We start from the raw sequence: 144179 nt of genomic DNA on the forward strand, positions 1-144179 counted from the left end.
CCCCCTTTGCCTTTCTTTCTTCTGCATGCCCCCCTTTACTTCTCTCTCTAACCTACTAATGACAGTTTTCTTCCTCTTCTCCTTTCTTTTTTTTTTTTCTCCTTGCTTCTTTCCTCCTCTATTTCCTCTTTTATGGTACCTTATTAATGATTACCATGTATTGTCACTTTCTGTTTCTTTCTGTTGTATGCTACTTGAGAGCAAGACGCCTTTTACCCTAGAGGAAAGATGCTTATCCTTTTTGATTTCTGCCCCTACTATGACTTGTCTGGATAACAGCACTATATGGCCTCCTGTCAACTATGCTTTAGTTTTTGAATTTCTTTGTTTTTCCATAATGTTTCTGATATGCAATTTATGGAACTTGTTCTGTATATCCAGTTCATGTTTATACTATATGCATTTTCTGTAAACTGTAAAATCCTACAAAAAATTTAATTAAGAAAAAAAAAGTGTGGTCATGTGCATTACAATTTAACATGCAGTTTTATATACAACTAGAAAGCCAACAGTGCGCTGAATTCAGCACACTGTCAGTTTTCCCGCTATGAGAAATTAACAGCACTGATATATCTCTCCACTGTCAGAAGGGTGTTCCTTACCGCCTAGCAATGACAGTAGGCAGCACTCCAAAGAATGGGGTGTTTTATTGACCCATACTTTCATGTATATGGATCAATAAAACATCCCCTTATATATAATTATGCTACTGAATTTATTGCTGATGTTACAGAATAATGTACGTGTTGCTTAATATTTAGACAGGATCTGGTAAAACGTACACCATGGGAACTGGATTTGACGTAAATATAACTGAGGAGGAGCAGGGCATCATTCCCCGAGCTGTGAGACATCTATTCCGACGAATTGAGGAGAGAAAAAAAGCTGCTGTGCAACAGGGACTCCCACCACCGGATTTTAAAGTTAATGCTCAATTCTTGGAGGTGTGTATCAGAAATATCTTTACTGTTGTCAATATAACTAATATATTGTAACTCTAGGTTTATGTAGTTTATTTCTCTTTAGGACTGGCACTCAAGCTGCCCTGATAAATGGTCTAAAACCCCAAAAGTGATCCATGTAATGAAAAAACTGCTGCAGTATGTAGTGTAGAATGTCATATTTGTAAATATTTATAACCTTTTTGTTCTTTAGTTCACCTGTAGAATTGGCCATGGCAGCTAGGTTTTGCCTTCCGCAATTCCGTTCGGTCACTTAGTACTTCCATCTTGTGATGAATGTTTCCACCTTTTCATGTCACTGAAACCAATGACTCTTCAGCTTACTTGTATGGAACCAATCTTTCAGCGTTTTCTTGGTGGCTGAAAAATTTTGTCTTACCAATAGCAAAATGGTTTACCAATTCCACTTTTAGACTCAAATGTTGAGCAGATGTCTACCCATGTTCTTACTAGATACATTTCTGCATTGTAAGCTGAGGGCATTCTGTTAATCAAATTTTTGAAAAGTATAGAATTTATGTAAAATATTAACACATTTATTTTAAAATTTGTCTCAGAATCTGATGGTGTATCTCTGTTATTGATAGAAAATGGATGATCGTTGAATGGTGATCAGATTCTGATAGACTTATTATTCTTGTCATTTTTGCCAAAGTTTCCTCCCACCAACTGGACTGAAAATTGAAGCCTGCACATAGAAATTATGCTATTTCATATCATTATTTTAGTCTTTTTCTAATAATATGGTTATCTTTGTATTGTTGTGTTTTTAGCTTTACAACGAAGAGGTGCTTGATTTGTTTGATTCAACGCGGGACATTGATGCCCGGAACAAAAAGTCTAATATAAAGATCCACGAAGATTCAAATGGAGGAATTTATACAGTTGGAGTAACAACACGTAATGTAGCCTCTGAAGCAGAGGTGTGTGTCAGTCTGTGTTAGTTTCCATGTATTCCAGGAACTGTTTTGCTTTAATACTGTTGGGGTTTTGGGTTTTTTTCCATTCATACTGACAGGACAAGAAAAATGTATTATGGTGCCAGGTATTTTCCATTTATATAGGAAACTATCCAAATGTTTTCTCTAAATTAGTGTTTGACATCCTGTACATGGATTACCCAGTATTCAGTATCCCCATTTAAGTAAGTGAAGCTGATCTATAACACCAGATATAACCCATGGGCAGACAGGGCACTGCTTCTTGAGGCAAAAAAGACATTTTTTTTTTAAGCTAGACCCTTTTAAAGTATTCATTTTACATAACAGCTGTTACTTATGGTAAGCACAAAAGCTACTGTCTTCTTCGCCCCTTTCTTTGCAGATTTTAATCCCTCGCAGGCAGGAACCTCTCTCCCATTGCACCAGTTAGTCACTAAGTTATTTTTATCTCACCACTATTTGCATTTTTTATGTAAACCCTTTTCAAATGTTCCCTGGAATTAATCCATTCACACATTGTCACGTACATCTTCATGGGAGACTGTATTTTAGTACTGCATCCCGATGTACATGTACGTAATGCAGTTAAACGGTCACCAGGCTGACAGGCATGAGAACTAATGAGGGAATTCACCTGGCAGTCAGCTTGGCAACAGGGCAAGCTGATGGGGGAGCGGTGGAGGTTGCACCCGCAGGGACCACCACTTGGAGCACCCTTCTAGTACAAGAGAGTTCAAAAGCTACTCCCAGATCCAACCTGTAGTGTTGGAAGAAGGTTGAGGGCCAAGACCAAGTGGCTGTCCTACAAATTTGCTCAATTGAGGTATTCACCTTCTCTATCCAATGGTTTTGGTGGATTGATCCCTAAAGTTTCCCAGCATAGCCACCCCCGAGGAACTATGTTATACAATTTCCAATTTCACCCAGCTGGCTAAAATACGTTTTGAGGCAGCTTTACCCCGGTTGAGACTTGAAAAAAGCACAAAAGAGTCAGACTCGCAGTGGCAGACAAATATTCCACTAAACACTGCCTAACATTCACACTATGAAATTCAAACTCTTTAGGGTTTTTTTGGACTAGCATAGAAGGATGGTAGTACAATTTCCTGGATACAGTGAAACTTGGAAGCTACGTTAGGAACAAAAGCAAGGTCAGGCCTAAGCACAGCCCTCTGGTCATGAAGGGAGGATTGACTGAAAGAGCTTGGAGCCCACTTACCCATCTGGCACACGTGAGGGCTACTACCAGAACAGGGTGAGAGAAAGGGCTCTAATAGGAATATCTGACAAGGGTTCAAAGGAAGCCTTAGTCATAGCATCAAAATGGCAATGGCTCTTCTTTTAAGGAGCTCTATCACTGGGAAAAGTCATTTTTATCTAAACATCCTTGCATAGGCTTTAGAAATGCTACTTCACACCTATCTTTAGTATGTAAATTGCCTCAGTGGTTTCTGAATAAGTCCGTTTTTATTAATATGCTAATGAGCTTCCAGCCAGCTCAGGAAGTTCCCAGCAACAGTCCTCTCTTCTATTATCTCCTATGTGTGTGAGGCGAACAGGAAGCTGAGTCATCATCATCATCATCAGCAGCCTCCCATAGGAAACAACAGGAGAGGAGTGCACGATGTATCGTGCAACAGTCTAATTAGCATATGAATAAAAACGGACTTATTCAGAAACCACTGAGGCAATCTATATACTAAAGGTAGGTGTGGAATAGACTTTCTAAAGGCTATGCAAGGATGGGATTAGTTAAAAATGACTTTTCCCAGTGATAGAGCCCCTTTAAAGGAGGCTCTGATGAACTGACTAATCCATGGATCATCTGCCATCTTAATCTGATAAAGGACATCCAAAGCTGTGACCTGTACTTCGTGTGTGCTGTTGGATAACTCCTTTTCCAGGCCCTTCTTCAGAAAATCCAGGATTTCTGGAATAGGGAATTCCTGCACTCTACACACGGCCCACCTAAGAACTTTAGGAACTTGAACCAGGTCTTGGCGTAAATATTAGAGGTAACAGCCTTCCTACTGCTCAAGAGGGTGGATCCACAGTAGAGAGAACCAGGCCCTACGTTCCAGAAGGGGTGATCAAAATGACCCTCAACCGCTTCTCAATAATTTTCCTGATGACATTTGGAATCAGAAAAAATGGAGGGGAGGAAAGGCATAGGCCAGAATGAACTGCCACCTACGGGATATTGGATCTACCCCAAGGGAGCATTCTCAGGGGTTGAGGGGAAAAAAAACTACAGGACTTTCCTGTTGGAGAGCTCGGCAAACAGATCTACCTCTGGCTATTCCCAGGCCTTGCAATTTGCAGAAAAATTTACTGGTTCAACTCCCACTCCCTAACTTAGATAATCTGCCCTGGAGTTCTCAGACCCCCTTATGTGAGGGGTAGTAAGGAAGGAAATGGAGGGCTCCACCAACCTAAGGTTCTGGGACATGGTTTGCATTGGGAATGAGCTCTTGTACCCCAATACTGATTTGGCACCTTCAAATTTTTGAGGAGTCCTGAAGGGCCTCTCTAACTTTTTCACTAGAAGAGGAGAGTAAAACCCCTCCCCAACCACTCGTAAGTCTAACAGAACATTTCTGTCCACTAGACTAGCACTTCTATCTCTAGGGCTGATTAACCAATGGCTTAGGACTGAGTCCTTGTAAACTGGTACTTTGGTGGGGGAGTGGAGAAAAACTCTAGAGAGGGAGCCCAGTTCTGATAGTGTCTAAAACCCATGGGCTTAAGGTGATGTCTGCCCAGGCTACAAAAAAGTTTTTAGTCTCCCTCCCACGTCGAATCTGGCATCATCGCTTGGAGGGTTTCCCGTCTCTATCCCAGAGAGAATTGAACAGGAAACCCTTCTGCTTCTTTCTTGGTCTGACCATCCCCTGGATCTGCTCAAGGCTTCCTTGCCTCTTTTGGACCTCCGAAAGGGCCGAAAAGGCTTGTGAAACTTGTTAGCAGCTGGGTCATGGAACCTTTTCTTTTCATTTGCTGCCTTGGCTAAAATGTTGTCAAGGGCATGGCCAAACAAGAATTCTCCATTTAAGCCAAATAGCCAGTCTAGCTGAATTTGCTAGGGCCATAGAGCGGCCTGACAACCTCATCGCATCAACAGAGGCATCAGCCAGGATGTCCGCAGCCTTACGTATAGCAGGTAAGACTCCCAAAATCTGGTCTCTAGGAGCCTTGTCCCTAAGGGTGCATTCACACTAAGTATACGCTGAGCTGATTCTGAACGTAAAGCGTACAAATTTCAATGGGAGCCGGCATACGAGCGCATATCACATTGAAACCAATAGGGAAAAAAAGCAGCCCATTCATTTCAATGGGGAGCGCACGTATGCCGACTCCCATTGAAATGAATGGGATCTGCTTTGTATGCGCTGATTCTGAACGTGCTTTACGTTCAGAATCAGCTCAGCGTATACTTAGTGTGAATGCACCCTAAGCTGGGTTTCAATCTCTTCCAGCCAGACTATAAGGTTTCCTCCCTTTGTAATGCAGTTGTACAAATATGTTTCTAGTCAAGCATGCTTCCATCCCACCCTGTAAATCAATTAGAGGAAAGTGGTTTATTGCCCAGTTTCATAGCCAAGATTTCCTCCACTCTCTAAAATGTTCTATTACGTAATTGTTTGCAACAATTTTTTAAATTCAGCTATAAATCACAAATCATAATATTACATGCTTAAAATTAGAATAAATATGTGATTATTCTTTAATATTTATGAATATTAATGAACATTTATGATGCATATCAAACACTTCTAATAAGCAACTGAAGACTATTGAACCATTCAGATATGGCATATTAGTATGTGAGTTCTTTGAGTTTATAATTTTACATTTTGTAAAACGTATTATAGAATGTCGTGATGATAAAAAGTCACACCTCTTCATTAGAACACTGATGCATCACTGACGCCTTGGTAGTCTTTTATTTACAAGCAGTTGGTATGTGACCAATGTCACCAATTAGAAACATGCTGTACGTAATAGCTTAAAGGGGCTCTATCATTGGGAAAAGTCATTTTTAACTATTTCACACCTACCTTTAGTATGTAAATTGTCTCAGCGGTTTTTTAATAAGTCCATTTTTTATTCATATGCTAATTAGACAAGGTGCACGATGCATCCTACACCCTCTTTGCTATTGTTTCCTACGGGAGTATACAGCACAGGCTGCTGCTGCTGCTGCTGCTGATGACTCATCTTCCTGTTTGCCTCACACACATAGGAGATAATAGGAGAGAGGAGGCTGCTGGGAACTTCCTGTACTGGCTGGAGGCTCATTAGCATATGAATAAAAATGGGCTTATTCAGAAACCACTGAGGCAATTTATATACTAAAGGTAGGTATGGAATAGCCTTTCTAAAGGCTGTGCAAGGATATGATTAGTTAAAAATGACTTTTCCCAATGATAGAGCCCCTTTAAACACTTAAAGCTGATTGGTAATGCCAGTAAGGCTAGGTCTACATCTGCGTCAAAATCTCTGCCACAGAATCAGCAGAAAATCGCGTGCATGGACAGAAAAGGCGTGCATGGAGGAGTTTTCTCTCTACCCGTTTCAGTATAACAACGGCGGAAACCTGGTGGGCCACATAGTCTATGGGGTCAGCAGGTGACTTCTGTTTTAACAGATGGACTCTGGTTTTGCAACAAGTACAGCTAAAAACTAAAACCCTGATAAATAAATCAAAGACTTGAATAAGATCATATTTGTTAATTATATTATTCTCTCTTTTCCATCTAGCAGAAATGGCTATTCATTTTTGGATTTTACTAGTGAATGGTTTTATGACAGTTATGTTGTTTGTTTTTAATCATATAAATTACAATGTTAAAACCATTGATTTGCTCCTCAGATTATATTTTTACATAGAGAGCTTTTCGTATTCTTCCAAAAAGTAAGACAACGTTGACTGTCTTGTAAAATATACTTTTTTTTTTGCCAGTTCATATGTTTAAGAAACTAATGTAATTTTTATGAACCAGATTACTGTTATACAGTACTAGTAACATGTTCTCTTTTTCTCCTAGATGATGCAATGTTTGAAGTTGGGTGCCTTATCTAGAACTACCGCCAGCACACAAATGAATGTGCAAAGTTCTCGTTCACATGCCATATTCACTGTCCACTTATGTCAAACCCGAGTTTGTCAAAAAATTGATACAGTATGTATAATGTCTCTGTTCCCAAAATACATTGACTGTTTTTTTTTTTTTTTACGTTTGTTAAAGGAATTAATTATCCACATCTAATTTGCATCTAGTAGCAACAAGTGTACTAATCTTTTACAAAACCAGATTTTTTTGTTGCCGCTGAAACTAGCTTTCCTTTTGATCAGAAGCACCTAACCTTCTGTTACCTGCCTCCTGTACAGCAGCACTCAAATATCCCTCTGAAGGATCAGAGAATTCAGAGCAGATAATGAAAGTGTACTAAGCATAACACAAGGATTGCTTCTTTTAAGTTTCTTAAAATAGGACTCTGCAGTTTACCCGATTACAGTGCCAGCCACATTGTACACCCCATATTAATATTAGCCACCTGCTTTGCGTCACACATCACCAGTCTTATTTTTGGGGTGCACAAGGAATGGCATTGTGCACCAAATGTTATGCTTTCTATGTATTAGAATGTCCCTTTGTTGTACTTGTATATCTACTCGTAAAACAATCATTAAACATAATTGTGCAATATGCAGTGACCAGACCATATTAGTTATGTGAAGCTGATTTTTCCATCTAGAATAATCCCTCTTGTCTTTCTTCATGTTATTTCTCAGGGAAGCTTAGTCATTGTAAGGCTGAGTTCACACCAGTACTTGGCTTCTGTTTTGGGATTCTGTCCTTGAATCTGCTTGAAGAATGCGGAAAGAAATGTCCTGCAAGCAGGACTTTTCTCTCTGCATTTTTTTGGGTGGAAACCTGGGGTACCCCATTATAGTCTATGGGGTGCGCTGGCTTCTGCGGGTAATTGCTTTTTAAGAGGATTGGGTTTTCTGTCTTTCAGGTCACCAAGCAGAGATTAAGAATGGAAACCCAAGCGCAGGTGTGAACCTAGAGCCATGATGGCGAACCTATGGCACGTGTGGATCGCTCACTAATGGGGAATATGGTACAGGATTCCCTGTTAATGAGTGATCGCTGCTGTCAGCTGTATATGCAGGCAGCGGTCCACACAACTACGGCTTACACTGACTGCAGAGTGTGTCCTCTGACCGGACGCAGACACGATGACTTAAGTCATCAGCGTCTGCGGTCAGAAGGAGGGGGGGGTGCTACTGTGGAGCATTTAATACTGTGTGGGGAGGGGTCCTACTGTGGAGCATATAATACTGTGTGAGGGGCCAACTGTGGGGCATATATTACTGTGTGGGGTCCCTTCACTATTTTCATCACACAGTATCTGTTTTATAGCAGACGTGATATTATTACAGGCTGTGATAACATTGCACAGTCACTATAAAACAGATCCTGTGTGATATAAATAGTGAACATTAATTAGAAGTATCAAATGCAGAGACCTTTACCTTTTCAGTACAAGCTCTGTAAAACCCCATTCACACGACTGTAATTTGTGGGTCCATAACTGTCCACAATTGTGGATCCGCACAGTATTAAGGTTAAATTGCCATATTGGCACTTTGCGATAATTTAGTGGGTTTTGGGATGCAGCTTGGGCACTCTGTCTCTAAATGGTTCAATTACTCTGTTTTTATTGCTTTTTTAATATTTTCTATCAAAACTTTCTGCACTTTCTATTACAGGAGGATGACTTGGATAATAGGATAACATCAGAGTCTACAGACATGAACGAGTTTGAAACACTTACTGCCAAGTTCCATTTTGTTGATTTGGCTGGCTCAGAGCGACTTAAACGTACAGGAGCAACAGGAGACAGAGCTAAAGAAGGAATTTCTATCAACTGTGGTCTAGTAAGATTAAGAGCTTATTTCACAATAGACTACTGTATAACTAACGTCCCCGCCATTGATTTCTCTAATCCCTTGTTTAAAAAAAAAAAAAAAAAAAAAAAGATACAGTTATACAAAGTGATGTGAGCTTTATAACCTTGACAAAATTGGTATGGCGTTTAGTCAGTAAAATAAATCTATCTATCTATCTATCTATCTATATACACTCACCGGCCACTTTATTAGGTACACCTGTCCAACTGCTCGTTAACACTTAATTTCTAATCAGCCAATCACATGGCGGCAACTCAGTGCATTTAGGCATGTAGACATGGTCAAGACAATCTCCTGCAGTTCAAACCGAGCATCAGTATGGGGAAGAAAGGTGATTTGAGTGCCTTTGAACGTGGCATGGTTGTTGGTGCCAGAAGGGCTGGTCTGAGTATTTCAGAAACTGCTGATCTACTGGGATTTTCACGCACAACCATCTCTAGCGTTTACAGAGAATGGTCCGAAAAAGAAAAAACATCCAGTGAGCGGCAGTTCTGTGGGCGGAAATGCGTTGTTGATGCCAGAGGTCAGAGGAGAATGGCCAGACTGGTTCGAGCTGATAGAAAGGCAACAGTGACTCAAATAGCCACCCGTTACAACCAAGGTAGCCAGAAGAGCATCTCTGAACGCACAGTACGTCGAACTTTGAGGCAGATGGGCTACAGCAGCAGAAGACCACACCGGGTGCCACTCCTTTCAGCTAAGAACAGGAAACTGAGGCTACAATTTGCACAAACTCATCGAAATTGGACAATTGAAGATTGGAAAAACGTTGCCTGGTCTGATGAGTCTCGATTTCTGCTGCGACATTCGGATGGTAGGGTCAGAATTTGGCGTCAACAACATGAAAGCATGGATCCATCCTGCCTTGTATCAACGGTTCAGGCTGGTGGTGGTGGTGTCATGGTGTGGGGAATATTTTCTTGGCACTCTTTGGGCCCCTTGGTACCAATTGAGCATCGTTGCAACACCAAAGCCTACCTGAGTATTGTTGCTGACCATGTCCATCCCTTTATGACCACAATGTACCCAACATCTGATGGCTACTTTCAGCAGGATAATGCGCCATGTCATAAAGCTGGAATCATCTCAGACTGGTTTCTTGAACATGACAATGAGTTCACTGTACTCCAATGGCCTCCACAGTCACCAGATCTCAATCTAATAGAGCATCTTTGGGATGTGGTGGAACGGGAGATTCGCATCATGGATGTGCAGCCGACAAATCTGCGGCAACTGTGTGATGCCATCATGTCAATATGGACCAAAATCTCTGAGGAATGCTTCCAGCACCTTGTTGAATCTATGCCACGAAGAATTGAGGCAGTTCTGAAGGCAAAAGGGGGTCCAACCCGTTACTAGCATGGTGTACCTAATAAAGTGGCCGGTGAGTGTATATATATATATTCACATACACACACTCAACCCCAATTCTAAAACATTGTTTTGGAAATCTCGTATAACCATATTTTATTCACAGTACAACATAGAGCGCTTATCAAAAGTTGAAAGTTAGACATATTCCCATTTCATATGAAAATTGATGCCATATTTCAAAAAAGTTTGAACAGGGCTAGGTTGTGCCATTGTGTAGCAACAGTGCGTAAACGTCTGGAAAGTGGGGAAACCAATTGCTGGAGTTTTAGGTTTTTGGTATTGTCCCATTCTAGTGTGATGTGTAGAATTTTACCTGCTGAACTGTTTTGAGTCTTCCCTCCTGGACTTTACTTTTCATAAATTGCCAAATGTTTTCTATTGAGGATAGGTCTAGACTGAAGGCAGGCCAGTTCAGCATCCATACTCTTCTTTTGCAAAGCCATGCTGTTGTGATGGATGTAGCATGTGGTTTAGCATTGTCTTAGTGAAATACACAAGGCCTTCCCTAAAAGAGATGTGGTCTGGATGTGTGATGCTTCTCTAATTTGTGTAATTATCAGCACCTGTTACTTACCTGAGGCACCTAACAGGTGCTGGCAATAACTAAATCACACTTGCAGCCAGGTGAAATGGATTAAAGTTGACTCAACCTCTGTCCTTGTGTGTACCACATTGAGCATGGAGAAAAGAAAGAAGACCATAGAACTGTCTGAGGACTTGAGAAGCAAAATTGTGAAGAAGCATGAGCAATCTCAAGGCTACAAGTCCATCTCCAAAGACCTGAATGTTCCTGTGTCTACCGTGTGCAGTGTCATCAAGAAGTTTAAAGCCCATGGCACTGGGGCTAATCTCCCTAGATGTGGACGGAAATGAAAAATTGACGAGAGATTTCAACACAAGAATGTGCGGATGGTGGATAAAGAACCTCGACTAACATCCAAACAAGTTCAAGCTTCCCTACAGTCCGAGGGTACAACAGTGTCAACCCGTATTATCCGTCGGCGTCTGAATGAAAAGGGACTGTATGGTAGGATACCCAGGAAGACCCCACTTCTTACCCAGAGACATAAAAAAGCCAGGCTGGAGTTTGCCAAAATTTACCTGAGAAAGCCAAAAACGTTTTGGAAGAATGTTCTCTGGTCAGATGAGCCAAAAGTAGAGCTTTTTGGGGAAAAGGCATTAACGTAGAGTTTACAGGAAAAAAAAAACAGGCCTTCAAAGAAAAGAACACGGTCCCTACAGTCAAACATGGCGGAGGTTCCCTGATGTTTTGGGGTTGCTTTGCTGCCTCTGGCACTGGACTGTTTGACCGCGTGCATGGCATTATGAAGTCTGAAGACTACCAACAAATTTTGCAGCATATTGTAGGGCCCAGTGTGAGAAAGCTGGGTCTACCTCAGAGGTCATGGGTCTTCCAGCAGGACAATGACCCAAAACACACTTCAAAAAACACTAGAAAATGGTTTGAGAGAAAGCACTGGAGACTTCTAAAGTGGCCAGCAATGAGTCCAGACCTGAATCCCATAGTACACCTGTGGCGAGATCTCAAAATGGCAGTTTGGAGAAGCCACCCTTCAAATCTCAGGGACTTGGAGCAGTTTGCCAAAGAAGAATGGTCTAAAATTCCAGCAGAGCATTGTAAGAAACTCATTGATGGTTACCGGCAGCGGAAGCTCAAAATCTACATAAAAAAAAAAAAAGATGATAGAATTGAGGGTTTTTTACCGTATATACTCGCGTATAAGCCGACCCGAATATAAGCCGACCCCCCTAATTTTACCACAGAAAACTGGGAAAACTTATTGACTCGAGTATAAGCCTAGGGGGGAAATGCAGCAGCTGCTGGAAAATTTCAAAAATTAAAATGGTCGGAGTTTTTGGGTGCAGTAGATGCTGTGAAAGGGGAGGGGGTGTTTTGGTTGTCTGTCTGCCCCTTCCCTGAGCTTGAGGACTGTTTTTTTTCTTCCCCTACTTGGAATTCAGTCTGATTGAATATAGGGTATCTGCGGTATGCTCCTATTAACCCCTTCCCGACGGAACAGGAGCACTGCAGATCCCCTATATTCAGTAGACCGGGCACTGTCAGACACAGGGATACCTAATGTGTATGTGTGTCACAGTCATTTTCTACTTTTGTATCTATTCTAAGGAAAGTGAGAGTGATTTAGAACTCATTTAAAAAAATTAAAAAAAACTTCTTTTTTTCCACTGTTTTATGGGAGATTCTATACATTGATATTGTGGCTGGTCATAGACCCCCCCTCCTAAAAAAAAAAAAAAAAAAAAAAAAAAAATATTTTTTTTTTTTGCTAACTCGAGTATAAGCCGAGGGGGGCTTTTTCAGCACAAAAACTGGGCTGAAAAATTCGGCTTATACTCGAGTATATACGGTAATTTTTTTTTAATAAAAGCTAATCAAACCGTATATGTATCCCTAAATGGTGCCAAGTGAAAGTACAACTTGTCATGCAAAGAATAAGCCCTCATTTAGCTATGTTGACAGAAAAATTTAAAAGTTCTGAATTTTGAAAGGAAAATATGAAAAGAAAATATGAAAGGAAAATATGAAAAAGTTGGCACGCATTAACGTACAAACTACACTACGTCCTTGAAGAGTTAAAGGGGTTTTCTAGGACTTTTATAACTTAAGGATATGTCATCAATATCAGATCAGCTTGTATCCAACTCTGAGCAAAGTTGATATAATTGACTGGATTGTACTGCATCTCTCCCCCATTAAAGGGGCTCTATCATTGGGAAACATCATTTTTAGCTAAGCGCATCCTTGTATATCCTTTAGAAATGCTATTCCACACGTACCTTTTGTATGTAAATCCCCTCAGTAGATTTTAAATAAGTCCATTTTAATTCATATGCTAATTAGCTTCACCGTGCACCAAAGGTCTCATCGTGTACTCCTCTCTGCTATTCTCTATGTGTATGTATAGCAGAGGCTGCTGTGCTGATGACTCATCTCTGCTGTACATACACCTAGAGCAGACTCTGATCATAGACACTTCCGGGGTGCATGGAGAAGCTAATTAGCATATGAATAAAAACAGACTTTTCAAAATCTACTGAGGGGATTTACATACAAAAGGTAGGTGTGAAATAGCCTTTCTAACGGTACGTACATACTCGAGTATAAGCCGAATTTTTCAGCACAGTTTTTGTGCTGATAAAGCCCCCCTCGGCTTATACTTGTCAGCAAAAAAAAAAAAAAAAAAAATATATATATTTTTAGGAGGGGGTCTATGACCAGCCACACTATCAATGTATAGAATCTCCCATAAAATAGTGCAAAAAAAAAAAAAAAGTTCTAAATCACTCTTTTCCCTAGAATACATACAAAAGTAGAAAATCACTTCGAAACACATACACCTTAGGTATCCCTGTGTATAAAAGTGCCCGGTCTACTGAATATAGGGTATCTGCAGTGCTCCTGTTCAGTCGGGAAGGGGTTAATAGGAGCACTGCACATACCCTATATTCAGCCAGACTGAATTCCAAGTGGGGGGGGAGGAAACCCAGTCCTCAAACTCAGGGAAGGGGCAGACAGACAACCAAAACACCCCCTCCCCTCTCCCGGCACCCAGCATCTACTGCACCCAAAAACTCCGACAATTTTAATTTGTGAAATTTTCCAGTAGCTGCTGCATTCCCCCCCCCCAGACTTATACTCGAGTCAATACGTTTTCCCAGTTTTTTGTGGTAAAATTAGGGGCCTCGGCTTATATTCAGGTCAGCTTATACTCCAGTATATACGGTAAGTATGTGCTTAGCTAAAAATGATGTTTTCCAATGATAGAGCCCCTTTAAAGCAAATGTTAGAGAGCTACAGTACCATGCCAGATGTACAGTAGCTTTGCTACTTCCACCAATTCTGCAGCCCCTTCAGTCAGTTGATGGATGTGGAAACCAAGCAGTATACCTCCCAATTCATTTATTTTTTCCCCAAATCAGTTTGTCTTTGGAGTGTGGGAGGAAACCCACACAAACACAGGGAGAACATACAAACTCCTTGCAGATGTTGTCCTTGGCAGGATTCACACCTAGGACTCCAGTGCTGCAAGGTTGCAGAGCTAACCACTGAGCCACTGTGCTGCCTCCCTCCCAATTCAATTTGACCTGTGCTAAGATTAGTTCATTCGTATAAAAGTCCTGGTAAATCCCTTTAAATGTTAAATAGTTCCCAAAGGGATACACTACTTAATTGCTTGTTTTGTATTTACATGCCTTGTAGGGTAGGTACACAATTGCGTCGGAGTCTCCGTAGGGAAGGAAAATAGGAGACTCTGCTGCAGATTCCGCCAAAAATCAGCTAAAGTCCTGCATAGCCAGAGGATCCAAATGACTGTGAGCCTGGGGTGCATGTGTGATCCTAAGCTGACATAGTAAATAGCTGGGTTATTTTGTTTACGTGCCTTTGACATGGTCAGTATAGTTTATTGCTGATCTTCTATCACAGTTGTAGTGAAAAGTGTTGCTTCAAATAATGTTTATGCATAGCATGCTGAAAAGTTATATAATGTTTGTATCCATGTTTCCATAAACCATAACCTAATTCAAAACAAGTAAACAATGGATAAACTTTAGTTAGTGAAAGCAGAAAAAACCCAATGAAGGCTTTATTGGTAGTTCCCTAAAACAGTTGATTTTAGAATTATCTCTTAATCTACATACTAACACAGAGCAAGAAATTGTGTCACCTTCTATTGGTATAACTTGAGAGTTTGTAAATTAAAACAATTGTACATGATATGAGATTTGTGTATTTTCTCTAACATGGGCATTATTTTGTTTTTAAAGCTGGCCCTTGGAAATGTGATAAGTGCTTTAGGAGACAAAAGTAAAAAAGTCACTCATGTGCCTTATAGGGATTCCAAACTGACAAGACTTCTCCAGGACTCCCTTGGCGGTAATAGGTAGGATACTTTAGAAATCAATCTAGTTTTTGTTTAAAAAGCATGTTTCGATTTGTTTCTTGTAAGTTTTGCCTTAGGGCCTTTTGAAGTGTTACACATTGACATCACATTGATAGTTTTATTGCTTTGATTACATGTAGAATGACAATTTAATACCTTTGGTAAAATAACTCCCAAAGGCCTTTCCACTCAAAAGGGTCTGACATGTTCTCCATCAATCCTTGAAGTCACTAAACTGATAGCTGTCTATCTGATTTAATTTTTATATCATTGTTAAAATGTTATGTCCTTAACCCTTTCCCGACATGCGCCGTACAAATCACCCCCCTTTCCCTAGAACACAAATACAAGTAGATAAATACTGTGAAACACATACATGTTAGATATCCCTGTGTCCGAAATGGCCCGCTCTACAAATCTATAAAAATATTTTTCCTGTACGGTAAATGCCGTAGCAGGAAAAATAGTCAAAAGTGCCAAACTGCCGTTTTTCACTGTTTTGATTCTGATAAAAATTTGAATTCCAAAGTGATCAAAGCAATAGCATTTCCTGAAAATGGTAGAACTAAAAAGTACACTCGGCCTTGCAAAAAAAGACGTCCTAGTCATCCCCGTACACAGATGTATAAAGTTACGGCGGTCAGAATATGGTGACTTTTAGAAAAAAATTTTTTTTTTTTTTTTTAACAGTTTTGGATTTTTTTTATGGGGTTAAAATGTAAATAAAATCATATAAATTTGGTATCCTCGGAATCATTAGGAAACACAAAATACAGGGGACATGTCATTTTGGCTGCACCAAAACTCCCGTTTCGAATAGCATGCACCCATAGGAATGAATGGATGCGGCCGGCAGGGTTAAGCAGCCGGCCGCCGGCAAAGTCTGCGTGCCAGCCGCTTACATTCATTCCTATGGGTGTGTGCTATTCGAAGTGGCCATTTCAAATAGTACTTGCTCATCTCTATTTATAGCCAAATTTACTGCTGACAGACTCTTTTTATGATAGTTACACTCCAGATAAGAAAAAACATGATTTATACATATCTGGACCTGCACAAATTGTATCTTCAAATGAAATAATTGTAATGTATAATCGTAAATACATATGCAGCGTGAAAATAGAAGTCACACCCAGTTAAATAAATTAAGGATCTGTCGCCAGTATCAAAAGAAATACAAAACGTGCAATGCATTATATACAGTATATTTGTTCAGAACTCAGACTACAGTGGTAACATCTAAATATGACCTAGGAACCTGTCAATGTAGTAATACATTTATCTATAGGAAATATAGACAAAAATGTAGAATCTAAAATACTAGAGAGGCAATTAAAAGGAATAACAGCACAAAATCACAAATCAGAGTTTCGTTGTGTGCTACTATGTGGATATGGCAGAAGGAGAAGGTCATTGCACATGTCTGAAAATGACGTGTGCTAAGATCCAAATCTCTTAGGCTAACTAGGGAAGGGGACTTCTTTGCCTTCTTCTTTACATAGCGTCCCAGTTGCCTAGTTACTCTCTGAAATTCTATATCTCTGAAATGTGCATGCGCTCTGACATCATTTATAGATGGAGAGGCCCTACTCTTCACAAATCAAATTTGCAGTTGCACCTATGAACCTATCTTGTGCCTCTTCTGCTTTCCTACCTTGCTCTGCGCATCAGTCTCCCCACTTCCTAATTGTCTGTGTACTGTTGTGGCCCCTTTTTTATTTTTTCTATCCCCCTTTCTAATATTTCCTATAGTAAGATTTATATTCATTTTTCTATTGACAGGATGGCATCAATTGAGGTTTCTGATCACTTTAAGCTGGCCTCACTAGAGTCCTTAGTCTGCTCATAATTGGGCAAATTCCTCCATCTTGTTTTTGTTTGCGCAATTTTGTTTTGTTTCTGCATGTTTATTTCATTCACAGATAGCTACAACTTGAAATGGCTCCAGATAGCACCAAAATGTTGTTTATATATATTTGGAACGCAATTTTCTAAAGTATGGATGTTGTGCAACATATTTGGTTTCCTCTAGTGTAGTACATGGGTTGAAGTATCCGTTCCACTGAGTACCCAAATACTAAACCTTGATTCACACAACTGTGGTGAAAAGGGTACCTGTGAATGTATCTGTGAAAACGGACAAAAATTGGATATGACCTATTTGTGAAAACATTTATCAGCTGTCAGAGGTGCTCTGCCATTTCCCCCTCCTGGCACTTTGTGTTCCATGTTGAGTCTGTTGGTTTCTAAAGCTGGACCTTCCCTAGTAACGGGAAGCAAACAGAAATAGGAAGGACAGAGATTCCTAGAGGCGGGAACAGCAATTTTTATGGCAGAAAACATACATTTTTTTTAAAAAAAAGCACTACATTTTGGTTCAGAATCGCATGTTGTTTAAATGAGACGTATTTGTCTGAAAAGCTAGAGACCCTTTATTAAAACTATAAGGTTATGAAGCTTTCAATATACAGTTTTTCCATTTCAGTTAAAATAAACATGACCGTCAGTATTAGTTTATCTGCTCCATAGTCAAAGTTTTAGAATAGACCGTCTTAACCAGCGCCACATTTTTAAGGTCTCTCATACTGGCACACTTGTAGACTGTCTTATTTTATAACAGATATTAGTTGGCTCCATTTCCAATAGAAAATGAACCAACATTTTGAGGCCTTTTTTGGCACATACAGTAGTGTCACACATTTAGTCCTGTCCCACATTTAGTATGTTTGACAAACCCCCACCCATTTGTCAAACAAGTTGCAGAAACTGTTAAAGCGCATAAAATATTTAGTAAATGAAATGTACCCGTGTTTCTCCCTGTTCCTGTTTCTCTTTTAATGTGTTGTGGAGAACGGTGCTCAGTCATGTAAAACTCATAACAGCAAAATTCTTACGTTTTCTCTATTATGTCAAAATATTGTAGAAGGGCAAAAAAATGTGTTACGTAGCAATGTTTTTTTTTTCTTTGTTTTCACAGCCAAACTGTAATGATCGCATGTGTAAGCCCTTCAGATAGAGATTTTATGGAAACATTGAACACTCTTAAATACGCCAATAGAGCAAGAAATATCAAAAACAAAGTGATGGTTAACCAGGACCGGACAAGTCAGCAGATTAATGCACTTCGAAATGAAATAACTAGACTTCAAATGGAACTAATGGAGTATAAAACGGTAGGATGGATAAATGCTTTACACTGTCCGATGCTAATGTCCGCGCAAAATCTTGCACGGACATTAGCTTCGGACACTATCTGTGTCCGTTACATTTTGCATTGATTTAAATGGACATCAGGTGCGTTCTTTTACTATCCGTGGGAGTCCTTAAGTGTCCATTCACAAAGATGTCCAATTTTTCAAGTGGACAGAAAAACCCTAAAAGAGATACATTACCAAGATTTTACCCTTTTTTTTGCCTATAGTTATGTGTTGTTTTTTGCATGTTTATTAGTTTACCAATGTAGATATATATTATGTAGGTCCTTTATTTTTGATATTCATAGTATTTTTTGTGTACTTTAGCCTGTCAAAATATGTTCACCTCTTCTTGTATTTTATTTTACATGGATGGATGTAGTTTATTAAATGTACATATTTTTATCGAGGGCATATAAGTGGTGTTCACAAGCTCAACATATACGGTAGCTATTATGGCAGCAATGGCCATGTCTGGAGATCACATTGATCATGGACATTTAAAGGAGTTGTCTGGTCCCAAATTCATTCACACTAATGATTCATCCACAGTATATATCATGAATATGTGATCTGTGGGGGTTTGACACCCAGACCTCGCATAGATCAGCTGTTCCAGCAGCCTTTGGGTACTAGGAGCTGATAGAGGATGGGGAACACATATTCAAGTAATTGGAGCAGTGTTGCAGTTCTCCTGAACCACTGCTATGCAGTGGATGAGGCTGCTGTGTGCAACACACGCTAAGCTGCACTATGACATTACACTACAGTAAAAAAAATAAATATATTGAAGTTAATGTTCAATAAATGGTTTACCATTTACAAACCATTATCAGAAATGTTTAAAAAAAGTAACAAAAAGTAAACACATTTTTAAAAAATTCCACTAAATTGAACACAGATATTTTGTATCTCAAAAAATGGCTAAATAGCTTTTTTTCATGCAGTCTGTCAATTTACAAATGTTCATGTATTTAAACACGAAATATTATGTACCGTATTTTACGGACTATAAGGCGCACTGGACTATAAGGCGCATTGCCCATGAGCGCCTTATAGTCCGTCTCGGTTCATATATAAGGCGCAGTCCGGTGCGCATTATATGTTATTGAAAGCGGCGGCAGGCAGACTTTGCCAGTGGCCGCTTAACCCCCCGCGTGCCAGCCGCTTCTATTGGAAGCGCTCGGCAGGCGAGGAGGGGCTCTATCAGCAAAATCATGCTGATAGAGCCCAACCGTAAAAGTTATATTAAACTACCCCCCCCGTTTTAAAATAAAACCCTGAAACAGAATGTGAAACTTACCGAGCGGTGCAGGGTGGGCGGGCATTCAGGCCTCCTCTTCCTCCGATGTTCCGTCCTCCTCTTCCGGCGCTCGCTAACTGATAATGGACTGGGCGCATGCGCAGTAGCCATAGTAGAAGCATTATGATATTGCGCATGCGCCCAGGCCATTATCAGTTCGCGAGCGCCGGAGGAAGTGGTCAGGACATCGGAGGAAGAGGAGGCCTGAATGCCCGCCCGCCCTGCACCGCTCGGTAAGTTTCTAGTTCTGTTTCAGGGTTCTGTTTCACGGGCGTGACAGCAGGGCTGCCGGACACTTCCCATTCATTTCTATGGGAGCCGGCATGCGAGTGCTCCCCATAGAAATGAATGGACTGCTTTTTTCCATTCATTTCTATGGGGAGCGCTCGCATGCCGGCTCCCATAGAAATGAATGGGAAGTGTCTGTCCATTCATTTCTATGGGGAGCGCTCGCATGCCGGCTCCCATAGAAATGAATGGGAAGTGTCCGGCAGCCCTGCTGTAACGCCGGCGTGTACGGCTGTGATACACGCCGGCGTTCCGTAGTGTGAATGCACCCTTACGGTGCCTTTTATGTATGTATGGAAGCGGCACGCAGACTTTGCCGCCGCTTCCATCCATATATAAGGCGCACCGGACTATAAGCCGCACTTACGATTTCTGAGGAAATCGTAGGTTTTTATGTGCGCCTTATAGTCCGGAAAATACGGTACCTTAAAATGTTTGCTAAAAATATCTACAACATATCCCACAAACAACAAGGCCTGAAATCCCAGCTTAGTCAAATCATTTTATTTTGATTTATTTAATTTATGTGCGGTCATATAATGTGTATATATCACATTTGTATGTAGCATTGAATATATTATGTGCAATGGGAATATACTTACAGGAAATACTATTATGCCTGATATTTTGTTATTTTTTGGATTGAAATTGGTAGGGTAAAAGAATAATTGATGAAGAAGGAGTTGAGAGCATCAATGACATGTTCCATGAGAATGCAATGTTGCAGACAGAGAACAACAATCTACGCATGAGAATTAAGGCCATGCAAGAAACCGTCGATGCTTTAAGAACCAGAATTACACAGCTCTTGAGTGACCAGGCCAATCAGGTTCTTGCTAGAGCAGGTGCAGTATTTATATATGTATAAGCTGCTGTTCATCAGGTCCTTTTAATATCATAGTTTTGTTTTGCTTCTGGACTTATTGGCCCTGATTTACTGTGTGTGCAAACCATTTTAATGGCTTACAAGGTAGAAATGGTTTTACGCAGAGCAACTGCGACTTTGCAACATCTTCTCGCCTCTGCCACTTTCCCAAAAAGGGAGCGTGGAGAGGGAGTGCAGAGCATTCCCTGCTGGCTCAGGGGCTATGAAGACCAGCGTGAATAATGCCAGTCTTCATAAGTCTGCCTCATTGTTTGAGTTTACATAAAACTACCATTAACTAGTTATGATTAGTGATTCCTGTCTCTCATAAATATGGATTTCTTATATGAAAGGGCACTACTCATTTTTTTTTTTAGTAAATATATATTGCTTGACAGATGATTGTTGTTTTGCATTCTACTTCCGTGACGTTTGTTGAGTTCTAAATTTAACTAGTTTTCAATCAAATGACAGAATATGAAGGATCAAAATTAAGGAAGAGGTTAAGCAAATACAATAATCCACAAATATAAAGGTTATGTGGTCAAACATTAAAGACACTATCAAGTACTTGCTCATCACATGGTTGTATACAACTATAAGAGCCTTAAGAAATGATGATGGTACCCTCAGAGGTCAGAATTCTTACAGTATACATTGGCTTGATTGCAAACTTATAGGGCTTGTCTGGGATTTTTTTTAATGGCCTATTCTTAGGACAGGCCATAAATATCTGATCAGTGGGCAGCAGACGGTTGCCTCCCACATGTATCAGCTGGCTGCACTGGAATAGAAGATGCCTCTGTATACTATACTAGCTGGTACCCGCGACTTCGTCTGCGGTGATTGTAGAAGTTGGTATATACAGGCGTGGGTAAGGTTTTCATACTGTGTATAAGGTATGGGATATGAAATGTAATTTTGTATCTTGTTTTTTCTGTAATTCAGAGAATACGTGAGACTTTTGTGTTGAAGTTAATTTGTATTTGAGCTGCTATACGGTGTTGTGAGAAACTTTACATAGTGACTTTGGGACAGAAGTATTTGAAGTTAACCCTTTCCCGTCGATGGCATTTTTTGATTTTGGTTTTTCATTTTTGACTCCCCTCCTTCTAAACCCCATAACTTTTTTATTTCTCCGCTCCCAGAGTCATATGAGGTCTTATTTTTTCTTGGGACAAATTTTTCTTCCTGATGCCGCCATTATTTATTCTATATAATGTACTGGGAAGCAGGGAAAAAATTCTGAATGGGGTGGATTTGACAAAAAAATGCATTTCTGCGACTTTCTTAGGGGCTTTGGTTTTACGGCGTTCACTGTGCAACCAAAATGACATGTCCCCTGTATTCTGTGTTTCGTTACGATGCTGGGGATACCAAATTCATATGGTTTTATTTACATTTTGACCCCTTAAAAAAATACAAAACTGTTAAAACTTTTTTTTTTTTTTTTTTGAAAAGTCGTCATATTCCGACAGCCGTAACTTTTTTATATGTCTGTGTACGGGGATGTATAGGGCGTCTTTTTTTGCGGGGTCGGGTGTACTTTTTAGTTCTACCATTTTCGGGAAATGTTATTGCTTTGATCACTTTTTATTCAAATTTATATCAGAGTCAAAAGAGTGAAAAAACGGTGGTTTGGCATTTTTGACCATTTTTCCCGCTACGGCGTTTACCGAACAGGAAAAATATTTGTATAGCTTTGTAGAGCGGGCGATTTCGGACGCGGGGATACCTAACATGTATGTGTTTCACAGTTTTTAACTACTTTTATATGTGTTCTAGGGAAAGGGGGGTGATTTGAATTTTTAATCCTTTTTATTTGTTTTTATAATGTTTTTTACTTTTTTTAAAAACTTTTTTTTTTTTGCATTTATTAGACCTCCTAGGGGTATTGACATGGGTGGGCGGTGTCGCGGATTGTCAGAGCGGTGGGGGTCAGCAAACATGGCTGCTTCGGAGCGTTAAAGAGAACCTCCTGGAGTATCGTTAAGGGGAGGGGCAAAGTGGTAAAGTATATGTATATGTGATTGTGTGGGGTTAGGGGCGAGGCTGCAGAGGGCAATATGAATTTTGTGGCTTGCTATGGTCCAAAGTGTGTGAGATTGCAGAGATGGTGGTGTGAGTTTGGGTTTTGTGGGGATCCTGGCACAAACGTATGTGCGTTATTGTGACGAAAAGTAGCCTATTGCGCAATCGGGTGTATTAACTATGTTTGTGGAAACTTTCAGCCAAATCGGTCGAGCGAGTTTTGCGTGATTGAGGAACAAACATCCAAACACACAAACCCACAAACATCCAAACTCACAAACTTTCACATTTATAATATTAATAGGATAGTGGCTCTACAGCATTACCGCATCTCAGTTCCCCTTTCATGTGAAATATAGCTCAGGTGCAGTTATGGTGCCATATGATTCTGGATCTGTACACTGTATAGTACGGGAACCCTGTGCAGTTCCAAACAGATTTGTGCAGGGGCTCGATGTCGATCCTATACTAATAAGATTTTTATGGGTTAAGGATCGGCAGTAGAAGAAAATCCCAGACAACCCCTTTAAGCAAACATTTACCGTAACTGGTGTTTGTTCAGGCTTATGACAATTTCAGTGCTTGTAGACTGGTTTGTTTGAGACACAGAGTCCTATGATTTATGTTGTGGACTATGAACTGTGTACACCAAGTGCCACCAAAGACATTGTACAACTTGTTATATACAGTACTTTGTCTCATTTGTAGACCAGTTTGAGTACGAAGTTGTGTCCTTCTTTTCCTCTCACTTATGAAATATGCTAATAATGCAAAGAATTCAGCATGCCTGAATTTAATGTAACCGTGTTTGGGGGGAAAAAAACCTCAAAACAAAATAATATTTATTGAAGGAAAACCACAGAATAGTGAACGCAGCAGAAGATAATATGATTTCATTTGAAACTGTAAACTTTGGGGAAAAAAAATGACCCAACATAAAAGAGAGACTGTGGTGAAAAACAAATGAATCCTTGTTCTAAATATCATCTCAAGGAGAAAGTCTTTCAAAATGCTGGAACTTTAGGCACAAGTCCCAGAATGTTCTACAGTCAGCAGTTTAGAGTAGGGGCACCCTTTAAAAAGAACCTGTTATGTTGTATGTGTATAGTTCTGTCTACTGGCACCCTGGTATAGAAGAAGGAGAACTAAGCTGATAGTGTTGTGGGAAAAGACAGAATTTAACTTGTACTTCATTCATTTTGAATCTTTTATTCTTAGGTGTTCAGTAGGCAGTTCTACTCAGTGGCCGTTTTGTATGCACAGTCATAGAGAGGAAACTTTCATAAAGGACCATCCACTGGATTCATAAGAACAGAAAGAATAGAAATTAAAATGTATAAAATAAAAGTTATGCTAAACATGCTGGGCATAACTATGCTGTAAAGTATATTACTAAATGTTCATAACCTAGAAAAGCCAAAGAAAAAGTTACATGAAAAAGGATTAGAATATAGTGATGCATTTCACTATATAGTTTAATTAAATTAAAAAGGGTTACATTCCTTTTAAAGAACCACTCCCCTTTAACATGAAAAGGTAATTGGAGAGCATATACTTTGCTTTTTTTGAGCTTTTAGTTTTGAGGGGTTAAAAGGTAAAAAGCAAAAGTTAATATATAAAGCGCCTCTGGTTGGATGACAGTGAAGTTTGGTCTAGCCGTGCGTGTACGAAGAAGAGTAGTTCAGTTTCTTTAGTTGGTAAATGTTGCGTGCTTTTATGTAACAGAACTTCTTATTATAAACCTTTTGCTTTCAGGTGATGGCAATGAAGAAATAAGCAACATGATACACAATTACATCCAAGAAATTGAAGACCTACGGTAAAGCTTACAGTGACATAATCCAATTACAATTAGCCCCAGAAATTCTCTTTATATAGTCACTTGTAATCCTTTTACATCATATGAAAATGATGCCGCTTTATAGATACACAATTAAGAACTACAGGCAGCAAAACCACTTCACTTTTTGCTTAGACTGTGTCGCCACCTAATGGTAATGCTCTAATATTACAACCTCAAAAATGAATAAATTACTTTGTCTAAACAAAAAGATATATACCTAAGGACTTATTCACACAGCCAGTTTAAAAACCAGGAATGAGTCTATTCCTTATCATGTTGTTGTTTTTTTTTTGTTTTGTTTTTTTTACACGCGGTTTTACAGGTCTATCAAAAAAGAAAAAATTCTACCTTTGTCCATTCTCACTGGACAAACAGATGAAATGCCTTAAAACCATTTGCTTCACATTGGCTGTGCAGTATATGGCCGATATATTCAAGGGCCGTAAATGATTTCTTTAAAAAGCTGTTGCCTAATATTTTAACTTGTCTGTTTTGAGTAAATTGGAACAGATTTAATGGCTGTCAAAAGGAGTTTTCATCCAAGTGACAGCTGTTAAAAACAAATTAGTTGGTAGGTTAAAAACAAAAAAGATCAGTTTTTTTATTTTTTTTATTTTGTAAAACGACACTGAGTTGTCAAAAACAGACAAAGACAGAATTAACTGTTTAAAGTAAAGTGAATAGTCTGTTTTTCACAGATGAGAATGGAGTATAGACTAAGGCAGGTCATAATGCTGGATCCATCCCTCTTCAGGCAGAGTATTTACAATGCTAGAAGACCAAAAAATAATGAAGAACTTGTTCCAGACACAGAAATACTTTTTAATAATGTTATCAGAGCCCCTTTATGTAAAGTTTGCCTAACATCACATTATTTATCTTTAATGATCAGTGCAAAGTTGTTAGAAAGCGAAGCAGTGAATGAGAATCTTCGAAAGAACTTGTCAAGAGCTTCATCAAGAGCTTCTTATTTCTCCTCTCCATTCTCCACCTCCTTGGTTCCAGCTGAAAAAGAAACCACTGAAATACTTGATATGGCTAAAAAAGATATACAAAAATTAAAGAAGATTGAAAAGAAGAAAAAGAAAAGGTAATGTCAACACCATCCAACTTTTATGCCACATTGTGTCCTTTCTTATTCACATGACTGCTCATCTTGTTCTTTTCACCTGACCTCATTTCTGACACTGTGACTTTCTCTGCCACGTGGTCACTTGATGCCATCATCATTTGCTTGTATTGTGCTGCATGTTTTTTAATGCATGGTTACCTTGTGTTAAAAATAATGCTTGTAAATATTAGATTATGATATATTTTTAGACTTTTCTAGAAAGTTTAAGAATGTGGATTCACATGCTGTTCACGTCAAGTCACTTCAAGATATCTGAATTTATTAGTTCCGATGAGCAGAAAGTCTACATATTCTCTGTTAACATTAGGTTTCTGTGAACTTAAAACTGGTCATATGGATAAGTAGAGATCCTGTTAGTCATTAGAAGGGTATTGTTAATAACTGACCAAAAGGCTTACATTAAACAGGGCAACGCTGTTTTGCATTGTGATTTTTATTCACACTGGTTGAACAGATGCAATGCCTTAAAACCATTTGCTTCACGTTGGCTGTGCAGTATATGGCCGATATATTCAAGGGCCGTAAATGATTTCTTTTAAAAAGCTGTTGCCTAATATTTTAACTTGTGAATGAATTATCTAGTTATGTAGCAAAGCTGAGCCACTTGTGTACACTTGGGACTATCTAAAACATTGTGGGTCATCTCATTCATTTCAAGATCTCTGTTTGCAGTCAAAATGGAAATAAATGAAATAATAATAATTATTATTATTGACATTTAGTGACTGAAAATGTCGTGATTTCTTGCTCACACAACTGACTCTCAATTACATTGTATTCATAATATCCTCACCCTGGAATCCAAGACCAGAAAGAAATGTGAGCCATTGCTATACGAGGCTTAGGGCCTTTTCACAGATCTGCAATAATCACAGACAGCTTGTGATCAATAAAAAAAAAACCCAGACCATCCTGTTTTTATTCAGAGTATTGTCTTCAGCTCCATGTAAAATAGATGCCTTTTTTTGTCTTTTTCCATAGACTTACATTGAACGGTTGTATATTTGGGTGGTTTCTTGTTAGTTTTTTTTTTTTTTATAGACGCATGAAAGAAAAATCTCATACTGTACTGTGAAATGAGTCGATTCATATGCCAATGTGTGAAAATTGCAGACAGTACGGAGATCAGTCTCAGAATGCACTCCAAAAATGTGTGTAGCTGGTGACTGCAAGTAAAGACCATTAGAAGAGTAATAGTGTAAACACATAAACTAATGTAAATTATTCCAGAAAAGACTGTAAATTTTTGATATTTGTTAATTTATATTAATTTGCACACAATTGCAAAACCCTTTAAGGCTAAGGACCAAGTAGCGAAACGCTGCAGAAAAATCTGAAGCAGAAACACATTGCGGCTTTTTTTGCTGTGTTTTTCTTTGTGATCTTGCAGAATTTTCCCCTGTGGACTTTGTGCCCTTGTTATACCTATACAGAAAACGCCATCCTATAATTGGCATTCCTTGAGTTTCAAAAAGCTTTTCCTCTTCAGACTTTTTTTTCTGCAATGTGTGGATGGGATTAGCCAGAATCCAATCGACTTTGCAGTTACTGTAAAAGGCTGCGTTTTCACATTGCAGAGCCTCAGCCTAAGTCTCGGAAATCTTTCCATTATAGCAAATACAATTGTTAATTTCACATACTTTGCTAAGTGGCTGAGGTGCAAATGTGAGAGGTTTTCAGATAATATTAGATCCAGGTCAATTTAGCTTACCTAGCTGTAGTTTGCAATTTATTCAAGATAGTTAATAGTTAAAGGAAAATGAGGGACAAAAGGTAATTTAGAATCAAACCTGTATTTCTGGTCTTTTTGGCAGAAAAGTGATATAGCAGGAATTTGCATGAAGGTTTTTCATTCTTTTAAGAGGCCAAGTGCATGTCACTATCGCTAAATATTTGCACTATTTAAAATAATCTTAGGCTGGAGTCCCTTGTGGCATAGACACCATGGCAAAAACTGCAGCATTTTACATTCCCTGCAAAATAGGTGGGATCCACACATTGCAGAAAAATACCCATAACGGAAATGTTGCGATTTCCAAAACCATTGTGTTTTTGGAAATTGCAACATGTCAATTATACCAACGGAAATGCTGGTGGTTTCCCGATAGGTATAAGAAAGTCTGCAGACAAAAACTCTACAGATTTTCTGTGACAATCCCTGCGGGAAAAACTGTGATGCGTTTCTGCTGTGGTTTTTCCCACATCTCTTTTGCGCTGTGGCTAGCTATGTGGGGCGTTAGCCTAAATCCCCTAAATTTGGGGGGAGGGGAAGGGGGATAATGGTAATACTTTGCATGCCAGGTGATTCAGCAATATTTTCTATTCTTTTTTTCATGTGAATTTATAAGATCATAGCTATGACCAAAATTTGGTTTTCCTGAGTAGATATGCATTAAAGGGAACCTGTGATCATTAAAATGCAGTGTAATCTGCAGGGAGCAGATAAATTATTTATAAATTAGAAATACATGTATTCATTTATTTCTCTGCTTTTTCTGGGCATAGAAGGAGAAATTGAGCCCATTGGGGGTGTCTTAATAGTAATTGACAGCCTCCTCTCTATTATTGTGAATATAGAGATAGCTGTAGTCACTGTTAGGACTATCCACTGGACTCTTACTCCTTCTAACCATAGACAGAACTGATAAATTAATTAATGATAATATATACTGAATATTTTCCCACAAAACTATATATTAATCTGTTCAGCTCCTTCTACTCTGTAACATCATGCCTGCAGACATTTAACAGTTAACATTTTCCAAGTGCCAGGTTCCCTTTAAGGTCAAAGAATTGATTCTCTGGTAAAAATGTAAAAGTTTGCCATATTTCCTGCAGATGCAGGTGACCCTGTACTGACTTTCACTTGTCAGATGTACTTGTCACCTCCACACTTTGAGCTTTTACATTGATCCAAAGATGGAGACTTGAAAATATGTACTAGGCCAAGGTGATATTCTACATATGTCTATTTGCAGTCACCCAGTGGTTGTATTGTCTCTGTGTTTTGTTAACATGTCGGAATATTGAATTGGTTTAAAGAGAAATTGGTGTCCTTTAAAAGGGTTGTCTGGGATAGATGGAAAGCCCTAACACAAATCTAAGCACCCTCCCCCTCCTACTTTCTAAGTAACATAATTAATCAAAATTTATATTTATCCGTATCCCTGGGGCCCCAGGAACATTTTGTGATATCCAGTGACGATCCGTTTCTGAGCTTTTGGAAACGGATCATCACTACTATCCCCCCCCCATCCACTTCATCATACTTGCCTTTGACGCTTCTTCCCGCGGGCTGGCACCTTCTCCTTTTCTGACTGCTGCCGCTTCTCCAAGCACTGCTCTGCGCACTGGTAATCCACTTCTACTGTGCATCTCCCAGGCATGTGCAGTAGTGGTGGATCATCACTGTAAAGAAAAGAGCAGCGCTGGGAGAAGAGCGTGCACCTGCAGAATCAGTAAAGAAGGGGAGCTGTTCTGCAGGAAGAAGCCTGGAATTAAGAGAGGTAAGGCGCTCCCAGAGACACCCAGATATCACTCAAAACACAACTAAAGGTATATGGGTGCATTTAGTAATTTTTTATTTTTTTTTTAAAAGCCAAAAAACATTTTTTTTGTCCAGAAAACTCCTTTAACCAAATTGGACCTAGGTTAAGAGTGGACACGAGTTAAACGTCTTTAGTAGCAAATATAAAATGTTTAGTTCCTTTCTAAGTTCAGTGGAGACTTGAAGCTCTCAAGTCCAGGTACAAATGAGATTTATACCTGGAATTGTGAGAATTGACCAGAGGGTAGGAAAGGAACTGCGCTACTCCGTAGGTGTTGAAGAAACACGCACTTTATTAGGATTTTTTACACACGACGCTTTAGGCAGCGTTTCGGGGAATACCCCTTTGTCAAGTGTATAACCAATATACACGAGTACCCTATTGATACAAAGATAAAAACAAAAATGAAAATGAAAAACTCAACATGGTTGCTCAGTACACTACCTGTTTTATTATACCTGGAATTGGTCACTTTACAATGTAAAGAGAGCCATGTCCTCAGAGCAGTTCTGCTGGATACACCTAAATTGAGCTTGCTGCATTTTGGAACAAAAAAAGACCAAAAGCACATAGTTGCCAACTGTCCTGTAATTTTGGAAACTATCTTGGCAAATTTGGTCATGTAGGTCAGGCAGAAAAGGGTATTGGGTTCCAAAAATCAATTATATTAAAATGGGACAGTCCTGTCATGTACTGGGACAAGACCTTTACCAAAAATAAAGGGAAGGAAAAAATGCCAATTAGAGAGCCTAATATAAATGCTGTGTGATTCCAGCCTAAAGGAGTCTTTTCAGATATTTAAAAGCAGTTCTAGTATTTAACATTAACTTCTTCCTCTCTTCAGGGGCGTAGCTATAGGGGGTGCAGCAATAGTAGTCACTCTGGGCCCTGGACCCAAAGGTCCCTCTGTCATGTAAAATATTGCACCATTCTAAGTCATAAGGTAGGTAGGGCCCCATTAGAGAGTTTTCATTAGGGCCATGATCTTCTAGTTATCGCTTTGCCTTTCTTGTATGTGTATTTGTATGTGTATTTGCAGAGATCGTAGACCTCTTTGTAAGGATATTGAACATTACAGTGAATATTTAAACATTGATAACAAAATTGTGCAGTCTATTTATTAATGGCAGCAAGTTCATGCACCACCCTTACTTATAACTTTCATTGTTTGTCTGGTCTGTCCTTCATTGGTTTGGCTGCCTATACTGTACTTCTGCTTTTGAAGGCTACAACAGCTTCAGGAAAGCAATCAAGAAGAAAGAAGGTTGGAACACTCACCTTTATCTCTGTTTCTTTCATTTCTTTATTTTACAAATTATACAATGAGAAAACCTAACTAGTCCAGTTCTTAACCCAATGAAATGGCGTAATGTTTCAGATAAATCTTATGGAACAAAGTGTTTTGATATTTTTAGAGCAACCCCAGACTTTCAGTGTAAGTCAGTAACCAAACATTTATGTTATCAGAGAGCAATGTAAAAGTGAGCCTTGAAAAAATATGTTTGGCATAATACTTCATCCTTCAAAACTGCAATATGCAAAAATTGCACTTTAACTGGTGATAGGTCTACAGGCTTTCTATTGCAAGTTGTGCAGAACATATACAGTACACTGATCAGCCATAACATTAAGGTGAGATGAATAGCAGTAATTGTCTCGTGATAATGGCATCTGAGACTGGCATATGTTAGGCATTCCTTAATGGGGTATTCCCTTGAACATAATCATATCTATATTTGTAGATAATTAAAAGTTAAGCATTTTTGAAAATATAAGTAGTTTAAAAATTCTGCAGTCTATTGTCTTGATCGGTTGCCAATGGATACGACCACAAATGCAGAAATTTTATATGGTCTGGGACTTGGCAAAAACCCTGCCATGATTTTCTTATTGTAGCTTGGTTATCAGGCAAGGACACAACATTATATGAGAAGATATACTTGCCACAATAAGGAAATCATGGCTGATTTTCTGACCTTAGAAAAAGCTTGCATTCATGGTCTTATCCAACTGATCAAGACCACAAAAACCACCTTTACACCAGGTGCATTACTTGGGAAAGGAATGAGAGCAGGATACATTCTGTGAAGAAGCCAAGCTGATGGAGACAGAGTGATGCATTGGACAGTGTTCTGCCAGGAAACCTGGCATTCTTATAGATGTTACTTTGATGTATGGTCACCTATATAAACATTGCTGCAGATACAATGCCCCTCTTCTTGACGTTGGCATTTCCAGTGTTTCCTAGTTCCAGTGGTCTCTATCAGCAAAATAAGTGCCCTGCCACACTACAAAAAATATTTAGGATTCGTTTCAGGAATACAACAAGATGCTCAAAATTTTGACTCAAAGGGGTTTTCACATCTCAGTGTCATAGCACTCTGTCTGCAGTGTCTTCTTTTCACTTCCTCCCCCTCCTCCCTCTTGCTGAACGGGACAAAGAACAATTATACAGGTCAGATAATATGCAGATTCTTGTACAGAATAGTCTGTGTTATCTGTGTGTTTACAGACCTGGCTTTATCAGCAAACTGCAATTAGCTGAACTGATTGTCCTGTCTGCAAGATCAGTGAGTAAGTGACATCACTTATCCTATAGATCCGTGGTTATAGCAACGCTGTGTAAAAAATGGGAGGAATAAGGTCACATAGCAGGAGAACAAAGCAGAATTTCTAAAGCAATATATTTAGGAAAAGTCTTCAGTTTACTAAGGCTACCAGTATAGGTGGGATCCTTGAGATGGGACAACCCCCTTTACCTCCAAATTCCCCAGAGCTCTCTCCAATCTAGAATCTTTGTGATATGCTAGAAAAAATAAACTTGTTGGTGGCCTCGACACCCAGGACTTAACTCAGAACTGTTGCTAATGTCTCCAATTGCCATGTGACACATTCAATGTCTTATGAAATCCATGACTTTATCTGTCAGAGCTGCTTTGATGGCTTGAGGAAACCTACTCAGTATTAAGCATTAAGTTTTAATGTTATGACTAATCGGTGTAAATTCTAGATATAAGATATACAATGTTCTTACTGTAACAAACACTTTGAATCCATAAAAGAAGATGCTGGGGTTTCTTTGCCTAGTGGGATATATTGTGTGCTTTGAGTAGGTTATGCTGAATCCCTTCACAAAACCACTCTTGCATATAATATAGCCCAAGTGTTTATAATAATGAGAGTTATTCTTAAGTGCAATGCATAAGGTGCTGATATTATAGGGAAATGCTGTATGTGCATTTTAGAAAATAAAATATTCCACGTGGCTGTGAGGTCCACAATATGTTCAATGGTAGGTTATAGATAACCTCCATAAAGAGCCTTGGTCCTCACTGACTAAAGCCTCCTTAAGAAACCATATGTGACTGGTACTGAAGCCGATGATTTTGTTGTTTACCTATCTTCATAATAAATTCTGCAGCAAAATCTTCATTCATGAAGTTACTTTATCTGCTTTTGCTTTTATTATGCAAAAAATATCAGCCTTTGATGCATGTGGCCCATGTATTCCACATCTGTGCAAAGCAGTTCTGCTGTTTGCAATCCACACATCCTTGTTAATATAACAATTCTTTTTGTTTTGCTTCTTTCTAGGACAATGACACAATTCCATTTTGCTTCCTTACACTCTTGCCTTAGTCTCAAAATCTGTTTTTTTTTTTTTGGTTTTTTTTATGATGATTGTGTCATGTGACAACGAAACATGATAAAAATGGTGCATCAAAAACCGTCACGTTTCATGTCATAGTGGCGCATCTCAAAGCATTTCTCCATTTAACCCTATACAATTTAACTGATTTTGCTTAACTGAATATAAAGCTTGTATATCCCTATTTGGATGTATAATATGTATGACATTTTTGCTGTAGTGCAGATAATGACATTTACTAAAATAAGTGTAGGGCCAATAAATATTAAAAAGGTGGGCTAGCATCTTATTAAGCTGGACCTCTGCTGTGATAGCTAATAAGTTGCATATTTGTCTAAAATAACTTTTAGGATTTCTTAGATATCTAGCATTTTATCCTGACTTTCAGGTTTCTAATATAACCTTAAATTGCCACATATTCTATATACAATTAAAGTTTCAAAATTATTAGGCTATATTTTTTTGTGCATATGATAAACTAAAACAGTCCATTGGGCTTCAAGTTAAAGGATCCCCTAATAATTTATTGATAAGAAAATAGTTTTAAAGTCCTAAGTATAAGTATCCATATCAGTAGGTATCCATTCTTTCTACTCATTTATACATGTATACAGTATATCTGCAATACATCAAGAACTATAAAGAAAACTTAAAAATCATGTGGAGACCATCCAAATAGCAGTCACATTTCATGTACTAAGACGATGATACCTTTACCATTTCAATTGTTATTGCATTAGTACAATGCACAGATACATAAATGCAACTTTAATATATCTGCAACAAAGCACAATACTGAATCTATCCTAAATAATTCCGTTCTTCCTATAGTGTTGTAAAAGATGAAAATACAGATGAGAAGTCTGAAGAGAGAGGCCTTCCAGAAAAAGAATCAAACGAACTAGATACTGTGAGTATGGGCAATATTGCATGCACAGATAATCTATGTATACTAGGTGTTCATGTGGCTGTGTATATAAGACTCAAGGAATGTATGGTTTTTAATAGAAACATTTTCTTCTGAGAAGTGTTCTCTTTTATACAATGTATACAACATACAAGGTTACTTCAAGATGGATAAAATGAACATGCATAGAAGATTGCATTGGTACATTCATAATATCCAAGATGTTTCTAAATATGATTTATAAAGAAGTATAAGATGTTTTGTCAGGATTTGTGACAGCACATATCATTATAATTGTCCACAAGCTTAAAATGTAAGTGCTTTGCAAATGATTTTTTTGTAGGAAGAAGGACATGATGGAAGCGATCATGAAGAGGATGAAGAAGATGAGGATGAAGATGATGAAGATGCAGATAGAGCAGAAAGCTCAAGTGAATCTGATTCGGAGCTAGAGGAGAAGGGTATATATTTTATTTAAATGAAAGAAACATAACGCATTATAAAAGTTACATGTTCTGTGGACCAATTCTGGAACTTTTCTGTAGTAGCATGCTTTATTATGAGCACATGTCTACCCGTAGTATGGTATGTTGTTCCATAGCAGCAGGTTCATGACTGATGTAGTTCATATATTGTGTGCAATTGTGTATTTCTGGTATATTTTACATAATATTGTTTAATATTATTGTTTGCTAGCTGTTGACTGCAGTGGTGTTCAACCTATAGCCTGCAATGCACAACGCATATGTTATATGTGGCTCATAACCCTTTAGGTACAAAAATGTGTGTGTATATAGCTGATGATATATGTAGTTTTCATGTTGTGAGAGAAGTGGCATGCAGCTCAGGAGCAAGGACAGGAATGTACTAGTAGTGCACTGTGTAGCCAGCTGTCGCTACCCCATATATCACACAATTGAACATGTGAGTAAAAATGTAGGTATCCGTATTATGCTTGTTGCTAGTTCCATTGTGGTTTGTGTGAGTTGTAAATGCTAGATTATCACAACTCCTTACAAAGTACAATCACATCCATGTGTTTTCTCTTCTCTGGACTGCTGACTGGAATGAAGGCGTCTCCCATTCTCCCAGTAGGCTGGACCTGTAGAAGTAAAAGCTGTAGCTGTCCAGAATTTATGGCATATACTTTTGATATGTCATAAATATCTAAAATGATGGTATCCCTTTTCATTTTTTATTGCGGCCCTTCAGAGTGGCTTAGAATGATAAAGTGGTCTTTGGGCCTGGATTATAGTATTCATATGAAGTAAATATGTCTTGCAGACATTTTCACCTGCATTTATTCAGTTACTTTACTGACATAATTCTACTTTTCTGTTCTGATCTATAGAAAACTACCAAGCTGATCTGGCAAACATTACCTGCGAGATCGCCATTAAGCAGAAACTTATTGATGAACTGGAGAACAGCCAGAGAAGACTGCATACCCTGAAACAGCAGTATGAGGAAAAGCTCATGACCCTGCAACATAAAATCCGGGACACACAGCTTGAGAGAGATCGTGTACTTCAGAACATGGGTAATAAAATTATGTTTTTTTTATCCCCTGAAATAACAAGTAAATATAAAAGTAGCCATAATGCCATGATCTTTATTTTTCATCTGTATTGCATTTTATAATACGTTTGTGTGAAATAAATAAATCTGGCTCTTAGGTCATTTAAAGGTGTTCTTCCAAACTATATATTGATGTCCTTCTTCATACTCTGCACAGATATCAACTCCTACAAGTACAGAATAAAGTTGGCCCAAAGGGAGAAAGACAAACATAAGCCCCTAAATATTCCATAGCATCCAATCAAAAAACAATACAACTTGTAATCCAATTCCCACAATATAATACACATTAAAATGGTTAAAAAATAGCATGACTGAGGAAGGAGGTCATGGCAAGCTTAAAGAGGACCTTTCATGAGATCGGACACATGCAGTTCTATATACTGCTGGAAAGCTGACAGTGTGCTGAATTCAGCGCACTGTCTGCTTTCCCGATCTGTGCCCGGTGTAAAGTGCTATCGGTCCCGGTACCGTAGCGCTTTAGTGTCAGAAAGGCGTTTCTGACAGTTAGCCAGGAACGTCCCTCTGCCTCGCGGCGCCTATTGCACTGTACTGTGGAGCGGGGAGGAACGCCCCCTCCCTCTGCTCACACAGCTCGTCCATAGACGAGTATTATCAGGAGCGGGAGGAGGGCGTTCCTCCCCGCTCCACAGTACAGCGCGATAGGCGCCGCGAGGCAGAAGGACGTTCCTGGCTAAGTGTCAGAAACGCCCTTCTGACTGTAAAGCGCTATGGTACCGGGACCGATAGCGCTTTACACTGGGCACAGATAGGGAAAGCCAATAGTGCGTTGAATTCAGCGCACTGTCAGCTTTCCAGCAGTATATGGAACTGCATGTGCCCGATCTCATGAAAGGTCCTCTTTAAATAGTAATCACTGCAATAATATAGTGCAAAGTAATTCATAAATAGAATTGGTCCATTATGGGCTATAGTTTAACAAGTAAACCGAAAAATGTAGAGCAAATTTAAGTGAAAGGGCTAATGTGCGTAAAAAGACAAATTTATTATCATACTACATTAAAGTGAGGAATATAGCAGTAAATCTACAACCTTCACTCCTAAGCACAATGTGTGAAAGAGAAACTCCTGCAAAAATGTAATAGGCCCCAATCTGGTGGGCCACCAATAACCAACCATACCCCATATGATATAACCTCAAACTATGAAGGTAACTTACTTTTGAGATACTGAACCCCACCAATTTTGTATTGGTCATCAATATGTAATCTCGGACACCCCCTTAAGTCAGAGCCTATGGTTGTTGCTAATAAGCTCCATGCCAGATATTACATACATTTAGGTATAATGCATAGATGCCAGTTACAAAAGTAAAAGAAAAAAAAAAGTAAATTATGTCCAGGATGAAGGAAGCTATTGCAATACACTGTGAGTAATACAGTAAGAAAAGCACTATATGTATCCATATCCACTTGTAGAAAAAAAAACAATTGCACACACCAGACTCTACATGAAATTCTCTGCCATGAACATTTTCTTTGTCTTTCTTCTTTCATGAGTCATTGCATCCCTTCAGGATGCCTTCATCTTGCTTATCCCTCATTAATAGAAAAGTCTCTTTTAGGCTCAATGGAAACATGTACAGAAGAGAAAACCAAAAAGATAAAGACAGAGTATGAAAAGAAGTTACAGACTATGAATAAGGAGCTCCAAAAACTGCAAGCGGCACAAAAGGAACATGCCCGTTTGTTGAAAAACCAGTCACAGTATGAAAAACAAATGAAGAAATTGCAGCAAGAAGTCGTTGAAATGAAGAAAATAAAGGTGCATTGAACACACAATTACAGTTATTATTATTGTATTATTATTCAGTATTGTAGGAAAGATCTTTCTGCCATTGAATTTAAAGGGAACTTTGCACAGTGTTTTTCATGTGACATCTGCATCTTACAGACCAGGAGCTGCAGTAAGCCTCCTCTAATTCATTAAAACGTAGTGATTGAACAACTAATAATGTAAATATGCAACAAATTATGTGTGTAATGAATTATATAATGTTAATAATTGTTAAAGATAATTAATTTATTTTGAAGCCAGCATCAGATTTGGTAACGTTATTCTCACTCCAGCCAAAATTGTCCCACAGCCTTTCTAGGTTTCATATAATCCCTAGAGTATGTATAAAATAAATATCCATCATCCTATTAGGTATCCCTGCATAAGGAAATGCACAAACTTCAAAAATAACTATCCCATTTGCTGAACAGTGTAGCTGCAAATAACAAAAAAGCAATACAGCCATTTTGATTTTATGTTATTAAAACATAACATTAAACTATGTAAGTTTGGTATATCAACCTGGAGAACATAGGTAACATGTTCTTTTTGCCACATTTGATCAGATTTCACTCCATTTTGATTTTTTTTTTCCAACTTCAATGTACAGAATATTAAGTGGTGCCATTAGGAAACAGAATATTTTCATGCAAAAAATAAGTCCTTATATGGTTTGTAAATTAAAAAAATTAAAAGCTTAATTTTTAACTTTTGAAAAGCCAGGAGTGATAAATGAAAATGCAAACATAAAAATGTAAACAGGAAGTGGTTAATTAATAAGGGGTAAATCTTTTAAGATCCCTTTCTAATACCCATGCCAACACTAATGATTCAAAACTAAACCGTAGGTGGATGCTCTTGAGGATATTTATTAATAACTTAGGTTTACATCTGCACTTGGGCTCCCATTCTTCGGGTTCACTTGAGGTCCCGAAAAAACGAAAACCCAATCTGCTTAAAAAGCGGTTACCTGTATTAACCCACGGACCCCATTCATTATAATGGGGTCCGCCAGATTTCTGCCTGAAAAATGTGAAAAGTCCTGTTTGCAGTACTTTTCTCTTTGCATTTTTAAAGCACAAATTAAGAATGGAATCCCCAAGCGCTCAATGAGCACAGATGTGTACCTAGCCTAACTCTTCAAAGTAAGAAAATTCTCAAATTAAAGGTAATTTTTCCTTTGAAAATATTGTAGACAATGAGACTTGGTAGGTAGGTCAGCACTTTAATAGCAGTCCTTTCATAGGCAACATGTCAAAATACAGAAAGTGTATTGGAAAATTGTGTAATTTTTTTAAATGTACAAACAATGACATTTGTCTCTAAATGCTGGTCTGAACGTGGCCAACCCCTTTAAGTGCCCTTTACCAGTGATTGGAAACACAGAGTCATTAACAAGTATTCAGAAATACGTCATGTTTTAGACACTGTTTAAATCCTTTTCTAGACAGTTTGATTCCTGGGTGAGGATTCAAGTGCTGGAAAGCGGAGTTTAAAACTCTGTCTACAGGTGTGTTACCACATGTGGTCTCCTCCGGTCAAACTGGTGTATATTAAAGGGTTATTCCAATCTTCACAAGTTATTCCCTTAATTATTTCTGATGCTTCTACTAAAATGAATGGTGGGATTCTCACGAGGGGTATAACTTGCTAAGGTAAGAATAACAAAAATTACATTTTACAGATCTGACATAAGGATTGAATCTTTTCAGCATATTTGTGATATGTAAATGTATTTATGTCATGCACGTGTTTAATGCCAATGGTTTACAACAGTGAAATTATTTGGTTTAGGTGCGGTTAATGAAACAAATGAAGGAGGAGCAAGAAAAGACAAGAATGGTGGAATCTCGCCGAAGCCGTGAAGTTGCACAGCTGAAAAAAGATCAGCGAAAACGAGAGGTTTGTGATTTCTGCAAATTGATATGCAGTTGCTTTAAAGGGATCCTATCATTAAAACACATTTTTTTTTCTCACTAACATGTAGGAATAGCCTTAAGAAAGGCTATTCTTCTCCTACGTCTAGAGGTCTTCTCCGCACTGCTGTTCGGTATATAATCCGGTTTTTGTCGGTATGCAAATTAGTTCTCACAGCAGTGGGGGCGTCCCCAATGCTGCCAGTGAACTCTCCAGCGCTTCTTCAGGAACATCTTCTTCATGCCTCTTCTTCCGGCGCAGGCTTCATACTTCTAGGCCTCGGGCAAAACTGACTGCGCATGCTCGCCGGCCACAAGAAAATGGCCGCTTATACAGTATTATAAGCGGCCATTTTCTTGTGGTCGGCAGGCATGCGCAGTCGGCTGCCCAAGGCCTAGAAGTTTGAAGCTGGAAGAAGACGCGAAGAAGACCCGTTCCTGAAGAAGATGGAGGCGACGCTGGAGAGTCCTCTCGCAGCATTGGGGATGCCCCCAGTGCTGTTTGAGCGCTGGGGACCGCCCCAGTGCTTCGAGAGAACTCATTTGCATACCAACGAAAACCAGATTATATACCGAATGGCGGTGTGGAGAAGACATCTAAAGGTAAGAGAAGAATAGCCTTTCTTAAGGCTATTCCTACGTGGTAGGCAGAAAAAATTGAGTTTTAATGATAGGATCCCTTTAACTAAAATTTTGTTCAAAACATGTAATGCTTACACCACTTATGAAGATAGTACCATAGAGTTACTAAAGCATTATGGTTATTATTGGTGCATACAGTTGTTGAATTAATTTATGAAGATAGTAGCATAGGATTAGAAGAGGAAAAACTGTCAAATCCAATATATAGTGAGAATCATATCAAGCCCATATTATATTTCAGAATCAGTTGAGGATTCTTGAAGCCCAGAAAAGACAGCAAGAAGTTGTTCTGCGGCGAAAAACAGAAGAGGTAAAAACTATAAATTACATATCTGTTTCTTTGCAACTTCATTTAATTTCATGAATTTCTCACTTACTTTGTCACTACATTTTCATGTACAGGTAACTGCACTCCGGAGGCAAGTAAAACCAATGACTGATAGAGTTGCTGGGAGGGTCGTAAGTCGTAAAATAAGCCTCCCAGAACCAGTTTCAGAGCATGTTATTGAAGAGCATGACTCGACCCGAATAACAGGACAACAGAGACCGAAGATCCCTATAGCAAGAGTACAACCTGCAACATCAAGTGCTTTCAATGGCACCAGGTACATCATTGATATCATTAAATTAAATTAAATTGTTGTTGAACTGGGATTTGATCCTTCAGAAAGATCTGTTTCTCAAATTGAAATGGGGAGGAGGGGGGTGTCCAACCAGGAAGTACCGCTTAGCATGTACGGTTATATTCAGACGGTGCACTTGGCACCATGGTATAACCTTTTTGGTCCAGTTTCTTTATTTTTTTTGTAAAATATATTTATTTGGTGTGTTTCACCTGCAAATTCAAAAAAGGTACCAAAAACCACATCAAAACTTCATGTAGTTTATTCCAGCTCAGTTTTGATGTAGTTTGAACTTCACTCAATTGCACAATGTAAAGGCATCCTAATAAAATAACAAAGGAAGTGATAGGGGATATTTTTCATAAGGGAAATTTTTAATGTTTATTTTACTATAATCTGTTTTGCGGTAGTTTGGCCCAAATGTTGTGCGATGTTTGTAAATAATCGGTATGTCTAACAATTCTGCACTGAGAAGTTACTACACTTTCTACACCACCCACTCACTAGAGTGAGAGTGTGACAATTTTGCCCCTTTAAAAAAAAATAAAAAAAATATTGCATTAAAAAAAATCTGGCTTAAATACAGCTAAACAGGCTGGCCGTGTCAACTTTTCCATCCTCTTTTACAAAGTGGAAAAAGTTGAGCAGAAGTGAAGGCACTGGGCTGCTAGATAACTGATGGTTATCTGTTTCTGCCCTGTATTGTGTTCTGGAAGCAGTTCCAAACAGATGATGGGTCTAGGGGTGGGTGTCTGCCCCCTAACAACAATATATTTATGGCCTATCCTGAGGATAGACCATAAGGAAAAATAAGCTTGGACAACCCTTTAACTATGTACTAAGCAAAACTGTCTTTGTTGCTCATTCAACCAATCGCAGCACAGCTTTAATTTTGTATCATGCTGTCTTAGTTGCCCATAAGAAAGCAGCCACAGTGCAGCTGTTTTATTAAGTATGTCCCTTTATCCGGTTTTGTTGCAGGCATCTCTACAGCAATGTATTCACTAGTAAAGTTCCAACTTTTGTACGTTGGCAATCTTTATTACCCTTAAATTTAAATGTATTGACATTTGTTTGAGAACACTCTGCAGCCTGTTATAGCTGGTATGAAGAACATTCAGCTTATGAATCAGTGCTATTTACTTGCAAACAATCTGGACAGTGAAAACTGCTCATCCTCAATGTTAAATCAGCCAGGAGAAGTGAAAAAAAAATTCATACTCGGTCCTTGATACATCGGTGTCCTCACTGCGCGTCCCAGGCTCTTCTGCTCTGGCAGCCTTTCCCTGGTCTCTTCCAGAGTTCCGCTGAAGCCACTGATTGGCCTCAGCAGGAGAACCCGTGATGTCGCAGGTAGTGACACCGCAAACAATTTGCTGATTGCCTCAGCATAACTCCAAAAGAGACCCTTTCAACAGAAGGACCGAAAAGGTCTGGGAGGACACCGGAGCTTCGAGGACAGGCGAGTATGTTTTTTTTTTTTTTTTTTTTTCCAATGCCCCTGGCTGATTTAAAAGGTGAAGGGGTTGTCCATTTTTGCTTGGACAACCCCCTTAACCAGAAGTGTGAGCCAATGTGGGATATCCATTAGAACTTTCATTAAAAGTCTCTCATCAGTCTGAAAAAGTGGCTACACTTAAAAGGGTATTTCCATGAACATAACCACTTTTAAAGGGATCCTATCATTCAATAACTTTTTTTTCTAACACGTCAGAATAGCCTTAAAAAAGGCTATTCGTCTCCTACCTTTCGTTGTCTTCTCTGTGCCGCCGTTCGCCTAAAATCCCAGTTCTTGTCGGTATGTAAATGAGTTCTTTTGCAGCACTGGGGGTGGGTCCCAGCACTCAAACTGCACTGGGCGCGGCCCCAATGCTGCCAGAGAACTCTCCAGCGCTGCCTCAATCTTCTTCTGCAGCGAGGTCTTCACGATGTCTTCTTCCGGTGGCAGCTTGTAACTTCTAGGCCTAAGGCAAGCCGACTGCGCATGCTCGCAGCCACAAGAAAAATGGCCGCATAGTATTGTTAGCGGCCATTTTCTCGTGGCCGGTGGGCATGCGCAGACGGCTTGCCCCAGGCCTAGAAGTTACAAGCCGCCACCAGAAGAAGACATGGTGAAGACCTCGCTGCAGAATATGGAGGCGGCGCTGGAGAGTTCTCTGGCAGTATTGGGCCGCCCTCAGTGCAGTTTGAGCGCTGGGGCCCGCCCCCAGTGCTGCGAAAGAACTCATATACATACTGTTAAATATCTTGTATTTGCCGGTGAGACTTGTGTCCACTGTTAAATATCCTTGAAATTATGGGATAGACTTGTGTCACGTGTTGTAGGCCTTATCCACGATAGGAAGAAGTCAGCTTGTTATAAATCAATGTAAGGGTTTATTAATATCTTGAAGGAAAACACAGGAACAGGGAAAATGTCCAAATAACACAAATATCAGTCAGTTGTCAATAGCTTACATCTTCAGAGTAGTTAAATCATCTGGATATCTTGTAGTTACAGCTTGGTTCATGCTTGATCATCTGGTCTGGTCATCTGGGATATTCACAACATCTTGTCCAGGATGACAGAGAGGGATGGCAGACAGACCTGCCATAGATTCCCCATGGATCCTCCTCATGGATGACCCCCATGGATGACGACCCCGACGTGTGTGTCTGTCACTCATTTATGTTCATGAGAGTGGGTGTTACCTTCCATGTTACAGCTATGTAAGGAGATTTCTACTATGGTGTACTCTAACCGCACCCATGTTCCCAGAATATAAGAGTATGTGATGTCAGTAGAGTATTAACCCCATGTCTGCTAGAGAATATTGTAAATATAATATTTAACACATACCGACAAGAACCGGGATTTTAGGTGAAAGGCGGCGCAGAGAAGACAACGAAAGGTAGGAGACAAATAGCCTTTCTTCAGGCTATTCTGACGTGTTAGTTAGAAAAAAAAAGTGATTGAATGATAGGATCCCTTTAAAGTTGTAGATAATTCAAGTTAAACATTTTTGCAAATATAAATAATAATTTTGTAGAGTTTTAAAAATTTTCTCTAAATATTCTGTTGTCACAAGTTGTTGTCTTGATCGGTCGCTAGTGGATACAACCATGAATGCTGGACCTTCCTAGGGTCAGAAAATCAGCCATGACAGCTATGCATATAAGTAAAAATAAAAAAAATTGGCCCTTGAAATACAACCATACAAAAGCAGAAATAATTTCTTGGTCCATAATGTCTAATATAAATACATATCTTCAAGCCAAAACAATGCACCAAACCCCAAAATATAGGGTCCTGCATACTGTACACTCTGAGAAAATGCATTGTAAAGTAACATCGCTTTGATTAATTTTCCAATTTTTTTTTTTTTTTTGCCAAGAAATGGAGTATAAAGCTCATCACCACCAAGGATGAAATTGGTTCTTTTCAGTTAAATCATGAAAATTACCTCACTATATCATATTATTGTTTAATGAGATTTTTTTTTTTTTTTTGCATATTTTTAATTTTAGATGTGTTCTGAAAGTTCTAATCTGCAGCAAAAGTAATCTTATTAATAGCCTTAGTTCAGGAATCATGAGTATTTATTTTTAATTACAGAATTCTAATTTTAATGAAGGTACAGTAGTTATTGCATAATGTTCACAATCCCCAGCTGGGAACAGTAGCTGTGGGAGGATGGATAGCAATATCACAGCAGCGTGGGATAATTACAGTACGTTAAGCTTAATTAAGATTTAGCATTGCATACTTGAGCGCCTCTGTGTTGTGTTTTATGGATTTATTTTTCTCCCTCATTTTTCCTTTTAGCCAGCCATTGACTACTGTATATAATAAAACATGTATATTACAAAGCAAATTTTGTATAAGGAAAAAAATATATCTCTGTACCGTATTAGCCAGTGGATATGAAATGTAAAGATTGAAAGTCCTCAGTAGTTGATACCTTTTTTTAATGGCTAACAAAAATGATAGTAGTCTCGAAAGTTTGCAATCTGTCATCATTTTTGTTAGCCATTAAAAAAGGTATCAACTACTGAGGACTCTCAGTCTTTACAAAGCGTATTTTCTAATTGTACCTGCAAATTCCTTTATTGGCAGGAAAAAACATCAAAGGAAAGGATCTAACACTTACACTTCAAAGGCGGCCAGACAGAAATGGCAGTCTCTGGAACGAAGGATAACTGACATCGTGATGCAAAGGATGACCATCTCCAATATGGAATCCGACATGAACCGGCTACTGAAGGTGAAAGAGCAATATTCTCTTACAATGAGGATAAGTTTAAAAACTGAAAAAAGATGTAAAAGAATATAAAATATCATACAAGGATGAGTGTGTGTTAATGGGACTTGAAAATACTCTAAACTGAGAGACAAATTTTATCGAATAAACTGGTAATTGCTATCAAAACGCCTAACATAATAAATTAAACATTGCACGTATCCAATGTAAATAAACAAGTCACCTACACATAAATCAGTAAAGGGTTGTGTTCATCTTACCCAGTTAATAGTAGAAAAAAAATAAAATGGAGCCCCAGGTAGATACATTTCATGGAGTTTAATTAGAGCATAATTTACTGTATTTTAATTGACATAGTAAAATCTACACTGAATGTAGTATAGAAAGAGAACTGTGCACTTGTTTGTGATACATGTAGAAAGCAGTACACTGTGTTGCAGTACAGGTAGTAAGCACTCCACTGGAAGTAGCACAAAAAGGGACCAGTGTACAGCATGTACATGTAGAGAACTGTATATACAGCTACATATATACTGCAGATAGTAAGCAGTATGCAACATGTGGTACAAGTTGACAGCACTTCACTACATGTACAGGTAGAAATAAGTACAGTGCATGTAGTACAGGTATAAAGCAGTACATTGCACATGGTACAGATGGTACAAATAGCAGTACACTACATGCAGTACAGGTAGACTGCAGCGCAGTGCATTTTAGTACAGGTAATGAGCAGTATGATATATTTAGGTACAGGCAGAAAGCACTGCACTACATGAGCAAGTAGTGAGAAGTTCATTGCATGTAACACAGATTTAGTGCAGTGCAAACAGTACAGGTTAAAAGCAATACACTGTATTTAGTATATGTGGAGAGTAGAACACTACATTTAGTAAAGGTAGTGAGCAGTACACTAAATTTGTTGCAACTAGAAAGCACTACATGTACAAGTAACAATAATTTCTTTGCACTGCACTACTCTAAGCCTGTATTTCAAGCAAACGGTACATTTAGAGAGCAGTACACTACATTTAGTACAGGTAGTGAGCAGTGGTATATTAGCTGTGATGCAGACAAAGATACACATCTTTGGCTATGCGACATATCTTACACCCAAAGCCACTGTACCTATATCATCATCGCTAACATATAGTTGCAGTGTATGGAGAGTTAGTGTGCTTGCTTTCATGGCTACCATTGTTTCATTCATTTTTTTCTGAAATGAGGTTCAGTATTCCTGTTCTGGCTATCGGGGGAAATCTCTGTGCTCAGGCCCCCAGCAATTTTACATTTGACACTTTTTCTGTGGATAGGTAATAATGGAGTGATGTCATCTATCCTGTCCTATCACACAGGTACTGTGCTACGGAAATGCTGTGTAAACAATTGGAGGAATAAATTCACATAGCAGGAAAACAAAGCAGCATTTCTAAAGCAATGTATTTAGGAAAACTCTTCAATTTAAGCTACCAGTTTTGATAGGATCCTTGAGATGGAACAACCCCTTTAAGTGCAACAGTCTTTGTCTATGTGTTTAGTCATTAAAGTACTGTGGATTTATTGCTTTCACTTTATTGTTTTTATCTTCTATTACAGCAACGGGAGGAGCTCACAAAAAGAAAAGAAAGAGTAACAAGAAAGCGGGACCGAATTATGAAGGAAACTGGTGATCTTGACAAAAACCTTAACAATCTTAATGAAGAAATTGAGTCATTGAGTGCAAATATTGACTATATTAATGACAGTATATCCGACTGTCAGGCCAGTATTATGCAGATGGAAGAGGCTAAAGTAAGATATTTAAATAATTCCTTTTATTTGTAGCCTTTTTCTCACCTTATTTCTTTTGCTTCCTTTTCCTCTTTTTATTCTTTGACTAATTCTTTAGTAATTTTTCTTCCTGTCTGCACCATGTAATGAGGCATGAGTAGCAGCCAAGACATGCCATTCATTCATTCATACTCATGTTGTTCTTCACTATTTAAATATAAATTTGGTACATTTCTCCTATAGGAAGAAGGAGATACTTTGGATGTTACTGCTATTATCAGTTCTTGCACTTTAACAGAGGCGCGATACCTCCTTGATCATTTTCTTTCCATGGCTGTCAGCAAGGTAACACTGTTAGTTGCTATATTTTTAGAACTTTTATGACGTACATCATGTTATGTACCCAAACATATTTTTAATATGTTTCCAGTGAAGTGTGTCAGAAAAAGGACAGAATGGTTTGTTCATTTGAAACCTGCATGGCACATAACGTTTGCAGATAATGGGAGAATCATTCTGTCCGTTAACCTTTTTACTGTATGAACTTGGTTGTCCGGTGAATTGTTGCACTGCATATTAAGGGGTGTATCAGATACAAATTTATCTTTACTTGGGGTGAGCTGTAGTTTTTATTAGTATAATTTTGTGCTACAAGCACTTTTTTGTTAACTTTTTCTACCTTTTCGAGTAAAGTGATTGAAAAAATGTAATTCAACTACTGTTGGTGTTTTATTTTTTTCATTATGACATTCACCATGCCAGATAACTCATATAACATGATACATTTTCTGATGCAGTGATACACATGATATTTATTTTTTAATATATTTTTTATATGCACAATAGGAAAATGTATTTTGAATTTGTGATATTTTTCGTTTTAATTTAACAACTTTAACTATTTTTTGGTTTATTTTTAGTCCTCCCTAGAGAACCTGAACATACTGATGTTAGGATCACTTTTACTTTACTATAGCAGTGTACTATGCTTGTGGCATTTTTTTTTTTTTTTTTTATTAAGCAGGCACTCAACAAATTTTGCATAAATTGTTATAGTAAAAAATTCTGTAATCTAAACCAATAAGAGGACAAAGAAACATGTTTCTTTTAAATGATGTTTTCCTGTTCCTCCTCCCTCTGCTAAGCTGATTTTCAATCTGAAAATTGTACTATAACCATCTTGAAATAGATGGAAGGTCATATGTCTTAAATTCCACATGTGTATAGAGAGGGAGGAGTAAGCAGAGAGGGTGAGATAGGAACAGAAACAGAGACTGTCTGATGCTCACAACCAAAGTAGTTTATTAACCTCTATAAAGGTCAGTATTCCCCTATATATGTCCTGCACGGTCCTGGGGCTGTTTCTGAGTGACAGAGAAAGATAGAAAGCAGATTCTCATCTGCTTACTGTGTTCAATTTGTGGCCGGTAGTCTGTGCATCAGCTCAGAGAGAATATCATTCTAGATATAGCTTACAGAGGGGAAATCCGCTAAGTAATGCAAAATCAAAGTAATATAATGTCTAGAAATAACATTAATCCTCATGTACAGACACAGGCAGCTTAATCTGAAATGTCAAATGAAACAAGAGTTACGCTTTAAGCGCTGCCAGATTTAATTTTTTCAGACTGTTGTTTGAAATCTGGAACTGTAAGAGATGTCATAGCCTGAATTGCAGTATGTTACTTTAAAATACAATTCATTTTCTTGTAGGGTCTCCAGACTGCCCAGAAAGAGGCTCAAGTTAAAGTTCTAGAAGGACGTCTGAAACAAATTGAAATCACAAGTGCCACGCAAAATCAACTGTTATTCCATATGTTAAAGGAAAAAGCAGAGCTGAATCCCGAACTTGATGCTCTGTTGGGCCATGCTTTACAAGGTTGGATCCTAGTTTAAGCAAACATTTCTTTTGCATGTTAGTTTTTTGCATGCTTATAAAAACTACCCTGACGTGTTTTACCTGAATAAATGCTGTATGTGACTGCTTTGAGGTTAACACAGTATGTTTCCAAATGAACTTCTTTTCTACATATATATGATCAGACCACACATTCCATTCTTTACTAAAGGGTAAAATTGCATTAGAATAATTTATTACAGATGTTTTTTTTTTTATTTTGTGCTGGTGAATCTATTAGGCCCGGTTCACATCTGCATATGGGTTTCCATTTGGGGTTCTGCTTGGGGGACCCACAAATGGAAACCTATACACTTAAAAAGCGCTTACCTTCAGGTGCATGTGGTTTCCGCACGGTGTGTCCGCACGAAACATGCGGAGAAATAGTGGTGCTTCCAGCACTTTTCCCTCCACATGTTTCTTGCGGAAACCACAAGGACCCCATTATAGTCTATGGTGTCCGTGTCTTTTCTCAAAGTAAACACTTTTAAATGCGTATAGCTTTTCGTTCAGGGGGTCCCCAAGTGGACTTCTCAAATGGAAACCTGAACGCTGATGTGAACCGGGCCTTAGTCAGTTTACTAGCTGCCTGATAGCCATTTGCTTGGAAAAAGTATATATTTGTAGAGATGAGTGAACACTGTTTGGATCAGCCGATCCGAACAGCACGCTCCCATAGAAATGAATGGAAGCACCTGGCACGCAGACTTTGCCGGCCGCTTGACCCCCCGCGTGCCGGCCGCTTCCATTCATTTCTATGGGAGCGTGCTGTTCGGAACGGCTGTTCCGAACAGTGTTCTCTCATCTCTATATATTTTGCATTTTTCATTTTATATATTTTAATGTTCAGATTAAAATTTTCTTAAATGCTTGTGATTACATTAGGGTTTCAAAAATGAAAAAGAAAAATATCTCATGCAGCATTTTGTTTTTTAATGCATTTTTTATTGGCTGGGGGCCGTCAAACACTGCAGCTAGATGTCCCTTCAGTCTTGCCCTTTCCAATCCCTTAGTCGCACTTGATGAACATGTCTTTTTTCAAACGTACTTACTATGTAACTATCAAAACACATCATGATGTAGGTTCAAATCCTTATCATGGGTTAAGAAAAACTTTGTACAGCATTTATTCTGCTTTTATTTTAAAGATCACATGAAATGTACTTTGTTTATAAATTTTATTTCTTACTGAAATTCCTTAGTTTATTTCTTCATAACTATACTACTTGTTCCACAGAGGTTTAAACCAAATTCTGCTGCTGTGACCCGTGATTTTGTAATATAATTGCGGAAAACACTCTTGGCTTTTTAGGCTTAGTATATAGTAAACAGTCTGTTCTGTTACCTGCAATGGGCAATTGGGGGATTTTCATTTGAATAAGGTGATGTCTAGATCTAGGGCTTGGCTTTGTTGAAAAATGTTGGTTGTGGGCTTTCAGAATCATAGCTTACCCTACGTCTTTCAATATTTTTTTTTTTTTTGCCTTGGCCACTTCTACATTGGAGTCTGTGGCAAAGTTTGCACATAAGGCTACATGCACATCACTATGGCTAGCACATTAATAGTGCACCCTGTTTTGTGCATGGAGTTTTCACAGATTATAAAACTAGTTACTTACCATATTCTATAACCTGTATGTAAAATCTGCACTATATGACAATAATGGCTCTATGTAGACCTTTCCTCACATAATTGTTTTTGCGCTGTTTATTCTAGTATATTTATGAGACCTTTTTATGATTATTGGTGCTTTTAATAGATGTATTTTTATTTTTTTCTGGAAAGTGGATAAATCAGTGTACAGTGTGGGAGGGCTTGCAGATTTCTATTGGTTATAATGGTGTTGCAGTACTTATGGCGACTCTTCAAAATTGTCTAAATGACGTGGTTCATAAAATTAATAGTGTAATTCCATAACTAATGCAGTATATTCAGAGCTCCCTCCTTCAAGTTGAATGTGTTTTTGTTACTTCTCTCCTTCTATCATGCGATCTTTAAGTAAATACTTTATGATAAGAATGGCATTTAGTTCTCTTGGCACATGAATCTGTTTTGATTGTGGTGTTGGTTTTTGTTTCCTTGTTGCTTGAATTCATACAGACTTAGATAGCATACCACTGGGTAAGTATGTCTTTAGCTTACTATGTGTTGTGCAAATGCATGACTTACTAATTATCCATATGCACTAACCGGAAGACCACGCAGACCTTCTGAGAATGTGCCAATGTTGCATGTCCTACTACTGTATGACCACAGCCTTTCATTCATGCATTTCTACTTCCATCCCCTAGCATATATTACTCAAGATATTAACAGCTGAATGCTGATAATATTGCTTCTTGTAAAAACAAAAACATATACATCACTGTTAACCTTTCAGGTGCACCATGAATAACATGTTCTAAGTCATGTCTTTTTTTTTTTTTTTTTTAATTCACTTACATATAGTAAGACGTTTATTCTAACTCCTTTTTAGACTCCTCTTTCATATCCATATTTACTGTAGTTTAGTTCCAATCAAAAGTATTTGGTTTAGTCATTAAGAAGAAAATAATTTGTATCTGTTAAGGTAAGCCTACTCCTAGAATAAAGGATTAGTAAAAGATTTATATTTATGTATATATATATATATATATATATATATATATATATATATATATATATATATATATATAGCAAATCTTGTTGACTTATTTGTATTTTTATAATATTTAAAAGACTGGTTCAATGGTCATTGGGAACTATTAGTATCTGAAAAGATATATATAGGTTTTCCATATTGGCATTTATAGTGGTATAGTACATGAATATACATATTTCTTTCTAAGTTTACTATATTTATATAGTATTTATATTATATACTATATTTATATTTGAGTGATTAAAGTGCATAGTTAATAAAGTGCAAGATAGTTTCAAGTTACTACCTACTAAGCTTTGTAACTTTGTGCTCTTTACAGCACATACGGTCACTTACTCCTCAATAAAAAAAAAAAACATTTAAAAAACAACATAGTTTTTGGTAAAGTTAGTTATTTTTAAGACCCTTTGCACATGACTGAGTGTGCATCTGATTTGGGGTTGAGTTTGCAGTTATGAATTCACATATGTGAGGACTTCCAAGTTCTGATGACATGTAGCAGGATAGGACCTGCTCTATAATCATCCGGAACGGAATGAATCAGAAGCCCCTATAGATGTGAATGCATAATGGAATGTACTTGGATGTTACTCTGAGTGTCATACAAGTGCATTCTGCTGCAAACTCGGCTCTACATCGCAGTCTCACACGGTTGTGTGCATGGGGTCTAAAGTGTATATTAATATTTGAAAACCACTTTGCAGTTAATGTGTGTCTATAATCTATGTAAAAGGCTTTGCACCTGTAACATATATTTTACTGATCCTGAGTTACACCTTGAATTAATAGTCAAAACTATTTACACTTCTTCAGATTGTTATTGGAAACTGTCAACAAGTTTTCCATCAGACATTACCTCAGCAGAGTAGTTGATAGACTAGCTTTTTTGTCCATGAACTAACCGTGCAGTGCCTCATAGATGGATAGATGACGAAGGTCTAACATTAAACCAGCATGGAATGCTGGGTGATTTTAGACCTAATGTCTGAAATATTGTGAATGCAGCTCCAGGCTCTAACACATATAGCACTGAATGTAATCAGGATCAGTCTAAACTATTCTACATTATATGAAGAGTCATTGTGTCTGTGTGTGTATATGTACGGTACAGTACAGTATAGTATGTGTGTGTATGATTGATATACCTTCACTTCCACGTTATTGTTGTTAATGATTGTGATTATAATTGACACAGGTGTGTGTGTGTGTGTGTGTATATATATATGTATGTGTGTGTGTGTGTATGTATGTATGTATATATATATATATATATATATATATATATATATATATATGCACACATATATAAATTAGTGGAGACTAGCTAGGTAGCAGCAACAGTGCGGACATCTTACTGCTGTCATCTCTCAGCTTCAGCCAGGACCTGTTGCTATTGTCTCTCAGCTTCCATCTGGGCTGCTGCTGAAGGATGGTGTGCCCAAACTGCTTTATCAAGTCTTCCATGTTGGATGTCTCATTTCTAATGCCTTCTGCAGCCTTCACTCAGGACATAAGGAGATGGGGGAAAAAAAAAAAAAACACAGGTGTATGACTCTTTAAGGCCATTTTAGACTGGGTTCCTGCATCCGAAACACCATATGTGGAAGAATAGCTTGAGAGTAGCAGTAGCATTGTGGACCAAAACAGTCATAGACGGACACAAAAAGTCTAGTGGTAGGACTATCTTATTTTAGGATTATCTTATGAGAAAAGAAAAACAAGCAAAATAAAATAGAGCCTTAACTTTCGGCAAAAAGGAAAACAAAAACCATTCTTGTCCGAACTTTAACTAAACAGAAAGAAATCTAGCTATACATGTGGCTTGCTTCAGCCACATGAACAAATAAAGCAGCTTATAGCTCTCACCAGACACCGTACTCCAGGACAGACCCAGGCACCTCCTCCCATTCCCAGGATCTGCCTTGAACTGAAACTCCAGCAGCCTCTTATGGGAAGCGAAGAGCCCAACTGACAAACCTAGGCTGAGGCCTCCTCCATAGGTGTACATGAGCAAACCATCACCAGATATAGTGTGACTCCAGGACCCTGCCAGTCACCTTCTAATTTAATTATATATATAATTTATTTATATTTACATTGAATATGATGTTTACAGGTTTATGCTTTCTATTTTTCTATTTTAGAAAATCAAGAAAATAGTAGTGATGAGGAAGGGTCATTGCAAAGCCCTGGAACAGAAGGAAGGTATGTTGTTCCAACAATAGTTTATTTTCAGTATTCCTTTTAAGAGAAATCACACTGAGATTCCTCACTGCAGCACTGCTTGCTGGTGTTGCCTTTAAAGGGGTTTTCAAGCATAACCGTTTTTTTTTTTTATATATATATATATATATATATATATATTAGGCTGGGGAAAGTGTGTGTGTGGGGGGAAACGAGCAAAAATACTCTCCTGTCCCTGGTGCTTTGTTCTGACGGAAGTCCCCACTGTGCACATGACCACTGAGGCCAATCAGCGGTTTGATAAAAGTGATACAGGATGTCACAGTGCATCAAGGATTTCTGCCACAAGAAAATACCGGAGCAGCAGTACCAGATCATGCTGGGAGACACCAGAGCATCTTCCCCTGCCTAATATTTATCTTATAGAGCTTTAAGAGCTCTGAGGCACTGAACCAATCAGAAGCTAAGGAGTGATGTATGAAATCTGTTCTTAACTCCCCATGTGCCTGCTATTAGTTAATAGTGATTAGTTAGGCTCCTGTTCTCTGATCATATCTGTTGGTTTGCTGTATTCCTGACCTTGGCTTGTATATTAGATATTCGCTTGATTTCTAATTTTTTACTTTAACACTCGGATTGACATCAACGTGGGCACGCTTATTCCTTTGATTCCCACTCTCCTGGTTTAATGTCTCTTGTGAGTTTCGCTATGGGTCTGGATCTAATTCCAGCTCAAGACCAACTGGCTTTGCATATCTGCTCTCTAGTATCTGACATTTTCTGCAGTTTTGGAGTGTTGTTTCTGTGGCAATTTCATAACAATTATAGCTTTAATTTTAAATTGATGCATTCTCGTAATACTAATTTCTAATTATTTTATTTTCTATATAACTGCAACCATTTCTACAATGCCTTTTTGAGAATGTGCTTCCATGAGTCTGTCTTTTGTCGCTGTAGATTTTAGTTAATCTTTCTGGTTGCCGTTTATAATTAGGAACTTGTACTGGGAAAATTTCAGATTGCGTCTTAAAGGGGTATTTCCATGTACATAACCAATTTTAAATTTGTAGATAATTAAAAGTTAAACATTTTTGCAAGTATAAGTAATTAAATATTTTGCAGAGTTTTAAAGATTTTCTCTAAATATCTTTTAGTCACTGTCTTGTGGTCTTGATTGGTTGCCAATAGACACAACCATGAATGCAAGATCTTTCTAAGGTCAGAATATCAGCAATGGTTTCTTTATCGTGGCCAGGAGATCTTCTCATACATGTAGTATTCCTGCATGATAACACAGTTGCAATAAGAAAAACATGGCTGGTTTTTTTTTTTTTGACAAGTCTCAAACCATATAAAGTTACTGCATTTGTGGTTGTATCCATTGGCAACCGATCAAGACAACAACCTCTCACCAAATAGATAGATAGAGAAAATCTTTAAAACTCTGCAGAATTTTTAACCACTTAAATTTTCAAAAATGTTTAACTTTTAGTTATCTACAAATATAGATATAATTATATTAATGGGAATACCCTTTTAAGTGATTTCAACAATGTGAAGATATTTTTTTTATGCTCATTATAACCATTGTGCTTTTATGAGAGTTTGGTATCCTCAAGTGACAGATCATATTGGGTTTATTTAATTTAACTCTGCTTTGAGACTTAATAGTGTTACGCTGGGTTCACACCAGCGTCTGGACTCCGTTATCAGGTTTCCGTCTTCTGCATGCTGAAGAAAGAAACCTGTCATGCCGAGTCCGGCCGTGAGCGCCGGTGAGCGTTTTATGCTCTCCGCAGCTAAACCGTTTTTTTAAAAACCGGACACAGAGTACTGCATAAAACGCTCACAGCCGGACACTTTTCAAACCCATTCAAATGAATGGGTTTGGAAAGATGCCGGCAGGTTTCAGTATTCTGTCCTGTTTTGTGCAGTGAAACGGAAACCTGCAGAACAGAGTGCCGGGCACAGATTTGAACGAGTCCTTAGTAAATAGAAAAGAAATAGAAAATGATATTCTTCTGTTTTTATTATTTTGTCTAGTACTCTTTCATCTGATTTAATGAAACTTTGCGGTGAGGGAAAACCCAAAAGCAAGGTGAGCAGTAAATTTATATAGATCCTGTCTACTTATTAACTTATAGCTCCCTAGTATATGCCTTTTAACCATTTATTGAGAAATATTCATAGAAAGTGTATTGTTTATAAATATATTTAATAGTTAGCTGTAATATATTCTAGACAAAGATAATTGCAACATTTTTGGTTGCACTGATTTGGTATTTATATATGTCTATCTATCTATATACATATATACAAAAGGTACCTAAAAAGTGACTTTCTTACTCTTCTCATTGAGGAACACAGGACTATGGGTATAGATCTGGCCACTAGGAGGTTGACACTAGGAATAAAAAAAAGTTGTTTGCTCCGCCTCTGGGCTATACTTTCTCCACAAAGACTATGGTATCAAGTTTTAGCTTAGTATCCATAGGGTACAGCATTCTGCAAAGAGTGCCTCGCTAGTCACCCAGTCCCCACTCGCCGTATCGGTGACCAGTGACCCACTACCGTGTGCGAGCTACACTGAGGGGGTGATCCTGCGGCACCTTAAGACAGTGGATCAGGTAAATACCTGAAGATCCCCCACCCTCCCCGGGCTTCCGCTGCTTCTAGGACTCTTCCTAGCCTCCTCACTGGCCCAGGAGAGATCCAGGGGAAACTTTAAGAGGTAGTTCTTTTCCTCAGGAAGCCTGCTTTTCCTGTTTTTTGGTTATTTTTTTTTTTTTTGGGGGGGGGAGGTTCTTCTCAATTTACAACCTCTTCGGGCCCCTGCAGTCTTCAACTCTTTTCCAGTCATCCTTGTGGGACACAGCACCTGGGAAACTCACTGCGCAGGCTGCTGCAACAGTACAATGATTGCACTTCTCCAGTGGTCTGGTAGGCTATCCTCCCTTAAGGCCCCTTCTTCCATGTCCTCCCACGATGAGCCATCCCACTCCTTGGCCCTTCCCGCTGCTACCATGCTGCTTTATACCTGCACTCGCTTATAAAATGTTGTCATGCAGTCAGCCTGAGAACATCTGATCTTTCTGTATTTTCCTATGCCAGTTCAGGACCCTCTCTGACGGAATCTCTCCTGGACTGGGCGGCTTTCCTTACTCAGGCCAAAAGGGACCTCACCTGACTTAACCAATCTGTAGTGTAAACTTTGGCATGGCTGGTTTCCCTCCCAAGTCGGCGCTCAGTCGGTAATTCTAGGCCCCTCCCCAGGCGCTCTCATCAAACCCATCCAGGACAACCAGCTGCTCATTTCTCAAATTCTAAATGCTTCCATGTACCTGTGCGAAACTTCCCTGGAGGGATCTTGCCGATTAGCCAAGGCAATCCACCATACTGCTTGGATCAGTTCTTGGAATTTTGAATCAGCCGCTAAGAAGGCAGTCATGGTTCTTCTATTCTCTCAGAATAAACAGGGCTGGCTTTTTGGCAAAGGCTTGGAAAAGCTCATCTCTGAAGCAATGAGGAGGAAAAAAGCGTTCTCCTTCCCCAGTGGCGTTCTAAGTGTCAGCCTCAGTGTTTTTGGGACTCGTGCTCTAAGAAGCCCTCTTTCAATCCCAGACCTTCCTGGAGACACTGCACCAAGTCCTACAGTCCTACAGTCCTACAGGCAAGCCCTCTGCATGGAAGTCCTCCCTCACCCTGAAGATCTGGTTTGCCAGCATCAACAATGTCTGGGTCCGAGAGGTGGTGTCGACCGACTACTCTATCAAGTTCTCCTCCCTTCCTGATGAAAGATTTTTTTCTGTTCACTTTTCCTTCTTCCCCCACTCAAGCGGCCGCCTTTCTCCAGGCTGTCTCCACGCTTCAACGGCAGGGCATCATTATCCCTGTCCCGACTTCAGTGTTTCTGGTGTTTTTATACCAACCTATTCACCGGTCCCAAGAAGGACGAAGCTCTTCACCCCATTATGGACCTGAAGGGGCTCAACAGCTTCATCCGTGTCTTCATGTTTTGCTTGATATCCCTGCGGTCGATGGTGGCCAGAGAATTTCTGTTGTCCATCAACATCTGGGACGCTTACCTCCACATTCCCATCACACGGTTATCAGCGTTTTCTTTATTTTCCGGTGGGTTTGCATCACTTTCATTATGTTGCTCTCCCTTTTTGGCTGGCCTTCCATTCCCTCCCCACTGAGTGTTTTACTGTAACTCAGCTGCTTCTAACAGCAAGGCTGTTGAAGCCTAGGTTCTGAGGTGCTGCGGGTTTTCAGAGTCTGTTATCCAAACCATTCGCAAGGCCCGGAAACCCCAGTCAGCAGAGATCTATCATTGCATGTGGAAGGCCTACATTCAGTGGTGTGAGTAATGACTTCCATCTATTCTCCTTTTCTCTTGTCTGGATCCTGGCCTTTTTCCAGTCCAGTCTGGACCAAGGTCTTTTTTTTTCTCTTAAGGGACAGGTTTTTGCTCTTTCCATCCTTTTCCAGAAGTCCCTTGCTTTCTGGCCTCAGGTGAAGACTTTTCTGTAGAGAATGTCGCACTGTGCTCCTCCCTACCATCCTCGCATGGAACCTTGGGATCTTAACCTAGTCTTTGAGGTTATCCTTCCTCCTCCATCTTCTTTTTTGCCTAAGGTGGTTTCTTCTTTCTGCATTAAAGAGGACATTCTCTTACCATCTTTCTGCCTAGATCCCAAGCACCCATGTGAGAGTTCTCATCACTGCCTGGATGTGATCCATTTGTCTCTCACTGACCCCTGCCATCCTTCCAACGACTTTTTTGTTCTCCCTGAAGCTTCCATCTCCAGGTAGATTCGGTCTGCTATCAGGTAGCTCAAGAGCCAGCCATTGCCTCTCTGTGTGACTACTCCCTTCCACCAGAGCTGTCTGAGCCTCTTGGTCTGTTTGGCCTCAGGCTTCTGCTGCCCAGGTCTGCATGGTTGCACCTAAGCCTCTGTCCATACCTTTATCAGGTTCTATCAGATCCATTCTCTGGTCTATGCCGATTCCAGCTTGGGCCATAGGTTTCAGCAAGTGGCTGCACGCTTCGTTATGGCCGTGTACAGTGTCAATTTTTGCCTGGGCAACCCTTTTAACTGATCTCCCATAGTTAAGCTTTGAGACCAGCAGGTTTGTGAATACAGTTTTTGACTGTTCATATTTGTACTGGAGAAGTACAAGAACACACATTGTATATACAAATGTCAATCCAGTTTATTTCTATATTCAAGCTATGTTGCTCTTCAAAGATCTTTAACCAGTAAAAGTGTAAAAAAATATATATTTGCAATTTAAGATAAGATTCTTTTCAGCTTCTGTTTAATGTTTTTTTTGTGTGATCTTAACAGGCACGAAGAAGAACTACAACCCAGCAGGAGTTGCTTTATGCAGATAGCAGTGAGAGTGCTGCTGATGTTGGAGCAGGAGATAATGGCTTGTCTGCTTATCTGCCTCCTCTTCCTGAAGTGCAAGGGGCTGAGATAAACCTTGAAATGAGCTCCAGCACTGTTAAGGAGAAAGACTCCATTCCTCCTCCTTCTGGCTTATCTTCTAAAATAGGCAGCATGTAAGTCTATCTGTGCTGTATTAACAGTCACTGCTTTCTCTTTCACTTTTTGTTTTGGTTGTATGATGATATGCATGAATTTATGAAACTGCTTCCATGTACAATGTGTTCTTAATCTGACTTGAGTGCATGGGACATTTACTGAGCACACGCATTTACTGCAAAAACTTGAAGCACTTCCCTACAAATAACCATTGATTTCATAAGAAGTGCACATTAATTACATAGGTCCAATTTATTAGATTTTGTTATTGTGTGTATATACATACCTTTGTTGTTATCACTAGTACTATGACGCAAGAGACTGAACCTTTTGTATGAAAGCATGTAGATACCATTTTCATATCTCATGGGTGTAAGGGTTTTATTTCACTATTACCCTATTATTCTTTTAATTTCCTAAACACAGAGCTAAAACATTAGCCCCATCACTGCCTCCACACAATATAAGAGAAGTGTTAATGTAGGTCGATTTTGCTTTAGCAGTCCCTAAAGCTTACTACAGTCCTATGAAAAAGTTTGGGCACCCCTATTAATCTTAATCATTTTTAGTTCTAAATATTTTGGTGTTTGCAACAGCCATTTCAGTTTGATATATCTAATAACTGATGGACACAGTAATATTTCAGGATTGAAATGAGGTTTATTGTACTAACAGAAAATGCGCAATATGCATTAAACCAAAATTTGACCGGTGCAAAAATATGGGCACCTCAACAGAAAAGTGACATTAATATTTAGTACATCCTCCTTTTGCAAAGATAACAGCCTCTAGTCGCTTCCTGTAGCTTTTAATCAGTTCCTGGATCCTGGATGAAGGTATTTTGGACCATTTCTTTCTACAAAACAATTCAAGTTCAGTTAAGTTTGATGGTCGCCGAACATGGACAGCCCGCTCTCAAATGATCTGAAAACAAAGATTGTTCAACATAGTTGTTCAGGGGAAGGATACAAAACGTTGTCTCAGAGATTTAACCTGTCAGTTTCCACTGTGAGGAACATAGTAAGGAAATGGAAGACCACAGGGACAGTTCTTGTTAAGCCCAGAAGTGGCAGGCCAAGAAAAATATCAGAAAGGCAGAGAAGAAGAATGGTGAGAACAGTCAAGGACAATCCACAGACCACCTCCAAAGAGCTGCAGCATCATCTTGCTGCAGATGGTGTCACTGTGCATCGGTCAACTATACAGCGCACTTTGCACAAATAGAAGCTGTATGGGAGAGTGATGAGAAAGAAGCCGTTTCTGCACGTACGCCACAAATAGAGTTGCCTGAGGTATGAAAAAGCACATTTGGACAAGGCAGCTTCATTTTGGAAACAAAAATTGAGTTGTTTGGTTATAAAAAAAAGGCGTTATGCATGGCGTCCAAAAAGAAACAGCATTCCAAGAAAAACACATGCTACCCACTGTAAAATTTGGTGGAGGTTCCATCATGCTTTGGGGCTGTGTGGCCAATGCCGGCATCGGGAATCTTGTTAAAGTTGAGAGTCGCATGGATTCCACTCAGTATCAGCAGATTCTTGAGAATAATGTTCAAGAATCAGTGACGAAGTTGAAGTTACGCCGGGGATGGATATTTCAGCAAGACAATGATCCAAAACACCGCTCCAAATCCTCAGGCATTCATGCAGAGGAACAATTACAATGTTCTGGAATGGCCATCCCAGTCCCCAGACCTGAATATCATTGAACATCTGTGGGATGATTTGAAGCGGGCTGTCCATGCTCGGCGACCATCTAACTTAACTGAACTTGAATTGTTTGTCCAAAATCCCTTCATCCAGGATCCAGGAACTGATTAAAAGCTACAGGAAGCGACTAGAGGCTGTTATCTTTGCAAAAGGAGGATCTACTAAATATTAATGTCACTTTTCTGTTGAGGTGCCCATACTTTTGCACCGGTCAAATTTTGGTTTAATGCATATTGCACATTTTCTGTTAGTACAATAAACCTCATTTCAATCCTGAAATATTACTGTGTCCATCAGTTATTAGATATATCAAACTGAAATGGCTGTTGCAAATACCAAAATATTTAGAACGAAAAATGATTAAGATTAATAGGGGTGCCCAAACTTTTTCATAGGACTGTAAATAGTATGTTAGGCCCCACTTCAGAAAGGTTCCAGTTTAGGAGGAATCAAAACGTTGCTGCTTTGGAGTAACACACTGACCTAATTTTTCATCTATAGGAGTGCTGCTTGTTTTGTCTTTTCTAGTATGTTACCCAGCTATTCTGGAATCCTGAATAACTTATTTATCAAGTCGAAGGGTTTGTCTAGGAATTTGACAAAGGGCCAATTCTGATGACTCATTTATATACAAGCTGGGCCAGAAGAAGTTGGCTACAGTCCTTTTTTAGTGGCCAGATGTCGGCGCAGCTCAGCTCTGATTGACTTCAGTGGATGCTGAGGTGCAGTATTGGTGCTGGTCACTATACTGGGCACACATGGGTAAACCTAGCCTCTCTGCTGCCTGAGGCGGACAATCAAAAGAGCCCCCCTCCCTTACCGTACTGAATATCAGGAAGGGGGTTCGGTGTTCATCTTTTCATTGTCCGCCTCAGGGAGTGTGTGGTGGGGGGTACTAGTGATAATATTACAGTGAATACAATGCAGTAATACTTACAGGAGACGTCTTCCCACATTTCCCATCTCTTCCCTTGGACCTTGATGACCACTTCGTCCAGCTGTGACTTGACTCTGTAAAGTTTGCAACACAGACATCTTGGACTCCTCACTTCTCCACGCACAAAACCCCCATATATTTATATATTATGTCCCACAGCGGCCCCAATAGACTGTGGGGCATAATAGAGGTTGCAGGGGGCCACTGTGGGGCATAATAGAGGTTTGAGGGGCCACAGTGGAGCCTGCAACCTCTATTATGCCCTACAGTGGCCCATCCATGAACTATTATTATACTCAGGGGTCTTTTCGGACCCTCGAGTATAATAATCAGAGACCCAGGGGAGGTGAGGGAACATAATACACAGTTTTACTCACCTCTCTGGGATCCAATGTTACTCCTAGCAGGCTTTGGGCCTATATGGTAATGTCCCAGACGTCATGTGGTCTGGCACATTACCATACAGGTTAAAAGCATGTGCTAGCAGTACCATACAGATTACTGCCAGCACAGGCTTCAGGCCTGTATGGTAATGATACAGGCCCGAAGCCTGTGCTAGCAGTAACAGGCTTTTACCTGTGGTGGCGTTGCTTCAGAACTGAACACTTGGTTCTGGGTTTCCCTGCAGATTTACAGATATGCATGAGATCATCTTATTGCTGTGGCAACCGCTTTTAATCTCAAAACTTAGATTTTTGTAGCCCTAAAAACTCAAAGGGGTCTTTTAATGTATGTATAGTGATTTTCACTTTTATTTTTGAATAGACCTTTGTATTTTTCACATGCAACCATGAAGGTGAACCGGCTGTTTCAAATGGAATGTTTTATCAGAAAATCACATGGTTTTTCAAATCAAGTTTTTGTGTTTCACATATTTTTTAATAATTTTTTTCATCATGATGATTTAAATAAGCTCCAAAGTCATTTTCCTGCCACCAATTACCTGCAATGGGATTCATTTGCGGATGAATAAGCCAAATCAGTGTAGAGTCTTGAGCCGTGGAGTCCGTGGAAAGACTGAGCAGGACACTTATTTTTTTTCAGCATCCTGCTGCAATCTCTGCCTGCCATTGAGTACAATGGGATGCAGAATCTGGGTGGAGTTCGCTACTTTTTCCGAAGGCGGAATCCATCTACAAATCAGCGACAAATTCCTGACTGGCCCCGAATAGGTGGAAGGTAGCTGTTCTGTATCAGATTTATTTCCGTCAGTGACCTTATAATCATCTCAGGCAGACTGACATTGATAGGGATCATCTATATACAGTGTATATAGATAATATAGGAACCACCATTCACAACATAGTATGCATGTAAGCAACTCTCTGTCCCTGCACAATGGCAAAGTATGCTTAGGACTCCTACAAAGATCAGAGGAGATCTCTTCAAACTATTGTGTATTTAGTCTATGTGGCAGCAGTAGGGCTCGTTCACACGGAGCAAGAGGGGGCGGATTTTGGCGCTGAAACCGCAAAATCTGCCTCCTCACAATAGAGGTCTATGCAGACCGCTAGCATTCTTTTTTCCGCTAGCGGTTTGTTCCCGCTAGTGGAAAAAAGAAGCAAGCTGCCCTTTCTTCAGGCAGATTCTGCGGCTAATTGAGCCGCGGCGACCGCCTCGCGGAAGCACCCTCCAGCCTAGGGCTTCACGCTTCCCGCGTCAAAATCAGGACAAAAATATGCGGTCCCGTGTGAATGAGCCCGTAAAGGATATCTCCAAATGTTGTTAACAGCTTGTTAAGATAAGAGAGAGCTTCCATAAAACAGAATTAAAAAAATAAATAAATAAACTCTAAAATCAGAATGCAAAACTATCACTATCTGGTTTTGCTTAGTGAAAAATACAGGTGATACATCTCCTTTAAGTGTAATCTCTGATGTCATCGCAGGCGAATTGACAAAGCCTCAAGTCTACATCCCTTGTAAAAACTTGATAACGCCTTTAAGGTTTATGATGGAGTATTATGTTTGGAGACAAAAATGTTTTACATGCTTTGTCTAGAAGATAACTTTAAATACATTCAGATGTTTATGAATATGGATATATATGTTTTTTGTATAGAAGATAGAATTCTAACAATCCTCCTGATATAAATTATCTTTGCTTCATTGAAATAATTGTATGAAGTACAAAGGCTTGTACTGTCCCTGAGGTGACATGCTAGTTTTCAATGCAGTTATCTGTTACATACTGTAGAATAAGGATTATTTTATTTAGTTTTGTAGTTGACAAGTATTCTACTTTTCAGGTCTAAGCCAATTCCATTGCCAGAGAGGCGCATTCCTGAGCCTTCTCCATCATCAAGAAGGAAAACCTATGAAAAAAGTGGAGAGAAGCTGGGTAAATCCAAAGAACAAAAATTGTACGTATGCTAGTGTACCATGATTACGTTTCTTGTCGCTCCTTAATATTCTCTATTCACGTATTTTACACTACTGTTGCTTCCATGACGTTATAGCCGTCATTTACTGGTAATTGACATTATAGAAATGAGACAACTTGAACCACTGTGTGTTACAGATTTGTATACGATAAATGGAAAAACGTGGTGCTGGCTTGCAAATGAAATACTTTTTTGTGTTTTTGTTCTTGTGTAAGCCTCTGGTTTTTGCTCGTGGAGGACGTTTTACATCGAGTTGCCATTGTTTATTCACAATACTTCCTTGTAATTCATCTAAATTGCTATTTGGAAAGCAGACTTGTATAGCATGAGCCATTTTACCATACTGACCTCCATCCTTTTATAACCCATTGAAGTGAGCCTTCCGTCTTCTTTTTTCTTATAGCTCAGACTCGGGAACTTCAGAGGCTAGTCTATCACCTCCTTCTTCCCCAACAAGCCGAACCCGTAATGAAATGAATGTTTTTAGCCGTCTCACAGTTTCTCAGGGAAACTCAACATGTCAGCAGGATAAGTAAGTTCTAGGACACTAAGTCACCCCCCTACATTGGCAGGCAGAAAACTGCAGTGTTTCAAAATGGAATGGCAGATTGTTTCATTCTGTCTCTTAATATTTTGAGAAATTATCTATTTAGATTAACTGACCTTAACTTGCAGAATTTAGCCGTGCCTTTTCAATACCTGAGATTATGCTGCTTGTAAAGGGAAAGAAATGAAAATTCTGTACAGGAGCTGAGGACCGACTAGCTGGTTTTAAGTGGAAAAAAAATAGATGTTGCACAATAATTGGTCTGGAAGAACCATAAAAGCGTGTATCCTCTTGGTTGTGAGCTTTTTTATTTTATATTCTTTTCATTATCACTGTTATCTCTAAACATTTTCTTTAGGGATAAAAATAAATCCTATTCAAAAAAAAAATTGTAAAAACTAAGCAAAAACATTAACACTTAGCCTACGTTCACATCAGCAGTGGCTTCCATTGTTCTGTTCCAGATGTTTAAAATGACTGGCACTAGAACACTTAAAGGCATGTTTTTCTCCAGAAATGGCATGTTCCCAGGGGTATGTCATCCTGAGGCAACCGCCTTCTATCTTATAAGTAAAAAATAAATGGATATTCCAGTATTTACAAATTCAAGTTATCCCTTATACACTGAATAGGGTATAGCTGCTAGATCGGAAGGGCTATGGATGCCTACTGCTGCTCTATTCAGTTCTATAGGACTGCTGGAGATGGAAAAGTGATGTACTCTATCTTTTTGGCAGTCCTATGAAGGGAAGGAATCGAATAGAAGTGTATATGTGTGACCTTTCGCTCCATTTGTATCGAGGATACATTGGATCCCCATTTTCATTGGGGGTCCTAATGGATGAACCCCACAGATCTAGCAGTTGTGCTCTATCAAGTGGGTAAGGGAATATCTTGTAATTAACAGAATACCCCTTTAATTTTATTTGTTATGGTGGAAAGGGGTTGTCTCAGAATGACATTCCCAGTTTACTTGCCCTATCAGGAAAAGGAAATATCGGAGGCATGCTTCTGTGTGCCAGAACTAACAGCTGTTGTGGTGGACTTATCCATACATTATTTGATAGGACATTCATTTAAATAGCTGCTATGTAACTGCAGTTACCGTTCAGAAGCTACAGCAGGTCAATTTTATGCATAGATGTAGCTTTCCCAAGAGGCTTTCAGTGGATGTGTGAGGTGAGAGAAGCGGGACTTATGGCGATCAGCCAGCTTCATATTTACTTTAGAATTCTGTAACATAAAGGAACAGTCAACTCTTTCCTCCATCATGAGTCTACCAAAATGTTTGTGAATCTCTTGCTTACTGCAACATTCCTCTCCCATTTAATACAGTTTCTGTCCTCCACTCCACATCTCCCTCTGTTTCTCATCTTCCTCTATCCTCTGCTCTCCTGTCACTTATTACCCACGACCCAGCATTTCCCACTTAATATTTTAATGCTGGCTTGCAAGGCTGTTCCCTACCTAACCTCAACATATTTGATATCTAGGCTTCTCAAGACTTCCTTCTTCACTTTCCTCCTATCTGCTCTTCATAAAACTTTCTCTACAATTTCTCCCATTCATACCCTGAAACTTGATACTCCAATACACAAGATTGTCCCTTTAAATTAATTCAATGTTTTTTTTTTTGGGAGTAACTTGAAAACCCACCTTCTCTTCAGGAAAGCCTAAACAGCTTCTACCATCTTCTTTTCCTTCCCTAATAGACTATAAGCTTGTACCGGCAGAATCCTCTCTCCCTCTGTACCAGTTGGTGACAAAATTACTTTATTTAAATGATTTTTGTGTTATATAGGTGAACTGTTTTTCTTGTGAGCTGTAGTGACTGCGCCGGGGCGCAATACAGTAGACGGAGCCTTCTGTGGTGGTCTGTCCCCTATCGATCATGTATTTATGCTCTATCCTGAGAATAGACTTTAAAAAGAAAAAAAATCTTTTTTTTGTCCTATTGTAGATCGTAGCTTCTGCCACATATCAGAAGTTGAATGTTAGACATATTTCCGTTTCATTTGAAAAAAAATTACTTATTTAGAAATTGATGGCAGCGTCACATCTCAAAAAAGCTGGGACAGGGCTGTGTCTACCATTGTGTAGCATCCCCTCTTTTTAAAAGTCTGCAAACACCTGGGAAGTGAGTATGCCAACTGCTGGAGTTTTAGGAGAGGAATATTGCCCCACTGGGTTGTCTTTACAAGACTTTTAAAGGAAGTCTGTGTTTGCTTGGGATAACTGCCACTGCTGATCAGCTCCATTACTTAAGTGACATCTTCCATTTTGTCTGCGGTTATGTGGTGCAGAGATCAAAAGCCCCAGCACAGGAAGACACGCCCCTAAAGCCCTTTTCACCTAATTTGCATAAGACTAAAGCTCAGATTTTTGTGAAAATGGATCCGCAATGCAGAAAAAGGAAGACAACCCCTGGAGAGTTGTAGAAGCCGCCCTACACTGTCATTAAACTCACTGTCCATAACAAATATACCAGATGCCCAAAAACCACCACATCACAGACTGGAATAGACTATCCAGGGGAGTATCCTAATAATTTATAAAACTTAACTTTTATTAGATATATTAAAAGAGCTTGATGTATAAAAAAAATTTTTGCCCATAGGCATATGAGTGACATACCACCGCAGTTCACTGTCAGTATACTCAGAGACAGCTACCTATTAGCAGCAAGAATCTCTTAAAGGCATACACACAGGACACTGTCCCTTACAGTAAGCGGCCGCTGATATCCTATGTGGACCTGCCGGAGGTCAGTGTATATCACCGTCCTTCTCTCATCAATAAGCAGCTCTGTTCTGTTGCGTCTTTAGCTGAGCCCCTGATGAATCAATGTTTCATGAAACGCGTAGGGATGATTTAAGTAAGGGATGTGTTTGCTGTGGTCTGAAAGGGCTATTATCAGAGCACTAGTGGCAGTTTCCGCTTCCAGTACTCCTCTGTTGGCGTGGCATTAGGCCAGTAACCTCTGAGGACCTGGTAGTTGGGGTTGCCTTGTCAACTTAGTCTCTGAGAGTTATATCTATAACCCGTCAACAGCAACACACCATTCTTCTTGTAAGGGAGTCAGGGCTTACTGTAAGGGACAGTGTCCTGTGTGTATCCCTTTAAGAGATACTTGCTGCTAATAGGTAGCTGTCTCTGAGTATACTGACCGTGAACTGCAGTGGTATGTCACTCATATATGCCTGTGGGCAAAAATTTTTTTTATACATCAAGCTCTTATAATATATCTAATAAAAGTTACGTTTTATAAATTATTTGGATACTCCCCTGGATAGTCTATTCCAGTCTGTGATGTCCTACACTGTCATTAGTTTCATACTAATTTTGCTGCTGACAAACTCCCTTTAATAAATGAAGTATAATTTACACTGAATCTTTCCCCACAAATCTATATATTAATCTAATCTAATCTACTCCTCCTGTTCTTTGATATGCTGCCTACAGATTGCACTTCATTATCCTGGTGACCGCTTCCATTTCTCATGGTGTTATTACACTTCTGAAAAGTAACTCCGTTGTAACATTCATCCCGTCTATGTCTCCATTATTCAGGTTTTTTTTTACCATTTCTATTTTTGCTTTAATTTTAAGTGTATTAAGTGTGCGTGTAGCTATATTTTAGGTATTTGATACAATGCATTTTTTAGAAGAGGTGTTGGTAATACACTGGAGCCTGCTGGACTGTTTATCTATCATTCTACTTCTCCATGTATCTAGGAGATCACGGTCTGGTGGAAATTTCTTACATCCTCTCCATTAACCGAGCAGCTTATCAGCTGCAGACAGCTGTACACATTGGACAGTCGATTTATCCTTCCACTACCTTATGTATCCCAGAAAACTCCACGTTTAGCCCTAAAAATGCTAAATAATAAAACAGGACCGCATGTGGTGATGCAGTAGTTTCAGTAGGAAATAGCAATACAATTGTATTTTTTGCATAGTCTTATTAAAGGGGTTGTCTAAGTTATTGAATAATGGGCCAAGCTGGGAATTGCTTTCTATATAACAACGAAAGAATCAACACTTACCAGTTTTCTCCTCCACCACTTCCAATGCTGTACACATGTTCTCACTTTTGCTGATGTGATATGATCTTAGATGTAGCAATCACTTGCCCGTATACTTCAGCCATTTACTGATGTCAAGTGTATAAGGCACAGGACTGGGTGTAGTAGTGGTATGGCTATCTACAATACTGGCAAGGTGTAGAGGGAGAAAGCTTTTTTGATTTGTTTTTGTTTAATTTCTTTTTTTTTTTTTGTACTGGATTCCTTTTTTTTTTCTTGTATATTTAATTTTTTTTGCCCTTTAATTCTTTTTTTTTTTTTTTTTTTTTTCTTCTCCTGATTCTAGTCCTCCATTCCGATTTACCATGTGAACCTCTCATTTAGTTTTCAATCCCACATGAGCTTCTTTGTGCACTGGAAGTCAGTCACCTGCTATGTATTTTTATGAGACTTTAGCTAGGTTCGTGCTTGCACTGGGTTCTCGGTTGTTCATGTCTGTCAGGTGACCCGAGCAATAGAGAACCAGCAATTGACACCCACGGAGCCCATTGACTATAATGGGGCCTACATGGTATCTATCGGGTGTCTGCCATTTTCATACTGGCGGAGAAAAAAGTCCTATGCCAGAGACTTCACCACAGATATGAACTTATAATGAAAGTGGCTTACAAGCCTAATGTAAACACTAACTAAACATTTTGACAACTAATCATACTGATATTTTTCCTTTCTTTACAATGTAAAGAAGGCATTTCCAATTAAATGAAATGGGAAAACCACTTCTTATTATATTCTATGCTTAGATATGATGGCTTGGGGTTACATGCTCATAGCACAAAGCTGCACTACTTTTCAGTTGTCAGGTTCAGTGTTATTATGGACACCGTTTGTATGGTAAAATCACCAAATACAACAAGGTCCGCTGGACATATACATAGAAATTCCCATTATTCAAGCCAGTAGATAGTGATGCAAATGGGTGTTTGAGAAAGGTGACATCACCAAACCGGAATCAGGCTTTTTGCAATCATATCTCAGCATAATCTAATCCGAAAAGAACTTTACAAAGAGTTCTCTTTCACCCGGTAACTGTTGACTTCACTTTTTAACACACGGTAACACTGTAGGCATTCTATTATTGGCATGCCCTCAAATAACACTGAAGAATATTGCAAATCTGCTTTTCCCCTTTTTTTTTTATGTATTTTATTTTTGATTTGATTTTAATTTTTGGATCAATTCAGAGGCATACACAAGACTACTGTTGGTATCATTTTTAATTCCTGGGGATACCATCTCTGAATTACAAAGAGTTTGTTCATTTTAACAGTAGCGTTTGCATTTTTGCATCATTTCAGGTAATCCTAGTAGGAATGAAATGATGCATACTTGTATTGGAACTACTGTATATGTGCCATTTGACGCTAAAGCACATCATTGTATTTCATGTGGTTCTGGGGCTTGTTTCTGTATCTCCTATCACTGGAGCAGACTTTATCCTTCTGATATCTGTATTCTTTCCCCTTGCACTCTCTACTACTGTTCTTTGTAGGTCTGATGAAAGTGATTCCTCTCTGTCCGAGGTACACAGGTACAAATTTCCTTGTACACTTTTCTTGTTGCAAGTAATGCTACTTTTATTTCCTGCATGAATACTTTTTTTTTGTTCCCATTCTGCACTTACAACTATATCTTGTTCCCTGCATATGGTATGTGCCTATCGTAATGCAAGTTATTTATTTAAGATTTGCTATGATTTTGCTTGCTTATTTTGACACACTTTTTTTTAGGTGTATGTGAAGATAATGTGTAGCTAAAAAGTGGTAAAAATATTGTTGTCTCTATATATGAAAGCTATAGTAAGCCACCGTTACATACTGAGGTTTTCTGAAAGTACCATAATGCCTGTTAGATTTCCATTGTGCAATACAAAAATGTAACATAATGGAAACCTGACAAACAATTGTAAGTCATTTGTATCCATCAGAATTCTGGAACCTATTCAAAGTTGTCATGGCTCTCAGTAATTGTATTAATGTGAACAGAGCCTTAAGGCATTATTAGAAAATAATAATCCACCTGATAGCCAGCTTTGGTCTGGTATTCTTCATTGGATTCTTATTCCATATTTCATACATTAGGGAAGTAGGGGTAACAGTGGAGGTAACTGCGGGTACAGTTTCAAAATGGACAGACACTTTTTATATGCATGTATCTTAAACGCTAATTTACATGCGAATACTTATGTAGAGTGCATTACTTATTTTTAACTTTTGCTTCTTTGCTTTATTTACACCAAACATGAATGATAACTGAGAGCATGATCAAGAATTCTTATAAACCTCATATGTATAATCACTATAATGCTTTTTTGTGCACGCTCGCATACAAACCTGTTGATCTTAAGTTATTGTAATTATTGCATGTGCTGGATATGGACTACCAGAACTGTAGTTACTTTGAATGAGTAGCATTAACACAAATGTCTTTTCTTTTCTCCAGGGGGGTAATTAACCCATTTCCTACTTGCAGAGGCAGCAAATCATCCCTCATACAGTGTATCCATATAGCTGAAGGGCACAACAAGGCTGTGCTTTGTGTAGATGCTACTGATGATCTTCTGTTCACTGGCTCTAAAGGTCAGCCACATTATTGCTTCTTGTAAAAATACAAGCTGACAGCTAATATTCAGTGACTTTCTAGTCTGTGTAACTTGTCATTGCCCTGATATGTCTTTTTCCCATATTTTAAGAATGAATGGTTACCGTCAGTCTCTAGACATCTGTTCTGTAGTTTTTTTTAATCCTAAATGCTAGTTTATTTTGAAAGCCTGTGAGGTCACTATACTGGCCTGTGTAAAGACCGGTCCAACCTCCTAGTAGCCCTATTGCCACAAATAACTGCTAGTTATGAATAAATTGAGCTGTCCCTGCCGCAGTAAGCAGTATTTGATGGACGGCCATGTATCCAAATTCACCCATTAAATGGCAAAGCGGGATTTATTAGCAACAGTACAATATGTGCTGTCATAAGACATTTACTCTTGGCACCAAGTTTGTTTCTGAAACCGATTGGATTCATAGCTATACTTTGTGTTGGTCTTATGTAACTTATGCTAATGGCATAATTTAACTTTTTTAATCTCTTTTGCAGATCGTACTTGTAAAGTATGGAATCTTGTCACTGGACAGGAAATTATGTCTCTAGGAGGTCATCCAAATAATGTGGTGTCTGTGAAGTATTGTAACTACTCCAGTCTGGTGTTTACTGTGTCAACATCTTACATTAAGGTGTGGGACATCAGAGACTCTGCAAAATGTATACGCACACTTACGTAAGTGTTTCATTATTTTCTGTATACTGGGCAGTAATTTTCTTTCCCAAAACTTTGCTTTAAACATAAATATATGTCCCCCAAAAATCCCTAAATATAGAAAATAACTACACTCAATACCATCAAATGGTACCATGCTTCAGGCCCACTGTGGAAGGAAGTTTTACATCCATTACCACGAGCGAGCGCTGTGCGTCTTTGGCCGAATCCTGTGAGGAGGTTGGTCTGCTACTTCTTTGTAACGAATGTAGTCTTAGAGATAGGAGTGGGAGATTCTGATTAGAAAGGATATAAGTCTTAGATCACTGGCAGAACAGAGAGCACAAGTAGATTGGTTGAGATGAGCTGAAGGAGGAGATGTAGGGAGGCGCTGCAATGAGGAAAGCTTTTACATGAGCTTGGTGAGTTTAAATTATGTTCTTAAGTGCACAGGCCAGGTAGTGCACTCACTGGCACAAACTTTAGGCAGCAGTGTAGCATTTAGACTGAAAGATATGCAGGGGACCCCATTTTAAGGTGTTAAGATGTTTCAGTAGGACATATTACCACGTACCCTTTCAGTTATTTAGCATCATGGAAGAGTAATATAGAAAAAAATTATTTAAATACATAGGAATATCAAGGAAGTCCTAAATGAGTGAATTTGTTCTACATAACCATGTATCAGAGAGCAAATGAACATAATACAGTCCTCCTTATAACCTCTATCCAGAATAATACTAAGACAAATCTGCAGTCTGGCCTTCATAACCATAAATAGAAAAGAATCCTGAGAAAAACAGTGTTAATGTAACTTGCCTTAGGTGTATAAGGGGTGACTAGGTATACAGTTTAGGTTTCGGGGTCAGGTCATACTCTTGAGCTATTGAACGTACAAACATAAATGATTGACAAGTACACATCTTTTTTTATTAACATAAGCTTAAGGGAAAAACTGCATGATAAAATGAAGCAGGAAGTTATAAATGTAAGACGTGAAAAGCAAAACAGGTAAAAAACCACTAAAAAACATAAGTCACAAAAATATTTCAAGACCATGCATTCTGTTCGTTGTCTATGGGTTTAATGTAGATAACATGTGCCATACTGGGCTAGATTCAGCAGTACCATAGGCAGTACAAGGATTGTTAAGTGTGCACACATAACCACTAGTGCATTCAGACAGGTAAGATGAACCCTCATTCTTGTGAACGGTGGGTCTTCTAGAAGTTGATGATCTGGTGATCATACTGTGAAACGGTGATAAATGTGGTTTGTATATATTATTTCCTCTTCCATGACTGTCATAGGAGAGTGTTCAGCAAATAGTAAAATGTTTCTAATGAGAATCAGAATAAGGTAATCTCAGTTTCCACCACACCTCCACAACCGCACCGACAGGAGGATTTCCACTCTCCTATGGAAAGGAAGCAATAAGTAGCCATGTATTTAAAAGGTCTAGTTAACAGTGCAGCATAGCTTAATGGCCTGGGGCATTACTATCAGGAGGGGTGGCATATATTAATCGCCTGGGTAATGAGGGAAAGCACACAGAGCAGCACCCCTCCTGATAGTGCCGCCTCACGTCGGTTCATTAGAGGTGCGGCCCTGAGAGTGATCCGATTTTTTTTTTTGTTTTGCTTTTTTTCAATTCCCTACAATCCCTTTAAGATTCCTAGATATTTGACTACCTGCAGCATCTTACGCTGGGTTCACACCAGCATCTGGACTCAGGTTTCCGTCTTCTGCATGCAGAAGACCAAAACCTATCATGCTGAGTCCGGCCTTGAGCGCTGGTGAGTGTTTTATGCTCTCCGCGGCGAAGCAGTTTTTTTTTTAAACCAGACACAGAGTACTGCATGTCCGACTGTGTCTGGTTAAAAAAACGGTTTCGCCGCGGAGAGCATAAAACACAGGCGCTCACGGCCAGACACTTTTCAAACCCATTCAAGTGAATGGGCTTGAAACATTCCGGCAGGTTTCAGTCTCCTGCCCTGTTTTGTGCAGGAAACGGAAACCTGCATAACGGACTCTCGGGCGCAGATGTGAACAAGCCCTTAGTAAATCACTTTAACATTTAATTTTTAATGCATATCAACCATTACCTAATTGAAGAACATGGTACACAGATGAGTGGACAGTTCTCTAATGTGTGAAATATATTTCTGTTATAAGATCTTCTGGTCAGGTAATGGCTTGGGATTCCTGTGCAGGAAGTCAGAACCGGACAGTGGCCATACCTCCTGGTGAGAACCAAATCAATCAAATTGCACTGAACCCTACAGGCACCTTCCTATATGCAGCTGCCGGAAACGCAGTGAGAATGTGGGATCTCAAAAGGTTAGTTTCATGTACTTGAAATAAGCATTTTCTAAATATGTTGAAAAAGCAATAAAATGAGCATGGTTAGGTTCACATCTGCATTGGAGTCAATTCACTGCCTAAAATTGGCAAAAAGGACTTTTTTCTCCACCGGTTTTATAGTCTTTAGGATTTCACAGGTAACCGTTTTTTAAGTAGACAAGGTCCTCATGTGGACCCAAACTCTAGTGTGAACATAGCGTAAATTGGGTATTTTGCTTTATTTAGCATAGTAAATCATGAGAATTTATATTCAGATATACAGTACAAAAAGGATAAGTTACTGGGGGGGGGGTTCCTCAAAATGTTATTAATTTTTAAACTAGCTTCTGGATTCTTAGTTCAATGAATGTTTTGGCTTTTTAGTTTATTGTCACGCAACAGAATTAGGTTTCCATGCCCAAACAACTAAATCAAGCCTATATTACCAACCAGAATGTTACTCATTGGATGAAGTAGTGTACAGCACTGTGCCACTCTCAAATCTGGTTTTGATGAATGCCAGGAGGATGTTGCCTGCCTGACTGCATTGTGCCAAACAAAGTTCGTTGGTGGAGTAATAATGCTATGGGATTGCTTTTCAGGGGTTGGCCTAAGTCTCTTGATTCCAATGAAGGGAAGTCTTAATACTTCACCATACCAAAACATTTGGTATGGTAAAGTGTTTCATGATCCAACTTTGTGTGACCAGCTTGGGGAAGACCAATTTCCACTTTGCTCCAGTGCACAAAGCAAGACTAGAAAGGCATGGTTGTGCGAGTTTATTGTTGAAGAACTTGACTGGCCTGCACAAAGCACTGACTTCAACCCCATTGAACACCTTTGGGTTGAAATATATAGGAAATTGTGAGCCAGCCTCCCTCATACATCAGTGTCTGACCCCGCTTGTGTTCTTCTGGATGAATGAGCCACAGCAACATTCCTAAATCTTGTAGAAGGCTTTCCCATGGAAAGGGTGGAATCTGTTTGCTGCAAAGGGAGACCAACTCCATAAAAATGCCTACTAACTTAGAATGAGATATTATAAAACATCCTCCAATGGGTGTAATGTGTATATATTAATAGTGGGGCAAATTATAAAAACAGTTTTTGTTGTTTTGTTGCATGGTGTAGGAATATGGAATAAAATTGTATACTAGATTTTTTATTTTTTTGCATTTTAGCGTGACTTCAAAGATGTAATCAGTAACTATATTTTTTTCAACTTACAGGTTTCAGTCTACGGGGAAATTAACTGGACATCTTGGACCTGTCATGTGTCTTACAGTAGACCAGGTTGCCAGTGGCCAAGATCTAATTATTACAGGTTCAAAGGATCATTACATTAAGGTAGGAATGACATTCTTGGGATAATAGTAAATGGTTTAATTATAAAATAAGTGAAAGCTTTAGAACAGAAGCATATAAAATGTTGCCATTGTTAAAATTTTTGACAAAATATTCTGTCCTGGCAACGGACCATATATCATGTAGTACCCGAACGCTAAGTAGGCAAAAACATAAGTGTTCAGTGGGACTTGTTCCTATTTTCATGAGGACAGTGCTGTGCTCAGTGGCTGTCTAGTATTGCAGGTGGTTGTAGTCTTATAACTTTTGAAAGGCCATATATGTTATTTTTTTGATAAACCACACACTATATAATAAGACCTAATGAGAGGCCAACTAGGCCAATACTCCTGACGGATGACACTGTATAGTAATAAAGTGACATTTGTTGGCCATGAGACCCCATTGATAAAAAATGGGATTTATATTCTGCCTGTTACCATTTACCATAGTGAGAAAAAAAAAAAAAAATCAGGGAGGGTTTTTGTGGTATTCCCCCCCCCCCCCTGGAATATTTTTGCAAAAATAGAAAGTCTAACGCTGTGTATATGCTGTATAAAACTCACACTTTTGTTCATTTCTTGGCATAGGAGTACCTCTGCTATGCTAAAATTTTTGCTTTTCTTTAGATGTTTGATATTACAGAGGGAGCCTTGGGTGTTGTTAGCCCTACGCGTTGCTTTGAACCACCTCATTATGATGGCATTGAAGCGCTCATTATCAGTGGAGATTACCTTTTCAGTGGCTCGAGAGACAATGGTATAAAGAAATGGGACCTCTCTCGTAAAGACCTTCTTCACGTAGGCCTATATTTATTCTTTGGCGTATTAGCTACTCGCACATAAAAATCTTTGTTAATTATATTGTTTCTTTTTCTGCAGCAAGTTCCAAATGCTCACAAAGATTGGGTATGTGCTCTTGGGATAGTGCCCAGCCGGCCCATTGTTTTGAGCGGCTGTCGAGGAGGCATACTGAAGCTATGGAATGTAGACACGTTCATACCAATTGGAGAGGTCAAGGGACATGATAGTCCTATAAATGCAATCTGCACCAACTCTACTCATATTTTTACAGCATCAGAGTAAGTATTGTTTTCTTTTAATTGTGCATATAAATGTCCTTATTTTTAGCGTGACTTCAAGTCAGCGTTGTTTTGGGTACTGCTACAAGTCATGGGCAGTTACTCTACAACATTCTACCAAACCCTTCAAACTATAACCTCAATGGTGAAGAAGCAAACTTCTTAAAGGGAATTTATGTATTTGCATAAAATAATAAAATTTAATAATATTTTTTTTTTTTTTTGTAGTGATCAAACTGTGAGGATTTGGAAGGCTAATGGTACTTATGACGGTCAGACATCAGATGCCGGGGACACAAGTGAAGATGTAGCAAGCAATTGAACTGGAAACATATAGTCTTAAGAGAATACTGTGACAGTCTGTTTACCGTTGAGACTCTTTTGGGCATTTAATATAGTGTAGTACACATACTGGACCTGAATAACTGGAAATTCTGTTCTGAACTGTTATTTTACTGTATTCTAAATCCTGCTAGCGTCACATAACATGCTCATGAAGAAATTCTTGTTGTGTAGTTGAATGAATGTTGGTTGTATGTGTTTTAGCTTTGAGTACAAATGGTACATACTCCTATTTGTGTACTGCAAAATGTTCCCACTATATTAATGTGCAGTGATCATATATACTAAATAAGCATACAGTATTTACTTGAAGTACTCTTGTAGTGTCCACCCTCACATACACTGTGTGCCTGTAGACAAATACAAAACTGCCGAAACCAGAGACTGTTTGTTTTGGTACCGTGTTAGCCAGTGACGGGAAACTTATGGCTCTTCTGGCCATGCTGATGGTCTTCATGAGAGATGGCCAGAAGTAGTCTCTTTGACGTATAGCTTTGGTGTTAAATATGCTACACACGACCAAAGTTTTGCTTTTCTGCCCATTCCTGTGCTCAGGACTATCTGTGCAGTAAAATATCTGAAACATTACACATCTGTCTTCACTAAGTAGTAACCTTTGTGTGGCTGCAAAGCAATTGTTTGTTACATGTGTCCTACTGTTAAAACCTACATATGCTATAAATTATTTTTTGTTTCTTTTAATACTTTTTATTTTCACAGCTGCATAATTTTGCTTCTAATTTAAATGCTGCTATATGTGTTTTACTTGCGGTTTCTCATTGAGAGTTTGAGTTAGAGCCTTGGTTGTGTTAGAGAACTGTACATAATTTGGTTGTAAAAAGATTTGCAGCTCCTGCTTCGATTTTTAAATGCTGTGTGAATCTTTGGAAAATATTCTTTTGCTTTTTTTTTTTCTTAATCTTATTTTGTAAATTTGACAAATGCAAATTTAATATAGTTGATAGAAATATTTGTGCATATTGAGTTTGTAGATTGAAGTAACTTGTGAACTTCAGTTAAGCTAATGCATGAATAAACACATGCGCAAATATTTCTGTTCTCTCATTGCTTCTGTTTTATATGCTTTCCTGGATTAACTGGAGAATCTTTTTTCCTTGTATACAGCCCATTTTCTGCAATGCTATTTATTAATACAATTGCTATCTGGTGTGAACATATTCTGCAATAAAATTATCCAAGGTCAGTTACATAATATATGGGGGAAAAATATATAATGAAAATGTGCCAGAATTGTGGAGGTACTTGTGCCAAAAACTGGTATACATTCTTTACATGTTGTATAAGCTGCAAAAAAGAGGATGAGGCCTAAAGTGCAATAACATGCACTGAAGTTTTGGAACATGTATTGTGGCAAACTAAGTCGACTAATAAATGGTGTAAAGTTAGACTAGACAGTCTAAAAGTGTACCAGAAATCGCATTAGACACTACAATAATTTGTCTGTTTATACTGCCTAAAACTTGGATAGCATCAGTGTATCTACTGTCAGAATGTTTTAGATTTCAACAGAAAGCCATGGGAATAACATATAAATTCTTTATAATCTATCCATATTCCAAATCTTGCATGCAATAATGCCCATTTCCATTACGTCCACCATGACGGCTACACAAGGAGGTTGACCTCTGACCCTCTGTAGGGACAGGAAATGAGAAACTCGTTAAATACACCACTCCCACCGCCATACACCAGTGTTTCCTGTCCCTACACAGGGTCGGGATGAGAAGCTCTCCTCCGTCTGGGGGATAGGTAAAGACTTACCACCGTCCGGCCCTCGGTCGTAGTCAAAGGCGCCTGCCTCCCTGGGCCATTAAGGACACGGGGGTATCGCTCCGGCCTGCCCCCGGGTGGAAAACTCCCCCTTCCAGCGGTCCGGAAGGGCTAATGCAGGGGGTAGAGTGGATGCCGACTCACAGGGGAGGAACAGCCGGCGTGAGAAGTCAGGCGTTCCAGGATGTGATGCGCCGGCAGGAAGTGAGGTCTTCACAAGCGGGAGCTTCAAAAGACCAGGAAGGGTGTGGACTAGGCGGCATTTCTGTGAGGTATGTGTGTATCACTGTTGCTCCAGTATGTCGCTCCCTGAGACTCCCAGATCCCCTGGCCGCTTCTATTCCATCTGGTGTTGTGAGTACTAGCAGCGGTTGTCTTACCTTAGTTATAATATGAGCAGAATGTAAATCTGGGTTTCCTTTCTCCATTATAGGGGGAGACTGAAGATTCTCAGAGGGGCAAGGGTTTATCTAAAAGACCCAGGAGATGCCCTCTTTGTAGGAAAGAGTTGGCTGACTCCTATGCTAAGGCCCTATGCTCAGGTTGTACGGCAAAAATCCTGAGGGAGGAAAAGCCGACATTGTTGGAGGACTTACGTTCTTTAATTAAAAGGGAAGTTCAGTCCTCCATTGCTAGCTTCTTGCCCCAGTCAGGTTCGGAACCTCCCAAGAAAAAGCCCAAGGTTCAGGCAATGATTTCCTCAGACTCAGATGATGAAGCCTTGGGTTCATACTCGGAGTCCTTGGGAGGGGATTTCACAGCTGCTGATCAGAAGGATGACAGCGGGGAAAAATATTTGTTTGATTCAGAAAACATGGATGAATTATTGACTGCTTTATATAAAACCATGGATATTGAAGAAGTTGTGAAACCTAGAACAATTCAGGATGATATGTTTGGGGGCTTGAAGTCTAAGAGAAAACGGGTGTTCCCTGTTATTGAGGCTCTGAAGGAGCTAATCAGGGATGAATGGCTAGAGCCAGAAAGGAAAGTTCTGGTCTCTAGAGAATTTAGAAACCGCCTTATGTTTCAGCCAGAAGAGTTAAAGATCTGGGATAACATCCCTAAAGTGGATATCCAAGTAGCTAAAGTAGTTAGGAAGACTGACCTTCCATTTGAGGATTCAGCCCAATTAAAGGATCCAGTGGACCGTAAGGCTGATGGTTTTTTATTAGAAATTGGGAAACGGCTATGCTAAGTCTAAAATCTAATATAGCTGCCACATCAGTGGCTAGAACGCTTTTTATCTGGCTCTCACAATTGGAATCTCATCTGAGGGAAAAAAACCCCCAGAGAAGACATTATTCAGGCAATCCCCTTGTTAAAGTCAGCTACAGGGTTTCTAGCAGATTCCTCGGCTGAATGTATTAGGTTCGCAGCAAAAGAGGGGGCTTTGGCTACGGTGGGCCGCAGGGCTCTATGGCTTAAGTATTGGTCTGGGGAGTCTACATCCAAAGCCAAATTATGTAGTTTGCCTTTCTCAGGGGAATTTGTGTTCGGTCCAGAACTAGACACGATTCTTGAAAAAGCAGCTGACAAAAAGAAAGGGTTTCCTGAACTAAAGCAGGTCAAAAAGCCCTATTCCTTTTGCCCTCAAAAATCCCAAAAGGATAGTTATAAGGGGAAAGGGAAAGGGGGTAGATGGAGCTACCCTAAAGTAGGTAAGGGCAAAGGATATCTCTTTAACCCAAAATCCTCTCCCTCCAGTAGACCTGGGGGGAAGTTATGACGCCAGGGTAGGGGGGAGACTAATGAGGTTCTTACCGGAATGGGAAAAGATAACCTCAAATCCCTGGGTTTTACAGGTCATAAAGTCAGGGTACAAGATAGACTGTGTCGATTCCTCCCCCCAGATTTCTGGTCTCCATACAGCCCTCAAGATTTTTACAACAGCAGATTCAAATAAAAGTAGCGAACCTTCTAGAACTGGGTGTGATAACACCAGTACCGGTTCCCCAAAGAGGGAGGGGGCATTATTGAAACCAGACAGTTTGTTCAGACTGATCATAAATCTGAAATACTTGAACAGGTGGGTCCGGTATCGCCACTTCAAAATGGAAACAATCAGGTCAGCCACCCCCTTGATTGTAAAGGACACTTTGATGTGTACCTTGGATCTCAAGGACGCATATTATCATATTCCCATAGCAGTAGAGTCTCAGAAGTATCTGAGGTTTGCAGTTCAGGCCCAGTCTGGGGAGATCCTCCATTATCAGTTTGTAGCCCTACCCTTTGGGATATTTTCCGCCCCGAGGGTGTTCACAAAGGTGATGGTGGAAGTAGCTTCCTCTCTAAGACAACAAGACTGCCTGATCGTCCCATATCTGGACGACCTTCTGATAGTAGCAGAGTCATCCAGGGCCTTAATCAAGAAAAGGGAGTTTGTAATTCAAAATTTGACGCTTTTGGGTTGGATTATAAATTACCCAAAGTCAAATCTTTTTCCTCAAAAAGAAAAGAGATTCTTAGGGGTACTCCTAGATTCAGGAAGGCAGGAATCCTTTTTGCCCCAGGACAAAAGGGAGAGATTGAAAGCCAACATTCTATCCTTTCAAAGGGCAAGGAGGTGCAGAATAAGACAGGGCATGAGTCTTCTGGGTCTGTTAACAGCCGGTATCTCTTGTGTCAGATGGGCTCAAATTCACACTCGAGGTCTTCAGAGATGGATCCTAGGTTCCTGGAACCGTTCTCCATCTTCCCTAGATACCAGTATCCACATTCCCCAAAGAGTAAAAGACTCCCTGAACTGGTGGTTAAAAGAAAGCAATTTAAGAATAGGCGTTCCATGGCATCTCTGGCCAGTTACATTAGTTCAAACCGATGCGAGTCTACAAGGTTGGGGAGCAAAGATGGGTCCAGATTATCTTCAAGGGTCCTGGCCCGAGGCAGTAAGGGCGCAGTCGTCAAATTACAGAGAGTTAAGGGCAGTTTGGGAGACGTTAAAAGCAGGGTCAGCCAGGCTTCAGGGACAAAATGTTTGGATTCTCTCAGACAATACCACAACAGTGTCTTACATTCGCAGACAAGGGGGCACAAGATCCTCCGCCCTAGCCTCTCTGTCTCACAGGATCTTCATCTGGGCAGAAAAAAATCTGAACTCCCTATCAGCCACTCATCTAAAAGGTCCGGAAAATCTGGAGGCAGACTTCTCAAAAACTAGATCCAAACGAGTGGAGCCTAAACGGTCAGGTTTTTCAGATGGTGATTCAACGCTGGGGTCTTCCTCAGGTGGACTTGTTTGCTTCCAGAGCAAATGCAAAAATAAGCACCTTTCTATCCCTAAGGCCGTCAGACGTTCCATGGGGAATAGACGCGTTTGCTCACAGGTGGGATTGGGATCTGGCTTATGCGTTCCTTCCTCTTCCGTTAATCCCGAAGGTACTTCAGAAAATCTGCAGAGAAGGTGCGAAAGTAATACTGATAGTACCGTTCTGGCCCAAGAGAAGTTGGTTCTCTCTTCTCAAAGAACTGGCCATAGACGACCCTTGGATTCTACCATTAAGGTTGGATCTGCTGCAACAGGGTCCTCTCAGCTATCAGAAGTTGGACTATCTTCATTTGTCAGCATGGATCCTGAAGGGTCCTTCCTGAGATCTAAAGGCTTATCTGACAAGGTAACAACAACCCTTAAAGCTTGCAGGAAGCCAGTCACCAACACCATCTACCTCAAAATCTGGAAACGGTTTTGCTCCTGGGCGCAGGATTCCCTGCCGAGTCAGAATAGCCCTAATATAGGTCAGATTTTGGATTTTCTGCAAGCGGGGCTAGAGTCAGGCCTTAGCCAAAGTACTGTGAAAGTGCAGGTGGCAGCGCTCAGTACCTTTTTTGATACTCAGCTGGCAGATCATCGGCGGGTGGCAAGATTTTTTAGGGCAAGTGCTAGGCTTAGACCTTCCACTAAACCTCTGTCTCCTCAATGGGATCTATCGGTGGTATCGGAGGCTCTGTCCAGAGAGCCGTTTGAGCCCATTGGCAGCATCCCTTTAAAATTCCTTTCCTGGAAAGTAGCCTTCCTAATAGCTATCACCACGGCTAGACGCGTAGGGGAAATTCAGGCTCTCTCTATGAGAGAACCTTACCTTAGAATCACAAGTGATAGGATTGTTTTAAGGCTAGACCCAAACTTTACACCGAAGGTAGTGTCTGATTTCCACAGAGAACAGGACATTGTCCTTCCTTTTGTCCAAATCCTTCTTCTCCAAGAGAAAGAGAGTGGCAGGCTCTGGATGTTAGAAGGGCAGTAATCGCTTATTTGGAGTCTACCTCCTCCTGGAGGAAAGATGACAATTTATTGATTAAGTTTGGGGGTACGAATAAAGGGCATAAGGCTTCTAAAACTACCATAGCAGGGTGGATCAGGGCAACAATCCGGCAGGCTTACCTTTTAACCACTTCCGGACCGCCCATAGACTATATACGTCCGGATAGTGGTTGTCTAGTTCTGCCAGGACGTACCTGTACGTCCAAGCCAGAACACAGCAGCTGCACAAGATCGTTCAGCTGCTTTCACTAGGAGCCGGCTGTAACTTCAGCCGGAGCTCCCAGAGAGATAACAGGGAAGGTTTATTACCTGCTCTGCTATCTCGATCGCTGTGTATACAGCGCTCAATGAGCGCTGTATACACAGCTATGGACGCACGTGATCTGCCGGGAGCAGTGTCCTGCCAGAGCTTCTGGGTCCTACAGGACTCAGATCAGCTCTGCATACTGTGTATAGCAGTGTGCAGGAGGTTGTATTCCTCCTGTAACTGAGATTAAATGTAGCAGCCTCAGTTATAGGAGAAATCAGCCTCAAGTACAAAAACAAAAGTGATCAGATGTCCCCAAAGGTCTCTTATCACCTTATGGGGACACAATCTGGGAAAAAAATAAAATAAAAATATAATAAAAAAGTTTTAAAAAAATGTAAATAAAATAATAAAAAATAAATAATACACTAATAAAACGCCGTTATTAAAGGTTATAGCCCCACCCCCGACGACACCATACAAAATAAAAATTACCGTAACGGAGAGGAAAAACTATATTATAAAGTTTTTCAGTGACACGGTGTTATTAAATAAAAAAAAAATTATAAATTGAAAACCAGACACAATTTCCCTCCTATTTTGTTTATATTTTCCTGGATATAAAAAAAATTAAAACACATTTGAAAATAAAAATAACATAAAAATAAAGCCCTATGTGTCCCCGAAAAAAGACACAAAAATTAGTTGACTAAGACATACGAGAAAAATTTTACAGACCTCAAAACCGCACATAGAAAATAAAGCTAAAATGTGTCTGTTCCTGGACCACAAATTGGCCCGGTACTGAAGTGGTTAAGGAACCTACCAGTGCCAGGGAACATTAAGGCTCACTTGACTAGAGCAACTGCCTCCTTTTGGGCTGAGAGGCGGGGAGCGTCCCTGGAGCAAATATGCAGAGCTGCCACTTGGTCTAGTCCACTGACCTTCGTTAAACACTACAGGTTAGATTTGGATTCGGTAAGTGATTTAGCCTTTGGACTTAAGGTCCTTTCGGCGGTAATCCCACCCTAGAGTTGGTAATCTGGTATATCTCCTTGTGTAGCCGTCATGGTGGACGTAATGGAAAACCAGAGTTAGACTTACCGGTAACGTTGTTTCCATTCAGTCCACCATGACGGCGTCTAATTACCCTCCCTAGTTAACTATTTATGTAGAACAGCATGCTATAGCTGATATTTTCACCTTTCCTTTGTAATTTGGTAAACACTGGTGTATGGTGGTGGGAGTGGTGGACTACATGGAAACAACGTTACCGGTAAGTCTAACTCCGGTTTTTACTGTACATTTAACTTGCACATTTAGGGTAAATTCAGATGGGGTCTTTTGGACCGGAATCTGAGACAGCCTCCGCCTCAGATTCCGGTTCAAAAACCGGGTAGCCGCGACTGAAAGTCGATGCACTGCACCGACATACAGCCGCGCACACCGCTCCGGATTAGGCCCATTGAATGAGCTTAGTCCGGAGGAGGGTGTGTCTTCAGGCTGAATCGGGAGGCGAAACGGCCTGAAGAATGAGCATCTCGCTTCTTGATTTCAATGGGAGCCGTCTTTTTGGTCAGGATTTTGAGGTGGATATGGCCTCAAAATCCTGACCAAAAATCTCTGTGTGAACTTACCCTAAGGGGGCATTCACACGGAGTAATGCGGCGCTGATTCTGGCACGATAACTTGCGTAAGAATCAGTGCTGCAAAACAATCCCATTGACTTCAATGGGTTAAAAAGCCTCTCATTGATTTCAATGTGTTTCGCGCATTACACGGAACCCATTGAAGTCAATAGGATTCTGTTTTGCAGCGCTGATTCTTACGCGAGTTATCGTGCCAGAATCAGTGCCGTGTTACGTGTGAATGCCCCCCTACATTGAGCCCAGTACATAAGACAGACATAAGAGTCTAGACACACCATAGTGAATGTTATACTGCCTGTAACAATCTTGCATTACTGGTTTAGTTATTCAGTGATGGCCTGGTGAGGCATATCTTTGGAGTCAATAGAGGCTTGACTGCTGTTAAGTAAATAGATTAAATTCTTAGAGCCACTGTCAAGTTTTCCGCTGGTGCAGTGGGCCTTGGATTCCTCCTGGTTCAGGACAATACCAGGCCTTATGGTCCAAGTGTGTAGGCAGTTAATAGATGAAAAAGGCATTGAAAAAGGCATTCCCCAATCTTGAATCCAAGTGAGAACCTCATAGATATTATGAATCAGTGCATCCAACACTATCAGGTAGTGCCACTGCTGTCCTGATCTAAATCTAGAAGATCATCCCCTAAGACACCATCCACAGTCTCATCAGGAGCATGCCCAGACATTGTTAGCATACAAGCACACGGAGCCATACTCTTGAGTCACTTTATGAGTTGCTGTGATGAAATTGGATGTGCCCGTGGTTAGAGACAATAGATGTGAGAGGGTGTGGGACCCATTACGAACTTGACCAGTAGGGTGCTAATGCTTTCTATGCATGCTTTTAAGTGAGGTTGAGGTGAAACCCTGTTCTAAACAGGGGAACTTTATAGCTGGTTGTAGCGGACTACTTGATCACTAATGGTCCTGTTTTCCAAGGAGAACATATGGTTTTGGAGCATCATAACTTAAGGAAATCATCCACCCATGATAAAAATGCCGCCATACACTCCACAGAAAAATCATTAAGAGATTACTGAACTAATGAATTGCATGCTCGGAGAAGATGTGACCTTGTCCTTTTTAACTAAGAATTCTAGCAAACAACCTGTCATATCTATCTCTGTATTATGGTCAATTTCAGTACATCCAAATGAAACAGTTAACTGATACAGCTGTGTCTGAAGAAGATGCAGATAAGTTGAAGCTGGGACATACAGTACAGACCAAATGTTTGGACACACCTTTTCAAAGAGTTTTCTGTATTTTCATGACTATGACAATTGTAGATTCACACTGAAGGCATCAAAACAATGAAGTAATGCATGTGGAATTATATACTTAACAAAAAAAGTGTGAAACAGCTGAAAATCTGTCTTATATTCTAGGTTCTTTAAAGTAACAATAATAAATTTTATTTATATAGCACCAACATATTCCGCAGCGCTGTACAATTTGTAGGGTTCAAATACAGACAGAAAGATGCATTACAAAGAAAGTCATTTCACACAATGGGACTGAGGGCCCTGCTCGCAAGAGCTTACAATTTATGAGGTAGAGGGGGTGATACAAGAGGTAGCAGGGGCGGCATTGCTTATGCAGATGCAGAGGTCAGACACTTTTGTAAAAGAGGTTACTGTCATTACACAAACATAAAACTTTATGAGCCATCACTAGTGGTGTCCTTTAACATGTGGATGGAGCTTGGACCTATAAAGTTAGCATGAGATGACATCATATCATGTGGGGAAATGTGGGAGCAGGGACAGAGGAGGGTTAAATTTTGGGGATTCTAATTATAGTACGGAAGGGTTTACATTTGGAATTGGGATAGGCCAATCTGAAAAGATGTGTCTTTAGTTTGCATTTGAAACTGTAGAAATTGGGAGTTAATCTGATTGTCCGGGGTAGAGCATTCCAGAGAAGTGGTGCAACTCGGGAGAAGTCTTGTATACGAGCGTGGGAGGTTCTGATAATAGAGGATGTAAGTGTTAGGTCATTGAGTGAGCGGAGAGCACGGGTTTGGCGGTAGACAGAGATGAGGGAGGAAATGGTGCAGCATTATGGAGAGCCTTGTGGATGAGAGTGATAACTTTATATTTTATTCTATAATGAATAGGCAGCCAATGTAGCGACTGGCAGAGACCAGAGGCATTGCTGTAGCGTCTAGACTGATAGATGAGCCTGGCCGCTGCATTCAGAATAAATTGTAGAGGGGAGAGTTTAGGAAGGGGAAGACAGATTAGTAAGGAGTTACAGTAGTCAAGGTGAGAATGAACCAGAGAGACAATAAGTGTCTTTAGTGTATCTCTGGTAAGGAAAGGGCGTATTCTGGAGATGTTATTGAGGTGGAGGTGACATGAACGTGCGAGTGATTCAATATGAGGGGTAAAGGAAAGGTCCGCGTCAAACATGACCCCGAGGCAGCGGGAATACTGCCTAGGAGTTATAGTAAGGCCTGAGACTGCAATGGATATATCAGGGACAGATCTATTAGATCAGAGGTTCTCAAACTTATTTTGTCTACCGCCCACTTCGAGAATTAATCATTTTCGAGCGCCCCCCCCCCCCCAATTTTTTTTACTTTACTACATCTTAAGAATCACAATCACAGTCATTATGTTAATAATTAAATTATGTGTGTCATGTGAAAATAAGACGTTCTGATGAGGGTAATGTAAAACACCATTTTGTAATATTAGGAAAACTTTTATTCATGTTATTAAAACAAACATTTCAATTTTAAAACTAATCTAATGTGAAGGATGAATTTGATGATTTTTAACAAGTTTGTTAATATCAGGCTCGAATTTACTCAAAAACAGCCGTAAGTCACCGCGTTCGGTAATCTGCAACAGATTTCTCTTTTTAGTTAGCAACGTTGCCACAGCACTAAATCCACGTGCACACAAATACGATGATGGGAATGCTATCAAAAATCATTGAACAATGGACCACAATCCAGGGTACAATTGCGGGATTGGCTTTTGTAGCCAAAATTCTTGGTATCCATTTTTGAATTTTATTTTTATTTCCTCGTTCGTTATCAGTTCTATGAGTTCTTCTTCCAGCTGGGGTAATCCTGCTGTGTTGACATTTGAAAAAGGATCCAACACCCAGTCATGACTGGCTGTGACATGATGGCGCGTGCGCTTTTATATGAGGCAGCGGGCGGGCCTAGTACTTTCGAGAATGGACTAGAAACTTCTCGCTTTGCATTGGAGCTTACCGCCATCTATGGTACAGTTTGACAACTTTTGGACAGGAAATAGTTACTGTCTAGTCCCCTAGATGGCGTTACACGAGGAAACGTGCGTTAAGCGTAAAGGAGCGGTAAAGTTTGAGTTAAACACAAAAAAAACTATTTTAAAGGGGTAGCCTCATGAAGTTTGATCTGCCGTCTAAGCTGCCTAAAAATCTTCTTTCTTCCTGTTTGCTTGCGTCAATTAGCCCTGCCCCCAAATTAGCGTGTAGCTCCGCCCACCACATAGCGTGATCCTATGGGATTACTGAAGGGCCTGTGATGTCATCAAAAGGTCCTGTAGACTTGGATTTACCTTTTTTTTTTTTTTTTTTATGTAGATTGTTAGCCCCACATAGAGCTCACAATGTACATTTTCCCTATCAGTATGTCTTTTTTTGGAATATGGGATGGAAATCCATGCAAACACGGGGAGAACATACAAACTCCTTGCAGATGGTTTTCTGCCCTTGGCGGGATTTGAACACCAGGACTCCAGCGCTGCAAGGCTGCAGTGCTAACCACTGAGCCACCGTGTGGCCCCGACTTGGATTTACCTTGTACGGAATTTCCTAAAGGACCTGGCTCCTCTGCCCACTAGCAGCCTGCTCTATATAATAAAGCTTTATCCTAGTGAACAGAGAGACCAGGTCCTTTAGCCCAGTAGGATTTAGACTGCTTTATATAAGAAAGCAGCACTTATTCCACACACACCCCCTCTATCTCACAGCAGGGAGCTAGGTGATGTGTATGTGTGGTGCAGACACAGGCTGGCTCCGTACACTCAGCCTCCCCCCCCCTCTCTCCCCCCACACAGCAGGGAGCTATGTCATGTGGCTCCCTCAGCAATGAGCAGGGGGCCAGGTGCTAGTGTCCATAATGAAGAGAATAAAGTAAGATAGTGGACAAACAAAGCAGTTTTGCTGAAGCAGTGTATTTAGGAAAAGTCTTAAATCCACATTAACAAGCAGTATAGATAGGATCATTGTTATGATACCACCCCTTTAAATTAGCCATCGCCCCCCTAAACCGCTTCAACGCCCCCCAATCTTCTCTGTGCCCTTTACTGCCCCCCTATAGGCCTCCAACGCCCACAAGGGGGCGTTATCGCCCACTTTGAGAAAGACTGTATTAGATGGTGGAAACAGCAGTAGTTCAGTCTTAGAGAGATTTAGTTTCAGATAGAGCAAAGACATGATATTAGAGACAGCAGAAAGACAGTCGCTGGTGTTCTGTATTAGTGCAGGGGGATGTCACGGGAAGATGTGTATAATTAAGTGTCATCAGCATAAAGATGGTACCTGAAGCCAAATCTGGCAATGGTTTGTCCAATGGGGGCTGTGTAGAGAGAAAAGAGCAGGGTGCCTAGGACCGAGCCCTGAGGAACCCCAACAGCAAGGGAAAGAGGGGAGGAAACAGAGCCCGCAAATGATACGCTGAAAGTGCAGTCTGAGAGATAAGAGGAGAACCAGGAGAGCGCAGTGTCGTTGAGGCCGACTGAGCGGAGCATAGTGAGGAGAAATTGATGGTCAACAGTGTCAAAAGCTGCAGAGAGGTCCAGAAGAATAAGAGAGAAGTCACCATTGGATTTAGCCATTAGGAGATCATTGGAGACTTTTGTGAGAGCTGTTTCAGTAGAGCACAGAGCACGGAAACCAGATTGTAAGGGGTCAAGCAGAGAGTTAGCAGAGAGATAGCGGCTTAAACGAGAATAGACCAGTCGTTCCAAGAGTTTAGAGATGAAGGGGAGGTTAGAGACGGGTCGATAGCAGCACAGGACAGGTCCAGGGAGGGTTTTTTCAATAGCGGAGTTATAACAGCATGCTTGAAGGAGGATGGGAAGATTCCAGAAAAGAGAGAGAGGTTAAATATTTTAGTAAGGTAAGTCGTGACAGCAGGCAAGAGAGATTGGAGAAGGTGTGAGGGGAAGGGGTTACTACTGCAGGCTGTAGGGCGAGATGAAGAAAGTATCTGGGAGACTTCCTCTTCTGTAACAGGTTCAAAAGATGAGAATGGACAGTCTGAAGTGCGGTTGGTGAGGGGATCAGTACTATGGTAGGTGTGGGAATCAATGCCACCTGGGGCTTGGGCAGTTATTTCCTGACGGATTTTATCATGGAAATAAGTGGCCAGGTCATCAGCAATAAGGTCTGTGAATGGCATCTGCACCTTGGGTGTGAGTAAGGAGTGAAAAGTTTCGAAAAGCCTTTTAGGGTTGCTGGAGAGAGAAGAGATGAGGGCAGTGAAATAGTCTTGTTTGGCGACGTCAAGGGCAGAGCTATATGTTTTAAGCATAAATTTAAAGTGGAGGAAATCTACAGGTGAACGTGATTTTTTTCCAGAGACGTTCGGCACACCTAGAGCACCGCTGAACAAATCGTGTCTGTGGCGTGTGCCAGAGTTGCTGCCTCCTATGTGGGACTTTACGAGTGGAGGGGGGAGCCACCTCATCCAATGCATTTTTAAGGGTAATCAAAGCAAAAAGTAGCCACTTTTTGCTTTGATTACTGCTTTGCACAATCTTGGCATTCTCTTGATGAGCTTCAAGAGGTAGTCACCTAAAATGGTCTTCCAACAGTCTTGAAGGAGTTCCCAGAGATGCTTAGCACTTGTTGGCCCTTTCACCTTCACCCTGCGGTCTAGCTCACCCCAAACCATCTCAGTTGGGTTCAGGTCTGGTGACTGCGGAGTCCAGGTCATCTGTCGTAGCACCCCATTACTCTCCTTCTTGGTCAAATAGCCCTTACACAGCCAGGAGGTGTGTTTGGGGTCATTGTCCTGTTGAAAAATATATGATGGTCCAACTAAATGCAAACCAGATGGAATAGCATGCCGCTGCAAGATACTGTGGTAGCCATGCTGGTTCAGTATAAATCCCCAACAGTGTCTTCAGCAAAGCACTCCCACACCTCCTCCTCCATGCTTCACAGTGGGAACCAGGCATGTAGAGTCCATCCGTTCACCAAAGACACGGTGGTTGGAAACAAAGATCTCAAATTTGGACTAATCAGACCAAAGCACAGATTTCCACTGGTTTAATGTCCATTCCTTGTGTTCTTTAGCCCAAACAAGTCTCTTCTGCTTGTTGCCTGTCCTTACCAGTGGTTTTCTAGCAGCTATTTTACCATTAAGGCCTGCTGCACAAAGTCTCCTCTTAACAGTTGTTGTAGAGATGTGTCTGCTGCTAGAACTCTGTGTGGCATTGACCTGGTCTCTAATCTGAGCTGCTGTTAACCTGTGATTTCTGAGGCTGGTGACTCGGATGAACTTATCCTCCGCAGCAGAGGTGACTGTTAGTCTTCCTTTCCTGGGGCGGTCCTCATGTGAGCCAGTTTCTTTGTAGCGCTTGATGGTTTTTGCAACTGCACTTGGGGACACTTTCAAAGTTTTCCCAATTTTTTGGACTGACTGACCTTCATTTCTTAAAGTAATGATGGCCACTTGTTTTTCTTTACTTAGCTGTTTTTTTCTTGCCATAATACAAATTCTAACAGTCTATTCAGTAGGACTATTAGCTGTGTATCCACCTGACTTCTGCACAACACAACTGATGGTCCCAACCCCATTTATATGGTAAGAAATCCCACTAATTAAACCTGACAGGGCACACATGTGAAGTGAAAACCATTTCTGGTGACTACCTCTTCAAGCTCATCAAGAGAATGCCAAGAGTGTGAAAAGCAGTAATCAAAGCAAAAGGTGGCTACTTTGAAGAACACAGAATAAATATAAAGATAAACCGCACTGCAACTCACCATGAATCAATGAGTCCCGGAAGGGTGCACGACCTAATGGTCCTCCGGACTTGAGGAGGCAAAATCCATATGGAAACGTGAAGAAGCAGAGGGTCCACATTTTTATTGAGCCGGAAAGACTGACATATTTTCAGTTGTTTCACACTTTTTTTGTTAAGTATATAATTCATAGTTTTGATGCCTTCAGTGTGAATCTACAATTGTCATAGTCATGAAAATACAGAAATCTCTTTGAATGAGAAGGTGTGTACAAACTTTTGGTCTGTACTGTATCTCCAGCTGACAGAGAGCGGGATTGGACCTGGAATTCAGGACTGTCCTGCTGAATCCAGGATGGTTGGGAGGTATACGGTAGACCAGAGGTTTTCAAATTAATGGCTCTTAACATACATGTGCCAGGCATTACTGAAATGAGATGTAAGAGATCAGTGGGGGTGCAACAGCTGGGACACCTCCTGATCAACTGTTTGAAGGTACTGTGGTGCTTTTACAAGTGCGGAGACTAATTAATTACTTTGCATTACATTTTATAATCACCATGCAATGTTATTACTGACTGTAATAGTGCACAGCTGCTATAAAACAGATAGCATGTGATAGTGAAGGACATCTACACAATATAATATACACCACAATGGCCCTCACAAAGTATAATATGCTTCTTAGAGGCCACCACACAGAAACACATTCTCCACAGTGGCCCCACATAGTTTATAATGCTCCCAAGAGCCCCCTTAAAACATCTTCAGGTGAACGCCACCAAAATTCGATGAATAATCGTGAAGTTTGACCTTCCGCTTTGGTGCTATTATTTTACTCTGGATTCTCCTCAGACATCAGAGTATAATAAGTAGAGGCCCAGGGGAAGTGATTGGGCCTCAGTAGTCATGTGGGGTGTGATGATCTAATTACGCCAACATGTCCCATGTGACTGCTCGGGCCTAATCACATGCCCTAGCAACGACATCTGGGATGTGTGATCTCAGTCACAAGCCGGAAAAGCGCCAGAGAGGATGCTGAGCCCAGCAGAGGAGAATATAAGTATTTCTTATTTTTAGTCACCTCCCGTGGGCATTAACAATATGTACAGTGCCTGGGGAATCAGGCATTCCTCGACCGCTATCATGGTGGTCTGGGGTCCAAGCTATATCCAGCTACGCAGGGCCCCTTAACCTCTCTGGGCCATAGGATATGACTGTGATCGTTATGCCTCTGAGCTTTTGCACACAACTGCATTCAGCCTGTGGAAAACAGTCCATGTGTGGACCATAAAACCAGGACTATGCCACTACATCATAGTCAGTTATGATACAGTGAGCTCCCAAATGGCTCTATTGTTATAGTAATGAACTAAACCCAATGCTATCAGTTCATTACTGTAGCGATTGGGCCATTCGGGATCTCACTGCATCATATCAGTCTATGATGTAGTGACTCCTATGCACATGACAATTCAGTCTGGGAATTATAGCCCATGTACACACTGTTTTTGATGGACTCAAGGTCCCATAAGCTCTTTAAGACTCGATTTACATCATGCTGAAAAAGCGCATGCAATTTCATATAGAGACCTGTACTTGTTTTGATAAAACCCAATGTGGTTTTCATATAAAAATACATCATAAGAACCCAGCATTATACAGTATATATGGAAAATATAAAGGAAGCACTTACAGTGTTGGCCAAAAGTATTGGCACCCCTACAATTCTGTAAGATAATACTCATTTTCTTCCAGAAAATGATTGCAATCACAAGTTCTTTGGAATTATTATTTTCATTTAATTTGTCTTCAGTGGAAAACCAAGAAAAAGAATTGTCAAAAAGCCAAACTGGATATAATTCCACACCAAACATAAAAAAGGGAGTGGACAAAAGTATTGGCACTGTGTGAAAAATCATGTGATGCTTCTCTAACTTGTGTAATTAACAGCACCTGTTACTTACCTGAGGCACCTAACAGGTGGTGGCAATAACTAAATCACACTTGCAGCCAGTTGAAATGGATTAAAGTTGACTCAACCTCTGTCTTGTGTCCTTGTGTGTACCACATTGAGCATGGAGAAAAGAAAGAAGACCATAAGAACTGTCTGAGGATTTGAGAAGCAAAATTGTGAGGAAGCATGAGCAATCTCAAGGCTACAAGTCCATCTCCAAAGACCTGAATGTTGCTGTGTCTACCGTGCACAGTGTCATCAAGAAGTTTAAAGCCCATGGCACTGTGGCTAACCTCCCTAGATGTGGACGGAAAAGAAAAATTGATGAGAGATTTCAACGCAAGATTGTGCGGATGGTGGATAAAGAACCTCGACTAACATCCAAACAAGTTCAAGCTGCCCTGCAGTCCGAAGGTACAACAGTGTCAACCCGTACTATCCGTCGGCGTCTGAATGAAAAGGGACTGCATGGTAGGATACCCAGGAAAACCCCACTTCTTACCCAGAGACATAAAAAAGCCAGGCTGGAGTTTGCCAAAACTTACCTGAGAGAGCCAAAAACGTTTTGGAAGAATGTTCTCTGGTCAGAGGAGACAAAAGTAGAGCTTTTTGGGAAAAGGCATCAACATCGAGTTTACAGGAAAAAAAAAAAAAGAGGCCTTCAAAGAAAAGAACACGGTCCCTACAGTCAAACATGGCGGAGGTTCCCTGATGTTTTGGGGTTGCTTTGCTGCCTCTGGCACTGGACTGCTTGACCATGTGCATGGCATTATGAAGTCTGAAGGCTACCAACAAATTTTGCAGCATAATGTAGGGCCCAGTGTGAGAAAGCTGGGTCTCCCTCAGAGGTCATGGGTCTTCCAGCAGGACAATGACCCAAAACACACTTCAAAAAGCACTAAAAAATGGTTTCAGAGAAAGCACTGGAGACTTCTAAAGTGGCCAGCAATGAGTCCAGACCTGAATCCCATAGAACACCTGTGGAGAGATCTCTTGATGGCAGTTTGGAGAAGGCCCCCTTCACATCTCAGGGACCTGGAGCAGTTTGCCAAAGAAGAATGGTCTAAAATTCCAGCAGAGCATTGTAGGTAACTCATTGATGGTTACCAGAAGCGGTTGTTCGCAGTTATTTTGTTTAAAGGTTGTGCTACCAAGTATTAGGCTGAGGGTGCCAATACTTTTGTCCGGCCCATTTTTGGAGTTTTGTGTAAAATGATCAATGATTTGACTTTTTTTTTCATTCTCTTTTGTGTTTTTTCATTGCAAGCAAAATAAATGAAGATATTAATACCAAAGAGTTTGTGCTTGCAATCATTTTCTGGAAGAAAAGGAGTATTATCTGACAGAATTGCAGGGGTGCCAATACTTTTGGCCAACACTGTATACTTCTGCCTTCTGCTAAATGCACAGCAAAATATGTATACAAAAATGCAGCTTATGCAATGTGTGGCTTCAGCCTTGGATAGGTTAATGATATCCAAAAGTGATTTCTTCTGGTAGATGTAGTTACATTATTACAAAGTGCAGATCTGCTCTCTAAACTGTATTTCCCCTCACTAATAATATCTTAGTTAATAGGCTGAGACATCAGGTAACTTAAGAACTTTATATACAACATGTTTATTTTTATAGCTGGGAATCTTAGATAACTGCTGATTCCAGATCTATTCTAGGTAATAATTTATTTGTCCACTAGAAGGCGCTTTATACTTAGCATAATAAACAGAGGGCCTGTCCATCGTAAAGTTGTTTTCTACATGCCTCAAATATTTCATTGTTTTTCATGTAAACATCCAAGAATGTTTCTGAGAAAACGATGACAGCATTGTCCGGAAAGTAATTTACCGCAAACCTTATAAAATATAACAGGAAAATCAGATCTGACAAATCATTAGTATGGTATTATATATGCAAACATATTAAGAACTCGTCTAATTGCTTATCAGGAGGGTAAAGGACGCATCTTATGGTTTAATGGCAGATTCTTCAGCTACTTAGCTCTGTTACCTAAGCTTTGCTATTTCATTGGCTAAGATTGGGATTTGTAGAGTAAACATGAGAGAATTCAGAGATCTTCTTATTAAAGAAAAAAAGTGGTATCATGGCAGAAGATGATTTGATGTTGCTAAGCAACTGAAATTCAATAGTTAATGGAGAGGTCGGCTGTTGTGTAATGGACAGAAAGGGAGCAGAGTTGCTTTATACTCTTAGTTATCATTAGTTAGGTTCTGTGGATTTGGAATGTTCAGATTTTCTTCCAAACTAACTTTTTAATAAAATGTTGCAAAATGGCTTCATCTCTGGCTCAGTTTCTGACTCTTACACTACATGTATTCACCCAGTTACAGGGAGGACTAAAGCTACAAGCTATCCTTACCATAGTAAGTTCACCCCATTCCCTAGTTTTGCATCTCATTTGTTACATTTGTTATATGTTGATACACTTGTGGCAACAGAAATGGAAAAGTCTGATACATAAATGCAACGATCATTCTATTCAGTCTACTTTTACTACTATGAAATCATAAAATATACTGCAGCAACCCTGTGAAACAGTATATAGCCCAAGCCTTGCAGTTCCCCAGCGCCAAGTTGACACATGACAGCTGGTGTGGGAGTATACTGCATAATGGTGACTTCCATAGCAGTATACAGCTTTCATTGAGCGCTGTGTATACAGCAATCAGGATGCCAGGGACGGTAATAAACCTCTTTGGGGAGTCTAACTGTCACTGATATCCACCTACCTGCTCCTTCCTGCAGCTGCACAATTTCATACAGATGCAAACTCTTCAATGATGTGCGTAATATCAGTTAAACACCAACTCTCATGACATATATATTTAATGTCTGGTCCACAAGGGGTTGAAAACAGCTGGCTAATAAGTGCATAGTTACATCTGAGATTTCCTTCTCCCCCTGCCCATGCAGCAGCAACATATATGGACTCGCCAGAACAATCCTCTTGCGCTTGGCTATTAGATAAAACAGTCCAGCAATCAAATAGAAGATGAATGTAGAGGAATGAGTGTCACTATATTCTACTATTTGCATTTCTTATTGTCCTTTCTATCCATGTAGCAGTACTATTGGAGTGGGAGTAAAAACAATATTGCAGTATTACTCCAGAATTATGGGGCAGGAGGGCGCTGGCACAGTTTACTTAGAAAGAATCAATTTTAAATAGATGGGGAAAAAATCATAGCAATAGGGAGGAGAAGCGCTGTACTGTATTGTGACTGGAGTGTCCACTGTGTTACACATGCACTGGCCAAGTCACTAATTCATTGCCAAAAATCTTTTTTTTAATTTTTTTTATTTTTTTATTTTAATAGTCATTCTATTTTAAATACAGTATCGGATCTGTTATTAGTGTTGCACTGTGATCCATTACTTTTCATAGAGTGCCTTACATTATTTACTAGCTCTAGTCATCCCTTCATAGCAAAATCATATTTTGTTTTGTGCAATTGATTTTTTTATATAAGAAAATATACTCAGTCTCTCAGTGTGTTGTACTCTACTTTTAAGGCCTGGTTCACATCTGTTTTGGTAATCCGTTCAGGGGAGTCCACATGGGGACCCCCGAACAGACTACCGAATGCATTGGCCGGTGGTGAGCAGTGAAAGCACACAGACCACACAGAAAAAGAGCCCGTGCGCGGCAAGAGTCTGGCGCTTTGCTGAGAAAGACATCACGCATGCGCAATGTCTTGGAGCTTTCCCTGCCGCGCGATCCAAACATTCCTGTTTGTGCATGCGCTGCCCCGACCCAACAGCTGATCCAGTGCAGCGACCAGCTGATCATGCTGGCGCGGTGATCCAGCGATGTTCTGAAGTGCAGAACTGAGAATCTGCTGCGTATACTAGGCATCCCTGGCCATATAACAACCGCAGAGAAAAAAAGGATGCTGATCTAATGCAATGGCCAGCCACTTTTTCCTGATGTGGCAATGGAGAAGTCAAAGATAACAAACACACGTGGCCTTCAGCATTGGCAAACACCAATATCACGTGGTTGCTAAACAACCATTGCTGGACTTTGGCTGTATAAATAAATAGAATGTACATATGCTGATTGAAATATGCTAGTAAAATGTGGGACAAAAGAAAATATAAATCAATAAATAAATATAGCAACAGCTGCATATGTACAAAAAACTACATATGACTACATATAAAAAAAACAATAATATGTGAAAACACACACGTATATACATACATGTATACATGTATATATATATATATATATATATATATATATATATACACATATATATATATATATATACACACACCTATATAAAAAAAACATTCTACTCACTGGTTTCAGAAGAAATTCTCAACCTATCCCAATTAAAAACCGAAAAGGGGAAAACAGGTACACTGAGTAGGAAGAAAACGCCCCTCCATTGCTTGTACTCCATATGCCCTTCTCCTCCAGACATTCTGTACTGCCCATGCTCAGTATCCCTGAGAACTACACGAGCCTGCTGCGCATGCGCAGTAGGGTCGTGCAGTTCTCTACCACAAAATGGCGCTTGGGCATGTGCAGTACTGCTCAGAACATGCATGCCCGAGATTTCAACCGCCGGAGCAACAATTGAGAAGATATGGGCAATACAGGAGCAATGGAGGGGCGTTTTCTGAGGTATGACGCGAGGGATGCTCAGTGGTCCTACCTTTAGATGGGATCTCCGCCGTGCCGTTCCTTAGTAATACCGTTTTTTACCAGTATGTAAATTAGGTCTCTGGCAGCGATGGCGGCGGGCCCCAGCGCTGAAAATGCGATGAGGGCGTCCCCACCGCTGCCCGAGAACAGGATCCTGCGCTGCCTCTGTCTTTTGCTGGATCCTCCCCTTCTTTCTTCAGCAGCGTCCCTCTGTCGGCTCTTACACTAGTAGAGCCGACTGCGCATGCGCGGCCTAAAAACAGCAAAAACTGCAACAAAAAACACTGGTGCTTTAGCTTAAAGTGGATTTGAATAAAAAAAAAAAAAGGATTTTATGCTGAACAATTCTAGCTTTCATTCAAACAATGCACCAACAGACTATTCTGTTTTGGAAACCAAGAACCTCTTGAAGTATAACCATATATCCCTCTGGGAAGGCATTATTTTCTCCAAAATAAATTTTTGGAGCAACTCTGAGATCCAAACAGACCAGGTGGAGATCATGGTAGACAGGAATCTGACTTTGGACAAATGGAAACCTCCAGCTGTTGTCCTTGATAAATGGTTAGTAGGACCCATTTGTCACTTATATTCGGTGAGACTCGAGTAAAAAGAGACAGAATCTTGCCGTATTTGGGACCCCAAGCATCAGAACGAAAGATATATGAACTGAAACTTGCTTGCCTTGCTCTGAAAAAGGATCTGTTTCCAGTGTGACACAATGAGGATTGCTGATCTTTTATTCCTATCTGGGTTAAACTAGGAATAGTTTCAGGAGATCTTCTGGTTCTATGAAAGGATTATTTATTCCTTGACTATATGTCTCTGTTCTTGTAGAGTTGTTGGAATATCTTTTGTTAAGAAGTGAAAGTCTCTTCCCACAATAGTTAACCAGACTGCACCAAATTCCTTGTACCTGTTGTTTCCCATACATGTCGTGGACCACACATATATGAGGAATCTTGGGGAAAAGTACCGAGCCACTCTGCCTGTCACAATCTCTCACTCTCTCTCTCTCTCTATATATATATACCCTCACCGGCCACTTTATTAGGTACACCTGTCCAACTGCTCGTTAACACTTAATTTCTAATCAGCCAATCACATGGCGGCAACTCAGTGCATTTAGGCATGTAGACATGGTCAAGACAATCTCCTGCAGTTCAAACCGAGCATCAGTATGGGGAAGAAAGATGATTTGAGTGCCTTTGAACGTGGCATGGTTGTTGGTGCCAGAAGGGCTGGTCTGAGTATTTCAGAAACTGCTGATCTACTGGGATTTTCACGCACAACCATCTCTAGGGTTTACAGAGAATGGTACGAAAAAGAAAAAACATCCAGTGAGCGGCAGTTCTGTGGGCGGAAATGCGTTGTTGATGCCAGAGGAGAATGGCCAGACTAGTTCGAGCTGATAGAAAGGCAACAGTGACTCAAATAGCCACCGGTTACAACCAAGGTAGCCAGAAGAGCATCTCTGAACGCACAGTACGTCGAACTTTGAGGCAGATGGGCTACAGCAGCAGAAGACCACACCGGGTGCCACTCCTTTCAGCTAAGAACAGGAAACTGAGGCTACAATTTGCACAAGCTCATTGAAATTGGACAATTGAAGATTGGAAAAACGTTGCCTGGTCTGATGAGTCTCGATTTCTGCTGCGACATTCGGATGGTAGGGTCAGAATTTGGCGTCAACAACATGAAAGCATGGATCCATCCTGCCTTGTATCAACGGTTCAGGCTGGTGGTGGTGGTGTCATGGTGTGGGGAATATTTTCTTGGCACTCTTTGGGCCCCTTGGTACCAATTGAGCATCGTTGCAACGCCAAAGCCTACCTGAGTATTGTTGCTGACCATGTCCATCCCTTTATGACCAAAATGTACCCAACATCTGATGGCTACTTTCAGCAGGATAATGCGCCATGTCATAAAGCTGGAATCATCTCAGACTGGTTTCTTGAACATGACAATGAGTTCACTGTACTCCAATGGCCTCCACAGTCACCAGATCTCAATCCAATAGAGCATCTTTGGGATGTGGTGGAACGGGAGATTCGCATCATGGATGTGCAGCCGACAAATCTGCGGCAACTGTGTGATGCCATCATGTCAATATGGACCAAAATCTCTGAGGAATGCTTCCAGCACCTTGTTGAATCTATGCCACGAAGAATTGAGGCAGTTCTGAAGGCAAAAGGGGGTCCAACCCGTTACTAGCATGGTGTACCTAATAAAGTGGCCGGTGAGTGTATAATATAATAATAGTACGTATAAATACCTGGATCTTATATGAGACAAGTTCTGTTATCGATATATATACCGATCACATCACTGTTACGCTAGGTCTCCATGTAATACAAATACTGGGCGCTGTGCAAACTGAGGCTCAAAACACTTAGGCCCCATTATAGAGATACACAGGAATAATAGCTAAAATACACCCATTCACGTGAGGTAAATTTCAATAGATTACATGAACTGTGATGCCGCTGTGACCTGGCACACCAGCAGAGGGATCCCAAAAACAACAAGCTATGCACTGTTGTCAGTACCACTACATCGGATGTATAGAGATCTGGTCCAGCAGTGCCGAGAATATAAACCAGTGATGTGCTAAATGTAATTATAGTGAACAGGTGATGGCACAGGTCACTGAAGGCGAATAGAGGTAGTACCTACAAGTTGTTGCAATGTGACATGTAAGTGATAGAATTGTGACAGCAGAGGAGTCAGTGCCGCTGCTGTACATGCGCTGTACAAATTGAGTGATGAGCAGTCCTTGTGCATGCTGGGGGTGTAAACTGACCATCTGTCTCTCAATTCAATTAATGCCCAAAACAAGCTTCATCAACGGATTGTTTGCCTGTTTATGTATAGCACCGGATCTTATGTTATAGGTAGTGCTTACATTATATGTGGAGCAATACTGTTCACTGATCTATTCCTTTCTATTCCTGTTATTGCAACAAAATAGCTTTGTTTCTGCAACGTGGGTCCTTAATCCCATTCATTTAGGTATATAGGAGTATTTTATGTCTATAAGGTTGTCTATATTACTCACCTTTTGGCTTATTAGTGAGTGTCATGGTTTACCAAGCCCAGTTTTCCATTGTTGACTGGAGTTTCCCTGTCTGGAATCCCCAATGCTCTGCCCGGTGTCCTAGCTTGCAATGTCAGAACTCTTCTACTAGAGGCCACACATGCCAGCCTGCCTGGATGTCAGATATATTCTGCGCCCCAGTGCCCTCATATTGGCCCATTCAAAAGGACCAGTCCACATTTAAGCAGTTCTGCTCTAGATAATGCTTTGCAACCCTAGGTTTTTTCAGACACTCCATGCCTCACTAGCAGTGTTCCATATTTGTGATAGGGTGCACTTATAAATTTGGACAGTAGAAGCCAAAAAGTGTCTGTTTATCATATTGCCAGAACCCCACCTGCCTTACCTAATCCCTTTGCTTGTCTTTTCATAATGGGTATTGGTATTGTTTCCTTCTATTGTTATGCCAGCTGTTGCGAACAGATTGTGGTTGTGACCTAGTGATTCCCTACAATGAAGTCTAGATTTCTGTATAGGGGTTAAACAGTGAACCCAAGGAATCTCTTTGGCTGTGGTACAAACACTCTGGAAAAACCCAGCCTAGATGTGACTAGGGTGCACACTAAAAATTGTGCCGATGTTGAGAACAGAATGGTTTTCAAACGAACGTCGATATATCCTTTTTCATTATTAACGGTCATACCCCATAACTTCTAAAATACCAACAGTCATTTATAATGAAAGTGGATTTATTAGAGTTCATTGAAAAATTGGCACAGTTTGAAGGTGAACTCCAGCCACGCTTTGGTCATGCTGCAAACACACCATGAAAACCAAGCCTTAGACTCCACTCATATGTTTAGCCCAAGTAAAATCTGATGCACATTCACAAGTGAGTGTAGAGAGAAATCCCCACTCAAGACTTGGGAAAGTCAGCTAAAAAGTATGAATAAAATCTGAATCCCTACAAACTAGCTTTGTCTTGCCAGCATCCACACACATAGTTTCCTCATTTCCTTTTCGTCTTGTCTTATATTTTCTTAGCCATCGTGCTTCTGTCTTTTGCAGTTGTAATAATCCATTGCAGTCATACCATGTAAATGGTAGCGAGATGTCAACAAGCATCATCATAATCTCACCAGAATTTCCAAACTATTTTTTTTTTCATATAAACCTAGTTTCTGTGATATTCTCTTAATTCTGCTAGGCATGTAATAAAGTCATGTTTTATTTGTTACACGTGTTTACATAAGAAGTAAAATTGCTACATGCTCTCCTATCATACCCTTTGATTGAGACGATTTCATGGCGCTTTCCTGATAATATTTCCTTACGTTATAAATGTGAAGAAGTTGCTCATTCTGAGTAACTAGGAAAATCATTATTTTTTTTATTTTTTATAAAATGCTTATTTGAAAAAATCTGCCAGGAGAAATGAAGCAGAAAAGATCTTGACAGCTTTATACTGTGCCAACTGCTCTCCAGTCTTAAGAAGAACACAATAGAAACATATGCAGTTAACGGACTGTGACAGTCTGAGATATCTATCTTTCTACACAGAACAGCTTTAGATCTTGAGACTGCCAAATTTTTCCATGTACAATACAAGTATGGCCAACTTTTTCTGTTGAGCATCGCCTGGCATGTCATGAGACAAATGGCCATTTAATTATCTAAGTACTCTGATGGTACAGTCAGATTGTCTTATGACATGACTCAACATTTCCAGCCATGTGCTACATTTCAATATGTAAAACATTTTTCACCTTCAACATTTATTATCATATTGTAATAAGTCTTCATACATTAATTTTCTACTTTCATGGGTTTTGCCCATTTTAGCATCAAGTAGATTCCTCTCAAATGAAAGCCTAAGGCCCCACTGGACGGGAACGCAGCGCTAAAGCGCTGTGAGAAGAGCCGTGGTGTCAACGCATTGCGGTTCTTCCCACAGCGCTTTCAACAGAAAGTTCACAGTGTTTTCCTGCGTGAACTTTCTGTTACAATTATATCTATAGGAAAGCTGCCGGCGTTTCCATAGATATAATTGACATGTTGCGATTTTCAAAACTGCAATGATTTTGGAAATCGTAGCATGTCCGCACTGTGATTTTTTTCCCATGAATCCCATCCACTTTGCAGGTACTGTAAGCACACGGACCCCATAATAGTCTATGGGGTCTGTGTGCTTTAACTGTTCTGTCTGGGGAGGTCCTCATGCGGACTCCTTCCAGATGGAATCCAAACGATAGTGTGAACCAGGCTTTACTGTGTGCATCTCCAAATCGTAGGACCATTGGAGCCCGGTGCCCAAAATTCATTGATATCTGGGGGTAGCCATTTGGTTGATTCCATAGTAAAGTTACTGTAGCACTAATTGCTGAAAAAGTTAATATGGGTAATAAAGGAAGGTCTTACACACCTACTAAAGCACAAGAGCTTCAGAATTAGACCATGGAGCAATGGAACAAGGTGGCCTGGTCTGATAAATCATAGTTCTGTTCCATTTTATGGAACACTAGATGTGTTTGCAGCTTACCAGAGATAGCAATGGCAACAGGATGCATTATGAAAAGATGGCAAGCTGAAGGAGGCTTTGTTGAGTTCCTGGCAACGTTCAGGTCTAAAACCTTGGCATTCATGTGGATATACCAAATATCTAAACATCGTTTGTGGCCAAGTAAACCTTCACAACGGTATTGCCAACAACAATGGTCTGTTCTAGCAGGAGAATTTGTCTCTAAACTAATTAACAAAATTAAGCACATAGCAACCATATGAAATATCATTGTTAATGTACTTTTTGTATTAGTACAATGCTAAAGTTACATTTCTCTTCCAAAATCTGGTACCAATGTTAATGATGATGTGTGCCTCATATACATAGTTAATAGAGATGAGCAAACGCCGTCAGGCTGTTCAATATATTCAATTCCAATCGAATACCACAAGGCAAACTCAGTAAAAATTCGTATCCACTCCCACCTTCCCTGATGCGTTTTTTGCACCAATAACTGTGCAGGGGAGGTGGGACAGGAACTACGACAACGTAGGTACTGAAAAAAATTGAAAAAACCCATTGGCTGCCGAAGACATGTGACCTCAGATTTATAAGAATAGTGGCCGCCATCTTTGTTTCATTGGAGACGTAGGGACAGTCGTGCTGCTGAGGGCTAGAGAGGGATTAGCTTCAGCTAGGCAGGGAAAAGCGGAAGAACAACAACAGCTCTTTTCAGAGCTATATACTGCAGGGAGAGGAGTCGATGTACGCTCAATCCAGCTTTGCACGGTGTGTCCCCCCAAACACCAAAGTGGGATACACAGCACTTGTCAGGCTATATATGCTCAACCCAGCTTTCCACGGTGTCTACCCTCAAACGCCAAAGTGGAATACACAGGAATTCAACCAGGCTATATAAGCTCAATCCAGTTTTTAATGCTGTACCCCCCAAAAGCTAAGTGGGATACACAGGAATTCAGTCAGGCTATATACACTCAATCCAGTTTTTAACGCAGTACCCCCCAAAAGCTAAGTGGGATACACAGCAATTGAGTCAGGCTATACACGCTCAATCCAGTTTTTAACACGGTATCCCCCAAAAGCTAAGTGGGATACACAGCAATTCAGTCAGGCTATATACGCTCAATCCAGTATTTAACACGGTACCCCCCAAAAGCTAAGTGGGATACACAGCAATTCAGTCAGGCTATATACGCTCAATCCAGTTTTTAAGGGTCTACCCCGCAAAAACTAAGTGGGATACACAGCAATTAAGTCGGGCTATATACGCTCAATCCAGTATTTAACACGGTATCCCCCAAAAGCTAAGTGGGATAAACAGCAATTAAGTCAGGCTATATACGCTCAATCCAGTTTTTAAGGGTCTACCCCGCAAAAGCTAAGTGGGATACACAGCAATTAAGTCAGGCTATATACGGCTCAATTCAGTTTTTAACGTGGTACCCCCCAAAACCTACCTGGGATACACAGCAATTAAGTCAGGCTATATACGCTCAATCCAGTTTTTAAGGGTCTACTCCCCAAAACCTAAGCGGGATACACAGCAATTCAGTCAGGCTATATACGCTAATCCAGTTTTTAATGCTGTACCCCCCTAAAGCTAAGTGGGATACACAGCAATTGTCAGGCCATATACGCTCAATCCAGTTTTAAATGGTGTGTACCCCCCAAAACCTACCTGGGATACACAGCAATTAAGTCAGGCTATATATGCTCAATCCAGCTTTCTTCAGTGTGTACCCCCAAAAACCTAAGTGGTATACAGAAAATCTGTGTACAGTATACAGTCCTATGAAAAAGTTTGAGCACCCCTCTTAATCATTTTTAGTTCTAAATATTTTGGTGTTTGCAGCAGCCATTTCATTTTGATATATCTAATAACTGATGGACACAGTAATATTTCAGGATTGAAATGAGGTTTATTGTACTAACAGAAAATGTGCAATATGCATTAAACCAAAATTTGACCAGTGCAAAAGTATGGGCACCTCAACAGAAAAGTGACATTAATATTTAGTAGATCCTCCTTTTGCAAAGATAACAGCCTCTAGTCGCTTCCTGTAGCTTTTAATCAGTTCCTGGATCCTGGATGAAGGGATTTTGGACAAACAATTCAAGTTCAGTTAAGTTAGATGGTCGCCGAGCATGGACAGCCCGCTTCAAATCATCCCACAGATGTTCAATGATATTCAGGTCTGGGGACTGGGATGGCCATTCCAGAACATTGTAATTGTTCCTCTGCATGAATGCCTGAGTCGATTTGGAGCGGTGTTTGGACATTGTATTGCTGAAATCTCCATCCCCGGCGTAACTTCAACTTCGTCACTGATTCTTGAACATTATTCTCAAGAATCTGCTGATACTGAGTGGAATCCATGCGACCCTCAACTTTAACAAGATTCCCGGTGCCGGCATTGGCCACACAGCCCCAAAGCATGATGGAACCTCCACCAAATTTTACAGTGGGTAGCATGTGTTTTTCTTGGAATGCTGTTTCTTTTTGGACGCCATGCATAACGCCTTTTTTATAACCAAACAACTCAATCTTTGTTTCCAAAATGAAGCTGGCTTCTCCAAATGTGCTTTTGCATCCCTCAGGCAACTCTATTTGTGGCGTATGTGCAGAAACGGCTTCTTTCTCATCACTCTCCCATACAGCTTCTCCTTGTGCAAAGTGCGCTGTATTGCTGACTGATGCACAGTGACACCATCTGCAGCAAGATGATGCTGCAGCTCTTTGGAAGTGGTCTGTGGATTGTCCTTGACTGTTCTCACCATTCTTCTTCTCTGCCTTTCTGATATTTTTCTTGGCCTGCCACTTCTGGGCTTAACAAGAACTGTCCCTGTGGTCTTCCATTTCCTTACTATGTTCCTCACAGTGGAAACTGACAGGTTAAATCTCTGAGACAACGTTTTGTATCCTTCCCCTGAACAACTATGTTGAACAATCTTTGTTTTCAGATCATTTGAGAGCGGGCTGTCCATGTTCGGCGACCATCAAACTTAACTGAACTTGAATTGTTTTGTAGAAAGAAATGGTCCAAAATACCTTCATCCAGGATCCAGGAACTGATTAAAAGCTACAGGAAGCGACTAGAGGCTGTTATCTTTGCAAAAGGAGGATCTACTAAATATTAATGTCACTTTTCTGTTGAGGTGCCCATACTTTTGCACCGGTCAAATTTTGGTTTAATGCATATTACGCATTTTCTGTTAGTACAATAAACCTCATTACAATCCTGAAATATTACTGTGTCCATCAGTTATTAGATATATCAAACTGAAATGGCTGTTGCAAACACCAAAATATTTAGAACTAAAAATGATTAAGATTAATAGGGGTGCCCAAACTTTTTCATAGGACTGTATATAAGCTGAATCCAGCTTTCCTGGTTGTATTCCACTCCCAAATAAAAGTGGTATACAGCTAAATATAAAATCGCATCTCTGTTTATGGGCTGAAGCTGAATGGTGGGCCTGACACTATATACACTGCTGGGGCACGTGACAACTACAAAAAAGGGGTAAACGAATTAATCCTGGGGGTGGCACGGTTGAATTGGCACTAATGGGCACAAAATAACATCTCTGTTTATGAGCGGAAGCAAAAGAATGGGGCATAAACTTAAAATGCAGGGGCCCCAATCTATCTCTAAATCAAGAGAACATACACACGCAGGTTCTATCATGCAATTACAAGTAGAAGAGTGGCTCGGTAAATATTCAGCCTAGCAGAGGCTACTTTTCTCTTATGAAAATGGCTGTACTTTCACCAGTATATCAGGCACAATGGTGGTAAGTTTCAAAGAACCTTGGCACCAAGCAGCTGAAAACGTGGGCCATGTGTGGACCGTGTTTGAGTCTGGCAAGCTCCAGATCTGCTACCAGGTCCAGCCATTATCACATACGCAAACATGCCTGGGCCCAGGTGCAGCGGGGAAAACCACATTGCCGTCGCATCGAGGGTGGCATCCCTAACCTCGGGAGAAGTGTGTTTTCTGTCGGCCAAGCTGATGAGCTTCAGCACGACGTGCTAACGTCTCCACACCCCAGTGCTGAAGCACTTACAGGTCGCAGGTATGGTCGAGGTTGCAGCGCAGGAGTAGGCTTTCAGAGAGGCTTTCCCCAAAGTGTCAGAAATAGATGTGGAGGTGTCCAGGCTGGTGGTCTGGACTGCAGCACCAGCACTCTAAACAGTGGAAGAGGCAGTGTCGGCAACGCCGGACGATTGTCCTACGTTTGCTCTCTCCCACTGAGCCCAGGGCTTGCCTTCCAAATGACAGTGCACGCAAGAGGTGGTAAGGTTGCTCTTTTCAGAGCCCCTACTCAGTTTAGACTTGCAAAGTGTGCAAACCGCACTAAACTTGTCCTCTGTGTATACATTGAAAAATCTTACCTTCGAGGAACATGACCTCGATGGGGGAGTTTCTCTCAGGTGGCTAGAAAAGGGAACATCTTGGGCCTTTCTGCCTCAGGCCTGGCTTCTGTGAAGCAGCTGTCCTGTGCCTCTGGACATGCCTCTGCCTCTAGCCACCTTTTTTCCTGCTTAGCTTGACTCCATATCTACATATTTTTGCGATTTTTTTCCTCTCCCCTACCAGAACAAAGGACGAGATTGTTTACTTATACCGGGGTGGAGGATTGCAAAAATCCAGTATTGTTTACTCTCCATGATGTGAACTATGCCTTTGTCTCTTGAAAAGCAACCCAACATGAAGTCAGCCATGTGTGCCAGTGTGTTACTTGGCATGACTTCTAATGAGCTTCTAACCAGCATAGTTGGGGGGAATCAGGGTGGATTGAGCCTAGTAGGAGCAGAATTGTGCAACGCTGATGGTGGAGGAAGAGGAGGAATTGTAGAGGGTGAGCACACACATGAAACTTCATGTTGGGGTGCTTAACACTGGTGGACATGAAAATGATGGGTCTATACATTGGCTGTTTATTTTCATGAGAGTCAGCCGGTCAGCTGACAGCCGGCTGTGCTTATCCGTGATGATGCTACCGACTGCGCTGAAGACCCTTTCCGATAACACACTGGCAGCAGGGCAGGAAAGGACCTCCAAGGCATATAGCGCAAGTTCCAGCCACAAATCCAACTTGAAGACCCACTAAGTGTAGGGCGTAGAGGGATCAGAGAGGACAGGGCTGTGGTTGGCCAGGTACTCCCGCAACATGCGCCTATACTTGTCCCTCCTGGTGACACTAGGCACGTCAGTGGCGGTAGTTTGGCCAGGAGGTGTCGCTAGCCTCCTGTGTGACAATGAGATCATCTGCCACTTCGTCATCCTCCTCCTCCTCTATCAATATACGCTGTGAAGCAGACAGGAGTGTGCACTGACTATCCTACTGGGGTGGTTCTGCTCCTATGCCCGACTCCTCAGTGTACAATGCGTTATCCCTGATGGCGATGAGGGATTCTTGCATCACACACAGGAGTGGGATTGTTACACTCACTAATGTGTCATCACAGGTGACCCTCTTGGTGGACTCCTCAAAGACACGCAAGATCTCACATAAGTCTGCCAACATGGGCGAGTTTTGGGAGAGTGGCCATTATCCCACACGAAAAATGCCTGGGCCCAGGTGCAGCGGCGAAAACCACATTGCCATATCATCCAGGATGGCATCCCTCACCTCCAAGGCAGTGTGCTGTCTGTCCCCCAAGCTGATGAGCTTCAGTACGGCCTGCTGACATCTCCCCTTGCCAGTGTTACAGCGTTTCCAACTCGTAGCTGGGGTTGATTTAACGGAGGAGGAGGAGGGTGGTGTTTCAGCACTCCTGCTAGGAATATTGGGCGGGAAGACAAGGCAGGCTGCCACAGTTTGCGACCCGGTCCCAGCCTCAACTACATTCAGCCAGTGTGCCGTGATTGAGATGTAGCGCCCCTGGACGCATGCACTTGTCCACGCATCGGTGGTCAAGTGGAACTTTGTGCAAAGCGCAGAACTTATGGTCCGCCTGATGTTACGGGACACGTGCTGGTGCAAGGCTCAACTCACCTCAAGAGACAAAAACACGTGCTGGTGCAAGGTTCAACTCACCCCAAGGGCCAAAAACACTGCTGGTGCAAGGATCAACTCACCCCAAGGGCCAAAAACACAGCTGGTGAATTTTGTTCAGTTCCAAAGGACTCTGTGTTTAGATTTGGCTCAGTCACAGCTCCAGAACATGCCTTGGAAGGCAAGGTTTCCTTTAGTCGCTCCATCTCAGCAGGATGATGAGGATGAAGCTTGGTTAAATCTGGTGTCGGAAGGTAAAGTGGTTTCTGATCTACATCTAAAGTACTGGAGCATGTTGTTTGGATTATTATTACACCTGATCAGAACCCTGCAGAGGTATTGTAGAGTCCGATATTAGAGGACCATTACCGGTAGTAGTGGTTGCAGCCAATTCTCCACCTTTGCGGTCCTCTAAATAAATGTTACCCCCAGGACTTGATGCCAAAATGTTATCAATTTCACAATCAAAATCAAGGTCTGGGTCCTCAGTCCAAACCACTGCATCAATCCCACACAATGAGAGTGATGGTTTTGGAACCACCTTTTTAGGGGCTAACAAGGCTCAACCCACCCAAAGGGCAAAAAACTCTGCTGGTGCAAGGGTGAACTAAGTTAAAGGGCCTAAAACTCTGCTGGTAAAATGCTGAAGTCACCTAAAGGGCCTCAATTTATGCTGGTAGCTCAGCTTAAGGGCCTCTAACTTAATTTGGAAGGGCTCACGTTAAGGGCCAGAAAAGTGAATTTTGGAAGGTCTTACCACATCACACACACATACACAATGACAGTTAAGGGTGGGTACTGTTGGATTTCCCATTGCCTATTCCATTTGTGGTTGTCATGGGCAACGTGATTTAAAGGGGTGCTTGGTAATGTTTCTTTAGCATAAAATTTGGGTGTCTGGCCATACAATTGAGGAGGAAAGAAGGTTTCCAGGTATTTTACCACTTTCATAGAGGTTTTTTTCAGTGTGGAAAGTGTGTAGTTGATAGGCTGTGATGGTGGGGTAAAACTGTGACTTGGGCATGTTTGATGCCCCCAGGCATGCTTCCCCTGCTGTCCCAGTTGCATTCCAGAGGTGTTGGCATCATTTCCTGAGGTGTCATAGTGGACTTGGTGACCCTCCTGAGTCGAATTGTGGGTTCCCCCAAAACAAACTGTTTTTCCCCATAGACTATAATGGGGTTCGATATTCGTTCAAATAGCCGAATATTGAGGTGCTATCGAATATTTTACTGTTTGCTCATCTCTAATAGTTATATAATGTGGGTTATAATTTAGCCTGCTTAAGCTATGTTCACATTTGTTATGTAGCTTCCATTTATACGGAAACCATAATGTTGTTTTAGATCTGTGGCCTGAGAGACCCATTTGACATATCGGGGTGCATTGGGTTCTGTCATGGTGTCTTGGTTACAAAAAAATAAAAATAGGAGCAACGTGCTATTTTTGTCTTCAAATGTGATGTTGTCTTCTAGGGAGCTACAGATGTAAACTCATCCTTAGATCCAAATCATTATCTTGTTTGCAGCATATGGGTACCAAAGTAATTATTGATTCTGAGAATAAATGCCTGAGAAATGTATTTACGCATCCTGAATAACATGCCATTGTGTTTCCTAGACACTCAGACGCTTGCAGTCTGTACATCCTGTATCTGGTTGCACGGCAGCCAGAAAGAAATTCCTGCATTTTGAATAATTCTCAGTTCTAAGATATGTTATTAGCAATTCTGCTATTATCCAGTTAATTATGCAAGAAACAAACAAACCCTCATGGAGTTAATTATACAAGTAACAAATGGAAAATGGTAGCAGGCATATCTGTTCTGAACTAATAAAATGTGCATACAACAGGTTGGTAAGGCTATAATCTCCCCTAACATAGTTATAGTACATTGTGGCACTAATCATATTAGTAATATTAAAAAGTTATTGTCAGTGAACCAAAGCAACATTGGCTTATAAAACGGAATGTCATTTTATTATATAAGGATTAAAGAGATCATGCTGTCTTGAAGGGGTTTTCCAGCCCCAAACTGATTTTTTCATATAGGATAGGTCTCAGTATTTTATCAACTGTTACAGTAGCTTCCAGGTACCAGACACTGATGGATGATGGGAGGCCCATTCAGCGCCTCTTCTATTCAAGAAATAGGAGTGGAGCAGCAGTCCTGTTCACTGCCTAGAGGTGATTTTGGGAAACTGGAGCGCTGTTCCCAGTACTTAAATAGGAGTGCTGCTACATAGGCTCACTGTCGACTAGCAAGTTCTGGCATCTAGAAGCTGTGGGTGGAAAGGTCATCAGTATGAAAATCAATTTGGGGGCTTAACAACCCATTTGATATATGATTATTTGATAGAAACTGCTGTCAGACAGGTCTGCAGTAGAGATGAGTGAGTAGTATTCGATCGAATTAACACCAAGGGGTTAAGCGCATCAAATATTCACCCTTGGTGTTCGGCCGCTTACACGCATTCCTATGGGAGCGAGGTATTCGATCGAATACTACGTGCTCATTTCTAGTCTGCAGTCTTCTACTGCCAGCCCCTATCTACAGTATCTATTGGTCTGTCTAACTTAGTCCAACAATACAACCAGTTAATGGTGAGCCACATGTAGCTTTTTGGCTGGACTCATCCCTAAATATCCAGGCTAGCTCAACACTACCTCTCCATTTATCCCTTTGGTCCAGAACAGAAGTAGAAGTTGACTGATATATAATATATTTTCCTAATTGGATGATTGTCTTATTGTCCTGTATGTACAGACGAGGCAAAGTAAAACTTGACACTTAATGTGTTAACTACACTGCGGCACAGAAATTCAACTATCAGAGTCAAGATAAACTTTGCTACCTCTATAGTTTTATGCAAACCTTGATGCTTTCATTAAAAACAGAGTTACTGAAAAGACCAAGGTACCTAGTGGATGTTTTTGGATGTCCTCCTGTTTTTCATGCTGCTTTGTAGACATTTAATTAAATGTCTCATGTTGCTGTTTTAAACGATGTAAGTAATTTGTTGAAAGGTTGAGCGACTTCTCGTGTGATGAAGTTAAAAAGCCTTTTTTTTCCCCTCCTTGGAGAGCTGTGCACCTAGAAATGACTTGTAACAATTTTTAAAGGAGCTAAAGCATTTAAAGGTTGGAAATCCACCTACATATATGTTCTTACTAGACTTGATGGTTGACAGGTTGTGCAGTTATATCCAGTGTTATAAAATATAGATGAGGCATGCACAGACTATCTCCCACTGAGGCACAGCTAAGGTTTTTATTTCATTTCTTAGCCATTTGAACTCAAGACTATATTCCCTGAAAAGAATGACTAACATGAAAATAGAAACATATCACAACTATACAAATTTAATCATAAAAATATCCATCTATATCACATATAGCTATATATATATATTATATATATATATATATATATATATATATATTTTGCTTACACCCAATATACATGCTACATTCCTTGATGATGCAGCAGGAGCTCAAGATACATTGGGGAAGCTTTATTAGTCCCTCCATGCCAGTGTTCTGGCATAAAGGGATGATTTTGTGATGCATATTTAGTGAAAGGCCCTTTCTTGTGCCAAACTTGCACCACAACCCCAGTTCTGCGCCTCATTCTCCGCGTTATTTTTCTCCTGTGGTCTCAGCCCACTGCTGTCCCCTAGTCCCAATGTGTGGTGACCGCAAGTGAAAAATGGTGCTGGAGCAGGCTTGACCACAGCCTTGGTGCACTAGATAGCACATTCTCATTTCTCAGGAGAAAGATTGCATTTTGACACTAAGGGTTCATTCACATCTGCTTTTTTATTCTGTCCGGGGAGAGTCTGCATGGAGACCCCCTGAATGAATCATTTGTGCGGGCAGTACACGGCAAACACACGGACCCCATTATAGTCCATGGGGTCCATGTGCTTTTACAGCACAGTGCTTGCAATTGCGTTTGTATTCCATTCGGGGGGGTCTCCATGCGGACTCTCCCTGGACAGAATACAAAAGCAGATATGAACAGGACATAAAAGGGCCACATTACACAGCCTGATATTCAGGGTTATTTTAAGCAACGTATTCTCCTAGTAACTCTCATTGTTGGTTATAGCCCTATCTAATAGCACTGCCGATCAGCTGACAGATGAGGAAACATAGGGTTAAAAATACAGATTATTGGCAGACCATCACCTGTGGGATCAGGACATCGCTGTTGATAATCCAAGCAGCTGAATGGTTGAGAAACAATTGCTTTAAATATCGTTCCTCTCACATTCAGTTTGTGTGAATAAGCTAAAATGTAATACTACCTTAATATCATAAATAGGATTTAGAAGTGGTTTTAGTGGTGGAAACACTCCTTTAAGAGTGCACAAATGATATAATAGCAGAGGCGTAGTAGCTAGAGGTTTGGCTTGGGCAAACCTATTTAAGTGTGCACCTAAACCAGTTATACTAATAGCACAGGAAAATTGTGGTTACTTATGGGTGAAGTCTCTGGCTGTAATCATTCACATTTGCCGACTCTTCCATCTGGGCCACCATAACCACTTCTCGCAGCTGAGACTTGTTTCTGTAAAGTTTTTAACACAGACATCTTAGGTTCCTCACTCTTCAAGGCACATGACCCCCATTGTCCTCACATACAAAGTCCCCATCCTGCTGCCCTGACTATAAAATATATAATATAAAAATCCCCCTGAAATGAATAATACCCCATATGTATCTTTAAATTAACAATGCCTGTGTATGTCTCTAGGTTGTGCGAAATCAGACATTTTAATGCATGAAGCAGGAGAGGGTTATAAAATAAAAAATGCACTGAGGCTTTCCTACATCGTCCCCTATGTTCCTGTGTTAGGCCAAATCACTTAATGGGACCACTGCAGCCAATCACCCCACCGTACTATACAGCATACGACTGCAGCAGTTTCCCTTATGTGAAGTCCTGCTACAGCCGCTCAGTATACAAACAAGGGCCCAGCGCAAGTAAAGGGGGGGAATTTACGTTACGTTATAGCAATCTCCTAATGCCTGCTTTAAAATGTGTGATGGGACAACCAAGGTGCTCTAGGCCTCCAGGACACAAGGTTTTGTTTTTCATTTTTCATCCCTGAATTCTCAGAGCAATACTGTATCCTTTTATTATAGTTTTCCATGGAGTAACAGTATAAGGGCTTGTTATTATGTTTTACTACTTTTGTACAATAAAAGCTTAAAAAAACTGCATGTGTCAATGCTCTCTGAGTGCCCTAACTTTTTACTGAATTTTTCTGTCGACAGAACTACTTGAGGGCTTTCAGGCTGTTGTTCTGTATTTGCATTTGTCAAACTCAGATTTTTTTTTTGATTTTTTTTTAAGAACTACTTGAGGGCTATTTGCGAGTACATAGGATTTGTTGATTAACTCTTATCCCTATTTTTTTTTTTAGAGTAGCTTTTCCTGTTCGGCTGCATTAACCATGGAAAATAAAGGACACATTAGTTTTACAGTACAGATCATAATGGAACCATTGCATAATGAAACATTTTGCAAGGGGAAAAAATTTGATAATTTGTGTGTTTTCTGTTATTATTTTTGAATCTGGAATGTGAAATGTGTCAGTCACATTGCAAGGCACCAGGATACAGAGAGAAGCCCAATCTTCTTTCTAACCATTCAGATGCTTCAGTCACTACTGACCAATGGAATTGATGGTCCCTTGAAAGTAGACATCGGCATTCACATTACCATGATATTTTGAGCTAATAGAGTAAGGTGCCCTGTTACCATTATTTGTAGCAGCTAATATCCTATATGAGGGAGATACAACTAAATTGTAGACTTGCTTTCAGGCTCCACCCACAGATCACAGTTTGAGTACTTAGTAGTATGAGTTATACATCAATGTAATACAGTATATGACTCTGTATACTATCTATATCATATCAGTATAGCATCTATATCATATACTCATGTTATTGATATACTGAAGATAAATATTTTAATTGTAACAAATACCAGATTGCTCTTACAATTACAGACTATGCTTCTTCATCTCAAGATTATATTGAAAGTGTTTTCTAAAACCCTGTCATAAACAGGTTCCGCATTCACAAGTAACACATGGTGATGCTGTGAGTGACTGCACAGTCTCCATTCTTCTGTGTCACTGAACTGACTGCCAGCAGGAACTGTGCGAGGTGCTGAATGAGCCGCAGCTATGTCACCATGACAACCAGATACCGCTCGAAAATTACATACCTGACCCCCCCCATGTAATACTTTAATTCAATTGCAAACATCTTTACTGATATCCTTCTCATATCAGTACCTAGATTGTATCATTGTATCAGCAGTGCCTTTTTTTTTTTTTTTTTACTTTTCTTCTACTTGTGACCATTACAGTAAATGCTGCTTTATAAAAAATATTTGCCACTCATAATGTCGCAGGTCTGACTCTGGAGGTTCCAAGACATTGCTGGATGAAATCACTATAACAATTTACAATGTATTGTTACATAACCATACTGTATATATAATTGCTTAGTATCTTTCTTAATAAAGTGTTTGATACTTTTATATTCTATATCAATGGACAGAATGGTGAATATAATGTATGAAGTGTTTACTGGAGTTTTTTGTAATGTAATATACAGTATGTGTTTTATTTGCAGCGTTTTCCCTCATAGCACAAGAAATATTGTTATCTAGGCCACAGTATTCATAAGAGGAACACTTCCCAGCCTACATACACAGCAGCCAGGCATTGTGAGCACGCTCCTCTTATATCTAGCAGATTCATAACTATGGGGGAGATTTACTAGATGAAGATTGCTAGTCTTAATCCCTTAGAGACACAGCCCAAAAGTGACTTAAGGACCAGGCCTCTTTTTTCAAATCTGACATGTGTCACTTTAAATGGCGATAACTTTGAGACGCTTTAACTTACACAATTGATTCTGAGATTGTTTTTTCGTAACACATTGTACTTCATGTCAGTAGTAAATTTTCGTTGATATGTTTTGTCTTTAATTATGAAAAAATAGGAAATTTGGTGAAAATTTTGAAAAAAATGCAGTTTTCAAACTTTGAAATTGCAAGCCTTTCAAATAGAAAATCATACTACCCGAATTTTTTCATAAATATAATTAACCATGTCTCTGATTTATGTAGCAATCAAATTTTAAGCACCCTTTCATTTTTTTCAGATATTATAAGGCTTACAATTCAAGCAGTAATTTTCCAAATTTTCAAGAAAATTTCCAAAACAGATTTTTCAAGGGACCAGTTCAGTTCTGAAGGGAACTTGAAAGGCCTCTCTAATAAAACCCCCCAAAAGTCACCCCATTCTAAAAACTGCACTCCTGAAAGAATCTAAAACAGCAGTTAGAAAGTTTCTTAACCCTTTCAGCATTTCACAACAATTAAAACAAAATGGAGGTCAAATTTACATTTTTCAATTTCTGTCACTAATATATTCATTTAGCCCTAGAATTTACACATTTACTAAGGTTTAAAGGAGAAACTGCACCCCACATTTTGTTACACAATTTCTCCCGAACACGACAATACCCCATATGTGCTGGTACCCTAATGTACGGGCACACGGTCGCTCTCAAAGCGGATGGAGCACTAATTGGATTTTGTAGGCCAGATTTTGCTAGAATATTTTTCAGGCGCCATGCCCCGATTGCAAAGCCCCCAAGGTGCCAAAACAGTGGAAAACCCCAAAATGTCACCCCATTTTGGAAACTAGGCCCCTCAAGGAATTTATCAAGGGGTATAGTGAGCACTTGGACCCTACAGGTGTTTCACAGATTTTTTTACCATTGAGATGTGAAAATGAAAAATTACTTTTTTTATAATAAAATGTCACTGTAGCCCCAAATTTTTCATCTTCACAAAGGGTTAAAGGAGAAACTGCACCCCACATTTTGTTACACAATTTCTCCTGAACACGACAATACCCCGTATGTGCTGGTACCCTAATGTACGGGCACACGGTCGCTCTCAGAACGGATGGAGCGCTAATTGGATTTTGTAGGCCAGATTTTACTAGAATACTTTTCAGGCACCATGTCCCTTTTGCAGAGCCCCCAATGTGCCAAAACAGTGGAAACCCCCAAAATGTCACCCCATTTTGGAAACTATACCCCTCAAGGAATTTACCAAGGGGTTTAGTGAGCCCTTTGACCCTACAGGAGTGTAACAGAATTGGCCCAACAAAAGGAAAAGTGACATTTTTTGCTATAAAATGTAGCTTTAACCCCAAATTATGCATTTCCACAAGGGGTTAAAAAAGAAAATGCACCCCACAATTTGTCAAGCACTTTGCCCCAACTACAGAAATGCCCCACATGTGGATGTAAAGTGATGTATGGGCACACTGTAAAGTCCAGAGCTGAAGGATCGCTGTTGGGATTTTGGAGGGCAAATTTAGCTGAAATCTGTTTCAGGCACCATGTTGCATTTGGAGAGCCCCTGAAGTGCTAGAACAGTGGAAACCCCCCCCCCCCAAAAAAAACGACCCCATTTTGAAAACTAGACCCCTCAAGGAATTTATCAAGGGGTTTAGTGAGCACTTGGACCCTACAGGTGTTTCACAGATTTTTTTACCATTGAGATGTGAAAATGAAAAATTACTTTTTTTCCAATAAATCGTCCATTTAGCGCCATATTTTTAATTTTTGCAAGTAGTTAGAGAATTAAGAGCCCCCCACAGTTTGTTACACAATTTCCCCTGAACACGGCAATACCCCATCATAATCTGCTGTATGGGTACATGTTGGGGCTCAGAATGGAAAGAGCGCTATTTGGATTTTGGAGGGCATATATTGCTGGAATAGTTTTGAGGTGCCATGTCGCATTTGCTGAGCCCCTAAAGTATCAATACAATAGAAACCCCTCAAAAGTGACCCCATTTTAGAAACTACACCCGTCAAGGAATGTATCAAGTGGTATTATGATTTTGAGACTAAAAATGCTTCCCAAAAATTGAAATTTTTAAAGAAATATGCCATTTTGGTATCCAATGCATTGCACCCACTTTGTATTGTCAGAGACCTGCACTCCTAAAACTATTAAGTGGGCCTTCCCGAGGGGCAAAAAAATTATATATGTGGGTGTAAACTGCTGCTTGGGCGCACAGCAGGGCTCAGAAGGGAAGGAGCACTGCGCTTTTTAGCTTTTGGGGTACAGATTTAGAGGGACTTCCTGGGCGCCATGTTGTTTTTGCAGAGCCCTGGAGGTGCCAGTAAACTGGAATTCCCCAAGAAGTGACCCCATTTTGTAGGGGAAATTTTAGAGTCTCTGCAAAAGTGCCATGGCATCCAAAAACCAAACCGTCTAAGTCTGTGCTCCAAAAACCAAATAACCTTCTTCCCTTCTGTGTCTGGCTGGGCCCTAATATCAGTTTATACCCACATATGACATTACGTACGTTATCCGGGGTACACCAGTGTCATATATGTGCCCTAATATCAGTTTATACTCACATATGACATTACCCCGGTTACACCAGTGTCATACATGTGGCATAAACTGCAGTTTGGGCGCACAGCAGGGGGCAGAAGGGAAGGAGCGCGATGCGGCTTTTGGAGTACAGATTCAGATGTTTGGTATCTAGACGCCATGTCATGTTTGTAGAGCCTGTAAGGTACCAGAAAAGTGGATTCCCCAAAGGAGTGACCGCAGTTTGAAAACTGCACCCCTAAAAGAATTTATCAGGGGGTGTAGTGTAGTATTAGTATCCCGGACGTGACTGCACAGCGGATGGCGAAGAGGGAATATATAAGCGGTGCGGAGGACATTGCAGACACTAAATTCCCTACTGTACCCCCAGTAGCTCCTATGATTGGGGGAGTCACACTGGGGTCACTTTGGGGGTCACTTCTGGTATATTTTCCCTCATAAGCTGTAAATCTGGGGTGTCCCCTGAGATTCGCTCGCACAGCTTATACATTCCCTGCCTGCCGCACCCAGTTGTGTTCTAATGATTTGGCGATTTTGCGTGATTTTGTCTTCACATTGGTAGAGGCTATATTTTCTTTATTTTTCTGCTGACGTGGCCATATAAGGGCTTGTTGTTTGCGGGATGCGATGTATTTTGTAATGACACCATCTTGGGGTGCCTAAAACTTACTGTTTACATTTTAACTCTTTTTTTGCTGGATTTAAAAGAGAAAAAATCAATTCTGGTATTGAGTTATGTTATTTTTTTATGCGATACTAAGTCTGCAGAACAAAAACACATTTGGGGACATAAATCAGTGATTTTTGCATCGCCATCTTCTGAGAGGCGTAACATTTTTATTTTTCGCTTGACAGTGTTGGTTGAGGGCTTATTTTTTGCGGGACAACCTGTGCATTTTATTGGTACTATTTTGGGGTGCATAAGACTTTTTGATCACTTTTTATAGCACATTTTGTAAGGTGAGATGGCGAAAAATCACTACTTCCGGCGGGTTTTTTCCGTTATTTTTTAACGCCGTTCACTGTGTACATTAAATATTGTTTCAGTTTTGTTGTACAGGTTGTTACGGACGCGACAATACCAAATATGTATTGTTTTTATTAATTTTTTGTGTTTTTTTTACATAATTCATTTTTTATAGAAAAAAGGGATTTTGGGACTTTATAACTTTATTAATTGTTTTCAAATACTTTATTTTTTTTTTTACACTTTTTTTTTTTACTTGTTCTTGTGTCCCTATGGGACACATGGATCAGTGAAGATTGCATCACTGATTCTCTACTCTAGACTGAGACACAGGCTGCAGTGACAGCCTGCACGTGTCTCACTCTAGACACAGGAAGTGAGCTGTGCGGACGGCACAGACTCACTTCCAGAAGACGCCGGGAGCATCACCAGGTAAGTGAGTGCTCAGGGCTGTCTGGGGTCACTAACCAGACCCCAGACTACGTATTACAGATACCGGCACCCACCGATCTCGGTCCGGGAGGTGCCGGCGGGGGGGGGGGGGGGGAGAGAGATCGCGGCACCCTTTGTTTGCGGTGGTCATGTTTGACCATCGCAATCAAAGGGTTAAAACCTCCGATCGGTAAAAGTACCGACCGGAGGTTATGGAAAAGGGTGATAGCTGTCAGTAACAGCTATCACTCAGTTCCGATTCCGCCCGCTCAGCTAGTGAGCGGGCGGAATCACCATGACGTAATATTACTTCATGGTGCGCGAAGTACCTCGCGTCCATGACGTAATAGTACGTCAAAGGTCGCTAAGGGGTTAATATGCTCTGCGCCGGCAGAACCTAGGTTTTCGACTTTTTAACACCAGTATATTGGTATAAGTCTGGGGTCCCTTGTGGTGTAAACTTCCTGCAGAAAAATATGCGCAAGGGAAATTACGCAATTTCTAAAATGGTTGCGGTTTTGTAAATCGTAGCATGTTAATTATAATTAGGAACTGCCAACGGTTTCCCTATAGGTATAATTGAAGCAGAAAGTTTACAAAGAAAACCTCTGCGGACTTTCTGTAAAAAGCACTGTGGGAAGAACCACAATGTGTTTCCGCCACGGTTTTTCCCACAACTCTTTTTCACTGTGGCCAACTACATAGGGCCTTAGTGCAGCATCCCAGAGTGTTATTGCTTTAAGTGTTTTTCTATCGTGCCTCTGGGTTATGTTGGTCTGTCCTTTATATTATATGTTGTATGACTTCCCTTGTTTTTTCCCTCCCATTGTTCAAACCTTAGCCTTGGTTAAGCCCTGGCTAATCACAGGCCATTGGAAAGGGTTGTAGGAGACCCTAGTCTCCACGGTGACCATTGGTCCTCAGTATTCAGAGTGTGACAGTGTGCAGAGAATTCCTGCAGCCAGCAGGACAGGAGGAACGTGTTCAGGCCTAGTCTAGAGGTAACTGGATCTTTGTCAGGACTCCCTCTATCATCATCCCCAATATCCTTAGCTGGGATAGGAGTGCGATGAGGAGTAGTTGGAGGAGTCTACCATAGAGCCTGTAACATCCTTGGGCACCCTCCTATAACCAAGGCTGGAGGGTTGGACAGTGTTGTACTACTACTCCCATTTGGAAGCTGCCGTTTACTTCTGTCCCAGTTGCTGAATAAACTGTTACCAGGTTCAACTGCATCTCTGACCTCCTGAATCATGCTTGCCTTACCATCAGGACCCTTCCGAGCACCTTCACACTGGTTCAGAGAGGAGAGGTCCCCTCTGCAATTGGAAGCGCCCCAGGAGAAACTAATACCACCACAATCCAGGTAGTGCTGTAGGACCCTCCTCCATGGTGTATGACCCAGGAGCAGGCCTGGAGTGTTTGCTTGAGCGTGCCTGGCCTAGTAGGTGGCACACCATCCACCATTACAACTCCCATCCTCCGGTCTCCTCCATCTGGGTTGCAACATTAGCCTAATAATAAATCTTCCCTTGAGAGTCCAATGTATTCTTTGATTGCCCTTACAAGCTTAAAAGAACAGTATTTTTATCTGTTTGGTCTAATTAAGGAGCAGACTGATCCTCATAGTTATAGCATAGTTCAACAACAGATCCACTACCACTTGACTACTTAGTGGAAATGGGAAAGGTCAAAGGAAGCATGGGTGGGACCAGGTGGAATTAGACATGTGACTTATCATGCATAAGTCTTAAGTGAATAAATGTCTTCTATATGAACACAATCCCATAAACATAAGATACCAGTTCTACATTGACACATTTTTTAAAATGAGATTAGTTTAAAATTCTAGACATCATAAATTCCAGATCAATTTTTTGCATAAAATTAAATTATAGAGAAAGGAAATCTGTAGAAGTAAAGGAGAAATGTTCACAGACTGAGTACAGTAAGTGAAGAAATAAACTTGCAGTGATTTAAATTAGCACTATCAACGTTGGCAACAATACAGCTTGTGATAGGAATTCAATTATGCAAAGCACAGAGATAACACATGCCTCTCTGAACACAAACTCAAATACCTAGGAAACATTTCAAGCTCTATACAGTAGAGGTTAAAGAATGTGCAACTTCCCCAGACTGGTAGGGCTTGCTGTACAATAGGATTTTAAGCTTTATGAATAGTATCTGTTTATTGTCTGTCTGTCTCTTCTGACAACATCATACAGACTAAAGATCTATTCTGCTGAAGATGGATGTATCTTGTTGGTTTTGTTGTAATGCTATCAGACCTATGTCTTAGATTTTGACAAGGGCTGGCTCCAAGAACAGTTTGAGATCTGTTTTGACAATTAATATCAGGGCCTGTCACTTTGATATTAAGGCTCACTGTTTTTAAGAAACATATTTGCCATACGTATTGTTCCTCTCTAGTTTGCAAAGGAAATATAGAACGAGTGGTTTACTTTCCTTGCTCTGAAATTATGCATCCTCCAAGATTGTGCAGTAAAACATCTGTACAAATACGCAGTGCCAGCAGATATCACTAGATCAGGAGCGAACACAACATAGTACCCCTGTGCAAAAGTGGTCTAGTGAATCAATGTGTGTGACTTGAGTCATAGGGAAAGATGTGCATTGCTGCGCAATTAAAAATCTATGGGCTGAACACAAAGGAAAATCCTTGTTAGGGCCCGTGCACACGGAGTAAACGCACGCTCATTTTTGCATAACACACGTGTAAAGAATACAGTAAAAATCAGACTCCCATTGAAGTCAATGACATTTTTTATACGTGTAAAAACCGTGGAAAAAACCCACATTTTCTTGCAATTTTTTTTTTTTTTTTTTACACGTGTAACAAATGTCATTGAAGTCAATGGGAGTCTGATTTTTACACGTGTATTCTTTACACGTGTATTATGTGTAACAACCCTTCAGACCTCACTCTATAGGAAGGGCGTGTGTATCTTTAAATTTGCTATGGCTCTGTGACTCCACCAGAATCTTTCTCAGAGCTCTGTAGGAAGGCAGGAGGGTTTGCCCTCTTCTGCCAGGGGTTTACTCAGGAAACCCCTGCCTAAGCTCAGTACACACTCACCGAAATAGGGGTAAAACAACCGGGGAATATTTATTGGAATAGAAGTAAATAGGAGTGTGCTCAGGAGAACAAATTGGAAAAGTAGAAAGGTATGATAGCATATAACATAACACAAACAATCCAGCGAATGCTCCTTTGTAACTATGAGCTATAAATGCATGCCAGGCCTGGTAGATATAATAGTATAAATGGATCCCCTAATACTCTAAACTCTGGGGAACACAGGATTAATGTACAATGACCCACACATAGTACATAATTCTCTCACACAGATACGTTGGCACACACACTCCACATAACTAGCTGCATGTACTAAATCTCCCCTAATAAAGCTGCAGCAACATAAATAACTCAGTCCATCAGTTGGGGCCCTGTTGCCGCGGGTGTTGGCGCGCTTGCTGGAACTGCTGGTGCACGTAGGATTACTGTCCTCAGAAATAGTCTATAACACAGTTCAGCAGTGACTACTCACAACTCCCAGACACATAGGTGCATCCACTTCCAGAATTCTGCTTGGCTCTGCAGCAATCAGGTCCTGGTGGAGTGGGGGCAGGGTCCTCCTGTGTGATTAGACAAGGGGTCTCTCCAGAGCCAAGTTGTAGAGCTGTCTAGCTGCAGAGTGACCCTCTCTCCTGGTCTTAGCTGCTGTGCTGGCAGCACTGTCCCTGGAGCTCTGCCCTATGTCTGCAGGTGCTGGACTCTCTGCTCTCCCAACCATACAGTCCCCTCATCATCTTCCTGTTTTCCCTTGACCCACAATCCCCTTCTCCCCCAATCCTCTGCAGCTCCTCCCCTAGGTGGCAGGGGCACAGAGAAGCAGGTGGGGCTGGGATAGGTAATGCAGGTTGTCTGTACAGTGTTGTCTACTGCTGTTACTTTACCCCTAGCAGGGGTTATATATGGGTTGCGTCTAGAATGGAGTTGCTCCTGGTAGGTTCTCCCTCCAGCAACTCCAATCTAGTCACCTCACTAGTGAACGGGCTAGAATGGAGTTACTGTAGGGAGGACCTACCAGGAGCAACTCCAATCTAGACAATTCACTAGTGAGGTGACTAGATTGGAGTTGCTGGAGGCAGGAACTACTAGAATCAACTCCAATGTAGACTGTTCAGTACTGAAGTGACTAGAATGGAGTTGCTAATAGGAGCTGCCGCCAGAAACTCCAATCTAGTCACCTCACTACAGGAGCAGCTACGGTAGAGTGGAGTGTCTATAGGGAGGAGCCAGAACTGGCCAAGAGAGACATTGTATATTATGATTATCAATAAGAATACAGGAAATACACATTCCTGGACATACCGTGTTTCCCCGAAAATAAGACAGTGTCTTATATTAAATTGTCACTCTAAATATAGGACCTGTCTTATTTTCGGGGGGTGCCTTATTACAACCGGCAGTCATGCCGGCACTTCCTTAGTGGAGCGTCAGCATGACTGCCGGTTGTAGGTAGTGTAGTGTAGGGGAGGGGGGAAGGTATCATACTTACCTTTTCCTTCTTCCTAGCAGCGCTGGTGCTGCTGTTCGTTCTGGAAGTGGTGAGCGGGGCTTAGCTAGGCTTCGGGGGGTGGGGCTTAGCTAGGCTTCGGGGGCAGGGCTTAGCGGAGCTTTGCAAGCTCCACTTCACTGACACAGCAGCCGTGCTCTGTGCTCCATGTGCACAGGAAAGCCTGCTGCCTCTTCTGTATGGCAGCTGCTGTCTCTGCCTCTGGGATGAGCTGGGAGAGCTCATCCTACAACAGCAGAGGCAGCAGCCGGCTTTGCTGTGCACACGGAGCAGAGAGAATGGCTGCTGTGTCAGTGAAGTGGAGCTCGCTAAGCCCCGCCCCCGAAACCTCCGCTAAGCCCCACCCCCCGAAACCTCCGCTAAGCGCCGCCCCCCCCGAAACCCCGCACACCACTGCCCGGCATGCCTTATTTTCGGGGGATGCCTTATATTAGGCAATTCAACAGAAACCCCCGCATGCCTTACTTTCAGGGGGCGTCATACTTTCGGGGAAACTCGGTAGATACATCCTGTGAAAGTTTATGAATTTGGATGTTTGTGGGTTTGGATGTTTGTTACTCAATCACGCAAAACCCGCTTGACCGATTTGGCTGAAAGTTTCCACAAACATAGTTAATACACCCAATTGCGCAATAGGCTACTTTTCGTCACAATAGCGCACATACGTTTGTGCCAGGACCCCCACAAAACCCAAACTCACACCACCATCTCTGCAATCTCACACACTTTGGACCATAGCAAGCCACAAAATTCATATTGCCCTCTTCAGCCTCGCCCCTAACCCCACACAATCTCATATACATATACAGTTAGGGCCAGAAATATTTGGACAGTAACACAATTTTCGCGAGTTGGGCTCTGCATGCCACCACATTGGTTTTGAAATTAAACCTCTACAACAGAATTCAAGTGCAGATTGTAACGTTTAATTTGAAGGGTTGAACAAAAATATCTGATAGAAAATGTAGGAATTGTAGACATTTCTTTACAAACACTCCACATTTTAGAAGCTCAAAAGTAATTGGACAAATAAACATAACCCAAACAAAATATTTTTTTTTTCAATATTTTGTTGCGAATCCTTTGGAGGCAATCACTGCCTTAAGTCTGGAACCCATGGACATCACCAAACGCTGGGTTTCCTCCTTCTTAATGCTTTGCCAGGCCTTTACAGCTGCAGCCTTCAGGTCTTGCTTGTTTGTGGGTCTTTCCGCCTTAAGTCTGGATTTGAGCAAGTGAAATGCATGCTCAATTGGGTTAAGATCTGGTGATTGACTTGGCCATTGCAGAACGTTCCACTTTTTTGCACTCATAAACTCCTGGGTAGCTTTGGCTGTATGCTTGGGGTCATTGTCCATCTGTACTATGAAGCGCCGTCCGATCAACTTGGCAGCATTTGGCTGAATCTGGGATGAAAGTATATCCCGGTACACTTCAGAATTCATCCGGCTACTCTTGTCTGCTGTTATGTCATCAATAAACACAAGTGACCCAGTGCCATTGAAAGCCATGCATTCCCATGCCATCACGTTGCCTCCACCATGTTTTACAGAGGATGTGGTGTGCCTTGGATCATGTGCCGTTCCCTTTCTTCTCCAAACTTTTTTCTTCCCATCATTCTGGTACAGGTTGATCTTTGTCTCATCTGTCCATAGAATACTTTTCCAGAACTGAGCTGGCTTCTTGAGGTGTTTTTCAGCAAATTTAACTCTGGCCTGTCTATTTTTGGAATTGATGAATGGTTTGCATCTAGATGTGAACCCTTTGTATTTACTTTCATGGAGTCTTCTCTTTACTGTTGACTTAGAGACAGATACACCTACTTCACTGAGAGTGTTCTGGACTTCAGTTGATGTTGTGAACGGGTTCTTCTTGACCAAAGAAAGTATGCGGCGATCATCCACCACTGTTGTCATCCGTGGACGCCCAGGCCTTTTTGAGTTCCCAAGCTCACCAGTCAATTCCTTTTTTCTTAGAATGTACCCGACTGTTGATTTTGCTACTCCAAGCATGTCTGCTATCTCTCTGATGGATTTTTTCTTTTTTTTCAGCCTCAGGATGTTCTGCTTCACCTCAATTGAGAGTTCCTTTGAGCGCATGTTGTCTGGTCACAGCAACAGCTTCCAAATGCAAAACCACACACCTGGAATCAACCCCAGACCTTTTAACTACTTCATTGATTACAGGTTTATGATGGAGACGCCTTCAAAGTTAATTGCAGCCCTTAGAGTCCATTGTCCAATTACTTTTGGTCCCTTGAAAAAGAGGAGGCTATGCATTACAGAGCTATGATTCCTAAACCCTTTCTCCGATTTGGATGTGGAAACTCTCATATTGCAGCTGGGAGTGTGCACTTTCAGCCCATATTACATATATAATTGTATTTCTGAACATGTTTTAGTAAACAGCTAAAATAACAAAACTTGTGTCACTGTCCAAATATTTCTGGTCCTAACTGTACTTTACCACTTTGCCGACCCCCACCGCTCTGACAATCTGCGACACCGCCCACCCATGTCAATACCCCTAGGAGGTCTAATAAATGCAAAAAAAAAAGTTTAAAAAAAGTAAAAAAAATATAAAAACAAATAAAAAGGATTAAAAATTCAAATCACCCCCCTTTCCCTAGAACACATATAAAAGTAGTTAAAAACTGTGAAACACATACATGTTAGGTATCCCCACGTCTGAAATCGCCCGCTCTACAAAGCTATACAAATATTTTTCCTGTTCGGTAAACGCCGTAGCGGGAAAAATGGTCAAAAGTGCCAAACCACCGTTTTTTCACTGTTTTGATTCTGATAAAAATTTGAATAAAAAGTGATCAAAGCAATAACATTTCCCAAAAATGTTAGAACTAAAAAGTACACCCGACCCCGCAAAAAAAAAGACGCCCTATACATCCCCGTACATGGACGTATAAAAAAGTTACGGCTGTCGGAATATGACGACTTTTCAAAAAAAAATTTTTTAACACAGTTTTGGATTCTTTTAAAGGGTCAAAAAGTAAATAAAACCATATAAATTTGGTATCCCCAGCATCATAACGAAACACAGAATACAGTGGACATGTCATTTTGGCTGCACAGTGAATGCTGTAAAACCAAAGCCCGTAAGAAAGTCTCAGAAATGCATTTTTTCGTCAAATCCACCCCATTCAGAATTTGTTCCCTTCTTCCCAGTACATTATACAGAATAATTAATGGCGGCATCAGGAAGAAAAATTTGTCCCAGGAAAAATTAAGACCTCATATGACTCTATGATTAAAAGCTACAGGAAGCGACTAGAGGCTGTTATCTTTGCAAAAGGAGGATCTACTAAATATTAATGTCACTTTTCTGTTGAGGTGCCCATACTTTTGCACCGGTCAAATTTTGGTTTAATGCATATTGCACATTTTCTCTTAGTACAATAAACCTCATTTCAATCCTGAAATATTACTGTGTCCATCAGTTATTAGATATATCAAACTGAAATGGCTGTAGCAAATACCAAAATATTTAGAACTAAAAATGATTAAGATTAATAGGGGTGCCCAAACTTTTTCATAGGACTGTATATGCACATATATATGTGCACACATATATATGCGCACAGGACATTTCCAGAGGACATTGAGGGACTCACACACTGCATAACAGACTACATTAATTTCTGCGTGGACAGCACGGTACCAACTAGAAAGGTGAGGTGTTTCTCCAATAACAAATCATGGATCAACTCTGAGATTAAAACTCTTCTTAAGGAGAAAAAGCGAATTTTTAGGTCTGGGGACAAAAATGGCCTGGGGGCGGTGCAGAAACAGCTAAGACAACTGATCAGAGAAGGGAAAGCCAACTACAGGCGGAAGATGGAACTACAGATGGGGGAGGGTAGAGTCTCAAAGGTCTGGGACAGTCTGAAGGTGATATCCGGACATAAACAAATGGCAGCTCATCAGATAGAAGGTGACAGGAAGTGGCTTAATGAGCTTAATCTATTCTTCAATAGATTCGACTCCAAACCAACTCCCCCCTCACAAGCAACCCCCCTACCCTCACACACCAAGACCCAACCCCCAATGACTGGCAGTAAATTGCAATCCCAATGTCTGATCCTCAAGGAGTCTCTGGTGTGTCGGGAAATCAAGACGATTAAGGCAGACAAGGCCGGAGGGCCCGATGGGATAAGTGCAAGAGTTCTTAAAATGTGCAGTGACCAGCTGTGTGGTATTATTACGCACATATATAATATGAGTCTAAAGCTGGGAGTGGTACCTCAAATGTGGAAAACATCTTGTGTGGCACCAGTCCCAAAGAAACCCAACCCGATGGACTACAATGACTACCGACCTGTAGCACTGACATCCCACCTGATGAAGGTCCTAGAGAGACTGGTCCTGACACACCTACGCCCCCTAGTGAGCTCCGCTCTGGACCCCCTCCAGTTTGCCTACCGGCCGGGCATTGGGGTAGATGACGCCATCATCCACCTTCTTCATAGAGCTCTCTCTCACCTGGAGAAACCCGGGAACAGTTAGAGCTAGGATCAGTCTGAGAAGTCAAAGCCAGAATCAGTATGAGAGGACAGAGCAAGAATCAGTCTGAGAGGTCAGAGCCAGAATCAGTCTGAGAGGTCAGAGCCAGAATCAGTCTGAGAGGTCAGAGCCAGAATCAGTCTGAGAGGTCAGAGCCAGAATCAGACTGAGAGGTAAGAGCCAGAATCAGTCTGAGAGGTCAGAGCCAGAATCAGTCTGAGAGGTCAGAGCCAGAATCAGACTGAGAGGTCAGAGCCAGAATCAGTGTGAAAGGTCAGAGCCAGAATCAGTATGAGAGGTCAGAACCAGAATCAGTATGAGAGGTCAGAGCCGGAATCAGTATGAGAGATCAGAGTCGGAATCAGTATGAGACGTCAGAGCCAGAATCAGACTGAGAGGTCAGAGCCGGAATCAGTCTGAAAGGTCAGAGCCAGAAGCAGTCTGAGTGGTCAGAGCCAGAATCAGTATGAGAGGTAAGAGCCAGAATCAGACTGAGAGGTCAGAGCCAGAATCAGTATGAGAGGTAAGAGCCGGAATCAGACTGAGAGGTCAGAGCCGGAATCAGACTGAGAGGTCAGAGCCGGAATCAGACTGAGAGGTCAGAGCCAGAATTAGTATGAGAGGTTAGAGCCAGGATCAGTCTGAGAGGTCAGAGCCAGAATCAGTATGAGAGGTCAGAGCCGGAATCAGACTGAGAGGTCAGAGCCGGAATCAGACTGAGAGGTCAGAGCCAGAATTAGTATGAGAGGTTAGAGCTAGGATCAGTCTGAGAGGTCAATGCCAGAATCAGTATGAGAGGTCAGAGCAAGAATCAGTCTGAGAGGTAAGAGCCAGAATTAGTATGAGAGGTCAGAGCCAGAATCTGTCTGAGAGGACAGAGCCAGAATCAGTCTGAGAGGTCAGAGCCAGAATCAGTCTGAGAGGTCAGAGCCAGAATCAGTCTGAGAGGTCAGAGCCAGAATCAGTATGAGAGGTCAGAGCCAGAATCAGTCTGAGAGGTCAGAGCCAGAATCAGTGTGAGAGGTCAGAGCCAGAATCAGTATGAGAGGGCAAAGCCAGAATCAGTATGAGAGGTCATAGCAAGAATCAGACTGAGAGGTCAGAGCCAGAATCAGTGTGAAAGGTCAGAGCCAGAATCAGTATGAGAGGTCAGAACCAGAATCAGTATGAGAGGTCAGAGCCAGAATCAGTATGAGAGATCAGAGTCAGAATCAGTCTGAGTGGTCAGAGCCAGAATCAGTATGAGAGGTAAGAGCCAGAATCAGTCTGAGAGGTCAAAGCCAGAAAAAGTTTGAGATGTCAGAGCCAGAAGCAGTGTGAGAGGTCAGAGTCAGAATCAGTATGAGAGGTCAGAGCCAGAATTAGTCTGAGAGGTCAGAGCCAGAATCAGTGTGAGAGGTCACAGCCAGAATCAGTCTGAGAGGTCAGAGCCAGAATCAGTAGGAGAGGTCAGAGCCAAAATCAGACTGAGAGGTCAGAGCCAGAATCAGCGTGAAAGGTCAGAGCCAGAATCAGTATGAGAGGTCAGAGCCTGAATCAGTATGAGAGGTCCGAGCCAGAATCAGACTGAGAGGTCCGAGCCAGAAACGGTATGAGAGGTCATAGCCAGAAGCGGTATGAGAGGTCAGAGCCAGAAAAAGTCTGAGAGGTCAGAGCCCGGAATCAGACTGAGAGGTCAGAGCCGGAATCAGACTGAGAGGTCAGAGCCGGAATCAGTATGAGAGGTCAGAGCCGGAATCAGTATGAGAGGGCAGAGCCAGAATCAGTCTGAGAGGTCAGAGCCAGAATCAGTATGAGAGGACAGAACCAGAAGCAGTATGAAAGGTCAGAGCTGGAATCAGTATGAGAGGACAGAGTATGAATCAGTATGTGAGATCAGTGCCAGAATCAGTATGAGAGGTCAGAGCCGGAATCAGTATGAGAGGTCAGAGCCAGAATCAGTTTGAGAGGTCGGAGCCAGAATCAGTCTGAGAGTTCGGAGCCAGAATCAGTCTGAGAGGTCAGAGCTAGAATCAGTATGAGAGGTCAGAGCCAGAATTAGTATGAGAGGTCAGAGCCAGAATCAGTCTGAGAGGTCAGAGCCAGAATAAGTCTGAGAGGTCAGAGCCAGAACCGGTATGAGAGGTCAGAGCCAAAAGCATTATGAAAGGTCAGAACTGGAATCAGTACGAGAGGTCAGAGCCAGAATCAGTATGAGAGGTCAGAGCCAGAATCAGTATGAGAGATCAGAGCCAGAATCAGTATGAGAGGTCAGAGCCGGAATCAGTCTGAAAGGTCAGAGCCAGAAGCAGTATGAGACGTCAGAGCCAGAATCAGACTGAGAGGTCAGAGCCAGAATCAGTCTGAGTAGTCAGAGCCAGAATCAGTATGAGAGGTAAGAGCCAGAATGAGACTGAGAGGTCAGAGCCAGAATCAGTCTGAGAGGTCAGAGCCAGAATCAGTATGAGAGGTCAGAGCCAGAATCAGTCTGAGAGGTCAGAGCCAGAATCAGTATGAGAGGTCAGAGCCAGAATCAGTATGAGAGGTAAGAGCCAGAATCAGTCTGAGAGTTCAGAGCCAGAATCAGTCTGAGAGGTCAGAGCCAGAATCAGTATGAGAGATCAGAGCCAGAATCAGTATGAGAGATCAGAGTCAGAATCAGTATGAGAGATCAGAGTCCGAATCAGTATGAGAGGTCAGAGCCGGAATCAGTCTGAAAGGTCAGAGCTAGAAGCAGTATGAGACATCAGAGGTAGAATCAGACTGAGAGGTCAGAGCCAGAATCAGTCTGAGTGGTCAGAGCCAGAATCAGTATGAGAGGTAAGAGCCAGAATCAGACTAAAAGGTCAGAGCCAGAATCAGTCTGAGAGGTCAGAGCCAGAATCAGTATGCGAGGTCAGAGCCAGAATCAGTATGAGAGGTCAGAGCCAGAATCAGTCTGAGAGGTCAGAGCCAGAATCAGTGTTAGAGGTCAGAGCCAGAATCAGTATGAGAGGGCAGAGCCAGAATCAGACTGAGAGGTCAGAGCCAGAATCAGACTGAGAGGTCAGAGCCAGAATCAGTGTGAAAGGTCAGAGCCAGAATCAGTATGAGAGGTCAGAACCAGAATCAGTATGAGAGGTCAGAGCCAGAATCAGTATGAGAGATCAGAGTCAGAATCAGTATGAGAGATCAGAGCCAGAATCAGTCTGAAAGGTCAGAGCCAGAAGCAGTATGAGTGGTCAGAGCCAGAATCAGTATGAGAGGTAAGAGCCAGAATCAGACTGAGAGGTCAGAGCCAGAATCAGTCTGAGTGGTCAGAGCCAGAATCAGTATGAGAGGTAAGAGCCAGAATCAGACTGAGAGGTCAGAGCCAGAATCAGTATGAGAGGTCAGAGCCGGAATCAGACTGAGAGGTCAGAGCCGGAATCAGACTGAGAGGTCAGAGCCAGAATTAGTATGAGAGGTTAGAGCCAGGATCAGTCTGAGAGGTCAGAGCCAGAATCAGTATGAGAGGTCAGAGCCGGAATCAGACTGAGAGGTCAGAGCCGGAATCAGAGTGAGAGGTCAGAGCCAGAATTAGTATGAGAGGTTAGAGCTAGGATCAGTCTGAGAGGTCAAAGCCAGAATCAGTATGAGAGGTCAGAGCAAGAATCAGTCTGAGAGGTAAGAGCCAGAATTAGTATGAGAGGTCAGAGCCAGAATCTGTCTGAGAGGACAGAGCCAGAATCAGTCTGAGAGGTCAGAGCCAGAATCAGTCTGAGAGGTCAGAGCCAGAATCAGTCTGAGAGGTCAGAGCCAGAATCAGTATGAGAGGTCAGAGCCAAAATCAGTCTGAGAGGTCAGAGCCAGAATCAGTCTGAGAGGTCAGAGCCAGAATCAGTATGAGAGGAAAGAGCCAGAATCAGTATGAGAGGTCATAGCCAGAATCAGACTGAGAGGTCAGAGCCAGAATCAGTGTGAAAGGTCAGAGCCAGAATCAGTATGAGAGGTCAGAACCAGAATTAGTATGAGAGGTCAGAGCCAGAATCAGTATGAGAGATCAGAGTCAGAATCAGTCTGAGTGGTCAGAGCCAGAATCAGTATGAGAGGTAAGAGCCAGAATCAGACTGAGAGGTCAGAGCCAGAATCAGTCTGAGAGGTCAGAGCCAGAATCAGTATGAGAGGTCAGAGCCAGAATAAGTATGAGAGGTCAGAGCCAGAATCAGTCTGAGAGGTCAAAGCCAGAAGAAGTTTGGGATGTCAGAGCCAGAAGCAGTCTGAGAGGTCAGAGTCAGAATCAGTATGAGAGGTCAGAGCCAGAATCAGTATGAGAGGTCAGAGCCAGAATCAGTCTGAGAGGTCAGAGCCAGAATCAGTGTGAGAGGTCAGAGCCAGAATCAGTAGGAGAGGTCAGAGCCAGAATCAGTATGAGAGGTCAGAGCCAGAATCAGTGTGAAAGGTCAGAGCCAGAATCAGTATGAGAGGTCAGAGCCAAAATCAGTATGAGAGGTCAGAGCCAGAATCAGACTGAGAGGTTCGAGCTAGAATCGGTATGAGAGGTCAGAGTCAGAAGCGGTATGAGAGGTCAGAGCCAGAATCAGTATGAGAGGTCAGAGCCCGGAATCAGACTGAGAGGTCAGAGCCGGAATCAGACTAAGAGGTCAGAGCCGGAATCAGTATGAGAGGACAGAACCAGAAGCAGTATGAAAGGTCAGAGCCGGAATCAGTATGAGAGGACAGAGCAAGAATCAGTATGTGAGATGAGTGCCAGAATCAGCATGAGAGGTCAGAGCCGGAATTAGTATGAGAGGTCAGAGCCAGAATCAGTCTGAGAGTTCGGAGCCAGAATCAGTCTGAGAGGTCAGAGCCAGAATCAGTCTGAGAGTTCGGAGCCAGAATCAGTCTGAGAGGTCAGAGCCAGAATCAGTATGAGAGGTCAGAGCGAAAATTAGTATGAGAGGTCAGAGCCAGAATCAGTCTGAGAGGTCAGAGCCAGAATAAGTCTGAGAGGTCAGAGCCAGAACCGGTATGAGAGGTCAGAGCCAGAAGCCGTATGAAAGGTCAGAGCCAGAATCAGTATGAGAGATCAGAGCCAGAATCAGTTTGAGAGTTCAGAGCCAGAATTAGTATAAGAGGTTAGAGCCAAGATCAGTCTGAGAGGTCAAAGCCAGAATCAGCCTGAGAGGTCAGAGCCAGAAGAAGTATGAGATGTCAGAGCCAGAAGCAGTCAGAGAGGTCAGAGATGGAATCAGTATGAGAGGTCAGAGCCGGAATCAGACTGAGAGGTCAGAGCCAGAATCAGTCGGAGAGGTCAGAGCGAGAATTAGTATGAGAGGTTAGAGCCAGGATCAGTCTGAGAGGTGAGAGCCAGAAGAAGTATGAGATGTCAGAGCCAGAATCAGTCTGAAAGGTCAGAGCCAGAAGCAGTATGAGACGTCAGAGCCAGAATCAGTCAGAGAGGTCAGAGCCAGAATTAGTATGAGAGGTTAGAGCCAGGATCAGTCTGAGAGGTCAAAGCCAGAATCGGTATAAGAGGTCAAAGCAAGAATCAGTCTGAGAGGTAAGAGACAGAATCAGTATGAGAGGTCAGAGCCAAAATCAGACTGAGAGGTCAGAGCCAGAATCAGTGTGAAAGGTCAGAGCCAGAATCAGTATGAGAGGTCAGAGCCAGAATCAGTATGAGAGGTCAGAGCCATAATCAGTCTTAGAGGTCAGAGCCAGAATCAGACTGAGAGGTCAGAGCCGGAATCAGTATGTTAGGTCAGAGCCAGAATCAGTATGAGAGGGCAGAGCCATAATCAGTCTTAGAGGTCAGAGCCAGAATCAGACTGAGAGGTCAGAGCCGGAATCAGTATGTTAGGTCAGAGCCAGAAGCAGTATGAGAGGTCAGAGCCAGAATCAGTATGAGAGGTCAGAGCCAGAATCAGTATGAGAGGTCAGAGCCAGAATCAGTCTGAGAGGTCAGAGCCAGAATCAGTATGAGAGGTCAGAGCCAAAATCAGTAAGAGAGGTCAGAGCCAGAATCAGTATGAGAGGTCAGAGCCGGAATTAGACTGAGAGGTTAGAGCCGGAATCAGACTGAGAGGTCAGAGCCAGAATCAGTCTGAGAGGTCAGAGCCAGAATCAGTCTGAGAGGTCAGAGCCAGAATTAGTATGAAAGGTCAGAGCCAGAATTAGTAAGAGAGGTCAGAGCCAGAAATCAGTCTGAGAGGTCAGAGCCAGAAGTATGAGATGTCAGAGCCAGAATCAGTATGAGATGTCAGAGCCAGTATCAGTATGAGAGATCAGAGCCAGAATCAGTATGAGAGGTCAGAGCCAGAATCAGTATGAGAGGTAAGAGCCAGAATCAGTCGAAGAAGTCAGAGCCGGAATCAGTATGAGAGGTCAGAGCCAGAATCAGTCTGAGAGGTCGGAGCCAGTATCAGTCTGAGAGGTCAGAGCCGGAATCAGTGTTAGAGGTCAGAGCCAGAATCAGTATGAGAGGGCAGAGCCAGAATCAGACTGAGAGGTCAGAGCCAGAATCAGACTGAGAGGTCAGAGCCAGAATTAGTGTGAAAGGTCAGAGCCAGAATCAGTATGAGAGGTCAGAACCAGAATCAGTATGAGAGGTCAGAGCCAGAATCAGTACGAGAGATCAGAGTCAGAATCAGTATGAGAGATCAGAGCCAGAATCAGTATGAGAGGTCAGAGCCAGAATCAGTCTGAAAGGTCAGAGCCAGAAGCAGTTTGAGACGTCAGAGCCAGAATCAGTGTGAAAGGTCAGAGCCAGAATCAGTATGAGAGGTCAGAGACAAAATCAGTATGAGAGGTCAGAGCCAGAATCAGACTGAGAGGTTCGAGCTAGAATCGGTATGAGAGGTCAGAGTCAGAAGCGGTATGAGAGGTCAGAGCCAGAATCAGTATGAGAGGTCAGAGCCCGGAATCAGACTGAGAGGTCAGAGCCGGAATCAGACTGAAAGGTCAGAGCCGGAATCAGTATGAGAGGTCAGAGCTAGAATCAATATGAGAGGGCAGAGTCAGAATCAGTCTGAGAGGTCAGAGCCAGAATCAGTATGAGATGACAGAACCAGAAGCAGTATGAAAGGTCAGAGCCGGAATCAGTATGAGAGGACAGAGCAAGAATCAGTATGTGAGATGAGTGCCAGAATCAGTATGAGAGGTCAGAGCCGGAATTAGTATGAGAGGTCAGAGCCAGAATCAGTCTGAGAGGTCAGAGCCAGAATCAGTCTGAGAGTTCGGAGCCAGAATCAGTCTGAGAGGTCAGAGCCAGAATTAGTATGAGAGGTCAGAGCGAAAATTAGTATGAGAGGTCAGAGCCAGAATAAGTCTGAGAGGTCAGAGCCAGAATAAGTCTGAGAGGTCAGAGCCAGAACCGGTATGAGAGGTCAGAGCCAGAAGCCGTATGAAAGGTCAGAGCCAGAATCAGTATGAGAGGTTAGAGCCAGGATCAGTCTGAGAGGTCAGAGCCAGAAGAAGTATGAGATGTCAGAGCCAGAATCAGTCTAAAAGGTCAGAGCCAGAAGCAGTATTAGACGTCAGAGCCGGAATCAGACTGAGAGGTCAGAGCCAGAATCAGTATGAGAGGTAAGAGCCAGAATCAGACTGAGAGGTCAGAGCCAGAATCCGTCTGAAAGATCAGAGCCAGAATCAGAATGAGAGGTCAGAGCCAGAATCAGTCTGAGAGGTCAGAGCCAGAATCAATATGAGAGCTCAGAGCCAGAATCAGTTTGAGAGGTCAGAGCCAGAATCAGTGTGAGAGGTCAGAGCCGGAATTAGACTGAGAGGTCAGAGCCAGAATCAGTCTGAGAGGTCAGAGCCAGAATCAGTATGAGAGGTCAGAGTCAGAATCAGTCTGAGAGGTCAGAGCCAGAATCAGTATGAGATGACAGAACCAGAAGCAGTATGAAAGGTCAGAGCCGGAATCAGTATGAGAGGACAGAGCAAGAATCAGTATGTGAGATGAGTGCCAGAATCAGTATGAGAGGTGAGAGCCGGAATTAGTATGAGAGGTCAGAGCCAGAATCAGTCTGAGAGGTCAGAGCCAGAATCAGTCTGAGAGTTCGGAGCCAGAATCAGTCTGAGAGGTCAGAGCCAGAATTAGTATGAGAGGTCAGAGCGAAAATTAGTATGAGAGGTCAGAGCCAGAATCAGTCTGAGAGGTCAGAGCCAGAATAAGTCTGAGAGGTCAGAGCCAGAACCGGTATGAGAGGTCAGAGCCAGAAGCCGTATGAAAGGTCAGAGCCAGAATCAGTATGAGAGATCAGAGCCAGAATCAGTATGAGAGTTCAGAGCCAGAATTAGTATAAGAGGTTAGAGCCAGGATCAGTCTGAGAGGTCAAAGCCAGAATCAGCCTGAGAGGTCAGAGCCAGAAGAAGTATGAGATGTCAGAGCCAGAAGCAGTCAGAGAGGTCAGAGATGGAATCAGTATGAGAGGTCAGAGCCGGAATCAGACTGAGAGGTCAGAGCCAGAATCAGTCGGAGAGGTCAGAGCCAGAATTAGTATGAGAGGTTAGAGCCAGGATCAGTCTGAGAGGTCAGAGCCAGAAGAAGTATGAGATGTCAGAGCCAGAATCAGTCTGAAAGGTCAGAGCCAGAAGCAGTATTAGACGTCAGAGCCAGAATCAGACTGAGAGGTCAGAGCCAGAATCAGTATGAGAGGTAAGAGCCAGAATCAGACTGAGAGGTCAGAGCCAGAATCCGTCTGAAAGATCAGAGCCAGAATCAGTATGAGAGGTCAGAGCCAGAATCAGTCTGAGAGGTCAGAGCCAGAATCAATATGAGTGCTCAGAGCCAGAATCAGTATGAGAGGTCAGAGCAAGAATCAGTGTGAGAGGTCAGAGCCGGAATTAGACTGAGAGGTCAGAGCCAGAATCAGTCTGAGAGGTCAGAGCCAGAATCAGTCTGAGAGGTCAGAGCCAGAATTAGTATGAAAGGTCAGAGCCAGAATTAGTAAGAGAGGTCAGAGCCAGAAATCAGTCTAAGAGGTCAGAGCCAGAAGAAGTATGAGATGTCAGAGCCAGAATCAGTATGAGAGATCAGAGCCAGAATCAGTATGAGAGGTCAAAGCTAGAATCAGTATGAGAGGTCAGAGCCAGAATCAGTCGGAGAAGTCAGAGCCGGAATCAGTCTGAGAGGTCAGAGCCAGTATCAGTCTGAGAGGTCAGAGTAAGAAACAGTATGAGACGTCAGAGCCAGAAGCAGTCTGAGAGGTCAGAGCCAAAATCAGTCTAAGAGGTCAGAGCCAGAAGAAGTATGAGATGTCAGAGCCAGAATCAGTATGAGAGATCAGAGCCAGAAGAAGTCTGAGAGGTTAGAGCCTGAATCAGTATGAGAGATCAGAGCCAGAATCAGTATGAGAGGTCAGAACCAGAATCAGTGTGAGAGGTCAGAGCCAGAATCAGTATGAGAGATCAGAGCCAGAATCAGTATGAGAGGTCAGAGCCAGAATCAGTGTGAAAGGTCAGAGCCAGAATCAGTATGAGAGGTAAGAGCCAGAATCAGTATGAGAGGTCAGAGCCATAATCAGTCTGAGAGGTCAGAGCCAGAATCAGACTGAGAGGTCAGAGCCAGAATCAGACTGAGAGGTCAGATCCGGAATCAGTATGTGATGTCAGAGCCAGAATCAGTATGAGAGGTCAGAGCCAGAATCAGTATGAGAGGTCAGAGCCAGAATCAGTATGAGAGGTCAAAGCTAGAATCAGTATGAGAGGTCAGAGCCAGAATCAGTCGGAGAAGTCAGAGCCGGAATCAGTCTGAGAGGTCAGAGCCAGTATCAGTCTGAGAGGTCAGAGTAAGAAACAGTATGAGACGTCAGAGCCAGAAGCAGTCTGAGAGGTCAGAGCCAAAATCAGTCTAAGAGGTCAGAGCCAGAAGAAGTATGAGATGTCAGAGCCAGAATCAGTATGAGAGATCAGAGCCAGAAGAAGTCTGAGAGGTTAGAGCCTGAATCAGTATGAGAGATCAGAGCCAGAATCAGTATGAGAGGTCAGAACCAGAATCAGTGTGAGAGGTCAGAGCCAGAATCAGTATGAGAGATCAGAGCCAGAATCAGTATGAGAGGTCAGAGCCAGAATCAGTGTGAAAGGTCAGAGCCAGAATCAGTATGAGAGGTCAGAGCCAGAATCAGTATGAGAGGTCAGAGCCATAATCAGTCTGAGAGGTCAGAGCCAGAATCAGACTGAGAGGTCAGAGCCAGAATCAGACTGAGAGGTCAGATCCGGAATCAGTTTGTGATGTCAGAGCCAGAATCAGTATGAGAGGTCAGAGCCAGAATCAGTATGAGAGGTCAGAGCCAGAATCAGTATGAGAGGTCAGAGCCAGAATCAGTCTGAGAGGTCAGGAACAGAATCAGTATGAGAGGTCAGAGCCAGAATCAGTATGAGAGGTCAGAGCCAGAATCAGTATGAGAGGTCAGAGCCGGAATTAGACTGAGAGGTTAGAGCCGGAATCAGACTGAGAGGTCAGAGCCAGAATCAGTCTGAGAGGTCAGAGTCAGAATTAGTATGAAAGGTCAGAGCCAGAATTAGTAAGAGAGGTCAGAGCCAGAAATCAGTCTGAGAGGTTAGAGCCAGAATCAGTATGAGAGATCAGAGCCAGAATCAGTATGAGAGGTCAGAGCCAGAATCAGTATGAGTGGTCAGAGCCAGAATCAGTCTGAGAGGTCAGAGCCAGTATCAGTCTGAGAGGTCAGAGCCAGAATCAGTGTTAGAGGTCAGAGCCAGAATCAGTATCAGAGGGAAAAGCCAGAATCAGACTGAGAGGTCAGAGCCAGAATCAGACTGAGAGGTCAGAGCCAGAATCAGTGTGAAAGGTCAGAGCCAGAATCAGTATGAGAGGTCAGAACCAGAATCAGTATGAGAGGTCAGAGCCAGAATCAGTATGAGAGATCAGAGTCAGAATCAGTATGAGAGATCTGAGCCAGAATCAGTATGAGAGGTCAGAGCCGGAATCAGTCTGAAAGGTCAGAGCCAGAAGCAGTTTGAGACGTCAGAGCCAGAATCAGACTGAGAGGTCAGAGCCAGAATCAGTCTGAGTGGTCAGAGCCAGAATCAGTATGAGAGGAAAGAGCCAGAATCAGTCTGAGAGGTAAGAGCTGGAATCAGACTGAGAGGTCAGAGCCAGATTTAGTATGAGAGGTTAGAGCCAGGATCATTCTGAGAGGTCAGAGCCAGAATCAGTATGAGAGGTCAGAGCCGGAATCAGACTGAGAGGTCAGAGCCAGAATTAGTATGAGAGGTTAGAGCTAGGATCAGTCTGAGAGGTCAAAGCCAGAATCAGTATGAGAGGTCAGAGCAAGAATCAGTCTGAGAGGTAAGAGCCAGAATTAGTATGAGAGGTCAGAGCCAGTATCTGTCTGAGAGGACAGAGCCAGAATCAGTCTGAGAGGTCAGAGCCAGAATCAGTCTGAGAGGTCAGAGCCAGAATCAGTCTGAGGTCAGAGCCAGAATCAGTCTGAGAGGTCAGAGCCAGAATCAGTATGAGAGGTCAGAGCCAGAATCAGTCTGAGAGGTCAGAGCCAGAATCAGTGTGAGAGGTCAGAGCCAGAATCAGTATGAGAGGGCAGAGCCAGAATCAGTATGAGAGGTCATAGCCAGAATCAGACTGAGAGGTCAGAGCCAGAATCAGTGTGAAAGGTCAGAGCCAGAATCAGTATGAGAGGTCAGAACCAGAATCAGTATGAGAGGTCAGAGCCAGAATCAGTATGAGTGATCAGAGTCAGAATCAGTCTGAGTGGTCAGAGCCATAAGAAGTAAGAGAGGTAAGAGCCAGAATCAGACTGAGAGGTCAGAGCCAGAATCAGTCTGAGAGGTCAGAGGCAGAATCAGTATGAGAGGTCAGAGCCAGAATCAGTATGAGAGGTCAGAGCCAGAATCAGTATGAGAGGTCAGAGCCAGAATCAGTATGAGAGGTCAGAGCCAGAATCAGTATGAGAGGTCAGATCCAGAATCAGTCTGAGAGGTCAAAGCCAAAAGAAGTTTGAGATGTCAGAGCCAGAAGCAGTCTGAGAGGTTAGAGTCAGAATCAGTATGAGAGGTCAGAGCCAGAATCAGTATGAGAGGTCAGAGCCAGAATCAGTCTGAGAGGTCAGAGCCAGAATCAGTGTGAGACGTCAGAGCCAGAATCAGTATGAGAGGTCAGAGCCAGAATCAAACTGAGAGGTCAGAGCCAGAATCAGTGTGAAAGGTCAGAGCCAGAATCAGTATGAGAGGTCAGAGCCTGAATCAGTATGAGAGGTCAGAGCCAGAATCAGACTGAGAGGTCCGAGCCAGAATCGGTATGAGAGGTCATAGCCAGAAGTGGTATGAGAGGTCAGAGCCAGAATAAGTCTGAGAGGTCAGAGCCCGGAATCAGACTGAGAGGTCAGAGCCGGAATCAGACTGAGAGGTCAGAGCTGGAATCAGTATGAGAGGTCAGAGCCGGAATCAGTATGAGAGGGCAGAGCCGGAATCAGTCTGAGAGGTCAGAGCCAGAATCAGTATGAGAGGACAGAACCAGAAGCAGTATGAAAGGTCAGAGCTGGAATCAGTATGAGAGGACAGAGTATGAATCAGTATGTGAGATCAGTGCCAGAATCAGTATGAGAGGTCAGAGCCGAAATCAGTATGAGAGGTCAGAACTGGAATCAGTACGAGAGGTCAGAGCCAGAATCAGTCTGAGAGGTCAGAGCCAGAACCGGTATGAGAGGTCAGAGCCAGAAGCATTATGAAAGGACAGAACTGGAATCAGTACGAGAGGTCAGAGCCAGAATCAGTATGAGAGGTCAGAGCCAGAATCAGTCTGAGTGGTCAGAGCCGGAATCAGTCTGAAAGGTCAGAGCCAGAAGCAGTATGAGACGTCAGATCCAGAATCAGACTGAGAGGTCAGAGCCAGAATCAGTCTGAGTGGTCAGAGCCAGAATCAGTATGAGAGGTCAGAGCCAGAATCAGTCTGAGTGGTCAGAGCCGGAATCAGTCTGAAAGGTCAGAGCCAGAAGCAGTATGAGACGTCAGAGCCAGAATCAGACTGAGAGGTCAGAGCCAGAATCAGTCTGAGTGGTCAGAGCCAGAATCAGTATGAGAGGTAAGAGCCAGAATCAGACTGAGAGGTCAGAGCCAGAATCAGTATGAGAGGTCAGAGCCAGAATCAGTATGAGAGGTCAGAGCCAGAATCAGTCTGAGAGGTCAGAGCCAGAATCAGTCTGAGAGGTCAGAGCCAGAATCAGTCTGAGAGGTCAGAGCCAGAATCATTATGAGAGATCAGTGCCAGTATCAGTATGAGAGGACAGAGCCAGAAGCAGTATGAAAGGTCAGAGCCGGAATCAGTATAAGAGGTCAGAGCCGGAATCAGACTGAGAGGTCAGAGCCAGAATCATTCTGAGAGGTCAGAGTCAGAATCAGTATGAGAGGTCAGATCCAGAATCAGTCTGAGAGGTCAGAGCAAGAATTAGTATGAGACGTCAGAGCTAGAAGAAGTCTGAGAGGTCAGAGCTAGAAGTAATATAAGAGGTTAGAGCCAGAATCAGTATGAGAGATCAGAGCCAGAATCAGCCTGAGAGGTCAGAGCCAGAATCAGACTGAGAGGTCAGAGCCAGAATCAGACTGAGAGGTCAGAGCCGGAATCAGTAGGAGAGGTCAGAGCCAGAATCAGACTGAGAGGTCAGAGCCAGAATCAGACTAAGAGGTCCGAGCCAGAATCGGTATGAGAGGTCAGAGCCAGAATCAGACTGAGAGGTCAGAGCCAGAATCAGACTGAGAGGTCAGAGCCAGAATCAGACTGAGAGGTCAGAGCCGGAATCAGTATGAGTGGTCAGAGCCAGAATCAGTCTGAGTGGTCGGAGCCAGAATCAGTATGAGAGGTCAGAGCCAGAATCAGTATGAGAGGTCAGAGCCAGAATCAGACTGAGAGGTCAGAGCCAGAATCAGTGTGAGAGGTCAGAGCCGGAATCGGTATGAGAGGTCAGAGCCAGATTCAGTATGAGAGGTCAGAGCCAGAATCAGTCTGAGAGGTCAGAGCCAGAATCAGTATGAGAGGTCAGAGCCAGAATCAGAGTGACAGGTCAGAGCCAGAATCAGTGTGAAAGGTCAGAGCCAGAATCAGTATGAGAGGTCAGAGCCAGAATCAGTATGAGAGGTCAAAGCCAGAAGCAGTATGAGAGGTCAGAGCCAGTATCGGTATGAGAGGTCAGAGCCAGAATCAGTATGAGAGGTCAGAGCCCGGAATCAGACTGAGAGGTCAGAGCCGGAATCAGACTGAGAGGTCAGAGCCAGAATCAGACTGAGAGGTCAGAGCCAGAATCAGTATGAGAGGGCAGAGCCAGAATCAGTATGAGAGGTCAGAGCCGGAATCAGTATGAGAGGTCAGAGCCAG

The 144179-nt window shown here is 41.3% G+C and overlaps 1 protein-coding gene across 7 annotated transcripts; it reads left to right on the forward strand.

The window, feature by feature from the left end:
• Window positions 1–767: 767 nt before the first annotated feature.
• On the forward strand, window positions 768–77917 carry KIF21A (kinesin family member 21A). Of its 7 annotated transcripts, XM_075274140.1 has the most exons (35): window positions 768–944; window positions 1736–1885; window positions 6952–7086; window positions 8685–8852; window positions 15069–15184; window positions 18162–18357; window positions 20625–20814; window positions 24621–24684; window positions 25601–25798; window positions 30614–30652; window positions 33869–33947; window positions 34288–34405; window positions 35296–35484; window positions 37108–37307; window positions 39114–39221; window positions 40119–40187; window positions 40280–40482; window positions 44597–44744; window positions 46335–46529; window positions 46752–46853; window positions 48222–48387; window positions 50507–50527; window positions 53192–53252; window positions 55275–55329; window positions 58583–58800; window positions 63678–63791; window positions 64216–64344; window positions 69940–69978; window positions 70890–71026; window positions 71541–71721; window positions 73876–74040; window positions 75273–75390; window positions 76017–76187; window positions 76269–76468; window positions 76697–77917. In XM_075274140.1, the coding sequence occupies exons 1-35, from the start codon at window positions 786–788 to the stop codon at window positions 76788–76790; spliced, it is 4695 nt and encodes a 1564-aa protein (XP_075130241.1). In that variant the 5' UTR covers window positions 768–785; the 3' UTR covers window positions 76791–77917. The 7 variants fall into 7 exon arrangements, with proteins under 7 accessions (XP_075130241.1, XP_075130245.1, XP_075130246.1 ...); XM_075274144.1 differs by lacking the exon at window positions 69940–69978; XM_075274145.1 differs by lacking the exon at window positions 64216–64344.
• The last annotated feature ends 66262 nt before the right edge of the window (window positions 77918–144179 follow it).

The sequence above is a fragment of the Leptodactylus fuscus genome, chromosome 5 (assembly GCF_031893055.1).
Source record: "Leptodactylus fuscus isolate aLepFus1 chromosome 5, aLepFus1.hap2, whole genome shotgun sequence".
NCBI classification, from domain to species: domain Eukaryota; kingdom Metazoa; phylum Chordata; class Amphibia; order Anura; family Leptodactylidae; genus Leptodactylus; species Leptodactylus fuscus.

Excerpts from the sequence above, each read along its gene's own strand:
- KIF21A (XM_075274140.1), top strand. The coding sequence starts at position 786 with ATGGGAACTGGATTTGACGTAAATATAACTGAGGAGGAGCAGGGCATC. Across the intron at positions 24,685-25,600 it reads CAAGAAATTGAAGACCTACG|TGCAAAGTTGTTAGAAAGCG; the intron begins GTAAAGCTTACA and ends TTTAATGATCAG. Across the intron at positions 46,854-48,221 it reads TTTCCATGGCTGTCAGCAAG|GGTCTCCAGACTGCCCAGAA; the intron begins GTAACACTGTTA and ends ATTTTCTTGTAG.